Source organism: Notolepis coatsorum (assembly GCF_963971535.1).
Source record: "Notolepis coatsorum genome assembly, chromosome: 16".
NCBI classification, from domain to species: domain Eukaryota; kingdom Metazoa; phylum Chordata; class Actinopteri; order Aulopiformes; family Paralepididae; genus Notolepis; species Notolepis coatsorum.
This window is the reverse complement of record NC_140180.1, coordinates 27,449,081-27,593,259: the sequence shown is the minus strand read 5'-3', so window position 1 is coordinate 27,593,259 and position 144,179 is coordinate 27,449,081. Positions and strand designations below refer to the sequence as shown.

Here is a 144,179-nt window from a genome sequence, read left to right as displayed (position 1 = left end):
GGAACAGGGTGTTTTTGTAATGTGGCTCCTGAGTTGGCCAAGTCAGAGTACCACTGGTCTGACTCTAGTATCTAACCTCGGTGGCTGCATTAGAGAACAGCAGCAATGGTTACAGTATGTGTGTGGAGTGGTGCTGAAATCTTATAATTTTAATTAATTATGCAAAATGTTCATTCAATGACATTTTCTTACATGGAAATAACCAACCAAAGATGATGCAAAATCTGACCCAGGTTAGGGTTTTTGCTTTAATCCGTGTGTTATGATGCCTGAAGTATCCTTGGTAAATAGTCCATGCTAAAACCATGCTAGCGTCCTGTTTATGCTGCAGATGATTAATGGATTAGCATAGCTAAGGGGAGCAGAAACGTTCGTTTTTGTCTCATGTGGGACAGACAGAGTACACACACGCATTATTGATATAATATACATATGTCCCACCTGTCCAGAGATCTAGTGCAGTACAGACATTTTATCTTGATTCTTCTGTTAATCTTTTTTTTTTTTACTATATTTTCGAATAGAATAGAATAGAAGTACATTGAATACATAGAATAGAAGTACATTGCAGCTGACTCTGGCCACATTAGCATCCTCATCCTCCTGGACCTTTCTGCAGCCTTCGATACAGTTTCCCATTCCATCCTCCTCAACCGCCTATCCGACAACCTCGGCATCACTGGCTCAGCACTCTCCTGGTTTCAATCCTACCTCACCACCCGGACACAGTTTATCACCATCGGCAACTCCAGTTCCACCCCGGCCCCAGTCAACCCCAAGGTTCTGTACTTGGCCCAATTCTGTTCACAATCTACATGCTCCCCCTCGGTCAGATCATCCGCCGCCATGGCCTCAGCTTCCACTCCTACGCCGATGACACACTCTTTACCGCTCCACCAAACCATCCACCCAGCTCCCCCCATGCTCCCTTGTCAACTGCCTCCATGAAATAAAAACCTGGATGTTATCTAACCTTCTCAAACTGAACAACAATCAAACTGAACTCATGGTTGTGGCACCCAAGGCCCTGCTCCGGAAGGTTGGAGATCTCACCCTCGATATAGACGGCTGCTCCATCTGCACTTCCCCAAAGGTCCGCAACCTGGGCGTTTTTCCTGGACTCCACCCTTTCCTACCAGCCCATGTCAGTTCCGTCACCAAATCCGCCTTCTTCCACCTCAGAAACATCTCCAGACTCCGACCATCACTTTCCGACTCCACAGCTGAGACCCTAATCCATGCCTTCGTCACCTCCCGCCTGGACCTTGGGTCTTCTGAAAGGCGCTATATAAAACAAAATTATTATTATTATTATTACTTTATTGATCCCAAGGGAAATTCAGCACCACAGATTGCTCACAATGAACAACATTCAGTTAGTCAAAAGTCACAAATAAGAATAGGAATAAGAATAAGAATAAAAAAAATTATAATTAAATACACAGTATATACATTCTAAAATTCTGAAATATACAGTCCTGAAAATATACAGTAATATACAGTAAAATGTACAGTAAAATATTAAATGTAAATGTCCAGGAAGGTATGCCTATAGTAAAATGTAAATGTAGGAAGATATACCGGGATTGACTCTGTGTTCAGTGAGGCAGTGAGGCACAGTGAAGCATTGTACAGTCTGATGGCTGTGACGTTCTTAGTATGAATAATTCTTGTACTTTAATTTTATTCTCATCTTTTATTGCTTTCTTATTATCCCTCCTCCTCTCCCTCTCATGTTGCTACTTTGATACCCACATTTCATAAATAAATAATAAGATCCATTTTATCTTGTCTTATCTTATAGTGTGTGTGCGTGTATGTATATATACTGTACACATACTGTTCCCAGCCCCTCTTGGTACAAAGACACGTTGTGGCTTGCATGTGATTTTTGGACGGCTTTTGGAGGCTGGAGATGTTGACTGCTGGGCCAGATAAGAAAGCTGGAGGATCAGTGTGGATTACTGTAGGGCCTCTATAAAAGAAGATAGCCCCTATCACTACTCCTGACCTGTTCAGATAGCTGAGGAGAGGATCAGAGGATAGTTCTCCTCTGTGACCCAGAGACTGAGGAGAGCAGATCCCATCACTCCTAACAGAAGATTTATTACTCTCTCTACGATTTAGTCCTCCAACCACAGGCAACCAAATATGAGCACAGAGTAATTTTTAGCTGTGGCCTAACGGTCAGAGAAGTACATTTTTAGCGGTGGCCTAATGGTCAGGGAAGGTCATTTTTAACGGTGGCCTAGCGGTCAGAGAATGTCATTCTTAGTGGTTGCCTATAGCAGTCAGAGAGGGTGGCAGTTAAATTCCCTGGACCGGGCCAGAAGAATCTGGGAAAGGGAAGTGAATGAAAAATACTCTCCTCCTCTCCCTCAACATCCACTTGAGCAAGGCACTTACAGTAGCTCCCAACTGCTCCAGCGGGGTTGTTCAGTGTTGTGTCAGATTGTGGATACATGCACTGAGCAGCTCCCAGATGTACAGTACATGTGTGTGTAACTGTGAAGCAGGCAAAAGAAAAGAACAGATGCTCAGTGAATCGACCCCTGGTAGTGTGAAGGTAAACAAAGAAAAGATAGGCTGTGATTTTATTAGCTGATGTCACAGGTTGACAGGACAGTGCCCCCCATACAACCTCCCTCCCTGACATAAATGACGAACTCAGTCACTGTAACGTGCACCTTTGTTTTTCTCACAACAGATTTATTTTTGTGGCCATTATACCTAACTATTACCTAAGGCAGGGGTGGCCAACCCGCGGCTCGCGAGCCGCATGCGGCTCTTTGCCCGTCAATGTGCGGCTCTTCCATCCATAAAAAAAAATAAAAAAAAATAAAAAAAAAATATTTTTTTTTAAATTTTTTTTACCTTTTTTTTTTTTTTTTTTACTTTTTTTTTTTTTTATGTCACTCATTCCACAAGGACGTAGAATAAACATTTAATTTTTTTTTTAAATGGTCCATTTGCATGTTCTTGGTATCTGAATCTACATGTAGGGACATATATGGATCAGTGTCAGAAATAGTGTGTCTGTTACTAGGCTTGAGTAAATTGTAATGAACCAAAGGAGAATATCAATTCTATTTAAAAAAAAAATTATCTTTGACTGTAAATAACACCATGCTAAAATTGACCAGACCTGAAAAATCTAAGCAAATGAATAAAGGGAAGATGATTAAACAGAAGGTTTTGTAGATACAGTACTGAATTCTGCCATCTTTTTTATAATGTAAATTTCTCCACCATTCTTCATCATATTGCAACACCGTTTTTTGCAAGACGTTCACAGAAAGGTAGAGAAACTAACTGCGTTCTGTTTTATGGCAATAACGTTCAGGTTTGTGGGAGATAATCCCAAAAAATAAGAGAAATTAAAAAGTAAATCCAGAAGTCAGATGATTGACAGGGGCTGGTGTGAGCTGGGTAGGGTAGTTTTTCGAAATTTGAAAGCCCTGAGTCTCTTCCTTCAAAAGACTACACTCACTTTTGGCTGTGCCACTTCCTCCTGTCAATATGCGCCGGTTTCCGACTCAATGCCCTGAGATTTCTATAATCTTATATTTCACTAATAACAGTTAAAATAATTGGTAAACAAACATAATGCTGAAAATATACACTTTTACTGTATATCTCGGGCTTAAGAGGTTAACCCTGTGAGGCCCAAATTAAAAAGAAATTAGCAACTTCAGAGGCCAGAGGGTGGGACATATAAACACATTTACTATCAAATAGCATTGTGAGGCTGAACAACAGGACCAATTGACTATACATGTGCTTAAAGGGGAACTATCTTATAAATGGCTTTTTTCAGTGTTTACCATTGTTTCTTAGCTATGTGGACTTATATTAATAGGATATATGTCTCTAATTCTCATATTGGCGAATTCTTCCAATTCTCCTCTCACAATATTCACCCTCACTGAACTGAGTCATCTGAAAATGTGCATATCTGTGATGTCAGAGATTTCTCAGCTGCATAATAATGTGGCAGTTGATGTGGCAGTTGGCACCAGGCCACACAGTGGTTGGAGCCCAGCCTCAAAACGGCTTAAGATCTTGAGGTAGAAAAATGCGGTTTTTAGTACTTGATTAGAAATACAAAACAATTAATTTTTTTTGAAAAAAACCTAGGTGTTCCATAGACTCACAGGAATTGTGTAAAAGTGCCCAAATAGTGAAAGAAATAGTAAAATAGTTCCCCTTTAACATTTTTTAAATAAACATTATTTTTTTAAATGGCTAAAAGTGATTTTGTAATTTTGCAACCGTGGGTCTCACAGGGTACTTTTAACCCTGTGAGGCCCAAATAAAAAAGACATTAGCAACTTCAGAGGCCAGAGGGTGAGACCTATAAACACATGAAGGGTGTCGTGACTGAAAAAAAAGGTTGAGAAACGCTGGTATATGGTGTGGCTCTTTGTGGTACCACAGTCATTTTTTTGTGGCTCTTAGTCTCTGACTGGTTGGCCACCCCTGACCTAAGGCCTGTTGGATTGTGCCTTTTGTTAACTCGCTATGTGTGGTTGGATGTTAACCCTTTCATAAACCACACTACAGAAGGTTAACCCTTTCACTACCACACTACAGAAACCGTCTGTAGTGTGGTAGTGAAAGGGTTAACCTTCTGTAGTGTGGTAGTGTAAGGTTAACCTTCTGTAGTGTGGTAGTGAAAGGGTTAAACTGGAAACAGCAAGCCTCTGATAGACATCTCCTCTCCATTAGGTGTTTGATCCGATGGAACCAGCCAGACGTGGATACAACGTCAGTTTTTCTACACTGGAAATCTTTTGCAAATGCAACTGTCTGCCTCTGCCCGGTATATTCTGCCGGCATATTTTGTTGGACCAACGATATCGTGTTGGTTGGGCTCTATATCCAGGAGCCGCAGCATTCAGTCATTTTTGTTTATTCGATTTTGCTTTTCCCTTTCCCCCCACTCCCTAGGCTGTCTCCTCGTGTTAGTCCTTTCCCCAGTTTCCCCCGTTTCATACATACACGTGTAATACATTTCCAAATAACGATTGACCTCTTGTTACACCTTCATCTGTTGTCCTGCTGCGTTACTGTGTTGGTAATCTAAGAACCTAGTCCAGGTAGATTTCCTCTACCTGTGACACTGCTACAAATGCTTCCTCTGATTTAAAATCAAGCATTGTTACAGAGGAGTGAACAGTTCATTTTAATATATATATATTTTATTTAAACTCAGGAGTCATTGAGGGAGACCCTCATTTTCAATGGCGCCGAGTGTACAGAGCATTACAAGTTACAGGACACACACAATCAATCACAATTTATCAATAATCAATACATAGTCAGAAAGATAATGATAATAATAATAAATACAATTCATAGTGCAAGAGCAAATTAATACAACTACATGTTGATGGTGGACGGTTATTGATTAAAAATCCAAAACATCCAAAAGAAACAAGAGTGCTTAGTTCTAGGTCACGCTGTAATAGATTCCTTGATTCCGCTGCACTAATACAGAAAGCAGTCTTGCCAAGATTAGTTCTAGCTCGGGGAACCTGAAGAACTAGACGATCACTGGAGCGTGTTACGTGTGGACCAGTGGACCAAATAAACAAATACCAATGATTATGTCTAGGGCTGTCAGTTTATCGCGTTAATTAGATTAATTAATTACACAGCAAATTATCGCGTTATGAAAATTAACTCAAAATAAATTTGTATATATATATATATATATATATTTTTTTTTATCTCATTCATTCCATAAGAATGTAGAATACACATTTACAGACATTTTTTTAATATGGCCCATTTGCATGTTCTTGGTATCTGATTCTAGGGACATCTATGGATCTCAGGGAATGTATTCCCAGTGTCAGAAATACCGTGTCTGTTACTAGGCTTGAGTAAATTGTAATGAACCAAATGAGAATATCAATAAAAAAATATTTATCTTTGACTGTGAATAACACTATGCTCAAATTGACCAGACCTGAAAAATCTAAGCAAATGAATAAATGGAAGATCATTAAACAGAAGGTTTTGTAGATACAGTACTGAATTCTGCCATCCGGACACATGCCATTTGAAATATGATTATAGAATATAGAATATCAGGCCTAAAATGGTTATGCGATTAAAATGCGATTAATTAGATAAATTAATTACAAATCCTGTAATTAATTAGATACTTTTTTTTAATCGCCTGACAGCACTAATTATTTCATCTGTCAGATAAAGAGGACCAACCAACCTTATCATAAAGAACACAGTGGTGAGTGTTGTAGCTGTCAGTAATAAACCTCAGGGCTGAGTGGTAAACAGAGTCTAAAGGAGTGTGGAGGCTGCAGCATGTCTGTCTGTATGTTACATACCCATAGTCAAAAACCGCCATGAAGGTTGATTCAACAATCCTGTTCCGGCATGTCAATGGGAAACAGGCTTTGTTTCTGTAAAAGATATATATCTTTTGATGCAATTTGCCTGCAAGATTCCCGATTGATGGTAGTTATGCTAAGTTAACAATTATGTTGTGCCTGCCTGGCTATGTAAAGGCAGGCACAAAAAAAAAGTACAATAATAATAATAATTTCAATTCTCAATAGCATATTATGCATTTTTTCCTATTGCTAGGTTTTAGTGAGTTTTTCCTTACCTTTGCGTGGGGTATGTCTGGGAGTGGTGCATTAATTCGGTGGCCTAATGGTTAGAGAAGCGAGTTTGTGACCGGAAGGTCGCCGGTTCGATCCCCGGGACCGGCAGGACAAATCTGCCGCTGAAGTGCCCTTGAGCAAGGCACTTAACCCCCAACTGCTCCAGTGGAGTTGCTCAGTGGCCAATGGTGTCAGACTGTGGTTGTACTGGGCAGCTCCCAGGTATGAATGTGAAGCAGGGCGTAGCTGAAAAAGAGCATCTGTGCTCAGCGAACCTACCCTGGGTAAATAAAGGTTATATATTTATTTTAAATGTTTTGGACTTCATGGTGTTTTTGTTTTGTTCTTGATTTATTGTGATGTTTCTTCTTGACTTGTTTAAAGAAGACGTGTCCGGCCCATGGGGACATTAACGTGTGTTGTCGGGCCTTACAAATACATTTGATTTGATTTTATTTGATTATGCAATGTACTATGCAAAGTACTATGCATGTAACTAACCCTTAAAAACCCTATCGCCACACGAGAGCTGGTGTGACATGAAATACCGGTAGATAGCAATGTAACCACAACAGGACAAACACAGCTAACACTAAAGGTTAGAAGGCAAAACACATTCAATAGCAAATACTTTTCTACTTTTACTTAAGTAGACTTTTGAATGGAGGACTTTTACTTTTACCACAGTAGTCATTTATCTGGGTATTCCTACTTTTACTTAGTAAGTCAAGGAACTGTGTACAGTACTTCTTCCACCACTGCACACCTATAGCATGAGCAGTAAAATAATACTACAACATACCTCTGGCCCAAACAGGGAGTGAGTGCTTTGGGCAAACAGGAGGTAGATGATCAACGAGTTAGAATAATTTGGGCACATAGGTTATATGGAGTATCACAGGTAATCACTCATTTAATTGCTCACAAGTTGGTGAAAGCCACACCCTTCCAAGAATCACATTATAGTTGAAGCAATGTGGCTCTTAGCTGTGGTTGGCTGGGAGACCCTTATTAATAATGTTTATTTTCTGTTGAGGTGCGGCCACACACACACAGGAGGTGATGCAGTCTAGAGGTATGGTGGTGTTTGGTGAGAACATCTTTTTTGATGTGAAAGAAGAAATTGAGTCCTGCCTCTGGTCCTGTGTCTTTTGGTTTTGGTTTGTTTATTTTATTTGTAAAATAATAAATTCCTTTAGATTTGTTGATTGCATTCAGAGCTCCCTAAGCTCTTCAGTAAGAAAAGTGGTGTAAGAAAACGGTGCAACAGCCGGTCGTCGTTATCAGGCTTTATTGCCTCCGTGTTATCGATCCTCTGCATTGTGTTTGTTTTGGTTCATCGAGGCAACCGTTCGGTGGAATTCTGTCCTCCCACGGCTTACTGGCTGAGACACCACTATCTCTTCCCGGTTGCATTCGGACAAACGTACGTTGAATCAAAAAGGATAGTCTATTTACATAAACAAAGGTATCACACAGAATGAAAAACAAATTGAAAGTCTTTAAAGGTCTAAGGAAAGCTCCACCCCCCACCCCCCCCCCCCCGCCCCTCGCTCTCCAGCAGGGGGGATGCCCTGTTCTCTATCAGATTGTCCTCTGTCTCGCTGTTCAGACTTAACTGAACTCGACTGGAAAAGCCCAAAGCTTAACCTCTTAACACTTTGGACCCCAGACCCGATGATAGTCGGGTTAACTCACTGACGCTTGGGCACCAAACCTGAGTATAGTCGGGTTTTCATCGTTATTTTTTTTTTATTTGAAATTTCCATTCATTACAGGCACACAGACATCTGGGTTAACATGGGGAATCATTCTGAGAATGCCAATGTGCAATACCGGCCACATCCACCCAGGTGGCAGTACCAAGCACCCTTTGAAACATGATATGTCGATCATAGGTCTCCGGTCGGATTTCTATTGGTCGGGCAAGGGGACCGGTTGTCCCGATCGGATTGAGAAGTGTGAATTGCTCCCGGTCCATGATGTGTGGCGGATTATGTTGGCGACACGATCAACACCAATACTGGGACTCGCAATCACATAATTGGAATATTCTTTTTGGGGTACATCCTAGTGAAGGTGAGACCTATATGATATCAATCCTGCTGTGATCCAACCATGATTTCACTTCCATCACAAGGATGTCCGATATTATTGGCCTACCGATATTATCGGCCGATATTGGCATAAAAATGTGATATCGAAAAATATCGGTATCGGTCTTCAAAAAAAATAATCTATTTTTATTTATTTTTTTTACATTCATTTAACCTTTATTTACCCAGGCAAGCAAGTAAGAACTAATTATTATTTTATTTATTGTCAAAGTATGCATAATGTTGTGTTAATTACATGACAAGAGATATGTTAATTACCTGAAATTATTACGTTTTTTGGGGGGGGGGGGGGGGCCCTGCATATATCGGTATCGGTTGATATCGGTATCGGGAATTAAGAGTTGGACAATATCGTATATCGGTATCAGTAAAAAAGCCAATATCGAGCATCCCTAACTTTGAGATGCTTCCTTGTGTTGTGGCTTTCACTCAACTCACACAGTGGCCCATCCTGTGGCTGGCCTTTGCTCCCCCTTCAATTATATGAATGTTTATATGTTTATTTGTATAACCTTACATTGAAACGGCATTAGGAATATTGATTGGATTTAGATAAAGCCATTGAACCATCTTATTTGTCATAATAGAACATGCTAGAACATTTGTGATGTCACAGTATGATGTCATGACCGAACGTTCTAGAACATTTGGGATGTCACAGTATGATGTCATGACCGAACGTTCTGGAACATTTGTGATGTCACCGTATGATGTCATAACCGAACATTCTAGAACATTTGTGTCTCTATAGTCCACAATGCTCTCAGAACAGGCAGGCTGTAGCTTGAAACAGAACTAAACACGACTGAACAGATAGACTAAACAACCTAGACTGGTAGTGGTCCCCAGATCCCAGAGGACGCTCCAGACTCCTGTTCGACAGACCAGTTCACCTGTCGCCATCCAGCCTTTGGACTTATCTTGTGATAACGAGAAAAGAAAAAGCATCTTGCTAAAAAAAATATCTACATCAAACAACCAGTCATCCAAAACCCTTCACTGCGCCTCTTGGACGATCAGCGTTGTGTTTATGTATTTGTTTTGCGAAAACAAGCTGTTGCGCAGCTGTCGGAACCTGTGTGGTGGAACTCTAGCCCTCAAGCAAGGATCTCGCGGCCACAGCGGCACAACGTTTTTCATGTCAGAGACCGAGCACGCCTGCACTTGTTTATGTCATCCCCTCTTTTCCAGGCAGAAGATCTCCAAAAATCCCCATTCAAGATTTTTTTATTTTACTGCTAATATCCAGCCAAGATGTCTGTCAACGTCAACCGCAGCGTGTCAGACCAGTTCTATCGCTACAAAATGCCACGTGTGATTGCCAAGGTTGAAGGCAAAGGGAATGGAATCAAGACGGTCATTGTCAACATGGGTGATGTTGCGAAGTCATTGAACAGGCCTCCAACATACCCAACCAAGTTTTTTGGGTGTGAACTTGGTGCCCAGACCCAGTTTGATGTCAAGAATGACCGCTACATCATCAATGGATCCCACGAGGCCAACAAGTTGCAAGACACGCTTGATGGGTTCATCAAAAAATTTGTGCTGTGTCCAGGGTGTGACAACCCTGAAACTGATTTGCATGTCAATCCCAAGAAACAAACCATCGGCAACTCCTGTAAGGCCTGTGGATTCCGCGGCATGCTAGACATGAGACACAAACTCTGCACCTTCATCCTCAAAAACCCACCAGAGGCCACTGATAGTGGAGCTGTGACTGTCAAGAAGGAGAAGAAGAATCGCAAGAAGGACAAAGACGGCTCGGGCAGCGGAGAGCAAGAAAATGATAACGATATAGACGCCCCAGATGCTGTGGATAGAAATGATGACAACGAGGACTGGGCTGAGGAGACCACGGAGGAGGCGCAGAGACGACGAATGGAGATCAGTGACCACGCCAAGAACCTCACCCTCAGTGAGGAGCTGGAGAAACCGCTGGAGGAGAGGGTTAACTTGTTCTTCAACTTTGTGAAGCAAAAGAAGGAGAGCAAATCCATTGATGCGGCCGATAAGGACATCTTGGCGGAGGCGGAGCGTCTGGATGTGATGGCCATGGGACCCCTCATCCTCAGCGAGCTGCTGTTCGACGAGAACATCCGCGACCAGATTAAGAAATACAAACGCCACTTCCTGAGGTTCTGTCACAACAACAAGGAGGCCCAGAAGTATCTGCTGCGTGGCTTTGAGTGTCTGGTGAAGCTCTACCAGACGCAGCTGCTGCCCCGAGTGCCCATCATACTCAAAGACCTGTACGACGCAGACTTGCTGGAGGAGGATGTCATATTCGCTTGGGCAGAGAAGATTTCTAAGAAGTACGTCTCCAAGGAGCTCGCCAAAGAGATCCATGCCAAGGCTGCCCCATTCGTCAAATGGCTAAAAGAAGCGGAGGAAGAGAGTGAGGGCAGTGAAGAGGAGGAGGAAGATGAGAGTGTGGAGGTCGTCTACTCTTCCTCTGCCCGCGAGCTCAAAGTGGAGACTGTGAAGCCGGAGAAACCTGGGAAAGAGTAGCAACTAGACATTGATATTGATGCAATTTAATAAAAAAAGAAAAAGAAAGGGCGCCCCAGTGGCGAACCACATAGCGCGCTCAGCCGCGGCACGGCCAACCCGGGTTCGATTCCCGAACCCGTCGATATTTGCCGAATGTCTTCCCCCCACTCTGTCTCCCATTCCTCCTCTCTCTCTCTCTACTGGACTGCCCAGTATAATAAAGCGATAAACACAAAAAAAATTATCATAAAAAAAAAAGAAGAAAAAAAAATTACTTTGAGATGCTTCCTTGTGTTGTGGCTTTCACTCAACTCACACAGTGGCCCATCCTGTGGCTGGCCTTTGCTCCCCCTTCATTCCCCCCTTGCCCCCCCCCCCCCACACCCCTCCCCGCTTTGTGGCATGATTTAACATAGCGCTTTACTTGCTGCTGTAATTATAAAATGATGTATTCAACCGATGAAACAAAAGTTGCTTTTAGGGGGTTTTAATCATGGGCTTTTGGGGATCATTTTGAGTGCACATTTCTTGTTTCTGTCTTTGTCTATTTTTCCAGTCAATAAAGAATGTCGTAGATTTCGACTGGTCATCATTGGTTAACACTTTGAGTCCCAACGACGAGAATTCTTGCATATAATGGTAGTGTCTGGTTAGGAGCGAGGTATAATGGATGGATTATCCAATGGGGGGTCCGGGAGGGGGGGGGGGGGTACGAGCTAGACTCGAGCATATGTGTGTAGGGTATTAGATAGCAGGTATTGGGGGTATATCCTGTATAAGACATTTAACTATATGGTGATTTCATTGGATGTGCACTGTTAATAATGCTTGTATATCTTATCGTGTGTTGTCATGTTTGTCTATATGTTTGTTTAAAAAATAATAAAAAAATAAAACACAAAAAAAAAAGTTGCTTCTAGGGGGTTTTAATCATGGGCTTTTGGGGATCATTTTGAGTGCACATTTCTTGTTTCTGTTTTTGTCTATTTTTCCAGTCAAAGAATGTCGTGGATTTCGACTGGTCATCATTGGTTAACACTTTGAGTCCCAACGACGAGAATTCTCGTTAATTCATGCCGACCGTTGAGTGCCAACAACGAGAAATCTCCCTTTTTAATCGTTATTTTTTTTATTAGCGATTTCCATTCATATTTCATCAATCTAGCCTCACGTTACCACTGGGACTCTCTCTTAGCTCGAATTGGGAAAATACCGCCCCCTATCGTCTCCTGGATGGTAATGCAACCTTTGGATTGGACTGAATGAAAACGCATGGGAAAAAGAAAGTCCGGATTCCACATTTTACTTGTCAGGCATGTAATCCGAGCCGATTGCAGTCTTTGTGGTCCATCAGAACAGCGGAGAATATGTGTTTCGACCACCCAGAGTTGGATCAATAAACGCAATCGATATTTGGAATGGCTATCAGGAATTGGAATAATCTTTTTGGAGAACATCTGATCTGAGGTAAGGAATCTATTTTTACCAGTCTTGGGATAATCAGAGCTCTTTTCACCTATATATCAGCGTGTGCCATATGTGTGTGTGGCTGTGAGTGTGTGTGTGTTGATCAGGAAATAAGATAATACATTTTTCAGCCCGCTTCTATAGTGTGCATAAGTACACATATACTATCGATAATCTAGCATTTATTTGAAAACTATTCATAAATAGGCTGAACAATTACAATGTGTTTTGTGTATTCCAGTAAAGCGCGCTTCATGTGGAATCTTAATTTTTTTCTGAAAGTTTAAAAAAACTAGCGTTTTTCAAAATGGTATAAAACGGAAATGAACCAATTAAAAAACAATCCGTTTCGACAATGTTGACTGCAAACAAGTCATTGATAAGCGAAGGTCGTATTAGACACATAGCCATAATTTAAGATATAGTTTATGCGTTCGCAAATGTGAACGTTCTGTCATTGAATAGAGCGTTGGCACTCAAGCGCTATATTTGGCACCCCCTGCTGGCACGGAAAGTGTTAATGAATGCAGAATAACACAGGACAGGCCTTATGAGCGCATCTAAATGTACAGACCACGATGGTTCTCGCCCGGCATTATAGCAAACAGTAACAAGGTCAGACAAGAATCAAGTAATCAAATGAAGCAAGGAGATAAAGGTTCTGAATACTCACGTGTTGGTTTATTTGAAAAAGGAGGTGCACAGTACATCCATAGTCTGCCAGAGTGTATATCACAGGTTTGTCAGAGCAAAAGTAAAAACAAAAGCTAAGTGTATTAGTTTATTATAAACATATGGAATAGAGATGTATCATTGGTTCGTTTCGTTTTGGGAGGATAGTTCTGATTGGGTCACGTTTTATATGGGCATCCGGAAGACGGAAGACAGGTTTCTGATTCGGGGCTGACCTTGGATGTTGCAAACCTTATCACGCCTGCTCATGATTTTCTGAGTATAATGAATGGCTGCAGTTTTTTGTAGCAAGAGTCTTGTAGCAAGCATAAGCATGACTTCATGGGGAGAACTTATGAAATTACACTCACATTTCCCACCTTTGTGCCATTCTTGGCACACACCTTGGTAATTTCAAACATCAACATCACCAAACTACAGTCTCTAGTACTAGGAACAATAAATCAATCATCAATACATCATAATTTCATACTTGGCAGAAAGTAGCATGATAATGCTAAGCATTAATATCACTAAACCACAGTCTTAAGACACCATGCACATATGCAGGTAGCCCCCAGTTGACAGGTGACTGTCTCTGGTGGTCGATGGATTCAGAATACAGTGTCCAGGTCTGGGTGGTCAAAGGTGGATTCATGCACAGTGTCCAGGTGGAAAACATATTTCTCCAAGCTCTTCACCAGGCTGGAAAGATAGAATCACAAAACAAAAAAAATATAATCAAACTTCTGATTTAGATATGGGTACATATGCAGAGTTTGAAAATACTACTTATTTAAAAACTGCCATATACAGAACTTTGTGATTTCTGTCTTCCAGCTGGCACTCACTACAACATCTCTCTCCCACGTACACCTGTACCCCTCTCCTTTGTGGTTTCTCAGGGGGGGGGTCCTCCGTCTCTGTGCCAAACCAATGCACGCCGGCCCTACTGCTCCAGAGAGAGGAAGCTGAGCCCAGCTGACTCACTGCTCCAGAGAGAAGCAGATGCAGCTGACCCCAGCTGACCGTACTGCTCCAGAACTGGGAGGCAAAGACCATACCAGCCTGCTTCACTCTGCAGCTACTGACCACCACCCAGCTATGGGACAGCAACCTTATCACTAGCCAAAGAAGATAAAGATCTAAGAGACAGTTCTAGCAATCAAAGCTGCCATTCACCAGCAGGCTTTTAACCAAACCTCCTTCATCAGAGGAAAAGACAGTTCTGTGCCGTTAGAGGCTCTGCTTGGCATCACACTGCACTATCTCGCGTACGTGCACGCGTACTGAATAAATTCCACAAATGTACCTCTAATACCAGTATTAGTCTGACCACACCCCTCATCAGCTTACCTTCATAAGCAGGTGTGTGGTCACCTGCTCTCCTCCTTCTCGCTTTCACCACAAGGAATAAGTGCCTCGGTAGATCCCCACACTTGACACCATGATGGAAGAAATTGGATTAGGAACAGCTTTGGGAAACAAGGATACGTTGACATCATATCTTTATTTTCTCTCTCACTATTTTTCGAGAAAATACGGCGATATTGTCTTCGTACTGGAGTGTCTAGAAGATGATGATCATTCTAAAAACCCTCCACCGGTTTTTCGTATTGGGAGCACGCCGCTGCATGCTTCTCAACTGCAGTTCCTTGCTGTGTTTGTTGGGGTGAAACCTGTCAGGCCACAGCTGAACTGTCGGACATGCCGCTGTTGTGAGAAGCGGTGCGTTCCAGGTTGGGTGAGTAGTGTTTGCTGGCAGGCTCCACTTGTCTGTTAGTGCTATGGGGGCTACTTGACAATGTTTATGGAAACCACCAGCCACCTAGGCGACAGGAGACCTTGGTCTGAAGACCATTATAGTTTTAACTAGTGGGCCGCGACCATTGACACTGGTGATCCCTGTGTGTTTTGGACGAGTGGATTCTCTCTGTCACCGTGTTAAGGCCCCATCTTTCATATCCAAATGAGAGTATTCCTTCACGAGGGGATATGTGCATGAATGTGCGGTAGCGGCAGATTCATGTTCAAAGTCAGCTACACAGGCCAGTTGGTATTGTGCTGATTCCGTCGGGTGTGGTAAAATCACCGTTGTGAAGCGGTGTTGACATCTTGTTTTCTCTTTTCTCTTAAAAAGTGAGGAGAGGTTCAGAACGGCGGCCTGTCTGGGTGAGTGTTATGTCATTGTTTACATGTTCATAGCTTGCGGTTAGCCAGTCAGCTGTTAACTGCTGCGTTAGCCTGCTGGATCGCTGCATGGCCTGCTTAGGTTGGGCCTACTATTAGCCAGTCAGCTGTTAGCTGCGGGGCTAGCATGTCGTGGTCGCTAGGTAACGTTAGCTTGCTGCTATAGGCCATGGCCTGGCGCGGGGTAGCTTAGCTTCTCGCGCGCCGCCGTGAGCTCGCTTCTGATCGCGTGCGTCGTTAGCTCGGCGTCTCGCGAGCAGAAGCAGTAGCACCCGAACGGTTGGAGCGGCCGTTAGCTTGATGCTATTCTGTTGAACGTGCTTTGATTTTAACATGTTTTACACTCTTGACCACGACGTCATCCTTGACAGGGGATGTTTCGTCGACCCTGCCCTGAGCCAGGACGGCAAGGTTGCATCAACAGGGGACTGTAGTGCGGGTTGGGGCGGTGACGCTGCCCAGTTCGGACAACACAGGAGCGGCTGTGTTCCTACGGTGTCTGTGACTGCACTTCGCTGATCTGCGTTCCGGGTAGGAACGGGGTTGACCAGACCTCATAACACGTCTTCTGGTTTTACTTTGCTAAATGTATTGTGAATAACGGTGTTTTTCCCAAAACGTGTGTTGCTACAATGCATTTAGGATACGTTGCGGGTTATGTGTGAGCTGTTTTTGTCACTGGCAGTTAGCTTCTCCGTGCAAATCGGGATGTAATGATCTGGTTGTTGTGTGAGAAACATCATGGTGTTTATATGTACCGTGTACTCACAACTAAGGTAACTAACCTATGAAGCTATGCTTGGTGACAAGTGAGTAAAAGAATGTTCTTTCTCAGACTGTGATGACAATGAACAGTGTGTTCACATATTAACAGGTTTTCCTGTTTTAACTGGCCGTATTGAGGGTAAAATAGCAGGATTGTGTTCCCCCCCCCCGGTTCCCTGGGGACTTTTTCATCCTCCTATCAGACATGTTTGTGCACTATTTGTGTCTTTTGTGTGGTAGGGATGCGATGTAACTCTTAGCTTGATTGCTGAGGTTGTGCTAAATCTGCTGGAGAGACTTATTTTCCTAAAAAAAGAAAATGGTTTGGTTGCTGTCATGTGTGCTTAGCAAGGCCTGTGGCCGATACTAATCGAGAATGATGTATTCTCTCATTGTGAAAAAAACGGCGTTCCTCTGTTGAGTGTTTTTGCCATTTTTTGTAGGTGATGATGGGTTGTGTGCAGGCACGTGCACACATAGAGGCCAAGGGGTGCCTGAGCACCTGCCTTTTTGAGCCTCATCAAAAAAGTGCCCTTTAAAAAAAAAAAAAAAAAAAAAAAAATTTAAATTCTTTTTACTGTTACGCATATAGACTGCCCTTCCAACTGAAAAATGTCAGGATAGAATCAAAATATTAGGTAAAGAGAGAGAGAGATGCCCCATATTCCATTGCAGTTTGCACGGCCTCCTCAGCATGCCTCTCCGCGGACCTATATATTTTATGCATAGCGTGGGTGGTGATGATGATCATGATAGAAACCGCTGTTGAATGCTGGTATTACACTCATTGAGGGACACAAAGAAGTCAAGTCCGATGGGATTTGGGAATCTCAAATACAAATCGGGATTGGAATAAAAAATGCATTTATATTAAACAATACAGAATATACAGCACTTCTTGGGGTCTGTAGGGTAAGCACTTATTCCCTCCCCCCTGAACATTTATGGAGATGTATGGGCCTTTTAAGTCAGTGATAAAAGTGTCTTTCAAGGATAAGTGAGCTCCTGCACTGATTATTATAGTTCAATATTCAATATTTGATCACCAAAACCCCCCAAAAACCATAAAAAGGGGGCCCCCCGCCCGAAAAGGGCCCTTACAAATCGCGCTCGCGCGCGACGCGCGATTTATATTCACACAAGTGTAGTGCCCTTTTCAGCCTTTGAGCACCTGCCCCTCTAAAGTCCTGTGCACGTCCCTGGTTGTGTGTGTCATGTGACCTACAACTGGGTTGGACTGGCCACAGAAGCACATGTGTATGTTGGACCGGGGCTCTTAGAGCCCTCTCTATTCTGTGTTTTTCCTTAGTAAAAATCAGATAGCAGGTTAGCTCATGCGCTGTGTGGAGCTGTAAAACGCTTCATAGAGTTGACTATGACTGTGTCATATTCTCTTTTTGTCATTACATCGTATCATGGGTGTGGGGTCGTAAAGGGGTGAACTGGTAACCTTTCCTCTCCCCATTGTTTCTGTCGGTCAGGGGTACACCCCCTGTCCTTCAAGGTTCCCGTCACGTGGCGGTTCGGCACGTTACGGGGGGGGGGGGGGGGGGGGGGGGGGGGAGGGAGTTCCTGGTCCCACGGCCTGGTATATTGGGCGTGTGCACCGCAGGAATTCCCCCGCCATAGAGTACGTCACCGTGCGCGTCTCTGTTGGTAGGACTTCCGTGTGCTGTTCAGGTCCATGTGATGGATCTGTTTTCAGGGGGGGTGGTCAGGGCTCCTCCTCACCAAGCGCCTATTCAGGCCTTCTGTGAGTTCGGACTCCTTCTTCCATGTGAGGAAGCCTCCATCAGAGTACAGAGCCTTCCTCCTCAGATTGTCAAAGTGAGTGGACCCTCTAGAAGGGTCCTTTTCTATTGTGTGTGTATTCGATTCAATTCGTTTATTGAGTGTGTATGGGTTCAGTGCCTCTTCCCCGGAGAGCCCTAAAACCAGTTTTTTACATGGCTCAAGGTGCAATATATTCTTTTCAATCTGTACAGCTCGCGTGGGAAGTCTCTCTGGGGATCCCCGTCTCCTTCCTATGGGAGGGTGGTGGGATGTAAAAATGTGAAAAAATTTTACCCCGGCTGTGTAGACTGGGATACATACTGTTGATGCTTCCTTCTTTTCTATTCCAGAAGTGTTGGAGTTAGGGAGTGTCACACCCCTCTTGTCGTTCCCCTGGGCGCCTTGGGGATTCAATGACAGGTCTAAATAGCCTGTTCATTGATGGGGGTGTGTCCCGACGCACGTATAGTGCTAGCTCGCTGTAAACAGGCGATTGACTGTCACGCCTTGGTTGCTTGTGGTTGAAACAGCGTTTTTATAAAGCAACTGAGATGGGGGTTTTTCCTCTTCCGACGACCACATCCCATGACCTGGGTGGGTTGTCGACGGATTCTCGTTCATGTCTGGGGGATGATGACGGAATGGATCTGAACATATGTGGAGGGGTCTCACGCCCTTGGGGTGGGCCACCAGGCGCGGTTCGCCCGAACGTCTGGGTGGCGCCTTCTTTTCATGTTAAGATCGACACGCATATCTGCCCTTCTCCTGGAGTAGGCATGTCGGCGTGGTTAGGGCACGGGACTGGTTCTGGTCACGCTGGTCCAGGTCAGTTGAACCCGTTGTCCGCCGGGGATGCAGATCTGCTGTTCTGGTACCCTGAGGGACTTGGGCTTTTTTCAGGGGGAAAAATGCCAGGTCGGTCTGGGTGTCACAGGGTTAAGCGCTATGGAGACCCTGGTTGGGTATGTTTTTACTCAGCACTGTCGTAATGGCTTACAGCCATGCCATTCTGTACACGCTCGATCTCGTCGGATCTCGGCCGCTACACAGGTTGGTCCTGGTTAGTACTTGGTTGGGAGACCGCCTGGGAATACCAAGTACGGTGTGCTTAGGGGCTGGTTCTCTATTATTTTTCGCTCCTCTCTCACGCATGGCGAAGAGGGGCCTGTGGGGGTGGTTTTTTGACCTCCTCTGGTGACCCTGTGCTTCCCGTACCGCCAGGCCCGGTCCGAAGTGATGTTTGCGACCCGTAGGCCTGGGTTAACCCTTTTTTGAAAACTGAAACACTTGTACTGCGGTATAGCCGGTGTATACCCGCAGGTGTGTTTTGGAGTTTTTTCTTGAGGGGTTATAGGAACAACCACCGCATTGGGTAACACCGAGGTGGTTGATTCCCTGGTGTGTTGGAGCAGTGTCAACTCCCGGGTTCACCGGTTGAGGGTGCCCCTGCACGTTCATGACGTCTGCCAATCGTGTCAGCCTTCTCTGCCTCGACCCCTCTGGGTGGGGGTTTTTAAATGGAGGCTTGGTCATGCAACAACGCCAGCATACGCCCCTTCCGCCGGGGCGGCTGTGTTCAGCTGTCCCCTCTGGCGCCTGTCTCGTCCGCAGTCTCCAGGCTAGGGTTAACAGCCTGTTGCCTGGTTTTTCCCCGGTGCGCTGCCTGCTTCCGTTGGTTAACCTTTTTTGTGTGCTTACGGCCATGCTGACTGCCTGTTCTGCAGGGTCAGTGTGCCAGGCGGTGTACTATTGGGGGGACGGGGCCCGCTCGGCTTACGGCCATACCGACCTGAACACGCCCGATCTCGTCCGATCTCGGTAGCTAAGCAGGTTCTGGCCTGGTTAGTACTTGGTTGGGATACCGCCTGGGATTACCAGGTGCAGTAACTGGGGGGCCTTTGTCCGAATACGCTGGCGATGTGGGGGGCGGGGCACTACGTGCCCACCTGGTGGGGTCTTGATGCTGGCATCATGGACTTCTCCGGGCCCCCATTCCAGGGAGTCCAGTCCTTTTGGTGGGTCTGGGTCTTCCTTCGCGCTCCGCTGCTACGGCCTTGCCACGGGGTTGGGTTTGCCCTTGACCCCGTGATTCTGGGGGCGGTAACGAGGTTGTTCCTCCGTTCGTTCCCGGGTGGCATGCGGGTTGTGCGTGTGTGTAGTCGTGGGGTCAAGCCACGGTCTGCTCACCCTGTGCGTTGAGTTGCTTGAGTGCCTCTTCGCACGGTCGGGTCCGTCGCCTTCCCGTGAAGCCCCTAATAGGGGGGATACCCTCCATTAGGGGGGGTCGGGGGGGCTCGGCCCTCCCTGTTCTGAAGGTTTTGGGGGGCTGTCAGCGGGGTGTATTTGTCAGCCAGCGGCTCCGCTTGGCCTCCCATTGTGCAGTGTGATGCCAAGCAGAGCCTCTAACGGCACAGAACGCTAGGTTATGACTATAACCAAGTTCTGTTAGTTAGAGGTGACGCTTGGCATCAGACGGCCGCTGCAGCCCTTGACCTCACCTTGTGGTGAAAGCTTGGGAAGGAGGAGAGCAGGTGACCACACACCTGCTTATGAAGGTAAGCTGATGAGGGGTGTGGTCAGACTAATACTGGTATTAGAGGTACATTTGTGGAATTTATTCAGTACGCGTGCACGTACGCGAGATAGTGCAGTGTGATGCCAAGCGTCACCTCTAACTAACAGAACTTGGTTATAGTCATAACCTAGCGTTAGCCTGTTTCAGTTGTGAAACGAACCAAGGACAATGCGGAAGGAGAAGACCAACTGGGACGACCGAGAGAACCATCGGACTGGACCGGCCCGGGGGTATTGGATGGCGGAGGGGAGGGGGACCTGCCACCTGAGATTCTACAAATTATAAGGCAAGTTGAAACACACACTACAGACATTACAGTATCATCTAAAAATATATATATATATATATATATTGGGTAATATATATACTGAACTTTGTTTTGAGTCAGAATGAAGATGTGTTTTGCAAATTGAGTATTGAGGGTTAGGGTGACTTTTAGGGATGTCCGATATTATCGGCCTACTGATATTATCGGCCGATATTGGCATAAAAATTTGATATCGGAAAATATCGGTATCGGTTTTCAATTTCTTTTTTTTTTTACATTTATTTAACCTTTATTTACCCAGGCAAGCAAGTAATAACTAATTATTATTTAATTTATTGTCAAAGTATGCATAATGTTGTGTTAATTACACAACAAGAGATATGTAATTACCTGAAATTATAAAAAATTTTGGGGGGGGGAAACCCTGCATATATCGGTATCGGTTGATATCGGTATATCGGTATCGGTAAAAAAGCCAATATCGAGCATCCCTATTCACAATATATGTGTGTATTTTACTCCACAACGTGTGCCGTTGGTGACGATCAAAGCATCAAAAAACTACCGCCCCCCCCCCCCACCCTTTCATTCATTCATGATGAAACATAATACCGATAATATAAATGTGATTTAAAAATAGTAGCGTGTACAGGCGAGAAATGGCAAAGTTTTTAGTGAATTGCACGTATTGCTGCATAGCGTTGTTTTCTGGGATTAGACAGGATTATTCTAAAACTATAGTCATATTCACCACGGTATAAAACGGGAATGTATGGATTAACACATATTGAACGATAGATAGTCGATGTCAAAATCTAAACACATTTCCCGTCTAATTTTCTTCCCACATAACATACTGTGTACCTATTTACATTTGCTAAGTATGCAGACTATAAGGCTTCAACCAAGCTGCTTACCTGCAAACTTCATCCTAGCAGGAATGAGATACATAAATGCACTGATCCGATGTAGGATCAATAGACTCAATCTCATTTTTCACCTACTAAAATAGATCAATAAAGAGATGAACCAGATACATCTTACATACATTCTCTCAACCTCTTGAAGCACCAGCGATCACAATTTCTCTGCCTGCAATATGCTTAACCACAAGAGAGTATGGTCGCAAGGTGAGACTCTGCCTTGGTCACTCTGAATGAATGAATGAATGAATGAATGAATGAATGAATGAATGAATTTATTCACACACACATATGATATATTATATACATATCTTCATGGCGAGATTGTGTGCGTGTGCCAGGTCTCCCAAGAAGCTATTTAAAGCATTTGGAGGGAGCCTGATCACAAATATAAACAAACAAAAACATACAACATGGATAGGCTTACACACCTAAGTACTAACATATATACAACATAGATACATAAATACAGACAATTAATATTCCTAAGTATGGATTCTATTTAGAGATATGATTTGAGCAATTCCTCTTTCAGTGATTTTTTGAAGGTGGAGATGGATTTTGACTGTGTCAGACTCTCGTCGAGCTCATTCCAGATCTGCGGGCCCCTGCTGGCACATTTGAGCTTTCTCCTCTTGCCAAAGATAAGATGCCTATTTCTTGTGTTATGGATGTGCAGTGGACGGCAGACTGGGACAAGCTCAGACAGTGTGATTCATGTTATTTACTTAAGCATTACATCACGCGACGGAGTGTGTTATACAAATTAGATCACGCCTATGGGTGGTTGTTAGGCCTGAGGCGCAGCCGACGGTTGTTAGACCCCCATAGGCGTGATCTAATTTGTATAACACACGATTTCAAGTGATGTAATGCGTTTATACAATGACCGAATTCACCCAACCTTATTGCTATACAATAAACACACAGTAATTGAAGCATAATGGAGATTTATTCACAAAACCATCCACAGATAAAGTAGCTCCAATAGTAGATCCACTAGTAGACACCAGAGGGAGCTCCACAAACCATGTTAAACCCAGATTTGGCTCAAACAAGGGACTAAACGCCCTACCCACAGCTGTAAAGGAATGTGAATCACTACCCACTTTCAAAACCAAAAGAGAGCACCTACGGCTACGGGAGACTGCAATTCGAAACTGGCCCCTGTAAATGTCCTAACCCAACCCCCCTCCAATGTACAGTAAATGTCCTAACCCAATAATACACGAGACCCTTTTCTTGGGACCAAGTAAAGTTTCGTCGATAATCCAATGTACAGTTACCCCGCCCCGCCCCCCCACCCCTGTTACGATTCGGCATGAAGAAGGACCCAATATGCGGTTAGAAGTACAAAGGAGACGGTGGATACTCTTCTCAACGGTGTTCTTTAATATAGAACTCAAGGCAAGAGCAAGGCAGGAAATATATATCATACAAAACAAAAGGGCACAGCGGCGCTGGCGCTAACTATAAACACGGACTGAGATACGAAAACAAAGATGACAAAAACAGAATACTAAATCACTTACTGACTCTAAATACAACAGCAGGGCAAGGTAGACGACAGCAAGGTACAACGAACGGGTAACACGGAGGTATGACACCACAACAGGAAGTGGGAACAGGACAACCTAATATACTCAACCTAATTAACAATGATTACCAACGATCAACAGCTGGGGGAAGACACACTAGAACTGATACAATACAACCATCAAAGAACACACACAGGCTAAATACCAAAACACAGAATAAGAATACTAACACAGAACAAACCTAAACAGACAACACTTGTAATAAGGACGCTAATTGCCACATTAGGACGTTATTGATTTGAACCAACATGTTCAGGGCTGAGTGCATTGTCTGCAGGTGGCCGCTGGTGGCTCTCTGCCTGGGACATTCTCTCTCCCAGGCATGAGTTGATCTTGGAGCGTTACACACCCCACCTACCTAACCCCCCCCCCCCCCCCCCCCCCCCCCACCCAACCACCTCCAATGTACAGTTTCCACTCTCTGTTGTAGCCAATGTAATGATTTTCTGCAGTTACTTCATTGAATGAAGGCACTGTGTTACCATGAAGGTGTTGACCAATTAGCTGGCAGTGGGCACAGGAGGCAGGGCTTAGGTGTTCTCAGGCACAGCATATAGGTAAGCATTCACAGGTGTGCAACGGGAGGGAATTGGGTAATTATCACAGGGAAGCCACATAGTTTTTTAACTGTGCGCGTTTGTTTCGTTTTCAGTTATATTGAGTCACTTTTCAGGTTTACTTTGTAGCACTTATCCTTTGTTTAAGTTACAGTTTAAACACAAAGTTTACGTTTATGCTTATTTTTGTCCACTCTGCAAGCAACAATAAAACTCTCAAACATACTCAATGAGAAGACATAATTTATTATCAACAAGCACCACGCGTTGGAAAGAGCTTCACACCATATTCCCTCACTGGCATCTTTTCTTGTTCGGTTTCCCTTACACTCTCTTTTTTAGACTATTTTCAAACAGTACTGTATTTGTAAATCTGGTATGTCATAAATGTATAGATGTAGCAGTACTGTCTATCTGTATGTCATGTATGTGTTATGATGAATTGAAAATGGGGGACCCTGATGTAAACAAGACGAAAGTCTTTCTCTGGTCTGCATCCCCTTAACAATTGTGTGTATTGAGCCGTACTGTATTGTACCCATTCTGTAATCTGTTAATAAAATGTTCAATCAATCAATCAATCAAATCTGACAACAACAACAAAAAAAGATCGACAGCCATTTTTCTTTTTTTTTAATGTCCGTGATTTTTCTTTTGTTTCACAATGGGTCATGACAAATTAATTACATAATGTGTATGTAACGAACTAACATATTCCAGTTGACTGTATCTTTTTTGGAGGATTTGTTCAAAAGCTATTCATACTTCCATTTTCTATCTATGGCGGATTGATTCAGACAAAAAAAATGTATTCGGTTGTGGGAGGGATCTGGGATCACGTGGAGTGTGTTATACAAAATAACAACCGGTAACTTGACTGTTTCAGCCAATCAGAATCAAGAAATGTGCATGCCATTGTATAAAACTTGATACATAATTGATGCATTTTGGTGTACATTAAAATCAGCAAGCCTCAGGAGACCAAAGCGATGGAATAAAGGACGTGTGGGCATATTAACACTTTGAGTGCCAACACGTCGTTAGTTCATGCCGACCGTTGAATGCCAGCAATGCTATATAGCGTTTGTTTGTCTTTTTTTTTTCGCGATTTTAATTCATATTTCATCAATCTAGTCTCACGTTAGTGCAGCAACCTCTCTCTGAGCTCCATTGGGAAAATACCGCCCCCTATCGTCTCTCCCTGTGTAACTGCACCCCATTGGATTAGACTGATGGGGGGGGGGGGGGAATCCAGTTTCCTCATTTTACTTATCCGGCAAGCCATCCGAAGAGATCGAAGTGGTTGCCGAGCCGGAAAACAGCGTGGAATACATATTTCCAGTACCCAGCGCTGAATCAATAAACGTGATCGATATTTGGAATGGCGATCAGGAATTGGAATAATCTTTTTGGAGAACATCTGATCTGAGGTAAGGAATCTATTTTACCAGTCTTAGGATAATCAGATCTGTTTTCACAGAGATATCAGCGTTAGCGTGTGTGTGTTTGTGTGTTTGTGTGTGTGTGTGTGTGTGTGTGTGTGTGTGTGTGTGTGTGTGTGTGTGTGTGTGTGTGTGTGTGTGTGTGTGTGTGTGTGTGTGTGTGTGTGTGTGCGCTGATCAGGAAATGAGAGAATAGATTTTTCAGCTTGCTTCTCTAGCGGGCATAAGTACACATATACTATCGATAATCTAGCGTTTATTTGAAAACTATTCATAAATAGGCAGAAAGGCGACTGGACCTGTACATTGGATTACTCTACCCGGACGACGGCGAGCCTTCCACGGCTTGGATTATGCTTTGGGTGCTTTGATTATTCCATGGATAACGGCCAACACTGCTGAGTGTTGGAACTACCCCCCGGAGAGGAGTCCAGGTGAGACGGTGCTCTACACCAGTGAGGTCGCCTCACGTCTCTCCGTTGTGGACCGGCAGCTACCGTCCACCAGAGGGTCCAGCTGTATTGATCTGCGGACCGAGGTTCTGTGGGCACCGTGTTCAAGACTTTGAATTCTCCCAAGAAATCGTCAGCCAGATGGGATACCGCCAGCGGCTTCTCTAACCCCCCCCTCCTACTGTCTTACAACCAGCGGGACCCCCCCCCCCCCCCCTTAGTGTATCCAGCTATAATCATTTAAGTACCATCGCTATAGTTCCCTAAAGAACCGGGTTGTATACTTACTCCCTGCGTAACCAGAGATCAAGTTCAAGTTCAAGTTCTTTAATAGTTGTCATACAGAAGTACAGAATACTTTCATACAAAATGCTTCTTACTGTTACGCTCCAGAGACTGTGCTAGACAAGATAGTATCAAATAACATAATAACATAATATAGCATGAATTTAGAAGAAGAATGAGGTCACAGTTGTTCGGTATAGACATATGTACAATGTTCTGAGTTACCATATAATATACAATACACAATACTATGCAGTGTACTAATGTACAGTACTATCTAGTGCAAAGCAGAAATGGGATGAGGTACAATTTTAGGTACAATTTACAGTAAGGTGTACGAGTTGTAGTGCAATCCTTCATCCATAAATATAAAGTGTGGGGAGTGGGTGCTACAGTGTGTTTGTTTAAAGTGGGTGTGTGCTATAAAGTGTGTGTAGTGGGTGCTACAGTGTGTTTGTTTAAAGTGAGTGTGTGCGTGTGGATGTGTGTTGTAGTGCAATCCTAAAGTGTGTGTAGTGGGTGCTACAGTGTGTTTGTTTAAAGTGAGTGTGTGCGTGTGGATGTGTGTTGTAGTGCAATCCTTCATCCATAAATATAAAGTGTGGGGAGTGGGTGCTACAGTGTGTTTGTTTAAAGTGGGTGTGTGCTATAAAGTGTGTGTAGTGGGTGCTACAGTGTGTTTGTTTAAAGTGAGTGTGTGCGTGTGGATGTGTGTGCTATGTGTGTTTGGTGGTTGTTGTTGTGTAGTGTTCATTCATTGTTCGTTTAGCAGCCTGATGGCCTGGGGATAGAAGCTACTTCTGAGTCTTTCTGTGCTCGCCTTGAGACTCCTGTGTCGCTTGCCTGACGGCAGCAGTTCAAAGAGGCAGTTGTTCGGGTGGCTCGAGTCCTTAATAATTCTCTTAGCCTTCCCCTTGCAACGCTTGTTGTAAATGTTCTGGAGGGTGGGGAGCCCCCCTCCAATTGTGCGTTCGGCTGAACGTGTCACTCTTTGTAGTCTGCTTTGGTCTTTTGCAGTGCTATTCCCAAACCAGGAGGTGATGTTGCCGGTCAAGATGCTCTCTATTGTACATGAGTAGAAGTTCTTAAGGATCTTCTGGCTGACTTGGAACTTCCTTAGGCGCCTGAGGAAGTAGAGGCGTTGTCGTGCCTTCTTCACCACACTGTTAATGTGTATGGTCCATTTCAAGTCCTCGGATATGTGGGCTCCGAGGTACTTGAAGCTGTTGACTCTCTCAACCGGTGCCCCGTCGATGCTGAGGGGGCTGTAGTCCTTGACCCCCGACCTCCTGAAGTCCACAATCATCTCCTTTGTTTTGCTGACGTTCAGGGAGAGGCTGTTTTCCTGGCACCATCCCGCCAGGACCTTGACCTCTTCCAGGTAGGCCCTCTCGTCGTTGGCAGAGATCAGGCCCACCACCACTGTGTCGTCAGCAAATTTGACGATTGTATTGCTACTCCGCTGAGCCACACAGTCGTGTGTGTACAGGGAGTAGAGGAGGGGACTCAGAACACAGCCCTGGGGGGCCCCTATGTTGAGGGTGATGGATGAGGAGGTGCAGTTGCCTGCTCTCACCACCTGGGGTCTGCCAGTCAGGAAGTCCAAGACCCACTGGCAGAGGTCATAGCCCAAGCCCAGGTCCCTGAGCTTGGCTATGAGTATGGAGGGGACTATGGTATTGAATGCCGAGCTGTAGTCGATGAATAGCATTCTCACATAGTTCCCCTGCCTCTTGTCCAGGTGTGATGCTGCTGTGTGCAGCACATGGGATATGGCGTCCTCCGTGGACCTGTTGGGGCGGTATGCAAATTGCAGGGGGTCCATGTTGATGGGGAGGGAGGAGCAGATGTAGCCCTTTACTAGCTTCTCAAAGCACTTCATGGCTATGGAGGTGAGAGCTACAGGGCGGTAGTCGTTGAGGCAAGCAGGCTTGGATTTTTTGGGTACAGGGATAATAGTGGACTTCTTCAGGCAGGTGGGGATGACAGCCTGTTCTAAGGACAGGTTAAATATGTCAGTGAATACTGGGGCCAGTTGGTCGGCACAGACTTTTAGGACGCGGCCGGGGATGCCGTCCGGACCTGCTGCCTTCCTGATATTCACTTTTTTAAAGGTCCGCCTCACCTCATGCTCTGTTACCCTGAACACTGCGCCTCCATCAGCAGCCGACCTCCCCCCCCCCATTGCCGAGGCTTGTGAGCTGGTGTTGTTATTACCAGCATCAAACCTCGCATAGAAGGTATTGAGGTCGTTTGCTAAGGAGATGTCATTGTTCAGTTTGAGGGAGGCGCCTTTGTAGTCTGTCATCGTTTTGAGCCCCTGCCACATAGCTCTAGAGTCAGCTTGTTCAAACTGGAGTTCAATTTTATCCCTGTAGCGCCGTTTGGCCTCTGACACTGTCCTCCTTACGTTGTGTTGCGCCACCTTGTGGTCATTCATGTTGCCTGCCACTAGGCCGTCATTGTATGCTTTGGTGCGCTCTCTCAGAGCTTCACGGACGGATTTGTCTACCCAGGGTTTTTGATTTGGGTAAACTTTCATTTTGGTAGTGGGGATTGTTTCTTTCACCCTAGTACAGACATAGTCCAGCACTGTCTCCGTGTAGGCATTAATGTTATCTGTGTCGCGGAATACAATCCAGTCTGTGTTGTGGAACACTGACCGGATCGTATCCTCTGACGTCACATCCCATTTCTGCACCTCTCGCGAGACTACGGGAGTACTTTTAATTCTTTGTCTGTACTTTGGTGTAAGGAAAATGGATGCGTGATCTGACTTGCCAAAGCCACTATCAGAATGAGCCTTGTAACCACCTTTAAATTGCGTGTAACAGTGATCTAGGATGTTACCGCCTCTGGTGTTGCAAGTCACATGCTGGTAGAAATCAGGCAATACCTTTCTCAGATTGGCGCTATTGAAATCTCCCAGTACTAAAATGGCGGCGTTAACGTTCGTCGCTTGTATATTATTTACCTCGTCGTGTAGTCTGGAGAGCGCGGCGTTGTTGTTGGCTTGCGGTGGAATATACACTCCGACCAGGACGATCGCCGTTAACTCCCTCGGGAGGAAGAAAGGACGACACTTGATGGTTATATATTCCAGTTCTGGGGAGCAGTAGTTGGATAATTCCTTCACATTCGTTGGATCACTCCAATTTTTGTTAAACATGAAGGCAATACCTCCACCACGTTGTTTACCGGACTCTGATTGTGTCCGATCCTTCCTATGGATAAAGAAATGATCCGCTGGTTGAATCGCGTGATCTGGAACCTCCGGTGTTAGCCAAGTTTCGGTGAAGCAAAGGACATTGCAGTCCCTAACGTCTCTTTGATATTGAATCCTTGCTCGGATGTCATCCAGTTTATTGTCTATTGATTGTACATTGGCTAGCAATATACTGGGAAGTGGTGTACGGTGTCGTCTGAGATTGGACATTCAATGTTGATTTACCTACGAATACTCATTTGCCATACAAGTGCATTTCAAATCATAAGTGTAAACAAGTGAACGTTGTATATACCTTTTGCTATATTAAATATTCGATTTGTACATTTGTGTGGACTTCGTTTCATCAGGTGGGAAAGTGTTCATCATATCTATATCATGTACTGGATGGCCAGAAGTTAAAGTACAAGAGGTAGTGGTTTAATACCATACTTATCAATACAGTCAGGGAATTGTACCCCTCAGTTAGAATTGGTCCTTCGAGCCGGAGGGTAACTAGTGTAATATTAATATAGTGTTATTAATATTAAAATGGCCTATGATGAACACTCCACGAAACGGTCCTCCTAACCTAGAACGCCCGCGGCGCAGACGACAGACACCTCAGTACTTAGAGGATTACGCTGTCAGTCAACTACCTAGCCTTCGACAAACGGTAAACGCGGTAAAAGTAGAACGTAAAATTATGTCTGACCTTAACGACCAGGTTCCCCCGACCACAGAGGCCCTAGTAGGTTCTAATGTAACTGACCAAGCTCACGGTGGGGACCAGGAGGGAGCTGACATGCCTTTACCCCCCGCCAATCCCGAAGAAGTAGCCCCCGACCAGCCCCGGGAGGAAGACAACCCTACAGAGAGAGAACTCTGCACGGAAGAAGAGGAGGAGAGCGCCGAGGAAATAGAGCTCCAGGACTCCCCAACGAGTACACCCAGGAGCGGCTCACCCAGGAGCGGCTCACCTCCACAACCGCCTTCCCCCAGCGAAGCGGAGAGGATGCTACAACAGGCGTTCCTCGTCAGCCTGACAGCCTCTACCGAACGCGATCGACTTCAGGGTGAACGCGATCGACTCCGGGCACAGATGCTTGTCGAGCGCGAACGGCTCCAAGCGCAGCAACGGAGCGAAGAAGAGCGCATACGCCTGGAGATGAGACGCCTTCAGACGGAAGGGAATATGGCAAGAGACCGAGCAGACACCCAGCGTGCCGCTGCCGGTGCCCAAAGACAAGCAGAGCGCGCCGCCGCCGAAGCCCAGCGCGCCGCTGACGGTGCCCAAAGACAAGCAGAGCGCGCCGCCGCCGAAGCCCAGCGCGTCGCTGACGGTGCCCAAAGAGAAGCAGAGCGCGCCGCCGCCGAAGCCCAGCGCGCCGCTGACTATGCCCAAAGAGAGGCAGAGCGCAACATCGATCTCATCCAGCGCCAAACCGAGCGCGACATACTACAAGCCGAGCGCGACAAGTTACGGGCGCGGATAATGAAGCGGCTGCACCACAGGGCAACACCCTCTCCCTCCGCCAGGGGTTCAAGGAACTCGTCGAGACAACAGTCAAGGGCAGCGTCTCCTAACCGAGCAAGCGACCCTGAACTTGACCAACAGACCAAGCCTATACCCCCCGCAGACCCCCTTCCCAGACCGGTCCAAGCGAGACCCAGCTACAAGGAAGGAGCGGCATACACTGCGGAGAAGCTAAATAAACGACTACAGGATCTGGAAGACCTGATAGAGGAAGAAGAGGGAGAGGAGGAGAACCAAGCCCGACGACAGCACAGTACTCCACCGGACCAGGAGGTCCAGTACAGCCCAGGCTATACCCCTGCGGCGCTGCGCTACAGACCCCCGACTCTATTCACGGGTGAGCACGACGCACGACCAGCCCCGAGGAATAGCACCTGGACCAGCGGGCCATGGTACCCTGCCGGTACCAGCCCACAGAGAGGCGCAAGAGGAGACTCGCCTAGGAGGCCTCTCCCCCAACGCTCGCCGATGTATCCGCCATCCACGGCGTCATACATTGCCACACCGCCCATCAGACGGAGTGTGTACAGAACACTCGCCAGACAATATGACCCGTTGGGATGTATTCTACCTTACACCACCAGGGCAAAGATGATTGTACGAGCACTATGGGACAAGGACCAGGGCTGGGACGACCCAATACCCGCACACCTTGCCTCGACATGGAGAGAGTGGGAGACGGAACTCCGCTCACTCCCAGGCGTCAATATACGCCGCAGCTACTTCCCATCCACAGTGAGGCCAGAGACATGCAAGATTGATCTACACGTCTTCAGCGACGCCTCCGAAGTAGCCTATGGATCGGTGGCCTACTTGCGTGCCCAAGAGAAGGGAGGAAAGATACACACTGCTTTCATCCTGGCTCGCTCAAGAATAGCCCCACGAAAGCAACAATCTATCACGCGTCTAGAGCTCTGCGCAGCCCTAGCAGGAGCGCATCTAGCCACGTTAATCCAACGTGAACTCACCATTCCGGTGCACAGAACAATCTTGTGGTCAGATTCCACGACAGTACTCACATGGATCAAGTCTGATTCATGCAGATACAAAGTCTTCGTGGGAGTCAGAGTCACCGAGATTCAAGAGTTAACAGAAGCAGCGAGCTGGCGGTATGTGGACACCAAACACAACCCAGCTGACGTCATCACCCGGGGAATGTCTCTGGATGATCTCACCCGTCGCAACATCTACAGTGACGGACCAGAATTCCTCAAGCTCCCCGAAGAAGAGTGGCCTACGCCCACCCCACGGGAAGCAAGTAACGAGGAGGCTGAGAACAAGAAACCTATGTTCTGTGGACTGAGCACAGTCGCCTCCACAGACCCCAACATAGATGACTGCATTACCCTAGAGAGTGCGCAGCAAAAGACATTCCTGTGGCACCACCCAGAGATTCAGTCCACCACTGACATTTCAGCAGCTGACTACGAAGAAGCAGAACTTCTTCTACTACAACGAGCCCAGAGAGACTCGTTCCCCGATGAGCTAGACTGTCTACAGGGAGGAAAGCCCGTCCCATCAGACAGCAGACTGCTCCACCTGGCACCCGAGAGTGACGCCCATAATCTCATCAGAGTGGGTGGTCGCCTGCGGAGAGCCCCCGATCTACCGGATGACATTAAGTACCCGATCGTCTTGAACAGCCGACACAAGGTCACAGAGCTGATCATAAAGAAATACGACGAGGATGTACATCACGCAGGAGCAGAGAGAGTCTTCGCGGAGATCAGACGTCGCTATTGGATACTTCAAGGAAGAGAAGCGGTGCGACGCTTCCAGCGAACCTGTCTAGACTGCCGAAAGTGGCGCGCGCAACCCAGCATACCACAGATGGCTGACTTGCCCCCCTGTCGCCTCCGACTCGGCGACAAGCCATTCCACTCCACAGGCATGGACTGCTTTGGCCCGTTGTATATAAAGAGAGGAAGAGGAACCGAGAAGCGGTGGGGTATTGTATTCAAATGCATGACCACCAGAGCGATACATATCGAGCTCCTTCCGACCATGAGCACACACTCATTCCTTATGGCCTTCCGAAGATTCACATCACGGAAAGGAAAACCGTCTACATTGTTGTCTGATCACGGGACAAACTTCAAAGGCGGAGAAAGAGAGCTGAGAGAGAGCTTCCAAGCTATGGGCCCAGAACTTAAGACCCACCTAGCTCCATCCCAGATTGACTTCCAGTTTAATCCCCCGAACGCACCCCACTTCGGTGGAACCTGGGAACGAGAAGTACGTTCTATAAAGACAGCCCTGTACGCCGTGCTTGGGGCCCAGACTGTGGCGGAGGAAGTCCTAATGACAGTCCTCACGGAGATCGAGGGAGTATTGAACTCAAAGCCCCTCGGTTACGTCTCCAGTGTTGTATCAGATGTCGACCCAGTCACCCCCAACACACTCTTAATGGGGTGGCTGGACCCCGCGCTACCCCAGACAATGTACAGGCCTGAAGAAGCGAACGGCCGAAGAATGTGGAGGTACAGTCAAGTACTAGCTGACAAGTTTTGGAGCAGCTTCCTACTCCACTACCTACCGTCTCTACAGACCCGCCAGAAGTGGGTAAAAGAGAGAGACAATTTGACAGAAGGAACAGTCGTCATGATTATCGACCAGTCACTACCCAGAGCTATGTGGCCGGCTGGCCGCGTAAGCAAAGTGATCACCGGTGCCGATGGCAAGGTCCGAGCAGCTGAAGTACTCGTCCAAGGGCGAACTTACACACGACCCGTGGCGAGGCTAATAGAACTGCCCCGACTCCCAGACACTATCGATGATGACCATGACCCCATGACTTTGTGAGTTGACTGACCCTTACAGCGGACCTTGAGTGGTAGACAGTGCGGTTAATCTGTCTCTGCTTAGCTAATTAGGTGGGACTAATTAGGGGGCGGCTGTTGTGAAGGATCAGATTAAACCGAATATATATATTTATTTATATATATATATTTAATAGTATTTGTATATCGTTTGATATCCCCTGTATATTCCTTGTACAATATGCACTGAATATCCCTTTAGTCTACTAAACAGCCCATAATAGTTTCATTCTACCATTGGATGAGAACCTGGCGCCAGCAGCCATACCCCTAGGTTCAAGTTCAATCGTGCCGCCCAAACATGCCGAGGCAAGCCCGGTTCCGCGTAGGTATACGTCTGGCGAAATACGAATGGTACTATTTGTTCACAGCGCATATATATATGGCGCAAGTAAAGTAGAACTTTCTTTTAGTCCACTAGTTCTTTACCCTCCAACCGAGTAACAGACGCGAAGCCTCACCCACGGCGCACGTGTGGTGCAGTAAGGCCTACTTGGCCTCAGAATAGGCATTGAGATATCGTGTGGATTAATAGTTGAATTGTCATAGTTTGGCACTATACCGTCGAGTTGGACGTATTCTATTAAGCTAATAATAGTCTATTTATGTATGGTGCATCGTCGGTTTAGAGTTATAAAGTGAGCAGCACCCCCATCGTTCCTGACGTTATCTGGAGTCTTAACCAGGCTGGGCAGACCACTAGTGGTGCTTGCATCCGAGGAGCTCCGGGCCAGGGCGACTGGACCTGTACATTGGATTACTCTCCCCGGACGACGGCGAGCCTTCCACGGCTTGGATTATGCTTTGGGTGCTTTGATTATTCCATGGATAACGGCCAACACTGCTGAGTGTTGGAACTACCCCCCGGAGAGGAGTCCAGGTGAGACGGCGCTCTACACCAGTGAGGTCGCCTCACGTCTCTCCGTTGTGGACCGGCAGCTACCGTCCACCAGAGGGTCCAGCTGTATTCATCTGCGGACCGAGGTTCTGTGGGCACCGTGTTCAAGACTTTGAATTCTCCCAAGAAATCGTCGGCCAGATGGGATACCGCCAGCGGCTTCTCTAACCCCCCCCTCCTACTGTCTTACAACCAGCGGGACCCCCCCCCCCCCCCTTAGTGTATCCAGCTATAATCATTTAAGTACCATCGCTATAGTTCCCTAAAGAACCGGGTTGTATACTTACTCCCTGCGTAACCAGAGATTGGACATTCAATGTTGATTTACCTACGAATACTCATTTGCCATACAAGTGCATTTCAAATCATAAGTGTAAACAAGTGAACGTTGTATATACCTTTTGCTATATTAAATATTCGATTTGTACATTTGTGTGGACTTCGTTTCATCAGGTGGGAAAGTGTTCATCATATCTATATCATGTACTGGATGGCCAGAAGTTAAAGTACAAGAGGTAGTGGTTTAATACCATACTTATCAATACAGTCAGGGAATTGTACCCCTCAGTTACAGTCGCACTTTTATTTTGACAACCCCAGAAAGGAAGTCATTATATATGCTTTACCATCCTGATCTGTGTTAGCTCCGGTTAGCTCAGAGCGTCCGGTATAACAATACCAGCCATTGGATTACTGTTTTCTAAATTGGGGAGGCTTTTAATCGTCAAGGTAAGAGGATTTCAAGTCATGGTATCCATAAACTTCAATCGGTTCGGATCCTTTGAATGAATGAGAATGTCAACAATCACGACGACACGTTGAAATCACTGGCTGTGCTCAGAGAGGAGTGGTTAGGCAAAAAATTGTTCAGAGTATATTTGCTTATAAAACGTAATTGTCTAATTCAATTATTTTTTATTTCTCCACGTGGTGAATACACAGGTCACAACATGTTTACATGAACGTTTTGGAGTTGTATTTGGAGTGTATTCTGCAATCTGTTAATACACTTTTCAATCAATCAATCAAACTATACACTGTAAGGGAACGCCAGGCTCCGGCCCCGCCTCACTTCCAGTGATGAAGCTAAGCTATGCTAACGGAGCGACTGTTCCCTAAGCCTAATGCATGCACAGAGACAAAAAAGGTATGTATCTTCTTGTCTAACTCCAGGGAAGATGTTATAAGCTAATTTCCCAAAATGTTGGAGTTTTCCTTTAACATCTCTGAGAAATGATGCTCTCTCTCTCTCTCTCTCTCTCTCTCTCTCTCTCTCTCTCTCTCTCTCTCTCTCTCTCTCTCTCTCTCTCTCTCTCTCTCTCTCTCTCTCTCTCTCTCTCTCTCTCTCTCTCTCTCTCTCTCTCTCTCTCTCTCTCTCTCTCCCTTGTGTGTTTTCCTAAACCCCATAAGACCAGCAAATGAGAACTCATGGGCCTAGGAGAGCACTACTTGCTCATAGTTGGCCCACTTTCCTGTGGCAGGTCGAGCCGCTGTTCTCCATTTTCAGAGGATAATCTCATCCCTGACTAAATACCCAGTGGGGACCTCACTGCTGTCACCACCTTTGGGCCATAGTCCAGAGATGGGTCCTCCTTCTGCTCTTTAGACTGATTATTTAGGGAAGTGGTGTCAAGTTCTACCAGAGCCATCTCAGACAGGTCCATAGGTGGTTCTTCTGATGCCACCGAAGGTACCGGGACATCGACTGTAACCACCTCCCGGGCCACTTCTCTGGCCCGAGCCTGGGCACAGGTGACCACACATGCTGTGAAAACCTCAGGATACTCTGCCACAAACTCTTCTGTCTCAGCTGGATCCACTGGGTGTTTCACTCATTCTTGTATATACGCACAGTACCTCCAGGGCCACCTTCGTCCCAGCCAAATCATTCCCCAGAATTAGATTGATACCCCCCCTAGTGGTAGATTGTCTGCCACAGCAATCTTCACTCATCCAGACACCCCTCACCTGTAAAGGAAGAGCTAGGCCATACCGCACTCCCTTTTGAAGTGGGGTCTGCGAGGCTCCAGTATCCCTTAATATGGTAACGGTACCAGTGTCAACTCAGCACAGTAAGACACCGTGCTCTGGGACACAAATCCTTCATGACTCTTGACGTCAGATGAGACCCCTGTTCCTGATGATATGAGACCCACTAACTTAACAGGTTAACAGGTGCCCCCAAAAGTGGCAATTTTTTTACTTGAACTTGAGGACTGCATACTTTTTTTGCAAACCAAAATACTATACTTTATACGTATAGCACATGCATGAGCCTGGTCTCTTTTGAAAGATGACATTCTGAAGTTTCTGATACAAAAAAATCACTTTTAGTGCTAATGAAATAGAGTAACATAGGTCTGAACTTGAGTTGTAGAAAAACTTGTTACTCACGTTTTCTGTAGTAGTTAGTAGTCCAGAAGTAGTATTTCCAAACAAAATTGGTATGGCTGGAACACACACTGGGTCCATAGCCTGATGTCCATAGTGTAGTACATTTCCAAATTTCATAAAAATCTGTTCAGAAATGAGTGATTAGGAGCGGTTTTGGTAAAAGGTGAGGGAAAAAAAGAGCACAGAAAACCATTTTCTCATTGACTCCAATGCATTCAACGGAGAATTCTCTTCCTCAAGTTCAAGTTCAAGTTTCTTTATTAGTTGTCATACAGAAGTACAGAATACTTTTATATAAAATGCTTCTTTCTGTTTTGCTCCAGAGATTGTGCTAGGTAAAAATAGATAAGTATAAAAAGTATGTAGACAGGGGCGGCTAGGTGGTGCAGTGGGCAAGGCGATGGTGGAGGTAAACGGTACCCTATCCCCCCCCCCTCACAGTAAGCTGTGGTGTTCCACAAGGAAGCATACTAGGTCCGCTACTGTTCCTAATTTATGCAAATGACATGTCGTCAGCTTGTGACTGCAACTTGTTCCTGTTTGCGGACGACTCAGCCCTGCTGGTCTCTGACAAGAACAAGTTACAGGTTGAAAAAACCCTCAGCTCAGAACTAGGCAAAATCTGCATATGGCTCGCTGATAACAAACTATCATTACACATGGGCAAAACAGAGTCCATTCTCTTCGGTTCAAATAACAAACTCAGCAAGACCGACAGCTTCTCAGTTACAGTGGGTGACAATATTGTCACAAGGAAAGAAGATATTACCTACCTGGGTTCCATCCTAGAGGCAAATCTTTCCTGTGACAAAATGGCATCCAATGTAATAAAAAAAGTCAACCAACGAACTCGATTCTTGTACCGGATCTCCTCACTGGTAAACAAGAATACCCTGAAGACTCTGGCAGGAGCACTCATTCAAGGGTACTACGACTATGCGTGCACCTCATGGTACCAAAGCACCTCAAAGGCGCTAAAAACAAAATTACAAACATCTCAAAACAAACTGGTCAGACTACTGCTTGACCTTACTCCTAGAACCCACCTCACCCCTGCCCACTTTGACAACCTAGGATGGCTTAGAGTAGACGACAGAGTACAGCAACTTGCAATGGGCCTGGTCTACAAGATACACTACACGACCAAGGTACCCATGTACATGTCAAAATACTTCCCAAAGGTCAGTGAATACCATGATCACAACACCAGAGGGAGCTCCACAAATCATGTTAAACCCAGATTCGGCTCAAACAAGGGACTAAACACGTTTCGCAATTATGCCACATCAATGTGGAACGCCCTACCCAAAGCTGTAAAGGAATGTGAATCACTACCCACTTTCAAAAACACTCAAAAAACACCTACGGGAGACTGCAATTCGAAACTGGCCCCTGTAAATGTCCTAACACAACCCCCTCCAATGTACAGTAAATTACCAAGTATGGTCTTGTCAATATTCCAATGTACAGTTTTGTTTGTACAGTTGTACAGTGTCCCCCACCCACCCCTCCTACCCCCCCCCCCCCCACTCCTACCCAACCCCCCACCCCACCCACCCAACCACCTCCAATGTACAGTCCCCCCCCCCCCCCACCTACCCAATCCAATGTACAGTTTCTACGTCAAATGTATATACTTTTTTTTCTGGACTCTTTTTGTATCACAAACAGTACTGTATTTGCAAATCTGGTATGTCATAAATGTATAGATGTAGCAGTACTGTCTATCTGTATGTCATATATGTTACGATGAATTGAAAATGGGGGACCCTGATGTAAACAAGACGAAAGTCTTTCTCTGGTCTGCATCCCCTTAACAATTGTATGTATTGAGCTGTACTGTACTGTACCCATTCTGCAATCTGTTAATAAAGTTTTCAATCAATCAATCAATCAATCAACCAATGCAGGAGACGCTGGGTTTGAGCCCAGCTCTCCGCATTGCTATCAGCTTGGCTGGTCGTTCATACTAATACAATTGGCAGTATTAGGGGGTGGGAAGCTGATGGGTGGGGATCGGACGTTGTGGACAGCAACTCCTACAGGACGGTTGGTGCGCCTGCACAGCAGAATCAGGAAGCGACGGGAGCGGCGTGCCCTCCAAATGCAGACCCCCGATGCTGAGAGATCGCGCTGTGCAGGTGAAAAGATGCGACTGCTGCTTCCTCGAGTACCGGAGGGGACACGTGATGTAAGGCTTAGTCCACATTGCAGCCGGCTTGTGGGAGGCATGGCCTAACAGCGTTCGAGACAGGGGAGGGTAGAATTGGACGATACGAAATTGGGGATGGGAGAAAAATAGAAAATGGGAAAAAAAGTAGATACATTTTTTTATAAAATACAGAGACAAAAAGTATTCAATATATACATATATACAATGTACAATGCCGAGTAGAAAAGTAACTGAGTTACAATACAATATACTATGAGCGCAACAGTAAGAAGCATTTTGTACAAAAGTATTCTGTACTTCTGTATGACAACTATTAAAGAAACTTGAACTTGAACTTGAAGTACAATGCAGAAATGGGATGAGGTACAATTTAGGTACAATTTACAGTAAGGTGTAATGAGGTATGGGTTGTAGTGCAAATATAAAAAGGTGTTCTAAAGTGGGTAAAGTGGGTGCAGCAGTGAGTTGTTTGTTTAAAGTGAGTGGGTGCGTGTGGATGTGTGTGCTGTGAGTGCATTTGATGGTTGTTACGATTGTTCATTGGTCAATCCTTGTTCATTGTTCAAACCTTGTTCATTGAGCAATCATTGTTCATTGAGCATCCTGATGGCCTGGGGATAGAAGCTCCTTCTGATTCTCTCTGTGCTTGCCATGAGACTCCGGTATCGCTTGCCTGACCGCAGCAGTTCAAAGAGGCAGTTGTTTGGGTGGCTGGAGTCTTTGATTATTCTCTTCGCCTTGCCCATGCACCACTTGTTGTAAATGCCTTGGAGAGTGGGAAGCCCCCCTCCAATTGTGCGTTCGGCTGAACGGGCCACTCTCTGTAGTCTGCTATGGTCTTGTGCAGTGCTATTCCCAAACCAGGAGGTGATATTGACAGTCAGGATGCCCTCTATTGTACATGAGTAGAAGTTCTTGAGGATCTTCTGACTCACGTTGAACTTCCTTAAGCGCCTAAGGAAGTAGAGGCATTGTCGTGCCTTCTTGATAACACTGTCAATGTGTGTGGTCCATGTCAAGTCCTCGAATATGTGGACTCCTGTTCACTCTCTCAACCGGTGCCCCATCGATGCTGAGGGGGCTGTAGTCCCTGACCCCCGACCTCCTAAAGTCCACAATCATCTCATTTGTTTAGCTGACGTTCAGGGAGAGGCAGTCCTGTTTTCGCTTGTGACTTTTCACCTATATCCCTGATTCTCTAATTCCCAAGTGGGGTACCATTGGAAAGCCACACTCATTCGGTACAACCCTGTCCAATAATTTTCGAGATCGCCAAATCATTGACAGAGCTCTCAGAGGCTCTGGAGTCGGGAGCGGTATTTGAAAAAATGTAAAGTCTGCTGTCTACTTCGGCGCACGCCTCACATATCGGCATGTAACTCGAGAACCGCTGAACGGATTTTCCCGCCTGAAACGGAAACCGACAGGCAATATGGCTTTAATTCGATATATATTGTATAAAAAAAGATGCACACCTGAGCCGCTAGAGGTCATCAAAGTGGCGTGTCGCGCCGGTGGGCCAACCGTCCTCAAGAGGGCCAGGCACTGTTTTCAAACATCTGAAAAAATTATAATAATCTACATAATTTGCATCAAAGGAGGGCATAAATATGTGTGCTCTGCCAGACTCGGCTCTAACCTACTTTAAAAACAGCTTGTGCTGGTTTTTCTAGTTCCAGCTTGGCTAGCGTCTCCTCATGAGCTCACTGCTTATCTTCACTTCTTATTTCCCTAGTGTATTTTTCTATTTCTTGTCTCTCTTTTTCCTGTTTTTCAAACCTAGCTGCCAAACTGAGAATCTCAATCAACAGAGCCGCTATAGCTTTCACATTACAGCTTTGTCGACTCGACATCCTCCTGTTCTTCGGCCATCCCCCTTGTGCCAGCAAATCTGACTGCACCCGGCAAGATGTACTTTGAAGAACAAGATATGATGTTCAACGGGCATTTAAAAAGCAGAATTTGCATAAGGAATGAAGAGTAAATGCTGAATTTCCATAAAGAATGAAGAGTATAACCAATTATTGATGGATCAAAACAACCTGTGATTAAAATGCAAATGATAGTTTATCACATCATTAAATTGGTACATTTTATAATAATTGTTTAACTATATGTGACCCTCTGCAGAAAGTACCATAAGGGAATTGAGTCCTTTACATTAGATTAGCCTAGATCCTATTTTGTCAAGAATTATCACTTTCACAAAGGCAAAGTCAGTACTACTACTACTCATCCACAATAAGGTGTAACTACGGGCAAAGCTAAGGTATTTTAGAAATGATATAATATCAAAGTCCTGGGTGTAGCCCAGGGGTCAGCAACCTTTTTGACATGAAGTGCCAGTTTGAAATATAGTTGTAACTAGTGTGCCCGTGCCATATCAACAATATTCCATGCATCGTAATATTTTTTTTCTCATAATCAGGTATTTTTTATGATATTTTTTACATTATTACATCATTATTGTTGTTATTATTAACAATATTATTATGATGGTTGTATCAACCCTAAATCTTTTTGGGGCGGGGGTGCAATGCAGACAAACAGTTTTGCTTTACTGAGCTCCGTTATCTGGGGGCTGTAGTTGGTCACTTTAAGCTGCACACCGGAGCATCTTTTAATCCAGCTGTTTGGTGTTCTCTGATATTTTCTGACATTTCGTTGATGCGTCGCTCGACACTTCAAGCTGACATGGGGATATCTTTTATCCTTGATTTGATTGTCTCTTTGTTTGGCAAGCCTTCAAACAAAACATCTGAGCTACAGAGAAAAGCCTCCTTGATATACTTGCCATCAGTGAATGGCTTTCCACATTTCGCAATGCAATGAGGGGTTGCCTACCCCTGGTGTAGCCTATGCTCATATCAACACTGGTTGCACGCACGCTAATGACGCCACGTGCACGCGCGCTCCCAGGCGCGTGCGTGCGCTCCCACGCATGCGCATAATGTTCCCTCGCATAAGGACAGACTAAAGACAGTGCCTAATTGCCTCTACGAATGGAATGTAACACCTGACGACCGGCGCTATTGATATGCAAAGTAGCCAGGTGGGTACTGCGAGTTGGCGCATCAGTCAAGTGCAGCGCAGCGCATAGTCTATACACCATGTAAAATATACCAGAAGGGAGTTTTAACGATAGGTTATGTATATAACCTAGTTATATGAGTATTGGCTGAGCGTCCCGCTCAAGCCTATTGAGATACCCCTTATCTCCTTGTACCTACTGTACACCACCACGAACACAACTTATACACCCACACCTGACCGGGTCCCGCCTCTATCGAGGCGTAGCCTATAAGACCATGGTCCTGGTCACCAAACACCCTTCCTCGCCAAAATCCCATTCCAGTAAAAGATCCCTCAAAAGGGAACTCAGGGCCGCTTAGAGCGGGACGCTCAGCCAATACTCATATAACTAGGTTATATACATAACCTATCGTTATATTTCGTATGGCTTATCGCGTCCCGCTCAAGCCTATTGAGATATGGGTTAGAGCGGACGTGAGACCCGACAGATGTACCCCCTGAGGACCCGTAAGCCCACATCAAGGGGTGCGGGGAGCCCTGTCACCCCATCCTTCCTAACGAAGGGGGGGCACAGTCAACTCCACCTGAGTGCGAACAAGAGGGAACTAGAACCCCTTGAACACACAGCACAGGCGGAACCACGTGTGACCTAACACACTGTGGCCCATACCCACACACTCCTGCTACCCTACCAAAGGACGGGAAGCAGGAAAGGCCACAGACCCCAGAACCGCCTGGGAGACAGAACCCCCGGTCATGTCCATGAGGTAAAACCTTACAAAGGGGCCCGGGGAGGACCATGATCCTCCACCGAAGCCCCACCCAGGAGAGCGGCAGAGGCAGCCACCCCACGAGTGGAGTGCGCCCTGACGCCCCCAGGGGGATCCTGCCCAGCCAACGTGTAGCAGAGGGCAATGCCCTCGCACAACCAATGGGACAGGCGTTGTTCGATAGTGCCTTACCGGCATGAGAACCACCGTGACAGACAAAAAGCTGACCGGTGACCCCGAGGTCCTGAGTACGGCTGAGGTAATTCCCAAAGCACGGACCGGACATGACAGGTGAAGACCCGCATCTAACTCACTACCGTGAGGAGGCGGATGAAACGCCTGAACCACAATATCCCTGGAGCGGAAGAACTCCGGATATTTACAGGCACGAAGGCAGGATTAGGCCGCAGAGTGGCACCGCAATCGGACGAAAGACAGGCACTCTGGACGTACCGAGAGAGCACAAAGCACACCCACGCGTCAGCGGAGGTGACGGCCAGCAAGAACGCGGTCTTGAACTACAGCTGTTCCAACGGCGCCTGCTTGAGGGGCTCAAACGGGGCCAAGGACAACCAACCGAGGACCAATTGAAGATCCCAAGTCGGAGCCAAGGAGCGTTGCACCGGCTTAACGCGTCGAGCGCCAAGCAGGAAACACTTCACAAGAGGGTGGCTGAACAAGACATCCCCTCAAATCCCTCATGATAAGAGGATATAGCTGCTGCATATACCCTCACCGTCGAAGCCGACAGTCTATCAAGGAGAGACTGGAGGTAACTAAGGACAGCATCCAGGGGGCAGGAGACTGGGTCCCGGCCCCCCGCCTTACACCACACTTGGAACATACGTCATCTGCCCGCGTAAGCGCGACAGTGGAGGGAGCATGCGCATTCCGGATGGTAACACCATCAGGATCAAGAACCTGCGCCCCTCAACGTACCCATCCCAACAAATGACCTAACAGATGTATGGGGAAGAATCCCAGGCGGCACGGCATCGGTCCCAGACCTGCCTGGCTATGTCCGGACGTAATCCCCACCCGTCAGGATGAGGACCGCCCCGCGACAGTACACCTGTACCCACATTCTCCCTGCCGGGGATGTGGGGAGCCCTCAGGCCGCGCAGATGGAGGACGCCCATAGCCAGCCGCCCGCCGCCTGGTGCAGACGGGGGGAGCGTACTCCTCCCTGTCTGTCGATACACGACACTGACGTCGTATCGTCCGTTCTGATCAACACCGTTTGAGGACCAGAAGGACCGCTTTCAACACCAACACATTGAACCTAGCGCAGACCGGGCAGCATGGTTTGCCAGCTGCCCCCTACTGCGTTGGCTTGCCGCGTCACCAGCGAGGGAGGCGTCGGTGAAAAACGTGACGTGAGACAGCGCCGTAACCGTCCTAGGACGGAACCTCCCGAGCGTGTTGACAACACGCTCTGAGAGGGATGCCCATAGCCCTCCAACCGTTGACTGGGAAGAGGAGTACTCTACTTCCAGTCTACAGCAACCCCAGGCTGGTAGGGACCTGCCTGGTACGAGACCTGACGATCCACCTTGACCGCGAAGGACCCGAACGTCGTCAGGGCAGAATACACTCCGTAACCCCTGACGACGCAGAGGCCCCCGTGCGGCCTCCACACAGTTGGTGAAGATGCGGGGAGCCAGAGAAAACCGAACGGAAGCCAGCGGAGTGCGAAGGAGGACCCAGCCCCAGGAACAGCCTGAGGGTCAGGACCCCCCGGAAAGGGGGCCTGGTGAGGCCAACAATGCCGCAGCATCGAGACCCCACCAGACGGTCACTAGTGACACCACCCCACACATCGCCAGCATATCGGACAGGGCCCAATCCAAGAGCAGGCCCTTCCCCCCTACAGCACGCCGCCCTGAAGCACTCCACAGAGGCTACACCCCCACAACACAGTGGGGCCAGGCAGCGCACCGGGGAGACAACCCCCAAAGAGGTTGATCCCTCAATCCTGGAAACAGGTCAAAAGCTAAACTTGACCTGTGCCCGGAGCACTGCGGACTAGACAGGCGCCTAAGGGGTCTACTGAGAACCGCGTTCGGTATGCTGTGCACCATGTCGCAGCCTCCACAAAAACCTGACCCCCTAGAGAGGCCAAGGCAGAGAAGGCTGACATGATTTTCATGAAAAGTGCGGGGGCACACTCAAAGGCAGACGGGGTCAAGCCCGGCCTAACCCGAGAGTCGACTCCGCTATCAACACACCGGGGAACCAACCACCTCCCTATGTTTAGTTTAACAGGAGGCGGTTGTTCCCTTAACCCCCCCAAGAAATATCTCTGAAACACAACTGCGCGTATACACCGGCTATACAGCAGTACAAGCATTTCAGTTTTCAAGAAGGGGTTAACCCAGGCCAACAGGTCGATGAGAACGAATCCGGACCTGGGCCCGGCGGACCGGGACGTACACAGGGATGCCAGAGGGGTACAAAAGAACCACCTCGACAGCCCCCTCCCAGCCCCGCCAAGCAGGGGAAGAGAGGGGTGAAAAAGAATGGAGAAGGACCAGGCTCCTTAGCACAGCGCAAGGTACAACACAATATGGACCAAGCAACAGTGAAGGATAACACGCAGTGACATAACCACGAACACACCTCCATAACATCAAACCCTGCAACGCCCGGGCCAACCCGGCATTTTCCCCCCGAAAAAGCACAAAGTCCTTCAGGGTACCAGAACAGCAGATCTGCGCCCCGGCGGACAACGGGTTAACTGACCTGGTCCGGCGCGACCAGAACCAGTCCCGTGTCCTAATCACGCCACCATCCCCAGTCCTATCGATCTAAAACATCACAGAGGGCGCCACCAAGGCGGTCAGAACATGAATGCACCGCGCCCGGTGGCCCACCCCATGGGCGTGAGACCCCTCCGCCAATGCTTTGATCTATTCCGTCATCTCCCCTCAGAGATGAATGAGAATTTGTCGAGACTAACCTAGTACACTGGCGCTCGGAAGAGATAAAATCTCCATCCTAGTTGCTCCATAAAAAACGCCGTTTCCATGATGAGCAACCAAGGCGCGCCAGCCCATGCGTGGTTCCACACAGAAGCATTCAGGGCCAGCACTATGTACACGTCTAGACCCAAAACACATCAATGGTAATTCTAACAAGAACCCAGATAACGTTCCCTCCAAGCCGCCTGGGACGAGCGGCAGGAAGCTGGCCAAGAGACACAGATATGGGTCCCATATGACGCGTCTGAGGGAAAATACCCCTGTCAACCCTGTTCTGTATAAAAGAGAGGAGACAGGGAACCCCCAGAGAGACCTCGCACGTGAGTAATAATTGAAAAGATATACAGGTATGTAACATTGAGCTACGTGACCAAAAGCTCAATACATATGCAACAGAGCGCAGAGCAGAAAACAAGTTTCCACGCACCGCATAACCCAATCTTGACAATAACAGCGGTCAACAACATGGAGCCTGAAAATAACTCACGGAAGTCTCACAACCAATAGAAACGCGCCCAGTGACGTACTCTATGGGGAATTCCCCCCCCCCCCCCCCCCCCCCCACCCCACCCCTCTCCCTACCCTGTGACGCGCTGACCAAACAGCGTGACAGGAAGACCGAAGAACAGGAGGTCCAACCCCCTGGCCAATCAGAAAAAAAGGGGGGCAGGGTTTATCAGTTCACCCCCTTGTGACCCCATACCCCGGATACGATGAAAACAAACAAGCAGCGATGATACCAGTTTACCTAGCATGCTACATGAAAAGCGTATCCACGGGGGGCTCCAGTAGCTCACCGCATATCTCGGCGCTATTTCTGCATCGGGGAAAAACCGTGCTGCGTCACGGATCTGGTGGACTCGAGTTCGATTCCCGGACCCGCCGTCATTTACCAGAATGTCTTCCCCTGATCTATATCCCGTTTCACCCTGTATCTGTCGGTCATGCTTGACCAGAAAAGCGATAAACGCTAAAAAATAAAGTTTAAAAAAAGAAAAGCGTATCCACTAGGATAAGCTCAACCATCTGCACACCAGCCACAGACGATAAACTCGTTTGCGAACGGGTTTTACATACAAGGCTTTAGGCTCATGTGCGAACACGTCACCCGTGTGTATGTACTTCACCAAGTAAAAGAGAAACACAGACATTTAAAGAGAGGGTCAGAGACCTCGGTACAAGCTACATATATGATTACTTCTGTAGGCTAACACTCTAACCTGGGTGTGGATTCGATGCAGGCCACGTGAGCGGATCGGCGCGGCCGAGAAATCCGCTCTTCGCTCTTTAAAGCTTGGTCCGCTCCGCTAATCGCTCATGTTGACCCCGCCCCCAAGTCGCTCTCCGCTCGCTCCCCACTCACCTTGAATCGAGCGCTCCCCGCTCCCCGCGCCAGATCGCTCGGCAGTTTTTCTTTTTCTTTTTTGGAGCATGGTGTAAATGAGCTCAAACTACAACAGTCTACACCCCCTGGGCCCCTTAACAATTGTTTGTATTGAGCCGCATTGTAATTGTAGCCATTCTGCAATGTTAAATAACGTTGTTTATCCATTCACTAGCTCTACTAAGCGATGATAGGCTAGCCGAGCCACAATGCTATGGTCGCTGCCATTAACGTTAGCATGTAAGCTAACGTCAACAACAATGGCGTCGATACTTTTTCTAACAGGAGTGAGTGTGGGCGTCATAGATATCTATGGTGGGCGTCTCTACAGTGACGAAGCCTGAACCCTTCTCATTGGTTGAAAATGGCCTTCATGTTTGTACATCGCCATCTGTTGCTTTGGCATTGTACTGCATGTATATATTACATCAACAGTGTTAAACCACTGTGAGCGGCCTGGAGTGGATTGGAGCGGAGGAGAACTCTCGCTCCGGACGTCGCGCCGACTCATTTTAAAACCCACTCCTCGCTCACGTCAAAACCGCCCGCTCCGCGCCCCGCGCCGCTCACGCTCCGATCCGCTCACATGGCCTGATTCGATGCCATGTTTTCCAAACGTAACAGAATACACACAACCCCCTCAGATAAAAAGGGTAAAGTTCACTCTTACTACTGCAAGAAGAACACAGTCTTCTTCATGATGAGGGAAGACAAGTCTTTCAACCGAGTGCTAGCCACAGGCCTTGCTAAGCACACATATATATAGTGACCAGAACAATTTACAAGAAAACTGTCCTCTCTCTAAGCAAACACACAACCCCACAGGTAGGTGAGGGTTTATACATCGTATCCCCAATATATAGTGAATAAACACAGTTTGTAACAAAAAACAGTCCCCCACCAGGAGGGATCTTTTATTTAGTAACAAAAATTATATGTTGGGGAGGGGAAGGGGACAGGGGTAAACAGGGGAGTCACTAGCGGCGCCTGCCGCGTAGTGTTAGCCCCCACGGGGAGCCGGCCCGGAGGAACGGTTCTGGGAAGCCTGATCACGTCGATCCCTACCGTTCCCTCCGGGCGTGGGGCGGCTGGCTGCGGCGGACGAGGCACTCCCTCCACTCCTGGCCTTCTTCGCCGAAGGTCCAGTAGCAGCGACGGTGGTGGCGGAGGCAACGGTCGCGGTCCTCTGCCGGCGTTGCTTTTTCCGGCCATCACCGGTGGCATCGGGTCGGGGTAAATGGGGTTGGAGCACAGAGCGCTCCTCCTCCATCTCTCTGCAGGCTGCCGTCATCTGCTGCATGGCCGACCCAAATAGCCCAGCATCAGAGAGGGGGGCCGTGAGCAGGGGAATCCTCTTCTGTTCCGGCACCCACGCCTGCTCCAGCCAAAGGTGGCGCTGGGATAGAGTGGCCAGGGCGCGCTCCTTCCCGGCAGCTATCGCCTGCAGCTGGATAAGGTGCAGGATGGCTCCAGCCGCCTGGGCATGAAGATATTGCTGATGGTCATCCAATACCGACCCGCCCGTCATCATCCCCGACATGTAGCGCGCTAGCTGCACGATGTTAGAAGTCGCAGCTAGGCTCTGAGTCGCGGCGATGTACGCCTGGTCACTCCAATTAGCCATCTGCCTAGCCGATTTCCCTTGGGGAACCGGCTTACGCAACAGCTCCCACACCATTTCGGGACAAAGTATGGATGCCATCGGGCTATCAAGCCGAGGCACCCCGTCCTTTAGCCCCTGGACCAAACCCGCCACCCGCGTGACTGGCACGTAGGCGGGGGTAAGGCCAGTGATGCGGGAGATTACCTGTCCCTGTTTCACGTAGGCCTCCATTGACAGCTGAAATTGAGGGAATAAAGAGTAGAAAGCGACCATTTGTGAGCGTCCAAACCCTCCGAAGGTGCAAACATTATGTCTTAGCTTTTCTCGTAAATTGGCGAGAGAGAGAAAAACAAGATACAATGTCCACGTAGCTCCTTTCCAACAACTATTTCGGCACTAAACTCAAGTGGTGTATACAGACACTTGTCGGTGGTGAAAATAGGGAAGGAGCTGTTAGTATGGCCACGTCCCCACTTATGTAGAGGAGCGGATGTGGGTGTGGCCAGGCAGATGGGTGTGTACATGTGGATAAATTTTTATTCAGAATTAGATTGAAAGGGATAAGAGTGGAACCTTTTTTTTTTTATACTTATAACAATTCGATAATTATCGATATCGAGAAATAAAATAAAATTATCATATCGTTATCGCGATATGATTTTTTTCCATATCGCCCAGCCCTAGTTCCACTACGAGCAGAGCGTAAGCTATACGATAATATAACCATGCATCAGCAAGATAGGAAGCCTCATTAACATTATACTGTCTGGAAAACAGCATCCTCCTACCACATGTTTATGATCTGCATTGTTTATTATTATGTTGATGAATTTATGACTGTATTACTAAATGTAATAATTGTGAAAGCCCCTTGAATATTGAATATTACTATAATGAAGAGCACTGCTCTGTTGTAATCCAAAATTGAACTATTTTATCACTGTTCTATGTTAAATACCCTGTTGTATGTCTGTTCCATTTTATAATTCTTAGACTATTTTTTAAACCAAATAATGTTATTACTGAATGAAACTGTAAACAGAGAACCTATATTGGGAGGTCCTAATGTGAAACACTGTGGTTTACCTTGCTCATGCTCGCTTATGCCTATATTTTTACTGTTGTGAAGCACTTTGAACGGCAACTTCTGTATGAAAAGTGCTATACAAATAAAGTATTATTATTATTATTATCACCCCGGCGCGAGAATGCGATGACGTTGCATTGGCGACGCGGCGGCGGCGAAGTGAAGATGGCGGACTTGTCGGGGACCGGGCTGTCAGATGAAAAAGCAGCTGAAATTGACGGAATAAAGAGTAGAAAGCGACCATGGGACGACATATCAAGGTCGGGGAAAATTGGTATAACTCCAGATCTGCCCGAAACACTGGGATTCTACGATATAAACGCTGTCAGGAGAGAGCAACAACAACGCGAGCACTCAGGTACGTTCACGTTACAGTACGTGTTAATGTTGGGATCCCTTCCCTCTGGCTGCTCGGGTCAAAGCTGTCCTTAGCTTGCCAGCTAACTAACGTTAGCTAGTACCGTGGTGTTGTCCGGTAACGTATTATTCATTATTTCCACCCAAGTACATGTTGGTACTAGAACAAGTGACAACAACCGTAGTATGTTAACGTAAAGTCAGTTCTCAACGTTGTAAACAACTGTCATCTTCCGCTACAGTCACTCAGCTGATCAGCTGTCAAGGTGATCGGTAGTCTATCTATCTGGTGATCAGTGATCAATGTGAGCTACATGTAGCCAGTTAAAGGTTAGCAGCTATCTCTAACCTCTGAAATTAGTATTTCTAATCACATCAACCGTGCATGATGCCACACCTCGAAGAGCCAGATGATAACTCAAGACTTTACCTTTAGGTTACCACGTGGAAGGACAACAGTCAAGAGGCGTACTTCGTTTACTTGACCGCTGTAGTAAACTTGACTTCTTCCACAGTTGGGTTAATTTTTAACATGGTTAGCTTTTTGTGTCCTTGCTAAACCAGCTAATTTCTCCCTCGTCGTACTTGTCTGCCTTTTGGTGCCACATTGATTGATTGATTGATTGATTGAAAAGTTTATTAACAGATTGCAGAATGGGTACAGTACAGTACAGCTCAATACATACAATTGTTACGGGGATGCAGACCAGAGAAAGACTTTCGACTTGTTTACATCAGGGTCCCCCATTTTCAATTCATCATAGACATTCACATGACATGAATGCACCCAGACAGTTCACTTAGGGTCGCACAGTTCATCCACAAAACTGAAATTATAAGTACATATTTAATGCTCTTTGTAATCGTCTCGTGTTTGTTCCCATTTGGTCTGACGGGTACTCGCTGTTTGAAAGTCAGTCTAATGATTGGCTGCAGATCTTGGGGTCATTTAGGGTGAAGTCTCAGACGGCATTTGCAAATGAGGGTGCCTTTCACTCACATCAAACAACCGTTGTTTTTAATGATAGGCTTGGTTGGTGTTTTTAATCCTTCAATCTAATTATTTTCTGTATTGTTTTCCTCTTAATTCTAAGAATAGCCTAATTTGGCATGTAAGTGGGTCAGGTCATCACAACAATATTATATAATACAAAAGAAAAATCTGAATGCATTGCTTAGCTGATATTGTGATCTGAATTGTAGCTAATGTTACAGTCTGCGGACTGGATATTACCTCACACACACACACATGAGAGCCATAATTACATGTACAATTAGCAAAACTTTGCCCCATATCCTTTTAAAGGCCCAATCAGTAATCCAAATGTAAAGCAATGGGGAGCTTCACCATGAACAAGGTCTGAGGCAAATGGGAATCGATTCAAGATACTATCTCCCTGGCTGCCTCCGTCATCAGCTCTGTAAAAATATGCAGACCGGAGGGGCCGAAGTGAAGTGAATGGAGTGGGGCATAGCACGCACCTTAATGTGTAACCCTTTCCTGCCTGGCTACCCCATACCCAAGACTAAAAAACATTTACAACCCGGGCAGGTAAGCAAGTGTTCCTGGCTACAAAAAACACAACTGATTGATTAATTAAAGCGAATTCATTGCTTGTGTCCCCCTTGTGACATCACCAAGTGCAATGATTCAGAACAGCTTGTTGTTTAGGCTTGTCAATCTGAAGACCTCAAACCCAGGCCCAAATGGCAAGAAGTACATATGTAAATGATAAAATGGCTGCATTTATATAGGGCTTTTATCTAAAGCGCTTTACAATTTGTTCCTCACATTTTACCCATTCACACACCGATGGCAGAGACAACCATGCAAGGTGTCAACCTGCAGAACTTAGGTAATCAGAAGGTTCCCAGTTCGATTCCCGTGCAGCGTGTCAAAGTGTCCTTGAGCAAGACACTTAACCCCTAATTGCTCCCGATGAGAAGATTGGCACCTTGAATGGTTGCCTCCGCCGTCAGAGTGTGAATGTGTGAGTGAGTGAATGTGAGCTTTGGATAAAAGCGCTATATAAATCACTCATGGCTCCCCTGGGCTGGGAGAGTACCTACCCTGAAGTAGAGGTTAAAAAAAGTCCCTCACTGTTCTAAGAACTACGGCCATCCTCAGTTCCTGCAGTGAGGACACAAATAAAGGGAGTAGTTCCTCCAATAGTTATCAGAACTATGAAAAAGTTTCTCCGGACCGAAAGCACATTTGTTTACATTAGTAGTGATGATAAACACTGGAGTGAAATGGATCTAGCCTGAACAATACCTTAAGAAAGTTCCAAATAGCTTAACTCGGTTGTTCCCAAACTTGTTCTGTCAGGCCCCCTTTGACGGACCCAAATCGTTTGGGCCCCAACAACATAGTCATGAAATGGGCCAAGTTTAAATTTATTGAAATATCATGAGCTTTCAAATTGTGCAACTACTTAACAATAACATTCTACATCAGTAACAACCAAAAACTGAGGGGAAAAAATATGAAATGTGCAATCCCATTGCTAGAACAATAACATACCAATACATAACACAGTTCAGACTGTGGTTATAAAAAAATATATATATATATCTTGCCAAGAGCGTCGTATTTTATTGACTTGGTATTTGGTTTATTGATGTTACCGTCATCACACTTGTTTTGTTTCTGAAGCATCACCTGGCAGGTTAGGGGGGGGGGGGGGGGGGTCCATATCGCGGTATAAAGCCGCAAAGTCTATGTGAAAAGGGCTACTGAGTCACCGTGGGCTGAGCCGAATGAACCCATTCATTGAGAGGGGGGGTACGTGACGTTGTGGTTTGTTTATTGTTGTGCGCCGCTAGAAACACACCGACGTCGAAACAATAGTTCAGCACATTGGTTCCTCACTCACGTTCGACCTTTCCCCCGGTCATGCCTCTGTGACCCCACACTTTGAGAACCACTGGCCTAACTAATGTTCCATCTACAAATCAAACTCTTCCAGTTTGATATGTGAAATATAGGCCTACCTTATTAAAAGAATAAAAACAAAACATGGATTTGGCCTTTAAATGTCTGCTGTTGGGAAGAAACAAATAGCATAGCTTAAACATGTTCCACTAGAGAGCACTCTGTTTAACTTCATAGCTCATATTGTGACCATATTGTACTCATAATCCTCCGTATTGAACCAAGCCGTGAGTTGTTACAACACCCACCGCTTTTTCCGGTCTGTTCAAAGGGGAATTTCCCCCCTCTTCCACATAGCAATTTGGCACTTCAAAAGTTGGCCCTCTGCCTATTGTGTTGATAACCATGAGTGTGATTGTGGGACACAAAGGTCTTGTGGTAACACTGTCATAATGTTATTCCAGATCCGTCGCTGGGGCGCTTCATGTGCGCAGAGCTTACCAGAGGCTACTTCCTGGAGCACAATGAGGCCAAGTACACGGAGCGCAGAGAGAGAGTGTACACTTGCATGCGGATTCCCAGGGAGCTGGAGAAGGTACAGTATAGGGCTCCCTTCGGAGAGTTACCCAAGAAGCACCACTTTGGCAAATCAAATTTGTTTCTGTGTATAAAACTCACAATGTCTTCCAACAATTTGTCAAATTAAACTTGGACATTGGTTTTCATGAACGGCTTGTAATGTATAATCTCTGATTATGAACCATTCCCCAGGTCATTTCATGATCATTTCTGGAGTGATTAGGGTACTGTAACTGAGGAGGGGATTTTTTTCTTCCAAAAGTACTTGAATACAGGACATACAGATTACAGACTGTCTCTAGCCATCTTCATCAGCTTGTGTCATTTCCTCACTGTTTTCCTGGGCTTCTCCATAACGGAACAGGGCACTTTTCCCCCCAAATCAAGTTAGACAGAATCCAAAGTAAACAAGAATTTGTTCTAAGTAATTCAATCTCAATGTCCTTTCATAATCGCAAGCGATCCCAAAACAATTATTGTCAACGGTTTGGATAGTTATAGTTGCGTGTTGCCCCTGGGCAGGCACCAGAGAGAGAGAGAGCTACTGGCAGGCACCTCCACAATTACCAACACAGCTATTATTACAGTCTATTGAACCTTTGAACGCACTCATTTGAAGAATGTCATGATTGGTCTGATGACAGACATCCTTCTATTGGTAATGGTGGACATAGCTCCTGTAGCGAGTGTTGTGCCCATGGGATGAGCTCTGTGTTCTGTGTCAGTCAAGCCTCTTGGCAGAGAGAGAGAGAGAGAGAGAGAGACGGAGAAGCAGCACATCAGGAAGGAAGATTGAATTCGTATCAATTTAGAATTTGATCACATCATTACAGTTCGAACATGTACAGTAACATTAGACCAGGTTCAATCGACAGTTGGATTTTCGAACAGCAAACGGAACCACAGCATTTGTCTGGCAATATTAGCTTGAGTTAACAGATACAGTCACAGCTGCAGATAACTGAACGTGACCCTTCTATGTGTGATCGTTATGAGTTTGTCGGTGTGCTCTCACTCCCTGAAACCATGACTGGCTCAGCGACTAGGTGTAGTAGATCAGGCCAGTTTAGTCTCTGTTGCCAGGACACGAGATAGATTGCAGATTATATTCTGTTGTATAGCTTCATGATGGTTAACTTTTGTTTTTGCTGTTCTCCTCTTCAGCCACTAGGTGGTGTGATTGAAACATAAAGCTTAGATTTGTATGAATTGCCGACAAGGAATGTACTGGTCTTGTCACCTGTCACCTAAAATATGCAAATATATATCTAACCTAAGCCTATAACACCGTACTGTTTTGCATTTTTGTCAAAAATATCAGTTTATATAATCTAAAGCCAGGCCTCAAATTGATAATTCACAATGACGCATACAAAATGGTCAAAGCCTAGCCTACATCTTTGCATGTCGTCCATATACATCCCCTCCTAGATCAGAGAAAGTGGCACAAATCTATCACTACATAAGTCGATCTCTGCACTCTAATCAGTCAGGTCCCTGGGGAGCTGAGGAATGTGTGCAAACGGACGGACCGAATTAACCTTCTGCATCAGTGTCCTAGGGATCTGAGAGGGGCCCCGTAGGTATCTGAGAGGGGCCCCCGGCAGCAGAGTCTCCAATGTTCCACCAATGAAAGGGAAGCTTGTGACTTCCTTAAACCCACCGGCCAACCCCCACCAATAGTTTCCTGCTGTGGTTGTGTTTTCTTAGTGGGGGGAGTATGTAAGAATAAAGGTTCATCAGCTTATACGTGAACAGTCTCTTTTTGATCTCTTATATTCTAAAATGACTTTGCTACGGCATCTCTTATTTGAGAGGGTATGTGACGGCTCTGTTCAGACTTTCGGTTTCGGTGTTTTGTTGTGGTATTCTTTTAGTTTCACACGTTTGTTGGTCTAGGCTCTCGCTGCAAATTATGCTTCAGTCTTCACTATGAGACGAGCCTAGGACTGTATATCCTTCAGTGTTCTTTAGTTATTTCAGAGGTCGTGTAAAATCCTCAGTTGCTATAGAGACAGGATCTAGAAGGAGTTTCCCATTTGCATTTATTTTCAAATCCATACACATTTTTATTTATTTTACAGTGTTTAGTGTAGCTTTCTTACATGCTCCCTATTTACTGATACTGTAGCAGTCTAGTCTTCCTGGGGTCCACAAAAGCAGTGAAAGACATACAAAAAGACAAATCGGAACAAAATGTACAGTAGAAGCGCTAATAATAATGACATAATATGACAATGACAAAAAAAAAGGCATAGCCTACATGTAGTGATTTTGCCAGTGTAGCTGAGAATGTAGCCGGGGGAGCAGTTGCAGGTGGAGACAGGGTTACACACCAGCCAGTTAGGGGGAGGGATGGTTAGGTGACCTTGATGTCAGAGAGCGATTGGGACGGAAGCCACCTCTTCCCTGAACAGAGACCTCTTCTCCGAACAGAGACCAAGTGTACACAAGCGTCGATAGAGGGACACCAAGTATCAATATTTAATTATTTATCAAAATAAATTATTTTGTATAAGGAAGTTGCATTGTTCATTTCAATACCTGTAATAGTACAGTAGTCCACACACATGCACACACGTGTGTATTCAGTTAAGTTGGAATATGACTGTAATACAAACAGTTCAGTTTATCAGGTACATGCAACACAGATGACAGTGTCTGCTTGAGAAAATAGTACAAAATACCATGTTCTGCAATACAAATGATTGAAGTGAGATGAACAGACTGAACTTTATTTTATTAGATAAAACATGCTGACAAAGTTTTACTTTGCAGTTGAAAAAAGGTAATAAATTGCGATATATTGCAATATTAATATAGCAATACTCAGCATATCGCAATATATTTAGTATCGCAATACTATCGTATCGTGACTCAAGTATCGTGATAGTATCGTATCGTGAGGCCTCTGGTGATTCCCACCCCTACTAGTTAGGGAGTCATAACAAAGATTAGCTATGGCCTTGATATGGCTCACACTAGGACTGGAAGAGATAGGCCAAATGTCATCTCTCCCCAACCTTGGTCGTTGTTAAAGAGACAGTCAGACTGTCTCCTAGTGTCTGAGCTGTTATACTAGTTGACCTATATTAAACTAGTCAAGCTGTACAGAGATTTAAACACAGATGGACATAGATAACATTTCCATTACACCTCTTCTCTGAACAGAGACCTTCTCCGAACAGAGACCTCTTCTCTTCTCTGAACAGAGACCTCTTCTCTGAACAGAGACCTCTTCTCCGAACAGAGACCTCTTCTCTTCTCCGAACAGAGACCTTCTCCGCAGTGGCGAATCCTTATGGAAGCCAATATGAATTAATATCAAATATGAAATATGAAAAAAATATATATATATATATATATAATTTTTTTAATATAGTTTACATTCTTTTTCATCTGTTATAATTTTTTTTTTTTTTTTTCATAAATGTCTCCCTCTTCTCCTTCTCACTCTCTCTAACACACTGTCAGACTCACTATGCTCACTGCAGCTAGAGGAGAGGCAGGGGGTAGGTGTCTTTCTCCAGCCTCAACCATGTGATTCATGTATGTAGAGTCCAAAACCGATACTAGCCAATCAGATTCGAGCTGACTGCCACACCTTAAAAGTTTAAAACGGGGCTGTGAGCAGAATAATTAGTCTGGCATCCCCTCTGCACACCTCCCCTCTGCACTCTGAAAATTGTATTAACCTGTGACTGCTCCCACGGGCCGAATATTGCCCAGATCCTCGCGAGATTAAATCCACGGGTACCTCTCGGCGTGCCGAAGCTTTTCCTAAATCACTTCCATCATCGAAAACGAGGGGAAAAGGTCGGCTTGCGACCCTGAAAATGTTGCGTGATTTTAAAAACGCTGTATTAAGTGAGCCTATTATGGGATCTACGCAAGCTTTCTATCGTGGAAACATCTGGGCGTCCCGCAACTTTTACTCATTCACATGTAGTCCCGAAAATGCTTAGAAAAGGAACGCCGAAAGCGTGGAATAAACTCGCCAAAACGGAAAAGTGTCCCACGGGCGCGCCGTGATTCCGATCCGTGTGAAAATATTAATGGCCATAGAGGAGACCGTGTGACACCTTTTTGCAACCGAATATGTGTCTCGAATTTGCTCCCACGCGGCGCGCAAAATCGTGCAAGGTAAAATCGGACCAAAAATGAACCAATGCTCCAGCAGTATTAATGACCCTGATGTAAACAAGACAAACATCTTTCTCTGGGCCCCGTTCCCCGTACCTGGATAACTGAGTTAGCCGGATAACTTTCGGTCAAGTCTGACTTAAGCCGGACTTTCCCATTCCCCGAAGCTGGATTGTCTAAATCACCATGACAACAGATCAAAAAGTTTGAGCCTGGTCGAGAGCAGGGTTTAAGTTCAAGTTAGCCGGATGAACCATAGCCACGCCCCCGCAAAGAAGTGACAGCCCGTTTCCTGAAATTATTCCCACAGTCTACGATCTGCATTATACCATTCTGAATTACGTTTTTGTGCTCCATTCTTCCAGAGGGGGCTTTTGAAATGTAAAATAGACCTAAAATGCTGATACTAAATTCACTTTGTCCTAAATAATGCACGTTATATACCGTGGCGCTCGCTCGGTGCGATGTACACATTATGTGGTTATTTTAACAACGCGCAGCATTGCAAATGTGAATCCCACGGGGATATCCTTAATGATTGAAACCTATCGCTCGTTTGGCTCTGATTCCTTTCATATTCTCCGCTGTGGATGAGGAGCAAGGAAGGAGAGGAGCGCCTGGATTTTGTTTCATTCAAGCATAAAATTGAAGTGTCTATGCGTGGATTGTGGATTTTGTGTGATATTGTAACTGGGATTAAAATGTCTGATGAGATGCGCTGTTTGACGGATTTGAGAAATTGAATGAGCCGTTGACGTCACATTAATGAATGAGAATAAAGAGATAAAACTTCATTCAAAATAAAGAATATTCTAAACACGGGTCTCTCGTTCATTAATGTATAAACAATGAATTTATCCCATCTGGCACAGTGGCGCAGCGGTAGTGGCAGTGCACAATCCTGGCGACCGGTGTTCGAAACCCCGTGTTTCCAATATAATTTTTTGGAATATAATATTAATGATTATACGCAGAAGTAGCCTAGTTTTAAGTTAAAATATTATAAATCTACATGCATTGATGATGTCATTCTTTATATAGCTCTCAACGTGCACCAAATTGAATTATTCCTACATTGCAAAAAGAAGGAAAAGACTAGGAGAAGTGGGATTCGAACCCGGGCCGCTTGTGTGAAAGTCAAAAGCAGACACCGTTACACCACAGTGTAGATAAGTAAAAGATCCACCATACATCAATCAATGGGTAAGAGAGCCGTGTGCTTATTCCGTATAACAGTTTAACTAATTATTTTCGCTAGCAAGATCTCATTTGATTATCCATTCCATAAACCTACTGCCAGCAGGCAAGTTTAAAGAAATATAATCTGATTGATTGGGGTAATGAGGGACTTAAAATTAGCCTATAGATAACGCATTTAACTTGTCGGCGAGGCGATTGAGCCGTAATGCAATCTGTTAATAAAGTTTTAAATCAATTAATCAATCAATGCCGTTAAAAGATCAGGATCTCTGCTATCGATACGTGATGGCTTTTCAACTGAAGCGGCCGCGCGCACTTATCCTGGGTCTCAAGTCTGGTTCTAGTTAACGAGACTGAATCCACCTTCGAGGAACATGAAAATCCCGGCTTCAAACATCGGGTTAACTGAAGCTGGATAATGGCCCTCTTGATCGACTTAGTTGAACCAGGTACGGGGAATAGGGCCCAGATCTGCATCCCCTTATACAATTGTGTGTATTGAGCCGTACTGTATTGTACCAATTCTGCAATCTGTTAAATAAATAAAAATAAAGTTTGACTGGCCGCCGAGCCATACTGTAGTGTACATGGTGACTGCTTGACTTAAAAAAAAAAAAAAAAAATGTTAATAAAAATATTGAATAATTTCTTTTTAAAACATTTTTTTTTGGCTTCCCCTGTTATTTTACCCACGCGACGCCACTGCTTCTCCGAACAGAGACCTCTTCTCTTCTCTGAACAGAGACCTCTTCTCTGAACAGAGACCTCTTCTCTTCTCTGAACAGAGACCTCTTCTCCGAACAGAGACCTCTTCTTTGAACAGAGACCTCTTCTCTTCTTTGAACAGAGACCTCTTCTTTGAACAGAGACCTCTTCTTTGAACAGAGACCTCTTCTTTGAACAGAGACCTCTTCTTTGAACAGAGACCTCTTCTCCGAACAGAGACCTCTTCTCCGAACAGAGACCTCTTCTCCGAACAGAGACCTCTTCTTTGAACAGAGACCTCTTCTCCGAACAGAGACCTTCTCCGAACAGAGACCTCTTCTCCGAACAGAGACCTCTTCTCCGAACAGAGACCTCTTCTCCGAACAGAGACCTCTTCTCCGAACCGAGACCTCTTCTCCGAACAGAGACCTCTTCTTTGAACAGAGACCTCTTCTTTGAACAGAGACCTCTTCTTTGAACAGAGACCTCTTCTCCGAACAGAGACCTCTTCTTTGAACAGAGACCTCTTCTCTGAACAGAGACCTCTTCTTTGAACAGAGACCTCTCTCCGAACAGAGACCTCTTCTCTGAACAGAGACCTCTTCTCCGAACAGAGACCTCTTCTCCGAACAGAGACCTCTTCTCCGAACAGAGACCTCTTCTCCGAACAGAGGTCAGGGTGCAGGAGCTTCTCTCGACTTAGTCTTGTTCTAACCTTAGTCAACCTATCGCATATATCTTGGTGTGGAATTAATTTTGCACTGCAAAGTTTAGGTTAGAGGTAAAACTCTCACTGGGGACATACTGTACGTAGGCTAACAATATAGCCTAATTGAGGCAAAAGGCTGAATTAGATCTTCCACGTTGGTTCTTACACTGCGGTAGTTCCTGCCTTTATAGTTCCACGCAACCTCTTTTTGCTAATCCCTCAGGCCTAACAAAATAAATTGTTTGGTTCCTGTTGGTTGTCAGTTAAGGCCATGGGTAGGTAGGGAATTTATTTAATTTTTTCCCATGGCGACTATGGATAGGGAATTTCTTTATTTAATTAAAATGTTCACGACAACATGGATGCATGTACGGTACTCTGCCAGCATGTTTAATATCCATAATACTAAAGGTTAAAAATACAAAGACAATGTACTACAAAAGTACAATGTACAAAGGTAGTAGTATTAAAAATGCCACCCCTAAATACTACTCACTAAATATCCTGACGTCAGAGAGCTGTGCAAATATTGTGAAATACTTGCTTTTTATATATTCTCATTATTGACATGGACTGCACTTTTTGACTAAGATTTAACTAAACTTTATTGTTAAAAAAAATACATTTGGGTTGCACCTAAATCGGCAGGGTCGGTCGTCAACCGGAACCAAACCATTTATTTTGCATGGCCTCATCAACATTATAATGAGCAAGGTACTTACTGTAAAAGCGGAAATGAACTGTGATTTGCATGTAGGCCAATCACAGAGCTTGCAGTCCTGCCATTTTGGGAGAGGTGCACGTAGGGCCCGGTAGGCTCCTTGGCATGTGCCGGTACCGGCTACTCCCTATACCAGGGTTCGAAATTAAGGGGGGCTTGGGGCAAAATGCCCTCGAAAATGGACCAAATGCCCTCGAAAATCAGTTAAGGGGGGTAAGAAAAACCCCTGACACTTTGCACAGATGTTTAACCCTTAGTATGCACTAGGGATGGGCATTTTAAAGAAAAATCCAGATCGATTGATCGCATGCTATACTCGAGTGATCGTGTATTACTCGAAAAGAAAAAAGAAAAAAGAGAAATATTTGATTTGAATTTTAATTTAAATGTATTTGTTTTACTTATTTTTGTTCATTCACATATATATGTTTAAGGAAACCAACAAACAGTTATAATCTTACACATACATGTGAAAAAATATGTAAAAAAAAATGAAAAATGTTACAGGTATATTTTTTTTACATAAAAATTATTAATAATTTCGATTTATTTTTTTAGATTTTTCTCATAGCTACGAGTAACGATTACTCACGCCCATCCCTAGTATGCACACGCACAGTATAATATGCATGTAATAAATTGTTTGTTAATAAACTCTGTTACTTGAACAATTTTCACTGTGCTTCTAAATTTCTTTGTGTGCTCCTAAATCTTTATTTATTTAAATTTTATTTAGGAGCACATGTGCTCCTTGGGAAAAAGGTTAGCGTAGAGCCCTATATATGGAGACATTAACATTACGTTATCAAACATAGGGACGAAGACGAAAAAAGTGTTGACAATGTTTTATAATCTTTATGTTAATTTTCATCATAAAAATTCGGTGCCCCCGAAATACAAAACATTTTTTTTTCTAACCCTGGCCCTATACCCTTTAATGTTTCAGTATGAATTTGCTCATATAGTCCATATAGTTGGTAATGTAGTAACACAACAGAACAGTTGTGCAACAGTTGACCTAGTTATCAGCTCAAAGGTACCAGAATGTGTTCTCTGGGAACTTGTGTAACATGGAGCGATGATGAAATGGCACATCGTATTTCTATCGCATTCACACTACTTGTATCTTTTAAATCATGTCACGAAAACACTCATGAGCAAGACTTTTTATAATATTTTTCTGTTTAATTTCTTTAGGGTTTATTCCTGTGTTCATAACTATATTATCTTACAGTATCTGTATTTTAGGCTACTCTGTTGTTGTTCTGTACTATTTCTTCAACCCTGATGATCTGATTTCTACTGCAGTTCTTTGTGTTGTTAAGCACTTGCCAACATTTCTTGAGAAAAGTGCTTTTAAAATATTGTTTACTTAGGCCTTTACAATTTATTGTTATCATTTTCACACACACGCACACACACGCACGCACGCACACACACACACACACACACACACACACAATGAGTCCATTTCTTTATATTTTAAGATAAGATGTTCCTTTATTAATAATTTTGGGGAAATGCAGGGAGGGGAGGTACAGGTTCAGGCAGGGTAATATAAATGAAATATAGAGAATGCTGCTCATCTTGGCTAGTTCCTCATAGACTCCAGGGGGTAAGGGGGCAATGGGAGCGACAGGGACGGCAAATCTGGCAAATGCCGACGTATCGTGTGCACATGCTAATATCAACAATATTGTCTAGAATGGATGACTTCCCCTTTAACTATTTGTTAGTTTGACCAGATATTCATATATTGTTGTAATATGTTGATATATTGTTGTAATATGTTGATATATTGTTGTAATATGTTAACCAGATATTGATATATTGTTGTAATATGTTGATATTATATTGTTGTAATATGTTGATATATTGTTGTAATATCTTAACCAGATATTGATATATTGTTGTAATATGTTGATATATTGTTGTAATATGTTGATATATTGTTGTAATATGTTAACCAGATATTGATATATTTATGGTTGTAATGTGTTTCCAGTTGATGATGTTCGGCTTCTTCCTGTGTGTGGACGCCTTCCTGTACGTCTTCACCCTGCTGCCCCTCAGAGTGCTGCTGGCGCTGCTGAGAGTCCTGACCCTGCCCTGCTGTGGCCTCAGGTCTGACCACACACACACACACACACACACGCACACGCACACACACAGTCCTCATTCTGCCCTGCTGTGGCCTCAGGTCTGACCACACACACACACACACACACACGCACACGCACACACACAGTCCTCATTCTGCCCTGCTGTGGCCTGAGGTCTGACCACACACACACACACAGTCCTCACTCTGCCCTGCTGTGGCCTCAGGTCTGACCACACACACACACACACACACACACACACACACACACACACACACACACGCACACACACACAACAAGATGACCCATTTATCAATAGTACACCAATGGAATGAACAGAAATACACAGACCCACCAGGATTTTGCTGAGTTTGTCTGTGATTATTGCAACCCAAAATGCTTGATTTTGCAGTGCAGTTCTTCTCAAAAAGTGCAATGCGATTTTTGCAAAAGTGCATGTGTTTTATTGCGGGAATTTGTGAAAATGGCAAGTCCATGATTTTATAATTTTATTTTTATTTAGCGATATATCTTTTTTAAATTAAATGGTAATGGAACAGTGTGCGTGTTACACTTGCTCTATTACATTACGTCATTTGCGTGCAGATTTAGTGATGTCGGTGTACTACTCCCTACATGTTTATTTGCATATTGAGTGGGGGAACGAAATCTGATCACAAGTGGTCACTCAAGACTCATATGGACATCTGGACATATCTGGATACAAAACACTGTTCTGAACAGGGCAGTTCAAAGCAGTTGCCTCCTTGCGCAGACTTGTTTTGTTGTAGCCTAGTTTAGTTACTTCCAGTCCTCCTCACAACGCATCTCCTGGTTGAAAAGTGACTGTCAAATGAAGATTGTCACTACAATGTTGCAAGGTAACGTTAAGAACCAGAAAATTGTGAGCAGCTGGAACATTATCTGCGGAAATATTCAAATTTGCAAGCTGTCGCAAATATTGCAGGGTTTGGTTGAATTTGCATTCATTCTTGCAATCGCAAAATCCTGGAGGGTCTGACTAAATAACGCATGCCAACCAAAACTGATATTGTGCAGAAAACTGACACACAGCATGCCAACAAAAGCAGTGATGCACAGATCCACCGAATCGTGCCTTCATAAAGGATGAAGTTTGGCGTTTAAAAAATAAGTTACGTTTGAGTACTTGATTTGAATCTGAAACGTATGGCATTACTGGATTGGCTCCAATATGCCTTTTGTACCAACGTTTGAACCAGACGTTGACTTCATCCGGTCTCCCAAACCTGACATGCGTCTATATAACGAGGACCAGGAGGGGTCAATGTCGTCCTAAAACAGCCCCCTATATCACTGGGAGACAAAGCCCAGCGTCGGAAGAAGCAGCGTTGTCTCCCAGTGCTGACGTTCCTCTGTGAGAATGTCGGGGGACTCGTCGCATCCTCGTTATCCTGGTCTCGCATAGGGCCTCGACTTACTGTCAAGTCCACCTCTTAACAGGGCCGTGTCCCTGTCTCACTGACGACCCAAAGACAACATGGTTAGAACATGATGTCGAGACATTATACTCTTCTTCTCCCCATGCCTCCCTGTCTGCAGGGCGCACACATGCCCCTACTGCAAAAGAAGCAGGTACGCTCACCAATCTCCCAATGCTCCCTACACTCCACACACGCTTTAGAAATGTCCCTCCCATCTCCATGGTGTTTGTTGTTAATAATGTGTAGCTTTGAGCTGGATTCATCACACGCTGCATCACTGTCAAGCTAGCGGGGGCCTCGAGAGAGACGGTGCCAAGGCGCTTGAACCTCCATGCGTCACCATCACCTGTAATGAGACTGTAACACAAGCTGACAGCCTCTCCCCACTGTGGCGCTCTGCTGCGATGCTCAGCTCCACCAATGGAGGCATTATTCAAGTTTCTTTGTCGGCAGTGGCTGAGAGGAACCGGCTTATGGGGTTTTCTTAAAAGGGCTCACAAACATTTATGGTTGTGGTGGATAGATTCTGTATCTCCTCTCCTCCTCTCCTCCTCTCCTCCTCTCCTCCTCTCTCCTACATCCTTTATTGATCCACTTGAGGACATCTGGGCATCATAGCGGGAGGGGGGAGGGTAGGTACAGGTATGGGTAGGGTAATAATAGAAAGACATAAATATAGGCAATACAATTTAGATCCGAATATAGAAATATGAGAAAAAATAAACAGTGTAAACAAAGGTGCAGATGAGGGTCTGTATGACCTATCGGTTATATTATTATACGTTACAATTAGGGATGTCCGATATTATCGGCCTACCGATATTATCGGCCGATATTGGCATTCAAATGTGATATCGGAAAATATCGGTATCTGTTTTAAATTTTTTAATTTACATTTTTTGTAAATTTCTATAACATTTATTTACCCAGGCAAGCAAGTAAGAACAAATTCTGATTTTATTTATTGTCAAAAGTATGCATAATGTTATGCTAATTACACAACAAGACATATGTAATGTTAATTACCTGAAATTATTCCGTTTTTTGGGGGGGGGGAACCCTGCATATATCGGTATCGGTTGATATTGGTATCGGAAATTAAGAGTTGGACAATATCGGTATATCGGTATCGGTAAAAAAGCCAATATCGAGCATCCCTAGTTACAATAAATATAGGCAATATATCATTTGAATCTGAATATATGCTATGAGTAACAGTAAAAGTAAAAAGTATACACAAAGTACCCTAACTGGCATGATATATGTCATACATTGTGGTTAAGAGGCAGACACACTTAGTGATCAGACATTCCTAACAGTTCTCGAGTTCTGCAGCCGCTAGTTCTCCAGCTGTAGAGGTTTTAAGTGAAGTGTGAATGACACAGCAGCGGCTGGAGTGAAGCGTAGCTCACTGTAACGTAAGGTTACTATAAGTGTGAGTAACGGGAAGAGATGTAACGGACTAGAGGATTTAACACTGCTTTGCACAGGCTACAGTAACGGAGCCTGTTCCTGCAGCTTTGCGACTACAGGCCATATATCTGTGTGTGTGTGTGTTGCACATGCTGGGGGGGGGGGGGGAGAGATGGCACAACGGCAGATGGCTTTGCTCCCAGCGTCTATCCGGTCCTCATGAACATCAGGGCTACTATTAGATCGGACACCTTTGAGGACATCTTTACAGTGAAGTAGGGGAAAGATCACCGGAGCACACAGGCATTTCTGGTTTCTGGTTCAATGCTGTCGCTATGACTCAATCTTCACTCAGACTTTATTTCTGGTTCAACGCTGTTGCTATAACTATCTTCACCAGAGTCCAGACCTTTTCGCTGACTAATATCTTTGTATCTAGAGTTTCTACCTTTTTTAGAAGCAACGTCAACTAAAGGCCACTGTCAACAACGTAGGGCTAACTGTACACTACTAAACACATATTTAGTTATAATTAAAGTATTTGAACTGATTGAACATTTTCAATCAGTGCTCATCAGGGTTAGACTGGGTCACTTCCCTTTCATTAAAAAATGCAACTGCAATTCCTTGCTAATGATTGAACATTCTCTATTATTATTATTATTATTATTATTATTATTATTATTATTATTATTATTATTATTATTATTATTATTATTATTATTATTATTATTATTATTATTATTATTATTATTATTATATTCCTCTTGAATAGAAGGAAAAAAAAATAAAAATAAAAAAAATAATCAAAGATCAAATAATGCAGGTGGCAAAATATCTATAGACCGCTATGACTGTTATGACTCTGCCTAGTGCTGATGACTGTAGTAGTACTCTCTCTAGTGCTGATGACTGTAGTAGTACTCTATCTAGTGCTGATGACTGTAGTAGTACTCTCTCTAGTGCTGATGACTGTAGTAGTACTCTCTCTAGTGCTGATGACTGTAGTAGTACTCTCTCTAGTGCTGATGACTGTAGTAGTACTCTCTCTAGTGCTGATGACTGTAGTAGTACTCTCTCTAGTGCTGATGACTGTAGTAGTACTCTCTCTAGTGCTGATGACTGTAGTAGTACTCTCTCTAGTGCTGATGACTGCAGTAGTACTCTCTCTAGTGCTGATGACTGCAGTATAGGGATGGGTACCGAATTCGGTACTTTTGAGGTACCGAACCGAAACACGTCGGTACTACCGAGTATCGAATCAAGTGAGAAACCAAAAAAAAAATAAAAATGTATTAAATTTTTTTTTTTTTTACTTTTTTTTTTTTTTTTTTTTTACTTTTTTTTTTTCATGTCAACGTTCACACGCACAATATATGCTTACCTAGGATTTGACTTGATTCAACAACAAAGCAGTCGGAGCAATGACAAGCCGAAAACTGTCGAAATTGTAGTTATTTGAAGTTTGGATTTTTTTTTACAACTGAGGTAGGTAAATTACATTTCTTGAGACTAAAGTACTGAAAAAAGGTACCGTTGGGTACCGGTATCGATTCACAGGTACCGGTATCGGTTCAAATGTGGAAGGTACCAATCCCTACTGCAGTAGTACTCTCTATAGTGCTGATGACTGTAGTAGTACTCTCTCTCTAGTGCTGATGACTGTAGTAGTAGTCTCTCTAGTGCTGATGACTGTAGTAGTACTCTGTCTCTCTAGTGCTGATGACTGTAGTAGTACTCTCTCTAGTGCTGATGACTGTAGTAGTACTCTCTCTAGTGCTGATGACTGCAGTAGTACTCTCTCTAGTGCTGATGACTGTAGTAGTACTCTCTCTCTAGTGCTGATGACTGTAGTAGTACTCTCTCTAGTGCTGATGACTGCAGTAGTACTCTAGTACTCTAGTACTCTAGTACTCCTTCCTGATGGCTTGTCGTACAGAACTTGTAAGTCGCTTTGGATAAAAGCGTCAGCTAAATGACTAAATGTAAATGTAAATGTCTAGTGCTGATGACTGTAGTAGTACTTTCTAGTGCTGATGACTGTAGTAGTACTCTCTAGTGCTGATGACTGCAGTAGTACTCTCTAGTGCTGATGACTGTAGTAGTACTCTCTCTAGTGCTGATGACTGCAGTAGTACTCTCTAGTGCTGATGACTGTAGTAGTACTCTCTCTAGTGCTGATGACTGTAGTAGTACTCTCTCTCTCTAGTGCTGATGACTGCAGTAGTACTCTCTCTAGTGCTGATGACTGTAGTAGTACTCTCTCTAGTGCTGATGACTGTAGTAGTACTCTCTCTAGTGCTGATGACTGTAGTAGTACTCTCTAGTGCTGATGACTGTAGTAGTACTCTCTCTAGTGCTGATGACTGTAGTAGTACTCTCTAGTGCTGATGACTGTAGTAGTACTCTCTCTCTAGTGCTGATGACTGCAGTAGTACTCTCTCTAGTGCTGATGACTGCAGTAGTACTCTCTCTCTCTAGTGCTGATGACTGTAGTAGTACTCTCTCTCTCTAGTGCTGATGACTGCAGTAGTACTCTCTAGTGCTGATGACTGCAGTAGTACTCTCTCTAGTGCTGATGACTAGTAGTACTCTCTCTAGTGCTGATGACTGTAGTAGTACTCTCTCTAGTGCTGATGACTGTAGTAGTACCCTCTCTCTAGTGCTGATGACTGTAGTAGTACTCTCTCTAGTGCTGATGACTGTAGTAGTACTCTCTCTCTAGTGCTGATGACTGCAGTAGTACTCTCTCTAGTGCTGATGACTGTAGTAGTACTCTCTCTAGTGCTGATGACTGTAGTAGTACTCTCTCTAGTGCTGATGACTGTAGTAGTACTCTCTCTAGTGCTGATGACTGTAGTAGTACTCTCTAGTGCTGATGACTGCAGTAGTACTCTCTAGTGCTGATGACTGTAGTAGTACTCTCTCTCTAGTGCTGATGACTGCAGTAGTACTCTCTCTAGTGCTGATGACTGTAGTAGTACTCTCTCTAGTGCTGATGACTGCAGTAGTACTCTCTCTAGTGCTGATGACTGCAGTAGTACTCTCTCTAGTGCTGATGACTGTAGTAGTACTCTCTAGTGCTGATGACTGCAGTAGTACTCTCTCTCTAGTGCTGATGACTGTAGTAGTACTCTCTCCAGTGCTGATGACTGTAGTAGTACTCTCTCTCTAGTGCTGATGACTGTAGTAGTACTCTCTCTAGTGCTGATGACTGTAGTAGTACTCTCTCTCTAGTGCTGATGACTGTAGTAGTACTCTCTAGTGCTGATGACTGCAGTAGTACTCTCTCTCTCTAGTGCTGATGACTGTAGTAGTACTCTCTCTCTAGTGCTGATGACTGTAGTAGTACTCTCTCCAGTGCTGATGACTGTAGTAGTACTCTCTCTAGTGCTGATGACTGTAGTAGTACTCTCTCTCTAGTGCTGATGACTGTAGTAGTACTCTCTGCCTAGTGCTGATGACTGTAGTAGTACTCTCTCTAGTGCTGATGACTGTAGTAGTACTCTCTCTATAGTGCTGATGACTGTAGTAGTACTCTCTCTCTAGTGCTGATGACTGTAGTAGTACTCTCTCTCTAGTGCTGATGACTGTAGTAGTACTCTCTCTAGTGCTGATGACTGTAGTAGTACTCTCTCTAGTGCTGATGACTAGTAGTACTCTCTCTCTAGTGCTGATGACTGTAGTAGTACTCTCTCTAGTGCTGATGACTGTAGTAGTACTCTCTCTAGTGCTGATGACTGTAGTAGTACTCTCTCTAGTGCTGATGACTGCAGTAGTACCCTCTAGTGCTGATGACTGTAGCCTGCTGTGGGCTTGGCTGATGCGTGTCCTTTACATGCCTGTCTGCATGTTACTAAAGCTGGACTGACCTTAAACACTAGACACCCACACAGTTCTCCCACGTACTCAGACAAATGTTCCCTCTCCTCCACCCTCATGTGCACTAGCTCTCTTGCTCTTTCCCTCTTTCTCTCCTGTGAGTGTTCTCTCTCGCTCTCATATCAGGCGGTTGTTTTTGGCTAAGCCTCTGAGTGTGGCAGAGGGCTTGGCACCTGCTAACAGGGCAGGAGAGCACCAGCTCTGACTACTGTGTATTGAATCTAATAACCGCAGCAGTGTCCTGTTATGACCTCAAGAGAAACACCTGGCCCATATTGACGCCAACCTCTCCCAAATTGCTGCCGGCACATCACATGTGACCACTAGATGGAGCCATGTCCTCAAGAGAGAGCGTGTAAGACTAGAACTATGGTTCTGTTTGAGTATAGGAACAATCGTTTATTTAGTTATTTATTAAAGACACTAGGAGGATTTTGATGGAAAAATATCCTTCCAACAATAAGCGGCAGGGTTTATGGGAAATAGGTTCTGATTGGAATTGGGCTACCGATTGAACCATTGTGAAGAATAATCATATCAATAATTCCTCATATTTTGGACAGCCCATGTTGCAGTTGTAGAGTCAATCCATATCACTTGGGAGTGTGGATGTGATATATCTTAAGAAGGTACTCAACCTCTATCTTTAACTATGAATGTACACAACACTTACCAACTTATCATCAACTTATAGATCATTTTTCTTTTTTTTTAAAGAAATCTGAAAACCTAAAACAGAGTTTTTCGTCTGAGCTAATAGTCTCATTTGTTTGCTGTAATTATACCAAGGTATTGCAACCAATCTGACACTGATGTATATTGTTGAAAATCCTCCTTGTAGGAGCTTTAAGCCAGTCATCTTGTGTGATAACGGAATACGGATTTCAGTTCCGTTCCATCTCCTTCCACAACTCCGTGCTCAACTGCACACCGATCAGGAAGCGAGTGAGACACTTGCTGCACGCCTTGTTGACACCCTCCTCTCTCCCCCCTCTCACCCTGAAGTCAATGTATGCTGCTTGTAAAATTAGCTGAAATATCATCAACACCTTGACAGCCTTCTCTTTTCAGCTGCCGGTAGTTTAGTCATTCAAATAAGTGGTTTATTCTCCTCTCGTGTTTGTAGGGAGATTGGCTGTAAGGAATAAGCCCTGTTAGTCATGATAAAAGATGAATCATTGGATGCAGTAAGTGCACTTTGCTGACTGCCATTAGATTAGTTAATTTGTGTCTCTGTGTTTCTTGTACACTAGATCTAGAGGTGTATTTGCTGGGGATTTATTTATATAAGTGAGGCTCAGTTTTCATGTCGGCAAAGTAGTGTTTCTTTACCACTGTCTGAATGCATTAACCCCTGATGAAGATGCATTATGTCTAAAACATGAACATCCTGCTAAACTACTGTGGCTGAAGGTATTGAAACTGATCTTTTATACCTAGACATAACTGTGGTTGATATCTTGTCATATCATATAGACTAGTCCTGTGTAGATGACATGGAAACTACATGTCTTCTTAGAGGTAATCTCTCTCTCTCTCTCTCTCTCTCTCTCTCTCTCTCTCTCTCTCTCTCTCTCTCTCTCTCTCTCTCTCTCTTTCTTTCTCTGTCTCTTTCTTTCTCTGTGTGTTACTCTCCCTTTCCCTCTCTCTGCACTCTCCTCTTAACCCTCTCCACAGAAACATTTAAATTACCAAGCCTATGGATTTGTCAGTCCTCCCCGAATATCCTCTTAAGCCGCTACCATTGCCACCCATTACGAATGCAACATGCGTTTGAAAGTGACGTGTACTTATAGACTCTGCATGCTTTTATGTGACAACTCTTCCTGTATTTATATTCAATTCGTCTTATTCACCTAACACCACTTGCACTGCTGTGTGACGAATGCTCTGCCATTTATCTGCATGGGGTGAATAAATAGCCATCGAAAAGTCTCACCATTCAAACCAAGAAGACTAGAACTACTATGGCACTCCTTGCATTGGCTTCTAAGACCCCACTTTATGAATGTATGCCACCAGGGGTTTTGCAAAAGTGTGTAGTTGCTGTCAGATGAATCTCATCCAAAACCCACTGTACAATAATAAAACGATAATAATTCTAAATGATTAATCTGACATATTATTTGGAGATGATCATCTGACATCAGCGCTACATTTTGACATCTTTATTAGCGTGTTGCTCGTGGGTATATTATGCATGCGTGATGTGTTTGCGAGCGTCGTGCGTGTGGATTAAACGTACGTGATCTGCCTCTCTCCGCTCAGCGGCTCGCGGCTGCTCCAGCCGGCCCAGGTGTGTGACGTCCTGAAGGCGCTGATCCTGGTGCTGAGCTACACCATGATGCACTACGTGGACTACTCCATGATGTACCATCTGATCCGAGGCCAGTCCGTCATCAAGCTCTACATCATCTACAACATGCTGGAGGTAATGCTCAGCGTCTTATACCGCTTCAGTGTGATGCAGTGTGTCCACAACACACTGAGACTGTACTCATATAAATTAATGAATGAATGATTTATTTCAAACAATAAATATAAAGATAATTTGCTGCGAAAAGACAAAACAATTATTATAAAGTAAGATAAAAATAATAAACCAAACATTATTTTGTCCGAAAAGGAATAGGAAGAATCAATGCTGATCAGGTCCTGCCCCTTATTGCAATAGTTTCAAGTTTCAAGTTTCTTTAATAGTTGTCATACAGAAGTACAGAATACTTTTATACAAAATGCTTCTTACTGTTACGCTCCAGAGACTGTGCAAGACAAGATAAGATAAGTATGAAATAAAATAACATAGTATAGTATGTAAATTAGAAGTAAAAAAATGAGGTAAAAAAATGAGGTCACAGTGTTCAGTATAGACATATGTACAATGTTCGATGCAGAATAGACGTAACTGAGTTACCATATAATATACAATACACAATACTATGCAGTGTACTAATATACAATACTATATAGTGCAAGGCAGAAATGGGATGAGGTGCAATTTAGGTACAATTTACAGTAGGTGTACGAGTTGTAGTGCAAATCCTTTATCAATAAATATAAAGTGTGTTTGTGTGATCTAAAGTGTGGAGAGTGGGTGCTGCAGTGTGTTGTTTGTTTAAGTGAGTGTGGGTGTGTGTGCTGTGTGCATTTGATGGTTGTTGCATATTGTTTATTGTTCGTTTAGCAGCCTGATGGCCTGGGGATAGAAGCTTCTTCTGAGTCTTTCTGTGCTCGCCTTAAGACTCCGGTATCGCTTGCCTGACCGCAGCAGTTCAAAGAGGCAGTTGTTCGGGTGGCTCGAGTCCTTAATAATTCTCTTAGCCTTCCCCCTGCACCGCTTGTTGTAAATGTTCTGGAGGGTGGGAAGCCCCCCTCCAATTGTGCGTTCGGCTGAACGTGTCACTCTTTGTAGTCTGCTACGGTCTTGTGCAGTGCTATTCCCAAACCAGGAGGTGATGTTGCCAGTCAGGATGCTCTCTATTGTACATGAGTAGAAGTTCCTAAGGATCTTCTGACTGACTTGGAACTTCCTTAGGCACCTGAGGAAGTAGAGGCGTTGTCCGCACAGTGTTACATTTTCTTCCAACGGAACGATCTGCACAAAAAAAAAACATGTCCATTGATCGTTAACTCATTCAGCGCCAGTCACGATGATAGTCGGGTTAACTCGCCATCGCTTGAGCGCCAATCACGAGTATAGTCGGGTTTTAATCATTATTTCTTTTATTAGCGATATCCATTCATTTTCATCCATCCAGCCTGATGTTATCATTGGGAATGGGTCTGAGCTCGCAAAAGGGCAAATACCGCCGCCTACGCCTTCCAGCTGGTATTGCACTCCAACTCGCGCTACGAGGCTCTTTTCATTCTTGCACGAGGAAGGATAATAATGATGATCTAGCGTTGATTTCAGGAAGATTCGATAATCAGGCGAAAAATGACAACGTGTTTAGTGTATTCCACTAAAACGCCATTATCGCGTCTTTTCCTGGAATTACACAGAAGCACTCCAACTATATTGAATGAATGAATTATTTGAATGAATTATTTTATTTCTAATGTTTACAAATACAAATAAATAAACTAACAAATAATTTTTCGAAATTTTTCACAAATAAACAAACGAAAACTATAGGTTTGAAGCCGAAGGCTTATAGAGCAACCTACCCCTCATATTCATATTCCAAACGGTATAAAACGGAAATGTACCGATGAAAAAACAATCCGTTTTGCACATGTTGACTGGAAGCAACTCACTGATAATCGACGGGTGTATTAGACCCATAGCTATAATTTAAGATATATTTTAAGCACTCGCAAATCTCGCAGTCCCCCCATTGATTAAAGCGGTGGCGTACTAGACCTATATCGGGCATATCGCTCTGGCGCTGAATGAGTTAATATATAATAATAATTACAGTTAATAAATAAGTTATTTTACAATAAATAGGCTACTGTCCACCCAGTATTTTTAGTCACATATATATATACTGTGATTGTACAGTTGTAATATTGTACAGTTAGTAGTTGCATCCTTGTATACTGTAATTACCGTAGTGTTCACCCACACAGTGGACATTTATGATAAATTCAAATTCGTTGCTTTCTCGTACACCATTGGTGGAACCTCACTGCTCGAAAGGATGCCTCCACTGCTTGGAAATCCATCATCTGGGTTTATTCCTTCTCCAAAACAAAAAACTAAACCACAGTGGAAATGGGTCTAAAATAGGAAATGGGAAGCAAAGCCTGGTTCTAGGCTTCAGCACTGAAATGACCCATTTAGCTGCTAAATCAGAAACACTGTGCCGCACATGACAACATTGTTGTATTGCAAAGGGTATCGCTGCATGCGTGACTTCATGAACATTTACATTTACATTTAGTCATTTAGCTGACGCTTTTATCCAAAGCGACTTACAAGTTCTGTACGACAAGCCATCAGGAAGGGCACAACTCTATCAGCTGAGCAACAATGTTCATCAAAGTGTTGAGTGCTACAGTGTAGGTTAGTTTATTAGGACAAGTGCATGACAGTACGGTTAGTTAGGGTTAGATTTTTTTTTTTTTTTCTTTTTTTTTTTTTTTCTTTTTTTTTTTTAATTCAGATAATGGTTGAAGAAGTGCGTCTTTAGTCGACGGCGAAAGATTGGACGTGATTCGGCTGTCCTAACTGGGGTGGGTAGTTCATTCCACCATTGTGGGGCAAGGACTGAGAATAGGCGACTTCTCTTTGATGACCCTCCCGGAGCTTGGATAGGAGTAGGTCTGAGGCGGCCAGAAGATGCAGAGCGTAGGGGTCTTGAGGGTGTGTAGTTAGAGACCATTGACCGGAGGTAGGCGGGAGCGGTTCCCTTTGCCGCACGGTATGCTAGGTCGAGGGCCTTGAAGCGGATTCGTGCAGCAATGGGGAGCCAGTGCAGGTCCCTAAGAAGTGGGGTGACATGGGCCGACTTCGGTAGGTTTGAGATCAGGCAGTTTTATTTGTCATTGTGGTAATGAGAAGAGGTCACGTTCACAGTATCTTTAACGATCGAGTTGAAACGCGCGTCTCATTCCCATCTGATGATTTCACGTATGAATCCATGTACTGCAGGGTATGTACTGTATGTGTGGGGAAGGATTCCCCTCTCGACTGTCAAGCTCAAAATTACTTGCACGTTTACTCAGGGCGAGGGAAGGAATCACTCAATTAAAATCTAACCTGACCTGACAGAATGTCCCTCTGACTGTGTTTACACTCATCACTGTGACTGATCTTAATGTGGCTCTGGGAATTCTGGCCCTGGTTATGAATTCTGGGAAAGCATGGCCCATGTAAACACTAATATAACACTCAACACTGGTCTGATTATGTTGTATTTTGGTCATCATCATAATCGGATCATCATACTGCAGTTTAGGGCTGGGCGATATAACGATAACGATAAATATCGCGATATATTTTAATAATCGATATCGAATATCGAAATAAAAGAAAATCGTTTTTTTTTTTTTTTTTTTTTTTTTTTGTGACCTGCAACAGGGCAGTGGACAGACTTGTCTTTCTTGCCTGCAACTTAAAGTAATGGCTTTGCTTGTCCAAATGACAATACTGACCAAATTGAGATTTATTTTTCTCTTGTCCATTTATTTTGTTTGCTTTCTAATTTAAAATACATTTTGAAACCGTCTGTACACAGTAGTCTATGTGTGCTAGCAGAACTAGACTCCAGTCACGAGTCACAGTGCACATGTGCGGTGGTTTGTCCACCAAAAAAGCGCCAAAAGATCGAAAATAAACGAACAGAGCCAGAACTGTTCAACTCCTCTGGAGCCACAGCCAGCAGAGAAGCCGGTTTACTTTAGCTTTTAAACCAGCTGCAGCCTGAGAACTGGAGTGTGAGGGGATGTAACACTAAAGATGGCGGCAACGACAAAGAATTGCTGCAAAATAAACATAAATCTGTTGTTAAAAAAAAAAAAAAAAAAAAAAAAAAAATGTATACTTATAACAATTCGATAATTATCGATATCGAGAAATAAAATAAAATTATCATATCGTTATCGCGATATGATTTTTTTCCATATCGCCCAGCCCTACTGCAGTTGTAGTACTATGTATTATTGTATGCTTGTTTGGACATGTGTTCACCAAGAAAATGTGTCCATTGCAACACTGGCCCGGTCTCTTAACCCATGCTCTTTTGTTTTTATTGTTGATCATGTCACTTTACGTAACAGTCACTTCACGTCTACAAATTATGACATGTAATCGTCACGCTTTTCAAGTCGGAGCACGAGGAAAAACTTGAGCTAAATTACACTGGATCAACTGAGACGAGATGGATTTGACAGCAGTTTATGAAGGGAATAAAATGATTGACATTGGGCCTCATATACTGTATGAACATTCTCGTAGTAAGTAATCAACATCTGATTCATGAAGTGTTCTTAACCCCCCCCCCCCCCCCCCCCCCTTCTTAGGCATTTGCTATTAGCATAATTAACACCCCGGAAATACCATAGATAAGATATTTCTTTATTGATCCCCTTAGGGAGATTCAGGCTTCATAGCAGCATGGGGGAGAGGGGGGAGGTACAGGTACAGTATACATAAATATAGGCAATACAATTGGATCTGAATATAAAAAAAGGTGTAAACAATATAATTAACTCTGAATAATTAGAAAGTAATCAGCGGTGCAGATGAGGGTCTGTATGCCCTATCAGTTATATTATACGTTACAATATGTTGTAGACTGTGCAGGTTAGGTGGTTAAGAGTCAGACACACTTAGTGGTCAGACATTCCTGGTAGTTCTGGAGTTCTGCCGCCGTCAGTTCTCCCAGCCCACGGTTGTGGAGCCTGACGGCCGCTGGCATGAAGGCCAGTTGTTTTGTGTGCACAGAAGAGGAATTTCACTTGATAGCCCATGTAATCCCATCCCCGAACATGCCATTTAAAAAGGGAGCGAAGAGAAAGAAGAACTGCACAAGCGCTGCTGTCTGAGCTTGGAAGACCAAACCCAAGAGTATAATTATAATCCCAGAGCGTCAGCCGTGACCTCGGGAGGACAAACAGAACTACATGATCGGTAATAGACTATAATATAGATGTGACCGATCAGAGCTACAGATCCACCTGCATCTCAGATGGAAATATATTCTTAAAATATTTTTGCCTTTTTAGACGACCAAATACAAGTTCAAGTTTGTTTATATATCGGTATCGGTTGATATCGGTTGATATCGGAAATTAAGAGTTGGACAATATCGGTATCGGTAAAAAAGCCAATATCGAGCAACCCTAGTTCCAATATCTCTTGACCTGTGCTTAACCCCTTCACTACCACACTACTTAATGTTAACCCTTTCACTACCATGCTACATCCCGTTGTACTTCCCCCCCCAAGGGCAGCCGGGAGCAGACATGGGTTGTGGCATGGGGCCGCATGTGTGATCTGTTCTGTATGTTTTATCTCTTTTTCTGGAGGGGAACCCCTTGTGAGCACGGGGAGAACATGCAAACTCCACACAGAAAGGCCCGGGAGATACCCCACCTGGGTACCTGGCAACCTGGCCCCCAAGTGAGAATCGAACCCAGGACCTTCTTCCTGTGAGGCGACAGTGTTAACCACTACACCACCATGCCGCCCACCACTCAGCGGTTAACTCTGTAGTGTGGTAGTGAAAGGGTTAACCTTATATAATGTGGTAGTGAAAGGGTTAACTACTTATGCATCAGTAAAAAATGGGGCTAGTTTTGCATAACACGCCTGACGATTGCATACCCAAAGTAATTAGCGATTTATTATACTTTATACTTATAGCACATGCAGGAGTATTGCCTCTTTAGAAAGGAAACATTCTGAACCGTCTTCCACAAAAAAAGAATCACTCTGAGTGCTAATGAAATAGTTACAGAGGTTTGAACACACTGAAGTAAAAGTTTTGTTTGCTTGCCAGATGCCTGTTTTTGAGTTCCAGCTGAGAGGTAGGAGCTGGAAAACAATGGTTCCATAGCCTGAAGTCTTATCTAGTTGATAACAATCCCACAGAAAACTTGTGTTTTACAAAGGTTTTTGTAATGTGTGTACCGGCGTTAATTCGGCATGATTATCCAAAATGGCCGTGCTGTTCCTCATTCTAGCTCCAGCTAGTTGGCCACAAACTAAGTCTGCAAAGTCAATGGAGTCAAGCTCCTGTCTGTACAAGCTGGTCCCCTCTCCTGTTACTGTAGGTGGCAGACCATACATGTGCTTTATGTCCTACATTCCATCATGTCTCCTCTCTTTTTAGGTGGCAGACCATACACGCTTAATGTCCTACATTCTATCATGTCCCCCCTCCTGTTAGGTGGCAGACCATACATGTGCTTAATGTCCTACATTCTTTCATTTCCCCCTCATGTTAGGTGGCAGACCATACATGTGCTTAATGTCCTACATTCTTTCATTTCCCCCTCATGTTAGGTGGCAGACCATACATGTGCTTAATGTCCTACATTCTATCATTTCCCCCCTCATGTTAGGTGGCAGACCATGTCCTTAACTCATTCAGCGCCAGGGATTAGACGGGTCCCGTTGTAGCAATGCCACGCTTTAAAGATAGGAGTGCGTCACCTTGTTTGTAGAGCTATATATTCTATATTATAGCTATGGATACAATACTATCTATCGTTCAATATGTGAAAAAGAATTAATTGTTTCATCCATACGTTCCCGTGTTATACCATGGTGAATATAAGTATAGTTTTAGAGTGGTCTGGGGTAATTCCCGAAAGGCTGAGTTATAGCCTTATACGTTAATTCTACTATAACCGTTGCCGTTTCTTGCCTGGACACGCTACTATTCCCAAATCAAATGTATATAATAGGTATTATGTTTCATCATGAATGCATGAAAGGGGGGGGGGGGGGGGGGGGGGGCGTTTCTGATGATTTGATTGCCAGTAACGGCATTCGTATTGAACACTAAAAACGCTGATCAGCTGGATCGGTATAATAACATTGCACGATCAAGCTAGAATTGACGTCAGATAGTCCCTACCTGTGATCGGGAGTATTCCAAAAATAATATTCCAATTGTTTGATCGCCATCTGATCTCCATCTGGTCCATGACATAACCCACTACAACATATGGATCGGGGGTATTTGACACGCTTCAATGCAATCGGGAGAACCGCTATACCCGCCCGACCCAGAAAAGTGCGCCCGGAGACATTTGACCGTTGCACAGGCCAAGATATAAGGTCCAAAGGGTGCTCGATACCGCCGTCTAGCTGGATGCGGCCGGTATTGCACTTTGGCGATCTCAGACTCATTCCCTATGGTAACACCAAGGTCCCTGGATGAATAATGAATACAAATATCGAAAAACGGGATATCTCGGGTCTGGCGTCCAAAGCATGGCGAGTTAACCCGACTTATCTCGGGTCTGGCGTCCAATGAGTTAATGTCCTGAGTCCTGTCATGTCCCCTCTCCTGTTAGGTGGCAGACCATACATGTGCTTAATGTCCTGAGTCCTATCATGCCCTCCCTCCTGTTAGGTGGCAGACCATACATGTGCTTAATGTCCTGAGTCCTATCATGCCCTCCCTCCTGTTAGGTGGCAGACCATACATGTGCTTAATGTCCTACGTCCTACCATGTCCCCCCTCCTGTTAGGTGGCAGACCGCTTGTTCTCGTCCTTCGGCCAGGACATCCTGGACGCTCTGTACTGGACAGCCACGGAGCCCAGGGAGAGGAAGAGGGACAGTATAGGAGTGATCCCTCACTTCTTCATGGCTGTCTTCTATGTTTGTATCCTTGTGCTCTACTGAGTCTACAGCTCAGCACAGTGATATAACATGTGTTGATGTAGGGCTTTAAAGGGGAATGCCACCCATTTTAAGAATTCACATATCATCACTCTCGGATGAAAACCACTTATCTCCCATTTTGGTCATTATAATTTTTTTGGGTTACATTAATGTTTACATGGTTCCCTTATGGACCTAGGACCTATGAAACTAAATACATGTTAATCTGAAAATGAGGCTGTTTTTCCCGAATTCCTGCAAAGTGAACGTTTTGGAGATAAGTGTTTTTTATCTGGCAGTGACGCTATGCTCCTCCTGTGCATCCAGGACAGTTCTGTCCGCGTTCTAGAGGCAGGACATGAGGATTAGACATTTCTTATGCAAGACATAAATTATATTCTACCCCTAAGTGCAAAGGTGCAAAGTGCAGTGCCGACTTAAAACCTTAATTTGCACATAGGAATAAGATGTGCATAAGAAATTCTCTCTCATTCTCATTATGAATTCAGCCCGACCAACCCCGCTGCTTTTCTGTGTGAACGCGGTAATTGGAATAGTTTTTATTAGAATAGTAGTTATTTCCCTACTCCTCCTCCACCACGCAGCATAAGCCTCCGGGTGGGTTATTTTTTTTATTTTATAATGTGGACCAGTACTATACTGGAGCCTCTGAGGCGGCAGTGATGTCTTATTTAAAGGTGCCGTAAGTGGATTTCTTTTTATTTTATTTTTTAAACAATGTTTTTATTGTACATTTTTTCTTTTACACAAACATACATATGTATATATACAAACAACAGCACATGACAAAAATAAAAAGACACCCTTCAATCCCCTCCCTTCCCTAATTACAACACAATTGACCTATCCGCAGACATATTACCATAGAAACAATTATTGTTGATGCTTAATTGTTAATCGTTAAAGGGGAACTATTTTCTAAATGGCCTTCCTCAGTGTCCAGTACCGTCCCCCAGCTATGTGGATTCCTATCTACAGGCTCCACGTCTCCGACTCTCAATGTCAGATTCCTCAACCACCTAATAATGTGGCAGACGGTGTGGCATTTGGCCCCAGGCCACACAGTGGTAGGAGCCCCGCCTTAATATGTCCCAAGATCCTGAGGTAGAACACTGCTGCTTTTCAGTACCTGATTAGAAATATAGAACAATGATCTTCCTATTTTCCTTTTTTTATTTTTATTTTTTTTTCCAAACCTTTCAGAGGTGTTCCATAGACTCACAGGAACTGTGTAAAAGTTCCCACACCGTGAAAGAAACAGCAAAATAGCTCTCCTTTAAATTACCTACAGTACAAGAAATCACGGAAATATCAGCACAAAAATAAAAAATAAACCAATATAAAAATACAATACAAGATACACTAATAAAATAACATAAAATGAATTAAAAAAAACCAAATAAAGATAAAAATAAACAACTGTCCTTCGGCTTCTCTACCTCCATCCACTTTTCTTCTTTATTTATTTTTTCTTCCCCTAAACCTTTCTCCCATTTTCCCTTTCCTCTCCCTTACCTTTCATGTTTCCTATCTCTCTCCTTTAGATTCTTACATTTTCCAGGAAGTGTATAAACGATGTCCATGTCCTTTCAAACTGCTCTGTTTTTCCCTTCTGTATGTATGTTAGTTTCTCCATTGCTAAGTTTTCTGACACTTCCTTTAACCACTGTTTAGCTCCTGGTCTCTGTATCTCCTTCCAGTTCAAAGCTATCACTCTCTTGGCCTGTAACAAACAAAAATTAATCAATTTCCTCTTTCTAATATAAGCTGGGAACTTCTCCGGGTATAAGTGTAGTATACATAACTTAGGATCGGTCGGGATTTCTATCTCTGTCATCTCCAATATGAGTTCCAATATCTCCTTCCAATATTCCTGTATCTTCTCACATTCCCACATACAGTGGTACAGGGTCCCCACCTCTACCCCACACCTAGTACATTCATCCGGGATCATGGGATAAAACTTGTGTAATTTCTCTGGTGTCATATATACTCTATGTATCCACTTATATTGTAGGAGTTTACATCTGGTATTAATTGAAAGTGTCTGTGACATCTCACATGCTTGTTCCCAGTTCTCTTCTGCTATTTCTACCCCCATGTCCCTCTCCCATGCCCGCAAACTGCTCAAAGAGCTCTCTTCCGATCCTGATAACAACACATCATAAAACTTGGATAATTGTCCTCTTCCCACCATATTGTTCCTCGTAAGTCTTTCTATTATGGATGTGGGTGGTTCCTCTGTGCCCCCGTGCTTTGAGACTACGTAGCTCCTGATTTGAAAGTATTTAAATCTATGTGATCTTGGGATGGAATTATCTTTGTTAATATAATAGCTCTACATTCCGACAACCATCACTGATATAGTGTTTTGGTCGTGGGTCTCCCAGTCCCTCCGCTCTGCGGTAAACAGAAAATAGATTTTATGGTATCCCGTTTCTCACTTTATCCAATCAGGAGAGAGTACTCCACACTGCAAAAATGGTCTGACAGAAATAAGAAATAAAAACATATGTGCTTGAAACAAGTAAAATAATCTGCCAGCAAGTTTGGTTTGATAAGATTTATTGTAATAAGTCAAACTATCTAGGGTTCTCTCTCCTGATTGGATAAAGTGAGAAGGGATAACAGAACATTTATTTTGTGTTTACTGCAGAGTGGAGGGACTGGGAGACCCATGTTACTCACCAAACACTCTGTGATGGCTGTCGGAATGTAGAGCTATTTAACACTTACTTATTAAAAATAATAATAATAAATACAAATACCGCTTACAGCATCTTTTAAGTTTAGTTATATGGTGTATAGCATGTCAAATACACTTGGTGCCTTCCTGAGCTTCTATCTGTCTCAGTCCTCCATGCCATTCTTATCATGGTCCAGGCCTCCACCCTCAACGTAGCCTTCAACTCACACAACAAGTCCCTGCTCACCATCATGATGTCCAACAACGTGAGTAACACGCACATACACAGACACACACACACATACAGACACACACGCACAAGCACACACACACACAGACACACACATATACAGACACATGCACATACACGGGCACACACGCTTCTTCAGATGAAATTGCAACATGTTTTTCTTATTTCATGCATCGTTAATAGATGTTCTAACATTTCCCTCATCTTACAGTTTGTGGAGATCAAAGGAAGCGTGTTTAAGAAGTTTGAGAAAAACAACCTCTTTCAGATGTCCAATAGTGGTAAGTTATTTCTTTTTTTCTTTTTTTTCTCCTCGTATTTTTTATATTCAGATCAAATTTGATTGCCTATATTTATGTCTTTCTACTATTACCTTGCTCATACCTGTACCTTCCCAATGCTGCAAAGGGATCAATAAAGGAATAAAAGTTCCAAGTTCAAATTCTTATCAATCTTATCTTATCTTAACTAATAGCAACTCCCAGATCATAACACTGGTGTTTAGTGATGACATACAATACAGTAGCCTAGGCATATTCTCTTATAACATCTGCCATAAACTGTACATTCAAAACTAGTTAAAATTCCCAGCAAACATGAGGTTAAAATTAAAGCTTCTTGCAGCTGTAATCAGGGCGGTTTGTTCTGATACAGTAGGTGGATTTGGAGACGCACTGCTATGGATGCAATGCATTCTGGACCACTGGCTTCTGTGGCCCCAAGGCAGCAGCATCTTTCCATCTCTGTTGCTGTCATTCTATACAAATGACAGGAGAGAAAAATAAGCCTTAATCATTTCCCATTCTCCACTCTCTCTCTCCACATCTCTGACAATCTCCTATTTAGCAAGCTGTGCCTGGCCCCACTGTAACTACACTATATTGTCGAGATTGTTTTTCCACAATATACTTACGGGCAGCATTGAAATTGCAATGTTTCCCCCCAGATATCAAAGAACGCTTCACAAACTATGTACTCCTGCTCATCGTTTGCCTCAGGAATATGGAGCAGTTCTCGTGGAACCCAGGTACCCGTTTACTACTTTTCATAATGTATCGAATAAACACTTCACAGATTTAATATAGCAATCATATAGGAATTTTAAATGGCTAATGTTTTTCTTTTTATTACACACCAACCAGTAATGCATATCACCTCAAGATGAATCATTGCATTTCGGCTATTTCCTAAGTACAATATAAGCTATGCAGTATGTTGAACTACTGTATGTCCAAAAGTACAATATAAGTACAATGTAAGCTATGAAACAACATACATATCATAGAGCCTGGGCGAATACCAACATGGAATTTACTATATCAAAATGACATCATCAGCCCAGTGAATCCTGGAATTCTGAAATCCAGACTATGGAAACGAGAAATATCTGTGTTATAATTGCCAATTGTGTAGTACTGACTCATATAAGTTGGCCTCGGGCTCTACTAAATGAGATGCATGTTGTCTTGTGGTGTCGGCTGTAATGTAATGCAGGATGACATGCTGCTCTAGTAATCAGTCACAGCAGTCAAAGAACAGATGCGCGTTATACAGTATATACTGTATATATGCAGTATATCAAGGCAAAATATAAAAGCTCAAACAGCAATGCACCAACTCATACAGATATGTATAAAAAGAACAATCAAGATGCTATAAAGAGCAATATGAATATAGATTAAAATAATAATAGCCTTTATTGGCAGATAAGCAGATGTCTAAATATGATCAGATTTGAAGTGTCTTATTCCAACGGCGTGATAGAAGAAGTCTTTAATTGTCATGCAGCAGCACACGCATGTAAGATGGGCGACACACAGGAACACACACATGGATGCATTGGGTCGCAGATGAAATGCCTCTCTGCGTTTGACCCACCCCATCGTCCTTCTCCCCAAGGGCAGCCGGGAGCAGACACGGGCTGTGGCGTGGGGCCGCCCCCGGGGACCAATCCAAATGCTCCTGTCTGTCTTCGTCAGTAACGCGACAGCATTAGCGATCTGTTCTGCATGTTTTTCCATTGGGTTTATCTCTTTTTTGGGGGGGGGGGTGACCCTTACGAGCACAGGGAGAACATGCAAACTCCACATGGAAAGGCCCGGGAGATACCCCACCTGGGTACCTGGCAACCCGGTCCCCAAGTGGGTTATCGAACCCAGGGCATTCTTGCTGTGTTAATCTTTGTAATGTAATGTCTTGTGGTCGTTGTTCCCCAGACCACCTCTGGGTGTTGTTCCCGGACGTCTTCATGGTCATCACCTCTGAGATCGCTGTGGACGTCATCAAGCACGCCTTCATCACCAAGTTCAACGACATCAACGCAGAGGTGAGGATCCCACGCTTGTGGTTGGAAGGCGGAGTCTCGTTTACAGTCTTTTGAAGTGACAAAATTATGTTTTGGAAATCAATTGTTCCCCAAGGTATGATTTACCTATTCGGTGAAATATGTTCAATTCATCCTGGAACATAAATACACAAGGAATGCATTTGACCCCAAAACCCTGTTGGTGGGTGAGATATGTGGGCGGGGAGAGAAAAGAGAGGGCTCTTCAGAGAGGGCTCTGCTTCCTTCACGTCTGAGGGATCATTTTGCAGTTGGTCTTCTTCACTAGATTTCATGGTGGTTTAAGCAGCAGAAATAGCATTTCAGTGTTTAGCCAGCTGTCCACATTGTGCCATGCCTCTCCATAGCGTGCCATAGCCACCCCCCCCCCAAACACACACACTGCATCCCACCTCCTAATTTAAAACACAGCAAAATAACCCAATACCAGAATCTCACCATCACTGTAGAGGTGGGCTTTCTCACCATTTACATTTACATTTACATTTGGTCATTTAGCTGACGCTTTTATCCAAAGCGACTTACAAGTTTTGTACAACAAGACAGCAGGAAGGGTACAACTCTATCAGCTGAGTAACAATGTTCATCAACGTGTTGAGTGCTATAGTGTAGGTTAGTATATTAGGACAAGTGCATGACAATAAGGTTAGTTAGGTTTAGAGTTATTTTTTTCCATTTAATTTCATTACAGATAATGATTGAAGAAGTGCGTTTTTAGTCGACGGCGAAAGATTGGACTGGTTTCGGCTGTCCTAACTGTGGTGGGAAGTTCGTTCCACCATTGTGGGGCAAGGACCGAGAATAGGCGACTTCTTTTTGATGACCCTCCCGGAGCTCGGATAGGAGTAGGTCTGAGGCGGCCAGAAGGGGTCTTGAGGGTGTGTAGTTAGAGACCATTGACCGGAGGTAGGCGGGAGCCGTTCCCTTCGCCGCATGATATGCTAGGTCGAGGGCCTTGAAGCGGATTCGTGCGGCCATGGGGAGCCAGTGCAGGTCCCTGAGAAGTGGGGTGACATGGGCTGACTTCGGTAGGTTTGAGATCAGGCGGGCCGCTGCATGTATCCCCTTGCCCCACTTTGCCTTTTATGTCTCTGTCTGTGTTTTGTGTATTTTTGTATGTTTGTTTTTGTTTTTGCTGCCATTTTGGCCAGGTCTTGCTCGAAAAAGAGATCTTTGATCTCAAGTGACTACCTGGTAAAATAAAGGTAAAATAATTCTGAATGAGTTGAAGAGGCTTGGTGGCAGTGGCCAGGAGGCCAGCAAGCAGTGCGTTGCAGTAGTTGAGGCGGGAGATGACTGTTGATTGGATGAGGTGTTGGGTCGCTTCTTTTGTCAGAAAGGGGCGGATCCTTCTGACGTTGCTCAGGAGTAATCTGCAGGTTGTGGTTGTCGCTGTGACATGAGCGGAGAAGTTCAACTGGTCGTCGAGGACAACACCAAGGTTCTTGGAGGTCGGGGACGCGGTCACAGTTGAATTCACCACCAACCCCTTTTACATTTAGTCATTTAGTTGACTCTTTTATCCAAAGCGACTTACAAGTTCTGTACAACAGCAGGAAGGGTACAACTCTGGCAGCTAAGGGCAACTAACATTGGTAAATGGTGCATTTATATAGAGCTTTTATTCCAAGCGCTTTACAATTTGTTCCTCACATTTTATTCATTCACTCACACCGACGTGGTGGCAACCATGCAAGGTGCCAACCTGCTCATCGGGAGCAGTTAGGAGTTAAGTGTCTTGCTCAAGGACACTTCGACACACTGCCTGGGAGGAGCAGGAATCTAACCGGGAACCTCCGGATTACCAGACAACTGCTCTACCTTCTGAGCCACTGTCACCCCATCAAACAGTGTCGAACTTGAGTGCATATAGTGTTGAATGCTTTTAATGTTACCATGTCAATTTTGAGATCAGAATTATGAGGTTATGATATTTAGCTTGACTATTCTGCACACGCTCTCTTATTTTGCCAATAACATTGGGCCTCATTCACCAATACTCTCTTAACTCTCTCTTATATTTTTTCTTAACTGTCTGTTAAGAGAAAAATAAGAAGAGCCACCGCCGCATTCATCAACCCGTTCTGTTGAATGATGGTGTGTTGACTGATGAATCCCACTCATTCTTAAACTGAAATGCACGTTCTCATTCATTGAATTTGCATAAAGACATGCCCCACCAGCTCCTTATAAAGCAAGGTTTGGCATTGCACTGCACCATGCTGATCCATTCAACAGGTAGCGCGGAAGCCATTCTTCTATTATTCTAATGTTTTTTTAAATGTTTTATTAGGTATTATAGTAGTAAGTCCTACTGTAGAACATGACATATTAGAATGACATCTCATTTACATGTAGTAATGTCAATACTGAACGACTGCGCGATTGTCAAGAGCCAATAATTTAGTAATGTCAATACTGAACGACTGTGCGATTGTCAAGAGCCAATCGCGCAGTCGTTCAGTATTGACATTACTAAATGAGATGTCATGCTAATATGTCATGTTCTACAGTAGGACTTACTACTATAATACAGAATAAAACAAGAGGAAATCTGTTCTTATATCGCTTTGTGAATGAGGCCCATTGTCTCACATTGCCAGACCTAACTGTACTCTGTGTTTTAGTGCTGTTCAGTTCAGTTCAGAGTTTTTATTTGCCACATGGAATCATACAATCATAGTTTCTTCATTACACAATCATAAATAGTCATTCCATGGACAAAAGGAGCAGGAAGAAGAATAAATCTTATAGTTACCTGCCCCTTATTCCTAGACTAACAAGTATTTACTTAATGGTCGGCGTACAACCTAATTTACACAAATAATTTATACCATTATAAAAGAAACGCACAATCCACAGTTAAACAAGAAAAAATTAAATAATAATAATAATGATAAAGAATAAAGAATAAAAGAAAGAGAAGAAGAAAAAAAGAAAAGATCTCACTATTCAGATCACATTTGATTTTCATACTGACTAAATATTTTTTTTTATAATTTTTTTTGAATTGATAAACACTATTACATCCCTTAAGCTCGCTATGGAGAGAATTCCACAACTTTACACCAATAACTGAAGGACACATCTGTTTAAGTGTGGTACGTGCAAACTGATGTTTAAAATTGTATTTTCTCCTACTAAACTCACTTTCTAAATGAAAAAGATTTTGTAGTTTTTCTGGCAGTGTATTATTTCTTGCCCTAAACATAATTAACATTGTTTGAAACTTAACCATGTCTTCAAGTTTAATTATTCTAGATTTAATAAATAATATATTTGTGTGTTCTCGATAACTCACTTTATGTGTGATTCGTACAGCCCTCTTCTGTAGTATATATAATGGTTTTATATTAGTCCCATAAGTATTCCCCCATACTTCAACACAATAACTGATATAAGGTGAGATGAGTGAGCAGTAGAGTGTTCTCATTGCCTCATACTCTTAACACATCCTTTACTTTATTCATAACAAAAATACTCTTGGACATCTTTTTTTTAACGTGTGCTATGTGCGATTTCCATGTTAATTTATCATCCATAATCACACCAAGAAAACGAAATTCATTAACTCTCTATATCAACTCCATCTATGGTCAGTACTATATTTTCATCTAGTTTTCGATTGCCAAAAATCATAAATTTAGTTTTTTTCAGATTCAGTGATAGCTTATTTACATCAAACCATTTCTTTAGCTTTGTCATTTCATACACCAGTGGTTCTCAAACTTTTTACACCAAGTACCACCTGAGAACGTAGCTGGCTCTCCAAGTACCACCATATGACCGGCGTTAAAATACAGTCTATTAGCTATGCACAGTTCACGCAGGAGGCAAATGTATTCCTAATACCATTATTTATTGTTAACTTTTGTCAGACACAGCCACAATGTACAAAGGGATAGCACTAGAACTAGCAAACGCTTCCACACAACTCATACAATGCAAGGGGCATTGAGAACATAATAACTAACATTCTCACATAGCAAGTGAGAAAATTAAGAACAACTGTATTTCAGCAAATTTACTTAATTCTCTCTCTATCTTTCTCTCTCTCTCTCTCTCTCTCACTCTCTCTCTCTCTCTCTCTCTCTCTCTCACACAGCAAGCAATTGTCCGTCATTCTCTCTCACACTCACACACACACACACACACACACACACACAATTATTTTGTTACAAAAACTTAATTTCCTGCATTCTGGTGCAGGAATTTTTGAATTTTTACCCTTTAAATGCCAGTGTTTGTGATGGGCATCACAAATTATTGTAAAAAAGAAAAGAAAACACATATTCAATACATTTTTGAATGTTTACCCTTTAAATGCCAGTTTGTGTGATGGCATCACAAATTATTGTTAAAGAAAACACAAAAAGTAAAATATTTACAATATATCAAATGCAAAGTAAATTTTTCTGGGGGGGATTATTACAGGCTAGGCATGTGTCAATGATTCAACCAACTCTTTTCAGAAAAGTGGGAGTATTTCATTTTTTATCTGACATTACAAGAAATCTAAAAATAAATGGTTATGATCAGGCTGAAGTTGAATTAAAGATTTATGACTGTTTAGACTGCATTACTCTCCGTCACAGTGATCTCCTGGTTGTTCCCCACTTAGATTATCTAACTATTGCGCTGCCGCAAGCAGAAACACTGGCCTGGCCTGCTTCTAAGTTCAGTGGCCTGACTGCAAAAAAAAAAAAAAAAATCTTTTTTTTAGCTTTTTTGGAAATGTTTTCAAGTACCACCAGCAGTACCACCAAGTACCACTAGTGGTACGCGTACCACAGTTTGAGAACCACTGTCATACACAATATGAACAAACAATGCCAGCACAGGAGAAATGTCTCGTCATTGCACATTCCGGCTTGTTTGTTTTTCTCAAACCAATCACACTCCTCCAGGACAGTGCTAAGCCCCAAAATGCACCTTGCAAAATGCCGTAGGGGGGAAAAATGTGTCTTCGTCTAAAGTTCTTTCCCACAAGACTTGTTGTTGCTGACCGTTTCATGGGTCAGGGGTTTTGAAAACAGTGAGTGGAAGGGGAGGATAATTAAGACAAAAACAATCGGACAATGGAATACGCTTATACGCCCCTGTCAACATCCTGTGAGTCAAGCAACCAATAACGTAACATGTCTTTAAGAAACTCAAAGTTAATATTCAGACTCTATCTCTCTGATCCCCTTCCTTTGTTTACTCTTGTGGATTAAAGTGGAGGACGCTATGGTTAGTGGATATTATTTTACAGTAGCAGGGTTGAATACACCAGTTAATTACAAAGTAGGGATACATCAGTTAATTACAAAGTAAAGTGTGAACTGTATAAACTGATAGGCTGGCCCTCCCTCCACACTAGGCCACTTCATCGTTGGCTTCCACCTATCTACAACATTCTACTAGGGACACCTCAATACCTCTCCAGCCTCCTGCACCTTTCCCATAACAACTACCGCCTGAGGTTCAGTGATCTCTATCTATTACCAAGGCCCGCACTGACTTTGGTCAGAATTCCTTTAGTTTTGCTGGAACAAATGACTGGAACTCTCTCCAAAACTCCCTTAAACGTTCAGCTCTTCCATCATTCCATGTGTTTAAGCAGAAACTGCAACAGTCCCTAGCTGACTGTCGTACATGTTGATTCCCCTTCTCCTCACTGTATATATCGCTAGTAGTTATTTAGGCCGTTTCTAACTTCATTGTCTTTACCTCATTGAATGCGTGTCTTGGATTCATGTGTACAGTTTTGTTTTGTTTTTAGTTTTAGTTTTAGTTTTGTTTTTACTTCTGCTGGGGCCTCTTGCCAGGTCATCATTGTAAACACATTTACATTTAGTAATTTAGCTGACGCTTTTATTCAAAGATCTACACGACAAGTCAGCAGGAAGGGTACAACTCTTTCAGCCGAGTAACAATGTTCATCAAACTGTGTTGAAACTTGCATAGTAGTAGAGACATATTGGTATAGGTAGTAATATAGACAAGGAAGATTAATTAGTGGAAGAGTGCATGATGGTAGAAGACAGTAAGAAGGTTAAATGAGAAGCTGTTCTCAATTGATCTTCCTGGTATAAATATAGGTAAAATAAAAAAGTGAGTTGCACAGTTAAACCTCCCCATGGTAAAACATGCAGTTAAACCTCCCCATGGTAAAACATGCTGTTAAACCTCCTCATGGTAAAACATGCAGTTAAACCTCCCCATGGTAAAACATGCTGTTAAACCTCCTCATGGTAAAACATGCAGTTAAACCTCCTCATGGTAAAACATGCTGTTAAACCTCCTCATGGTAAAACATGCTGTTAAACCTCCCCATGGTAAAACATGCAGTTAAACCTCCCCATGGAAAAACATGCTGTTAAACCTCCCCATGGTAAAACATGCTGTTAAACCTCCCCCTGGTAAACATGCTGTTAAACCTCCCCCTGGTAAAACATGCAGTTAAACCTCCCCATGGTAACACATGCTGTTAAACCTCCCCATGGTAAAACATGCAGTTAAACCTCCTCATGGTAAAACATGCAGTTAAACCTCCCCATGGTAAAACATGCTGTTAAACCTCCCCATGGTAAAACATGCTGTTAAACCTCCCCATGGTAAAACATGCTGTTAAACCTCCCCATGGTAAAACATGCTGTTAAACCTCCTCATGGTAAAACATGCTGTTAAACCTCCTCATGGTAAAACATGCTGTTAAACCTCCCCATGGTAAAACATGCAGTTAAACCTCCCCATGGTAAAACATGCTGTTAAACCTCCCCATGGTAAAACATGCTGTTAAACCTCCCCCTGGTAAACATGCTGTTAAACCTCCCCCTGGTAAAACATGCAGTTAAACCTCCCCATGGTAACACATGCTGTTAAACCTCCCCATGGTAAAACATGCAGTTAAACCTCCTCATGGTAAAACATGCAGTTAAACCTCCCCATGGTAAAACATGCTGTTAAACCTCCCCATGGTAAAACATGCTGTTAAACCTCCCCATGGTAAAACATGCTGTTAAACCTCCTCATGGTAAAACATGCTGTTAAACCTCCTCATGGTAAAACATGCTGTTAAACCTCCCCATGGTAAAACATGCTGTTAAACCTCCCCCTGGTAAAACATGCTGTTAAACCTCCACATGGTAAAACATGCTGTTAAACCTCCCCATGGTAAAACATGCTGTTAAACCTCCCCATGGTAAAACATGCTGTTAAACCTCCCCCTTGTAAAACATGCAGTTAAACCTCCTCATGGTAAAACATGCACTGTTAAACCTCCTCATGGTAAAACATGCTGTTAAACCTCCCCCTTGTAAAACATGCAGTTAAACCTCCTCATGGTAAAACATGCACTGTTAAACCTCCTCATGGTAAAACATGCTGTTAAACCTCCTCATGGTAAAACATGCAGTTAAACCTCCCCATGGTAAAACATGCAGTTAAACCTCCCCATGGTAAAACATGCTGTTAAACCTCCTCATGGTAAAACATGCTGTTAAACCTCCCCATGGTAAAACATGCTGTTAAACCTCCTCATGGTAAAACATGCTGTTAAACCTCCCCCTGGTAAAACATGCACTGTTAAACCTCCCCCTGGTAAAACATGCTGTTAAACCTCCCCATGGTAAAACATGCAGTTAAACCTCCCCATGGTAAAACATGCACTGTTAAACCTCCCCCTGGTAAAACATGCTGTTAAACCTCCTCATGGTAAAACATGCTGTTAAACCTCCCCCTGGTAAAACATGCTGTTAAACCTCCCCATGGTAAAACATGCTGTTAAACCTCCTCATGGTAAACATGCAGTTAAACCTCCCCCTGGTAAAACATGCTGTTAAACCTCCCCATGGTAAAACATGCTGTTAAACCTCCCCATGGTAAAACATGCTGTTAAACCTCCCCATGGTAAAACATGCTGTTAAACCTCCTCATGGTAAAACATGCTGTTAAACCTCCTCATGGTAAAACATGCACTGTTAAACCTCCTCATGGTAAAACATGCGCTGTTAAACCTCCCCATGGTAAAACATGCTGTTAAACCTCCTCATGGTAAAACATGCTGTTAAACCTCCCCATGGTAAAACATGCTGTTAAACCTCCCCATGGTAAAACATGCTGTTAAACCTCCCCATGGTAAAACATGCTGTTAAACCTCCCCATGGTAAAACATGCTGTTAAACCTCCCCATGGTAACACATGCTGTTAAACCTCCCCATGGTAAAACATGCTGTTAAACCTCCTCATGGTAAAACATGCTGTTAAACCTCCCCATGGTAAAACATGCTGTTAAACCTCCCCATGGTAAAACATGCTCTGTTAAACCTCCCCCTTGTAAAACATGCTGTTAAACCTCCCCATGGTAAAACATGCTGTTAAACCTCCCCCTGGTAAAACATGCTCTGTTAAACCTCCCCCTTGTAAAACATGCTGTTAAACCTCCCCATGGTAAAACATGCACTGGGCTTCTCGGTTACCAGTTTGGCGTTCTGTTGTTTGTTGGTTTGTTTGATTTGTCACGTATAAAGTACATGTACATTACAAGTGAAATTCTTGGTTCTGTATGAGCCCCCTGAGAATGTGCTTCATACAGTAAAAAGAAAAGTCCAAACACTATACAAAATATTAGTGGTGCACGATATATCGGCCGATATGGTAATTTGTTTACACATCGGTATCGTTCCGATGTCAAAATATAATATCGGCCGCCGATATAATACCAATACTTTTGGCTTTGGCCATTTAAGGCCTACTACTGTACTTTAAAGTTTTGAACTGTTGTACAATGTTCACAGAATACAGTGACTTGGTCTCAAGTGAGTGAGAATACTCAGGGTTGGCTTATCCATACTGTGAATTCAGGACACACATTATTTAACATGTTTTGGTCTTAAATTGTTTCAAAATATCAGCTCTTTATTTGATTATCATAAAAAAGTGTTTTCTATACAGAGATATCGACATCTGTAAATATCGGCATCGGCCAGAACAGCAATATTAATATCGCTTTTAATTGTCGCTTTTCTGTCTCTAAGTCTGCGCATTCTGTCTCTCCCAGGTGTACAGTGAATACAGAGCCAGCCTGGCCTTCGAACTCGTCAGCAGCCGACAGAAGAATGTAGGCATCTCTCCTTTTTATTTTTTACCACCGCCATTACGCCCACAGTAAACTGCATTAGGCCCACTGGGATAATCAGTGTGTGTTGTTGAGTGGTGTAATCTGTCCCTGTGTGTCACTTTGCAGGCTTCCTCAGATTACAGTGTGTGTTGATGAGTGGTGTAATTTGTCCCTGTGTGTCACCTTGCAGGCTTCCTCAGATTACAGTGTGTGTTGTTGAGTGGTATAATCTGTCCCTGTGTGTCACCTTGCAGGCTTGTACAGATTACAGTGTGTGTTGTTGAGTGGTGTAATTTGTCCCTGTGTGTCACCTTGCAGGCTTGCTCAGATTACAGTGTGTGTTGTTGAGTGGTGTAATCTGTCCCTGTGTGTCACCTTGCAGGCTTGCACAGATTACAGTGTGTGTTGTTGAATGGTGTAATCTGTCCCTGTGTGTCACTTTGCAGGCTTGCACAGATTACAGTGACTCAGTCTCCAGGAGGATGGGCTTCATCCCGCTGCCTCTCGCAGTGCTGGTAAGAAAGGCCCTAATCATTGTGAATAACGCACTACGCTCTTTTATCTGCCGTTATCTGTCTGTCTATTCCTGTCCGCCATCTTTTTGATGTTATTCCTTAAAAGGTGTAATTGCATGCAAACTCAAGGGATGCACCGATACCACTTATTCCCTGCTGATAGTGATTATATTAAGCCTTTCACTACCACACTACTACCAAATGGTTAACCCTTTCACTGCCACACGACAAATGGTTAACCCTTTAATTACCACACTACGGTGGTAGTTAACCATCTGTAGTGTGGTAGTGAAAGGTTAACCTTCTGTAGTGTGGTAGTGAAAGGGTTAATGCTATTAATATAGTATTCTATTATTAACTTTTTTTGTGTCATTCAGTACATAGTTCTGTATTGACTTTAGTCCATTCGTTTGGTGTCACTGGACAAAAGTGATTGAGATATAAATACATGTTTCTTCATTAAAGAGATCTAACATGTTTCTACCGGTACTGTATGTCCCATAGATACAGAAAAGTACGTCTTTTTGCTCCCTGACATTTTACAAATGGCTCGTGGGATCGTATTCTATTATTGGAGAGATCCTCTGGTACAGCAGTGCCGCCTGATATCCAATGACCACATGTTGGTATAGGGGCATTCTCACCTAATGCATCACCATTAACCCATTCCGTGCCAACCATGAGTATAGTCGGGTTAACTCGCCATCGCTTCCGTGCCAATCACGAGTATAGTCTGGTTTTAATCGTTATTTCTTTTATTAGCGATACCCATTCATTTTTCATCCATCCAGCCTGACGTTATCATTGGGAATGGGTCTGAGCTCGCAAAGGGCAAATACCGCCGCCTATCGTCTCCCGGATGGTATTGCACATCATTGGATTGGATTGGCTGGGACTGTGCATAAAAAAAACTTTGGATCAATGGACACGATCGATATTTGGAATGGCGATCACGAATTGGATTAATCTTTTTGCATGACATCAGATGTGAGGTAAGGCCTTTATGTTACGAATCTTGGGGTAATCGGATGTTCCTATCACCGCCATCGGAGCGCGCACGCGCGCGTGTGTGTGTAAGGTTCGCGCCGACCAAAGTACGGAGAAGCGATTTTTCAGACCGCGCTTCTCTTCGTGCATAAGGACACATATCATATCGATAATCTAGCGTTTATTTGAAAACGGTTCTGAAATCAAGCGACAAATGGCACGATTTCTAAGGAAATACATTTAAGCTCGATTTGCTGGAGTTTATTGAGATGAGATCGAACGCTCTAGAAATATATTGGTATTCATCACGGTATAAAATGGAAATTTATTATGAAAAAATTATCTTTTTCGTGCATGTTTACTGGAAGCAACTCATTGACGATCACTGTTATTTAGATCTATTGCTATTATATTTGATATGTTTTAAGTACTCGGAAATACGTCCTATTCTCCATTGGATATAGCATTGGCACGGAAGGGCCATCAGCAGAGGGCGCTGTTGGCCCGGAATGAGTTAAGCATAAATAACCGTGTTCAAATTGCTGAATGTTATTGTGCATATATTGTCTATTTCTCCGTCCTTGATTCCGGTGTGTTGTGTTCAACAGCTTATCCGGGTGGTGATGAGTTCAGTTAAAGTACAGGGAGCACTTTCATACTCCTGCCTCTTCCTCTTCTACCTTGGGTAAGAATTAAAACATTCTGTTTACATCAACCCTTAGTCTTTTTGTGTTGTCTGTGACGGTGATGAAGTCATAGGAGTTATTACATTATTGTGACGCGTTTTGTTATGATCTACCCATCTCAACGCCAAAATGTGATGTAACCTGACCTCAGCCCACTTACTTCCATGCTTGTCGTAATGGGATTATTGTTTTCAATTTCGAAATGTACAGTAGATGCTTGTCCAAGTTGTAATACCACTCTACAATACTGGTCTCAGCATCCAGTATCATTTACCGTATTGTGCCGAATATGAGAAAGAAATCAGAAAAACATGTGTTTTCGGGGTCTAGACTTTTAAATGTCATTATACGTTCACAACAACAGATCGCACAACGATATGTTTCCCAAGCGAGTCACCGCCTTTCTCTCTGTATCTCCCTCTCCCTCTCACACACGCAGCCTGCAGTGACGGGTGCAAAAAAAAATTAACGCACATACACACCTGCGGATCACCTTGGATACCCACGCTCTGAGCAAAAGCATGGAAGAATCTTATCTAGTACTAGCTCTCTATCCATCGCGCTGCGTTCCTTCACTCTAAGATTTAGGCAGTAGATGTTATGGAAAATATTAAAGGACAAAAGTTGAGCCGTTGTATAAATCATTCTGAGTCGAGTTATTACAAAATAGAAAGCATAGGTTAATTATTTCTCTGTGGCCACAGTAAAAGCGGCCACTTTGCGAACCGCGACAAGCTTTTCTATGACTGTTTGCATTTTTTAGGTAGTGTTTTTGGGCTCACAATCTTCTAACATTACACCCTGTAACATAATATTTCTTGGCAATTTGTCTATTAATTAATTAATTCTGCGTTAACACAACTGAAACAAAAAGCAGATTGCTCAAAGGAGCTGTGAAACCCCAAAAACAAATGTCTACCTGGCACACTGTGTACTGGCTGTGGTCACTGGGAAGCCATAAGGGGTTACAGGAGCTTAGGTGTTGGCAGGCACACTGGAAGTCACAGTCCTCAGGACGCTTATGGTTTGAAGTCACAGTCCTCTGGCTGCCTTGTTTATAATTTCATTCATTCATTCATTCATTCATTCATTCATTCATTCACCCACCTTGTTTATGGCTTAAATTCACATTCCTCTGGCCACCTTGTTTATCATTTTAAATCACATTCCTCTGGCTGCCTTGTTCATAATTTGAAGTCACAGTCCTCTGACCGCATTTTTTATAATTTGAAGTCACAGTCCTCTGGCTGCCTTGTTTATAATTTCATTCATTCATTCATTCATTCATTCATTCATTCATTCATTCATTCATTCATTCATTCACCCACCTTGTTTATGGCTTAAATTCACAGTCCTCTGGCCACCTTGTTTATAATTTGAAGTCACAGTCCTCTGGCCGCCTTGTTTATAATTTGAAGTCACAGTCCTCTGGCTGCCTTGTTTATGGTTTAAATTCACATTCCTCTGACCGCCTTGTTTATGTTTTGAAGTCACAGTCCTCTGACCGCCTTATTTCTAATTTGAAGTCACAGTCCTCTGGCCGCCTTGTTTATAATTTGAAGTCACAGTGCTCTGGCTGCCTTGTTTATAATTTGAAGTCACAGTCCTCTGGCCGCCTTGTTTATAATTTGAAGTCACAGTCCTCTGGCCGCCTTGTTTATAATTTGAAGTCACAGTCCTCTGGCTGCCTTGTTTATAATTTGAAGTCACAGTCCTCTGGCCGCCTTGTTTATAATTTGATTCATTCATTCATTCAGTCACCTTGTTTTTAATTTTAAGTCACAGTCCTCTGGCTGCCTTGGTTCTAATTTTAAGTCACAGTTCTCTGGCCGCCTTGTTTATAATTTGATTCATTCATTCAGTCACCTTGTTTTTAATTTTAAGTCACAGTCCTCTGGCTGCCTTGGTTCTAATTTTAAGTCACAGTCCTCTGGCCGCCTTGTTTATGGTTTGAAGTCACATTCCTCTGGCCACCTTGTTTATCATTTTAAATCACATTCCTCTGGCTGCCTTGTTCATAATTTGAAGTCACAGTCCTCTGACCGCATTTTTTATAATTTGAAGTCACAGTCCTCTGGCTGCCTTGTTTATAATTTCATTCATTCATTCATTCATTCATTCATTCATTCATTCATTCATTCATTCACCCACCTTGTTTATGGCTTAAATTCACAGTCCTCTGGCCACCTTGTTTATAATTTGAAGTCACAGTCCTCTGGCCGCCTTGTTTATAATTTGAAGTCACAGTCCTCTGGCTGCCTTGTTTATGGTTTAAATTCACATTCCTCTGACCGCCTTGTTTATGTTTTGAAGTCACAGTCCTCTGACCGCCTTATTTCTAATTTGAAGTCACAGTCCTCTGGCTGCCTTGTTTATAATTTGAAGTCACAGTGCTCTGGCTGCCTTGTTTATAATTTGAAGTCACAGTCCTCTGGCCGCCTTGTTTATAATTTGAAGTCACAGTCCTCTGGCCGCCTTGTTTATAATTTGAAGTCACAGTCCTCTGGCTGCCTTGTTTATAATTTGAAGTCACAGTCCTCTGGCCGCCTTGTTTATAATTTGATTCATTCATTCATTCAGTCACCTTGTTTTTAATTTTAAGTCACAGTCCTCTGGCTGCCTTGGTTCTAATTTTAAGTCACAGTTCTCTGGCCGCCTTGTTTATAATTTGATTCATTCATTCAGTCACCTTGTTTTTAATTTTAAGTCACAGTCCTCTGGCTGCCTTGGTTCTAATTTTAAGTCACAGTCCTCTGGCCGCCTTGTTTATGGTTTGAAGTCACAGTCCTCTGGCCGCCTTGTTTATAATTTGAAGTCACAGTCCTCTGGCCGCCTTGGTTCTAATTTTAAGGCACAGTCCTCTGGCCGCCTTGTTCGTGGTTTGAAGTCACAGTCCTCTGGCTGCCTTGTTCGTGGTTTGAAGTCACAGTCCTCTGGCTGCCTTGTTTATAATTTGAACTCACAGTCCTCTGGCCGCCTTGTTTATAATTTGAAGTCACAGTCCTCTGGCCGCCTTGGTTCTAATTTTAAGGCACAGTCCTCTGGCCGCCTTGTTCGTGGTTTGAAGTCAGTCCTCTGGCTGCCTTGTTCGTGGTTTGAAGTCACAGTCCTCTGGCCGCCTTGGTTCTAATTTTAAGGCACAGTCCTCTGGCTGCCTTGTTTATAATTTGAACTCACAGTCCTCTGGCTGCCTTGTTTATAATTTGAAGTCACAGTCCTCTGGCCGCCTTGTTTATAATTTGAAGTCACAGTCCTCTGACCGCCTTGTTCGTGGTTTGAAGTCACAGTCCTCTGGCCGCCTTGTTTATAATTTGATGTCACAGTCCTCTGACCGCCTTGTTTATGGTTTGAAGTCACAGTCCTCTGACCGCCTTGTTCATGGTTTGAAGTCACAGTCCTCTGGCCGCCTTGTTTATCATTTGAAGTCACAGTCCTCTGACCGCCTTGTTTATGGTTTGAAGTCACAGTCCTCTGGCTGCCTTGTTCATGGTTTGAAGTCACAGTCCTCTGGCTGCCTTGTTTATGGTTTGAAATCACAGTCCTCTGACCGCCTTGTTTATGGTTTGAAGTCACAGTCCTCTGGCTGCCTTGTTTATGGTTTGAAGTCACAGTCCTCTGGCTGCCTTGTTTATGGTTTGAAGTCACAGTCCTCTGGCTGCCTTGTTTATGGTTTGAAGTCACAGTCCTCTGGCTGCCTTGTTTATGGTTTGCGCTTGACTGTCCCATAGGGCTGTTGCTTAGAAACACACACACAGTTGTCCTCACATTAACCCTGCGCTGGGCTTTTGATATGTCTTACTTTAGTCCTCCAGTCCCATCAGGCTCGTACCGTTGGGAACGCCATGTTGTCATCTCTCTGCTGCCATCTTTTACCCTCCCTGTCCTCAACTTAAAAATAGCTGTGGCCTGAATGGAATCACAGTGTCTTGACCTAAATGTGACTGACACTCTCTCTCTCTCTCTCTCTCTCTGTGTTGTGTTTTACATGCATCATAGTGTTAGATTCAAATTGTACAGAGGCCAAGAGCAAAGCATAAACCCAAAAGGACAGCTTATATCAAGGCATCTATGATTGGATGTGAACATTTGAGCTTGCAAACAGAAATCTTCCTGCCAAGTAAATTTAGTTTCTAAAAATCACCCGCCAAGCACCAATGGTGTGTAGATTTCCTCTTTGGCCAATAAATTATAGAGCTTACTCAGCCACTCTGGCATGTAAAAATATTAGGAGCCAACTTTCAGAATTTTCGTGTGTGCGAGTAACGATTATATCCTACAAGCTGACGATGACCCAAACTAACGTTAGCTGCTAATGTTAACCAAGCTGGTCCCAAAACAGTTACCCCGGAGCTATTCACAGTGGAGCAGTTTGTTTTCTTGGCTTTTACAAGATAGTTAGCGGAGATAGTTATGATGCACTCCAGCTCCAACAGTGAGGAATGGGAGGGGCTCAGCCCCTCTCTCTCTGTCTATTATTTAAAAATAATGAAGTCTGCCATAAGCCTTTCTCCCTCTCTCTTGTGTGTACTACATTTGCTATAGGCTATTCTTTTTGACATGGATTAGGCTAATTAGCGTTAACAATCCTGATTCCTGAGCCTATTTTATTGAAAAGGATAAGGAAGATGATGATTTACATAATGTGTATATATAATCTTTTATTTTTATAATCGTATCTCCTGTGCTGGCACAAGCACTAACATAGCATGGAGTGGAGAGATAACGCATGATACACACAATAACACATGGAGATAATATACTAAAAAGCTATTTATAATTCTTTTTTAAATCTACCAGCCACCTTGGCTGTTACACCAAAAAGTTGATTTTGTTCCCTGCTTTTCTATTGGGGTCTGCCATGTTCTTCTTGGCATGTTTGCACAGAGTCACTGGAGCGATGCATGTACAGTAGTTAACTGACAGAAGTTATCCATGAAGTTATCCATGACAACAAAAACGGATAGCTTGAAATTAGGTTACTTCAAACTAATTTTGTTATTTTCTAATGCTGTTTTTATCAAAGATTATTTTACTTGCCCATATCCTTGATATTGATTTGCAATTATCCTTTTGGATTTCTACTGTTTTCATTGCCCTTTTTTAAAATTGTGTTGTTTCTCAGCATGGTGACTCTGAAGGTGCTCAACAGCATTGTGCTCCTGGGGAAGTCGTGTGTCTATGTAAAAAGAGCCAATATGGAGGACAAGCTGTTTGAAACGCCCTCGACCGCAGCCTCCGGGAAGACCCCCTGCAGGACCGGCAAGGCCAAATGCACGACCTCGTCGGGTGAGTTGTGTGAAACAAAAAGGGCATCTCACTACAGTCTGAACGTGGAGAAGGTCCACACCTCGGACTCTTGTAAACATCAACAGAATTTACGGAAACTTAACAGCCTGTGTACAACTAGTCATAGAGAATGCCTCAACTTCACTCATTTCTGTTAAAGGAAACATGCCAACATTATGGGAAATGCGCTTACTAGGGCTGCACGATTAATCAATTTTTAATCGAAATCACGATTTGTAATGATGCAATTATCAAATCGCCAGGCCTGCAATTAAATTTCTTTTTTTTTACATTATTTAACCAGGAAGTCTCATTGAGATACAAGATCGGTTTGGGAGAGGGAGGTAAGGGGTTTTAGATTGTGTGTTGTGAAGTTTAGACTTCAGAGAGGGAGAGTAAAGTACAGGGGAAAAAAGGTACCGTTGGGTACCGGTATCGATTCCCAGGTAAAAAGAAAAAATGTCAGGCTCGGTGTCCCGAAAAGACCCACCGCGTAGGCCAGATGCAAGCCGCATTTTACAATAAACCTCTGTGGGGCTGCTTATTTTTTTTTTAATTATAATCGCAAATTTAATCGCAGTCGCAATATCTGTGAGGAAAAATTGCAATTAGATTATTTCCAAAAATCGTGCAGCCCTAGCGCTTACCATTTTCTCCAGAGTCAAACAAGAAGATGGATACCAATTTCCCTCTCTGTGCATTCAGCTGAAAGCTAGCATATTTTTAGCACAATTGAATGGAAGCGGATACGGACCACTAGCCTAGCTTAAAACTCTGGGAGAGGCGTTTTTGGCCAACAGCTATAGGCTAGTGTGTGTGTGTGTGTGTGTGTGTCAGGCCATGTGAGCGGATCGGAGCGTGAGTGGCGCGGGGAGCGGAGCGGGCGGTTTTGACGTGAGCGAGGAGTGGGTTTTAAAATGGGTCGGCGCGACGTCCGGAGCGAGAATTCTCCTCCGCTCCAATCCACTCCGGGACGCTCACACAGTGGTTTAACACTGATGTAATAATATACATGTAGTACAATGCCAAAGCAACAGATGGCGATGTACAAACATGAAGGTGTGACTGCAACTTGTTCCTGTTTGCGGACGACTCAGCCCTGCTGGTCTCTGACAAGAACAAGTTACAGGTTGAAAAAACCCTCAGCTCGGAACTAGGCAGAATCTGCATATGGCTCGCTGATAACAAACTATCATTACACATGGGCAAAACAGAGTCCATTCTCTTCGGTTCAAATAACAAACTCAGCAAGACCGACGGCTTCTCAGTTACAGTGGGTGACAATATTGTCACAAGGAAAGATGAAATTACCTACCTGGGTTCCATCCTAGAGGCTAATCTCTCCTGTGACAAAATGGCATCCAATGTAATAAAAAAAGTCAACCAACGAACTCGATTCTTGTACCGGATCTCCTCTCTGGTAAACAAGAACACCCTGAAGACTCTGGCAGGAGCACTCATTCAGGGGTACTACGACTATGCTTGCACCTCATGGTACCAAAGCACCTCAAAGGCGCTAAAAACAAAATTACAAACATCTCAAAACAAACTGGTCAGACTACTGCTTGACCTTACTCCTAGAACCCACCTCACCCCTGCCCACTTTGACAACCTAGGATGGCTTAGAGTAGACGACAGAGTACAACAACTTGCAATGGGCCTGGTCTACAAGATACACTACACGACCAAGGTACCCATGTACATGTCAAAATACTTCCCAAAGGTCAGTGAATACCACGATCACAACACCAGAGGGAGCTCCACAAATCATGTTAAACCCAGATTCGGCTCAAATAAGGGACTAAACACGTTTCGCAATTATGCCACATCAATGTGGAACGCCCTACCCAAAGCTGTAAAGGAATGTGGATCACTACCCACTTTCAAAACCTCTCTCAAGGGACACCTACGGGAGACTGCAATTCAACACTGGCCCCTGTAAATATCCTAACCCAACCCCCTCCAATGTACAGTCATTTACCTAGTATGGTTTTGTCAATAGTTCAATGTACAATTGTGTTTGTTTGTACAGTGTCTCCTCCCCCCCCCCCCCTCAATGTACAGTGTTACTTGTTTATACAGTGTGCCCCCCGCCCCCCCCCCCCCCCCCCCCAACCACCTCCAATGTAAATTACCCAGTATGGTTGTCAATATCCCAATGTACCCAACCCCCCCCACCCAACCTCCTCCAATGTACAGTTTCTACGTCAAATGTATATACTCCCTTTTCTTGACTCCTTCTGTATCACAAACAGTACTGTATTTGCAAATCTGGTATGTCATAAATGTATAGATGTAGCAGTACTGACTATCTGTATGTCATGTATGTCATATATGTCTATATGAATTGAAAATGGGGGACCCTGATGGAAACAAGACAAACGTCTTTCTCAGGTCTGCATCCCCTTAACAATTGTATGTATTGAGCCGTACTGTATTGTACCCATTCTGCAATCTGTTAAATAAAGTTTTCATTCATTCATTCATTCAAGGCCATTTTCAACCAATGAGAATTGAGAAGGGTGAACCTGTGATATCCTGTTCAGGCTTCACTCCTCCTCCTTCACTCACTCCTGTTAGAAAAGTATCGCCGCCATTGTTGTTGTCGTTAGCTTACATGCTAACGTTAATGGCAGCGACCATAGCATTGTGGCTTGGCTAACTATCATCGCTTAATAGAGCTAGTGAATGGATAAACAACGTTATTTAACATTGCATTTTTATATATTTTTTATAATATATTAAGGCTGTCCCCGAAGCCTGTTTTTGGGATTCGAACTTCGTCAGGGTTTTTCCAACGAACGTTCGAACCTTCGTTTTTAATAATAAAAAGGAAAATTATTGTTTTTTCTTAACACATTGACTGCCAGCAGGGGGTGCTAATACCCCATTCATTGCCAGGTCTTTATTCAATGGATATAGTTTTAGACTGATATTTGCGAGTGCTTAAAATATATCTTATATTATATCTATGGGTCTAATAACGCCGTCGGGTCTCAGTGAGCTGCTTCTAGTCAACATTGCCGAGATAGATTGTTTTTTCATCGGTACATTTCCGTTTTATACCGTTTTGAATAAAGTATGGTTTGGGTGTTTTTCAGTAATTCCAGGAAAAGGCGATAAAAATGCATTTGACTGTAATCCAGTCATCGCGTTGTAATTTTTCGGCTGATTATCTAATCATCCTGAAATCAACGCTAGATTATCACTATGTCTCCTTGCCCCCCCCCCACCGCAGCCAACGGTAATAAGCACATACACCTACACACAGATCGCTTTGATCGCGGTAGAAATAAATGTCAGATCAACGATCAAATTCATATATGATGTTATTACCTTGTATCTGATATAATGCAAAAGAGATAATCCAAATATCTTATCACAATTCCAAATAATGCTTGTGGAGGTCCGCACCACACTACCGACCGTTTCACAATGACTGGTGGGCGGGCGGAGTTACTGATGCCATCGTTGTATAGAAGTGGCTCGCCTGAATATTTAAACCCCGCCCGCCCGGGTCAGATCGCCTCCTAAAAGACATAAGCCCATTTTCAATGAGATGCAATAGCTCCGCCTGGCAGTAGAGGGCGGTGTTGACCGTCTGCCAGCTCAGACAGGGTCTGAAGACTATACCAGACACCAGAGGCTGCGGCTATGAATTATGAATAGATATAGCGAATAAATGATATAACGATCATAAAAACGAGTAAACTCATTATTGGCGTTATTAGACTGGCGGCCAATAACGAGTATACTCGTTCTTGGCGCAGAAACGGTTAATATCTTTTTTATAAATATCCTCAAACTACATCCTCAATTTGAATAAAGTCATTAATCTGATTAAATTAGTCATTTTCTTTTTTATTAAATCAACTTTCCAGACCCAGCCCAGGGAGAAGCCCCACCCACCCCAACTAAATCAATTAAATCAACTTTCTAATGAATATAACTAATCAGTTTTAATACTATAATATTAGTGTAGCCTAATCTTTATCTGCTATTTTCTTTTTATTAACACTTTCAGTGCCAGCAGGGGGCGCACGATTTAGCGTTTGAGTGCCAGCACTCTATTCAATGAGAGGGCGAGCACATTTGCGAACGCATAAACTATATCTTAAATTATGGCTATGTTTCTAATACGCCCGTTGCTTATCAATGACTTGCTTGCAGTCAACATTGTCGAAACGGATTGTTTTTTCATCGGTACATTTCTGTTTTATACCATTTTGAAAAAGCTAGTTTTTGGAAATTTCCAGAAAGAAAGAGATTCCACAGGAATCACCCTTTACTGGAATACACAAAAAACGTTGTAATTTTTCGGCCTATTTATGAATCGTTTTCAAATAAACGCTAGATTATCGATAGTATATGTGTACTTATGCACGCTAGAGAAGCGGGCTGAAAAATCGATTATCTATTTCCTGATCAACACACACACACACACACACACATACACATATAGGGCCCACGTTGATATATCTGTGAAAAAGCTCTGATTACCCCAAGACTGGTAAAATAGATTCCTTACCTCAGATCAGATGTTCTCCAAAAAGATTATTCCAATTCCTGATCACTATTCCAAATATCGATCGTGTTTATTGATCCAACGCTGGGTGCTCGAAACTAGGGGTGCACCGATATATCGGTCGGGTATCTGTATTGGCCGATAAGTGCCTTGTTGACTGCCATCGGCCTATCGGTCGATAAGCTCAAATGTGCCGATGGCAGTAGCCGATAAATATCCATCAATTTGTGTCGCGTCAATCTGGTCCACACATTCAAACTTTGAAAAAAGTTTCAGTCAAGCGACCTGCACAACGCCGCCCCCACACACACACGCTACTGCATCAAAGTTACTACTTATGATTAACAAAGGCATTCGTTTTGTGGCATTAAAGTTATATAGTTACACGTTCAATAACATCAGCGTATTTACCGGACCATAGCAAGCATTACTCATTCATATCTCAGTTCCTTCCTTTGCTCTGAGAGCCCGTACTGAATTGTACCCATTCTGCAATCTGTTAATAAAGTTTTCAATCAGACAAATGTATAGAAAAGCTTTTATTATAACATTTGTTGCAGTAAAATCATTATGCCTCGTTTAGTACTCCTGTGGAGCGCTGGTAGTCCACTCGTGGCTGGCGCGGAGCTAACATTATTAGCTTTGTTGTTGAGCTCATCAAAATCAATGGCGGACATCCCGGAAATAAAAAAACGAATACGCGCTTGCCGATTGGTGGTAAGAACAGCAGAGGCGGTGCAAGCGGTGTGACGTAATTGGCAGAATCGACTGTCAATCAAAATTGTTTTGTTGCATTGCTTTGGTTGAGAGATAGTGCTCTCAAACTCAAACACACATGGCATGGTGGAATTAATACCATAAACATATTTCTTGATGTTTTCCTTTTTTTTAAGTAAGTAAAGAGGCCTATGTTCATATCGGTGAGCACAATTTGTAACACAAAAAGAGACGTGTAGCCTATTTATTTATTTAATATTTTATTTCTTCATTTTATTATTATTATTTTATTTGTTGCCATGCCTAAAATAATAGTCAAGCATAGGGCTAAAACATTTTCATAAACAATAATATAATTTTTGTTATATGGTTATAATAAAAGCTTTTCTATACATTTGTCTGATTGATTGATTGAAAACTTTATTAACAGATTGCAGAATGGGTACAATACAGTACAGCTCAGTGGACTGGAGGATGAAGACCAGAAAAAGACTTTCGGCTTTTTTACATAAGGGTCCTCCATTTTCAATTCATCAAAACATTTAGAGACATACAAATATACAGTAGTTTCATAAAAAAAATTATAAAAATTATATAAAAAAAAATTATAAAAAAAAATGTTGGCCACAAATATCGGTATCAGCCGATTGTGTTAGTTGAACAATCGGTATCGGTGGCAAATTTTCATATCTGTGCATCCCTACTCGAAACACATATTCCACGCTGTTCTGAGGGACCACAAAGACTGCAATCGGCTCGGATTACATGCCTGACAAGTAAAATGTGGATTCCGGATTTTCTTTTCCCCATGCATTTTCATTCAGTCCAATCCAAAGGGTGCATTACCATCCGGGAGACGATAGGGGGCGGTATTTTCCCTATTCGAGCTCAGAGAGAGTCCCAGTGGTAACGTGAGGCTAGATTGATGAAAAATGAATGGAAATCGCTAATAAAAAAAATAATGATTAATAACGAGATTTCTCGTCGTTGGCACTGAACGGTTGGCATTAAATAACGAGAATTCTCGTCGTTGGCACTCAAAGTGTACAACATTTTACATTTGAATGTTGATTTAGAATTCAAATGCCAACGTAACGAACGTTCGGGCTCAGCCTTTGTGTGTGTGTGTGTGTGTGTGTGTGTGTGTGTGTGTTAAAATAAACAAGACAAAATTAAAAGTAGTAACATAACAACCTAAAAACAAAGAAAATCAGCTAAAGGTTGGAAGAGCATTGCGCTGGAAGTGTGTTGAAGGATGTTCCATGAGTCAGGAGCATTAACCAATTCGCGGTCAACCACGTATATATACGTGATTGGGAGCCAGCGCTTGACGGCCAACCACGTATTACGTGTTAAACTCGGTTTTGCTTTTATTCCATTTTAATATCCTACTCCATGTCACAGAGCTGTATTTTGGCTGGAAAAGGCATATCGGGACTCCGAAAGTGCAGTACCGGCCAGATCCTGGTATTGGCGCTGTCTCGAGAATGCAGTTTCCCCTGTTGCAGACCGGGTGTCACATTTTTTTTCGCTCCGTGTTAGCTTTTCTGTTAGCCTAAAGCTATGGCTTCACCAGATCGCCTGGAATACTTTTTGTGACGCCGAATTCAGTATGCAGTAAAGGAATATAGCATCAGCCAATGGACATATCGATCTACCAGATGGTGATCAAATAACTGGGAAATTCTTTTTGGAATCCAACCGGCCACAGGTAAGAGCGATTTTACATCAATTTCAGTCTGATCGGGCCTTGTTCTCATAGCCATCCACCCGGTCAGCGTATGATGTTGCAATAACGAATGCCATTATTGGTAATCAATAATCAGAAATGACTTCCCCCGCCCCCCCCCCCCCCCCCCCCCCCTTCATGCATTCATGGTGGAACATGATACCGATCGTATGCATTTTGATTTTTAACTCTAGCTTGTGTAGGGCAGAAACGCCAATCGATTTTTAACGTTATTAACTTAGCGCCCTATAACTAGCTTTGCAGGAATTACCCCAGACCATTGTGGTATATAGTTCATATTCACGACGCTATAAAACGGGAACGTATTGATGAAAAAAAAATTTCTTTATGGCATATTGAAGGGAAGGTTTATACTGTCAATTGACAATGACAATGGACACATAGCAATAATATAAAATATAGATTTAGCTCTACAAACAACCTCACGCACATTGAAAACTTGTAATGAAAAGCTGGCCTCAAGCTGGCCTCATAGTCTAATCCCAATGGCCCCGAATGTGTTAAAGAAAAAGGCAGACAGCACTTTCCCAGACCATCATTTGAGCGAGTTAGATTGGGTCTGAAGTTCCAATCCAGCAACTTTCTAACGGCCATCTGCTTTGGGGAAGGCAGAATGTATGCGAAACGATGTGAAAATCTGGTCAACAGTAGCACATACACTATTGCAGCTGGCAGTATCTCTCTGTCATGTGTACGACAGCCCTAGCAGATCTGCTCAGTGCTGCAGATGCTCCTGCTGTGCTGAGCCCAGAGCTTTACGACAAATCGCTGCTTTTTACACAGCTCCAGCCGGGAGCCAGGTGCTGGTGTGAGCTTTGATGTTGGATGTGATATGTCGGTATCATCATATGATGATACCGACATCATGTCACATCCAACATCAAAGCTCACACAAGCACCTGGCTCCCGGCTTGACCTGTGTAGAAAGCAGCGATTTGGGGTGTTTACAAAAGCTCCATGCAGCCAGTTAGAAAGCATCGTTTTGGGGGGTTTCTAAAGCTCCATGCAGCCAGTTAGAAAGCATCGCTTTGGGAGGTTTCTAAAGCTCCATGCAGCCAGTTAGAGAGCATAGTTTTGGGGGGTTTCTAAAGCTCCATGCAGCCAGTTAGAAAGCATCGTTTTGGGGGGTTTCTAAAGCTCCATGCAGCCAGTTAGAAAGCATCGTTTTGGGGTGTTTACAAAAGCTCCATGCAGCCAGTTAGAAAGCATCGCTTTGGGAGGTTTCTAAAGCTCCATGCAGCCAGTTAGAGAGCATAGTTTTGTGGGGTTTCTAAAGCTCCATGCAGCCAGTTAGAAAGCATCGTTTTGGGAGGTTTCTAACGCTCCACGCAGCCAGTTAGGGCTGGAAGGTGTATTATATTCTTTTTTTTTGTATCCTCTTTTTCTCCCCTGGTTTTCTATTTTTTCTCCCCCTCCCAATTTAATCGTTATGCCAATTCCCCCCCTCCCCTACCTGGTTGTTGTGCGCATGTTTCTCCTACTGGTCGGTATAAGGGAACCCTGAAGTCTACCACACGCTTCCTCCGACACATGTGGAGACAGCCAGTGGCTCTTTTTTCACCTGGCAGCGAGGACTCTCATTGGTGAAGCGTAACGCGTGGGAGGTCACGCTGCCTTCACCATTTCCTGCCTTTCGCTGAGCAGGCGCCCAGACCTGACCTGTAGGCGTTGCTGTCCACAACGCCAGATTACCACCCTCGACTTCCCTCCCCCTAACTCAGCCAAACGAGTTAGTATGACGATCGGCCCAAGCCGCAGGCAATGCTGACTCCGGGAGTCGAGACCGCAGCCTCTTGCATTGGTGACGAGCGCAATCTCCGCTACGCCATCCGACCGCAGGTGTATTATATTCTAAGGTATAATGTATACATGCCAAGGTTTTCTTCAATACCGCCCATAACAATATAGTACTATATTATTTTATTTTATCCAGTATATAAAGTAGAAAAATGCTGTTTGGTGCTGTACATCATTAGAAAAACATTGGAATGGAAATTGGATGAGAGTAGACTATTTTTGATGAACTTCCACCTTATATTGCCAAAAAGAAAGAAATCGCACCACAATGTTATTTGTGCTATAAAAAACTAAGAGAAATATCATATAATATTTTGGCCACATCGCCAGTCAATGTCAGGAAATGGTGAAGCTTGACCAAACATTCAGATTTTAGAAGAGTTTAGTAGAGGTTTTTTTTCTGGATAAATGGGTCAGGCTTGCCCCTTTGTTCTGTTGCACAATGATGATGGCCTTGTTTCTATCTTTGTCATCATAACAATCTGGATTCACATATAATTGGAGATGCCATATGTCTTCACTGTACAACTGGGAAGTGAAACGGATGAGTGATTTTCCCTCAGTATTTGAAGGCAGATGGTGGTTAACTTTTACAGTTCATTAACACATCCGCCATGCATTGTACCCATCCTTGGGCCCAGTCTGCCAGTGCTGTAACCCTATGGAGATGTTTACCTTCTTTGCAGGGCTATAACCTTTTAAATATTATAGCTATATCGACATTACTATGGCCCATTCAACATCGGGTATATATCGTTCCGGATGTGGGAACATTATATATTTTCATTCATACATTGTCGTGTTAATACCGTCGTGAATATAAGTGTTTTTAAGGTTTTCTGCAGTAATTCCTAAAACGCGAGTTATAGGCCCTGACGGATAGATTATCGATTGGCGTTTCTTTCCTATACACGCTATATTAAAAATTCAAATGTATATGATCGGTATACATTATGCTTCATCATGCGTGAAGGAAAGGCGGGGGGTCGTTTATAATTCCTTGATCGTCAGTAGCGTCTTTTTTTACTATGGGTTGATACGTTGATCAGATGGATTGCCGTGAAATGAATAAACAATCGGGCTGAAAATTCCTCTTACCGTTCGCCGATGAGACTTTTACTAGATATAGAGATAGAGATAATTACTAAGTTAAGACACAGCACATGGGCCACGATCTAGGAGAGACAGCACACCCCCCCTCACTCTCAACACACACACATTGACTTCAAGTTCACGCTGGACACGGCTGCATCTGGCAAAGCTCCAGACCAGATCACAATCAGTGTATCCACTTAAGTCCATTAGAACCTTTGGTGAGGGATCTCACCAGATTAGCCAGATCAAATAATTCAACTCATTGTCACAAGATGCCACAAGTCGCTAATATACGACTAGCCAAGGGATTAGAGACCCCGGTCAACCGCTGGTCAAAATACCACAGTCTCCATTTATCACAGATCGTTATCGATAGAGACACACACGCACATATGAGCACGTAAATGTGCGTACCACGCACTCATGCATGCCTGACATACAGGCTGACCAATACACACAGACGGACAACGTGCACTCAGGACAAAAACACATACACACTGGACAAGGAGCCGCTAATAAAACACCCTGACAGGGAAGGAGCAGGACTTCTGCTTTGACTTCTTCTGGACGGACTGGACTTCACTTCTCTGCTTTGACTGGACTGGACGGACCAGACTGACACAATGACTTGACTGCATTTTCTTTTATACACGACCGGCCGGTTGTACCAACTAGATTTCAATTGTACCTTGCTATATTCACTTTTTATAATACTTTGCTTATTCACTTTTTATATTACTTTGCTTGTTCACTTTTTATAATAAATACCAGTCAAAAGTGTTTCATCTCTTTTATCTTTAAATATCTTATTACAACTTTCACGTTCGAGTTTAAAACGTGACAGACTGGAGGAAAAATATTCCAATTATTTGACGTCGATCTGCTAGATCCATTTCCCGTTTGTATGACGCAATAAACGCCAAAATCATATTGATTATTGCGTTTAGAAAGCGATCCCAATGCACTCAAGTGTGTATCTAGATCCACGCTACAAGATATTACTGCCGGAGGAATTTCCTCGATGCACCGAGCGCCACTTCCGGTTTGGCTTGGAGTGTAACTCGCCCGACATCCACCAGGCGGCGGTATTAAGGCGTTGCAATATCAGACAGGGTCCAGCTGTAGCAGCGGAGGGAGGCTTGATGAATTATGAATGCCATGGCGAAATTTTTTTATATTGATCCCAAAAACGAGTTTATTCGTTGTTGGCGCACAACGCATGGCGGGCAATAACGAGTATACACGTTTTTGGCACACAATGTGTTAATCCTGTAGGAAAGGGCAAGAAACTAGAGATTTGTACACATTAGGGATACATACTTTCCCCAAGTTTTGCAAAATTTCAAGGCCTATTTTCAATCCCCAATAATGCCTCCCACTTTTCCTGTGATTTTTCTTTAATAATCTGCAATTAACTCTATTCCACAAATCTGTGCATTTTCACTGACTGCAGAATCACACACCATGGAATTAGATTAATCACCACTGATGATGGGCTGAATCACTCAACGTGGGATTAGATTAATCACTACTGATGATGACAGACTGAATCGCATGACATTGAATTAGATTAATCCACACTGATGACAGACTGAATCATACAACATGGAATTAGATGAATCAAGGTGCAGTGCAAATGTAAGTCATCAGACTACTGTGCAATCCATCATCTATACAGTTACTTTACTTTACTGAAGGACAAAGGCTTATTGTGTTTTCTTTGGCTGGCGCAGCATGCCAGTCTCATGTCTCATGCCAACTATCTGGCTCAAAGAGGACACAATCTATGGCTCACAGAAGTGCTATAACAGTAACTCGTCTTGCATTTATTCCAAACGTCTTGGCGTTCCACTTGTGGAGCCGCCTCTGCACAATATTTTGTGACCACAAACAGACCTAATACATTTCTTCTTTGACTGCATTCGCCTTATCAAAGCGCTTCCAAGAATTGTGCACCAAGAATTGTGCACCAAGAATAGTCCAGGGCCTGTGTGCAACGGCAGCCTACGTAATGAGCGCAAAGCTTGTGGAGTGTCAATCTTGTAGCCTAACGGCCTCCGTTTGTATTGTGTGCCAATTGAATGCTATCGGTATGATATTCTTTTGTACTTTTTTAGGACAAACAATTTAGCATTGCAGATAGGTGCATGCACTAATCCCGGAGGAAGTAGGAAGGAAATTGGATGGGGAAAAATTCCGGGATCCATGATCCCCGGCATGTAAATCTAGTATACATTTAGTAGTAATATACTGTAATACAAATCCATTACAGTTACCTTATTGGTTAATAGGATAGTACCATGTGACCATGTGACAAATATATGTAGCCTAAATCCTTTATAGCTTCATCCCCTATAGCTTGGTCCCCTTTTTAAAGCTTGGATGCATTTAAAGTGTATTCACTTTTTATTCGCTTTCTGGGGGGGGAAATAACTCTCCCAATAACCAGTTACCATTTCCAGAATACCAGCCAGATGTTCATGGCTTAGTGCACAGTAATAAGATTTCCACAGTGAATCGTTGAGATGCGGGCGCTGAAGGTAATGCTCTGATATGTATGTGCTGTAATTGCCGTATGGAACAAAAAGCCTCTCAGAAAAAGCCCATATTATCTAATGTACTGCTGGTCTCTGCCTGTGTTTCGTTGCCTCTGCCAGGAGGACACAGATTGAGGTGACACACATGGACACGCACACGCTGGTGGATTTCCACTCACTCTGCACTGTAAACTCTCCTGGCAACTCTTCCTTTTGAAATGCAAGAGGAAACGAAGCATGCTGTTGCCGTGGGCTGTATTGCTGTCTCCGTAGAGTAACCCATGTGCATACTAGCCAACACCGCTCCACTCCACTCTCTTTTGAGAAATCATGTATTATTCTGTTTGGTCGACTTGACTTAAAGGGATATTTCATTTTTAGTGGAGCTTATCAAAAATCTGCAGTCTTACCTCTTATCTAAAGTCATCTACAAGTAAGCTAGCGAACAACAGCACCAGTCTTCCCCAGGTGTCAGGCTCCTCATTCACTTCCATTCATTTTGAGGAGGAATGTAGGTAGAAGAAATAAATCACTGTACAATTTCTTTTTATAAATAACAGAAACACAACACTCACGTCTTAACAGATTCACAACAGCACAAACATCAGTGTACAAGAATAAATGACATGAGCGTTTTTAAAACAGAGACACGGTATCATAGAAGACGCATGGCAGTTAATTGGCATCAGTCAAGCAGACTCGGGAACAGCTTCTTTCCCTCAGCTGTTATCTCTCTGAACTCTGTGCCACGTTGACAGCCCCCCCACCATATCAACTCTGACTCCATTGCCTACACCCTAGGCTCTGTTACCCATACTGTACGACTCTGAACTCTGTTGCTTATACTCTACTCATACCTACCTACACTACTAGTACTGCTTCACTGATATTTTTTTAAAACATAGAACCATAGAGACTGAACATAAATATAAGAAATACAAATATAAACTAACTAATATTATGAGGATAAGCGAGAAGGAATACTATACCAAATTATTAGAGAATAGCTAAAACAATATTAAAGTAATATGGAAGATATTAAACCGTATTATTAGAAATAGTTCAACTCCAAGTTACCCTGAATATTTTACTGATGACAATAGGACATTAAATAATAGGAATGATATGGTTAATGGGTTTAACAACGTCTTTCTTAATATAGGGCCAAACTTGGCCGAGAAAATCAATGTCACACACAAAAGATGGCGGGATGCTGAGGAGAATATTGCAAGAAATCTCAACTCAATTAATCTGAAAACTGTAGAAGGAAAATAAATCATAGATATTGTTAGCAAGTGTAACAATAAAACATCTACTGATTGGAATGGAATTGATATGACACTAATCAAGAAGGTAATCGACAGCATTATACGTAAACCCACTAACCTACATCTGTAATCTATCCTTCACAACTGGTTAATTTCCTCCTAAAATGAAAATTGCTAAAGTTATTCCGTTATATAAAGCTGGAGAGAAACACCACTTCACCAATTATAGGCCAGTATCCTTACTTTGCCAGTTCTCCAAAATATTGGAAAAACTATATATTGCAAGGTTAGATGACTTCATTAATAAGCATAACATTTGCAGGCGGTTAGGTGGCCGAGCGGAGATTGCGTTTGTCACCAGCCCCGGAGCTGTGAGCTCGATTCGCCTGTTCGAATCCAGCTCACAGCTCCGGGGTTGTCACCAGCTTGGCTGGCCGTCTGCACTGATACAATTGGCTGTATCAGAGGGTGGGAGAAGCTGGCGGGGTGGGTCCGGGTCGTTGTAAACAGCGACTCCTACAGTTCGGTCGGGGCGCCTGCTAAGCTACGAGAGGACGCTACGCCCTCTCAATGAGAATCCGCGCTGCCAGGTGAAAAGAAGCGGTGATTGGCTGGACGTGTGTCGGAGGAAGCACGTGGTAGCCTCCACTCTCCCAGATGATCTGACTGTGGGGGGTAAGTGCGCAGCGATCAGGAAGGGACTGGGAATTGGCATACGACTAACATTGGGATGGGAGAAAATCGGAGGAAAAATGGAGGGGGAAAAAGACCAATAAAAAAAATAAAAAATAAAATAAGCATAACATTTGAACAGATAGTCAGTACGGTTTCAGAGCTAACAGATCAACAGCAATGGCATTAATGGAGTTAACAGAAGAAATCACCAACAGTTTAGATGATAAGAAACATGTAGTAGGAGTATTCATAGACCTCAAAAAAGCATTTGATACCATTAATCATGACATATTACTGAACATTCTTTAAAGGTATGGTATAAGGGGGGTGGCGTTAAACTGGTTGAATAGTTATATACGGAATAGGCAACAGTTTGTGCAGATGGGTGGCCATAAATCATCACATGCCGATATCACCTGTGGAGTCCCACAGGGGTCAGTGTTAAGACCTTTGTTTATTTTATACATCCATGACATATGTAGTGTACCAAAGATTTTGAAATTTGTTTTATTTGCAGATGATACCAATGTGTTTTGTTCTGGGGAAAATGTGCAACAGCTTCTGGAGGTCACCACCACAGAAATGAGTAAATTAAAATGATGGTTTGATTTAAATAAATTGTCATTAAATTTGAGTAAAACCAAACCTGTTATTTGGAAATCGTAAAACAGACATGCAAGTACAAATGACTATAGATGATGTTAACATTGAAAGAGTGTATGACTGTAGGTGTGATACTGAACCACAAAATCTGCTGGAAACCTCACATAAACTACATAAAAACAGAAATCGCAAGGAGCACCACAGTACTACTAGGGAAAACCAAACACATCTTGGATCATAAATCACTGTACATTCTATATTGCTCACTAGTACTACCATATCTGAACTACTGTGTGGATATTTGGGGTAACACTTAAGTAACCTAAAGCCATTATGCACACTACAAAAAAGCGCAATTGGGATTATCAATAAGGTAGGATATCTGGAACACACAAACACACTGTTTTTAAAATCACATGCCATGAAACTCAGAGACCTGGCTGAATTTATGACTGCACAAATCATGTTTAGAGCACGAAACAATTCACTCCCGGGTAACATCCAAAAAATTCAAGAAACAGGCTGTTCATTCAACAATGAAGAGTATGTGTATTTCAGTTTGTGGATTGAATCTGTGGAATGGTTTGAGTGTGGAATTAAAACAAAGCACAAATATAAATTACTTTAAAAAAACATATTAAAGGATTATCTCTCAGAGGTATATGGATGAGGAGGCGTTGTGTTGACCGCTTGAGCCCTGGCGCCCTGTCCAGGGGCAAGTGCTCGGCGGGATTATCATTACTTACTTACGCCTATCGCTCCTTTTGCGGGAGCATAGGCCGTCGACAACAGTTCGCCAGGGTCCTCTGTCCTGTGCTTTGCTTTCCAGCTGTTTCCATGTCAGTCCGCTCTGTGTGATGTCTGTCTCCAAGTCCCTGCGCCAGGTGTTCTTGGGCCGGCCTCTCTTCCTTTTGCCTTGGGGGTTCCATCTAAGGGCCTGTCTGGTGGTGCTGGTGTTTGGTTTGCGTAGTATGTGGCTGATCCATCCCCACTTTCTTCTCTTGATTTGTTCTTCCACTGGTTGTTCGCCCGTTCTCTGCCAGAGATCGTTATTACTGATGGTATCTGGCCAGTGGATGTTCAGGATCCGCCTCAGGCATCTGTTGATGAATGACTGCACTCTAGTCATTGTGATCTTGGTTGTCCATCAAGAGTACTGGCTTGATGTTAAATTTGAATAGTCTGATCTTTGTCTGCTGACTGATTACCTTGGAGCTCCAGATGTTCTTTAGTTGGATGTATGAGGCCCTTGCCTCGCTGATTCTTGCTCTGACATCTGCCTCCGTGCCACCCTTCTTATCTATGATGCTACCTAGGTAGGTGAATGATTCTACTTCCTCAAGTGCTGTTCCCTCCAGGTTTACTGGCTCTTCGTTGTTTGTGTTGATCTTGAGTATTTTGGTCTTTCCTTGGTGGATGTTGAGGGGTCTGCCAGTATGTTAGTCTTCTCCTGCATCTGTTGTCGACTGTGGGATAGTAGGGCAAGGTCGTCTGCGAAGTCTAGGTCATCCAGTTGTTTTGTGAGTGTCTACTGGATCCCGTTTCTCCTCTGTGCTGTTGTGGTCTTCAATATCCAGTCGATGGCCAGGAGGAAGAGGAAAGGACAGTATACCGCCTTGCCTTACTCCGGTCTTCACTTGGAAGCTTCGTGTGAGCTGTCCGCTGTGTATGACTCTGCAGGTAATTCCTTCATAGGAGTTCCTCATGATGTTGACAAGCTTTTCTGGTATGCCGTAGTGTCGAAGCAGTTTCCAGAGGGTGTTTCTGTGGAGGCTGTCAAATGCCTTCTCGTAGTCTACGAAGTTGATGTATAGTGGAGAGTTCCATTCCAATGATTGCTCGACAATGATTCGGAGGGTTGCAATCTGGTCCACACATGATCTATTGGGCCGGAAGCCTGCCTGCTGGTCTCTTATCTGCGGATCCACCGCTTTCTTTATTCGTTCGAGGAGGATTCTGTTGAAGATTTTTCCTGGCACTGATAAAAGCATGATTCCTCTGTAGTTGTGGCATTGGTTGAGGTCTCCTTTCTTAGGTATTTTGACCAAGTAGCCTTCTTTCCAATCTGTTGGCCCTTCCTCTTTTTCCCAGATCTTCTCAAACAGAGGGTGTAGCATCTCTACCGAGGTGTCTATGTCTGCCTCCAGTGCCTCCGCAGGGATGTTGTCTGGTCCTGCTGCCTTACTATTCTTTAGTTGTGCAATGGCCTGTTGGATTTCCTGCTTGCTGGGCTTTCCACAGTTGATGACTGTCAGTCTCCGCAGGTTCTTCAAAATACTCTGCCCATCCCTCTTGCTGTTGGTCCAGTTTTGTGATGGTCTTTCCTTCCTTGTTTTTGATTGGTCGCTCTGGTCTGCTGAACTTTCCGGACAGTTTATTGGTGGTATCATACAGTTCCTTCATGTTTCCTTTTGCTGCTGCCTCTTCTGCTTCTTTAGCCAGGTTGTCGATGTAGTTTCGCTTGTCCTTCTTGGCATTTCTTTTGACCTTTCTGTTTGCCTCAGTGTACTCTCTTTGGGCTTTTGCCTTGGTTGCCCTTGTTCTGCTGTTGTTAACTTCTGCCTTTTTCTGTCTCCTTTCTTCTATGTTGCATAGTGTTTCTGCTGGTATCCACTCTTTATGGTGTCTCTTTATTCAAATCACTTCCTTACATGTTGTTGTGAGAGTTTCCCTTATCCTTTCCCATTGGTCTTGCTGGTCTCCTTCGTCACTGCTTAGATCTTGCAAGGCTTGATATATATTCTTCAGCTTCAGTGTGAACACTTCTCTTATCTGTGTGTCTTTTAACACTTTGAGTGCCACGCCGGGTTTTCCTTTTTACCCCCTTGATGCCACGGTCCACTTCAATGTTAACGTTAATATCGCCTAATCTATGTTTTAAATTATGGCTATGTGTCTAATCTGCCCGTCGCTTATCAAAGACTACTTTTCCAGTCAGTGCTGTCAAGGCAGATTGGTTTTTTATCGCTTCATTTCCGTTTCAGAGCATTTAGAAAAGCACCCGTTTTGAGATAAAAAACTGTTCATTCTGGACCATTCTATGATATTCGTCTTTTACTGGAATATTCCAGAACGTTGATATTCGTCTGCCTATTTATGAATCGTTTTCAAATAAACGCTAGATGATCAATATTATACGTGCACGCAAGCACATTCGGGCCGCGCACGGATAATCGCCGTGTTCATTTCCTCTTGGACTTTTACAGTCAAACCGAAAGAGCCCATTTCACAAAACAGCCTATATCTTCATCAAAATTAGTCTGATTATCCTAACACTGATAACATAGATTCCTTACCTGACATCAGATGGTATCCAACTGGTATATTCCAATTCCTGATCACCATTCGGAAAAAATCGATAAGTGTATGGATCCAACGTGATACAGTAGTATGTATCATGATTCCGCGGGTCTCAGAGGCTCCAGAATGAACTGTGGTAACCCCGGCTGGATCAGTGGACTGGAAAATGTGGAGTACCGGATTTTTTCCCCCATCCATTTTCATTGAGTCCATTCCAAAATCCCTTATGTCATCTGGGAGACGATAGGGAGCGCTTTTTTCCACGCCGGCGGCGCTCGGGTATACTCGGGTAGGCTCGCGTGATGCAATATAATTTCAGATCGCTAAAAAAAAAAAAAAAATCAGAGAAATCTCGGTAGTGGCTTTCAACATAACTATCGGAAACCCGAGATATCTTGTGTGTGGCAGTGAAAGTGTTAAGAGGTGGACATTGAATATCTGTTTCTTTGATGTTGTTTCCATCCAGTGGATTATCATTAGTAATATAATATTTTCTTTTTATAGTGTGGAAATTTGGGTTGTATGAAAATTAGCTAATTGGAGTTGCATAAGTTGAGTGTTAAGGGGGTACTAGTATGAATACATACGTTTACACTTCATCCTACTCCTTTTCGAACATTACTGTTTTGCTTGTTTGTTTTTTAATCTGTTTATTACTGTATTGTTTCATTTAAAAAATATATTTATTTCATTTGTTTTTAATTTATGTTCGAAAAGAATGAACTCATTCATTCACTGTCTACCCATAATTATACTCTGTATGATAGAATGTACAACAGTGCTTTATATACCGCATATTTACATTTATATCTTTATATTACCGCATAATATTATATTATATATATAATAATAATATAATATAATATATATATATACCCTATTTGTCTGAATATACCTGCATATAACCCCTCTATATACTTGCTTGTACACCTGCACATAACCCATAGCTCTGTATGATAGCATGTACTATAATGCTGCATATACCTCTTTTTGTTGTACTGTACTTGTGCTGTATGATGACAATACAATCTAATCTAATGTTATTTACCTGTCTCTTCAGATGAGGGCTTGGTGGAGCAGAGCCCTGTCACTCCAGGCAACACGTCCTCCCCCTCCACCTCCTCTGTGACCACCCAGCCCACTCCCAGGGCAGATATACCGCCACCCCCCACCGCCACCACCTCAGAAACCAGGGCCAGCGGCCCTTCTAATCCAGACCCGGAGCCGGGCCCAGAACACGCGGCGTCGCCCTCAAAGACCGAGGACAAGGCGGAGGGAACGGAGGGCACAGAACTCAAGCACAGAACTCCCAAAAAGGACTTGCTGGAAATCGATCGCTTCACGATATGCGGGAACCGCATCGATTGACCCGTCAAGAAACTCATTGACCTTTTGACCCCGGCAATAACCACTCAGGAGAGGCGAAAGGGTCGACGCCACCTCAGCCCGGCTCTCATAGCCACCGCCAGCGGAAAGCAGAGTATTTATTTAAGTCAGAGACGGTATAATAAGTTATTGTGGACTCAGACAAGTTGATTAAGTCGATCTGCTGTTTTTTGTTTTTTTTTGCTCCCAGGTTTGGGAAACTTGACGAGGTGAGTTCCGGTCGGCTAATGAGCAGTGTGGGAAAATAACTGTTTCTGCGGCAACCCAGTCATTAGGGCAGACTGGTCATTGTAGTGTGTTTTGTGAGTCTGCAACCGTACTGTCTGAGACGCACTGGGAACGAGAGAGAGAGAGAGAGGTGCTTCTCGACCAACTAAACAGCCAGCAAGAGGACTAATGGGGGGAAATAAACCTAGAAAGCTCTGGTTTAAACAGTAGACTACCAGGAGTAACTTAGTTTGCAGTGTATTTTCCCCCCCAGTCTGTGTTATTAATCATCCACCAATGTCACACAGTTGTACGAAAATGTGTTTTTCTTGGAGGTTTTTATAACAAGTCCTTGCTGATCCAAACCACTGAAAAATGGAGGATGTTTGGTGCAAATGGAATTTGCAAATGAACGGCATCGGAATTACAGGGGAAATGATGAATAAATGTACGCACAATGTCGACTGCAGTCTAATTTGCTGTTGAATCAGCTTCTGATAGCTTCTCGTAGCTTCTCTCAACAAGAACATTTATAAAATAAATACTGCATATTTTATTTACATTGCCTGACTGCCTGTTCAGTCAGTTCGGACGTCTGAGCGTCCGATAAATGAGTTTCTTTGGAAGATAATGTAAGACTTCAGCAGAGCAGACCTAATTAAAGATCTGATCTTCACGTCACTCTCAAACTCCCCATCTGATTAAGAACATACCTACAAAATTATTATTAAATAAATTATCATTATTATTATTGTACTGCTGCAGGTATTTTAAATGGTTTGAGTTTGAAAAATAGCCCAAACTCTAGCCTTCATTCACACTACAGACATGACATCTCAAAACTCGCAGCACATAATTATGTCATCTAGAGTCGATTCATAATGGTATCAAATCATTGTTAAAAAAGAGAAAAAAGAAATCTCCTTATTCTTTGATAGACCTTTTGGGATCTTTGCTATGAATGTTTGCACTGATGTACCGTATTGTCTTAAATACGCTACACATGATGGGTTGTGTAGCCTTTTTTTCCCTCCTCCATTTTGACAATGTTTACAGTTATAACCCCTAGATTAAAGAAGCAATATTGCCAAAACAACATGCCTTTTTTGCTCACATATTTTTAGACTTTATTTTTTATTGTTAACAGGAACGTAATAGACAAAATCTCCGATGTAATACACACCAGTGACCAAAATGTACATAACATAGCTTTCATTTATGACCCATGTACAGTATATGAATGTACTTAGAATAAATATTTTGTTTTATTTATCATATTGTATAATTTTATATTTAAACACCAGGCCATAAACCTGCAACTGCCATAGTTCTGTTTAATTTTGATGAAATGCAGGCCACTTTAATGTAATCCCAATTAACTGGTAGGAAATTGAGTAGTAATGGTACATTATATAGCACTTTATGGTTCTTGCTGGTTATGGTTTTAAGGTGGCACTTTGCATTTCTATGGGATTATTTCACAGCAACTGACTATGAGAGTAATTGTTTTATATTGAAAGTGGGAAGAAGATGAATAATTATTTACAATTATACAGGCAAATTCACTACTTTGCAGTTACAGGGTAATTCGACTTTAGAGTATAGTTTATTACACTGGTAACCATGTCGATATAAAACCTCACATAATGTTAAGTGGTGGCCCTAGTGTTTTCCTGCGAACGCATGACAAATGTCTAATAGTATGCACACATAATCAGCATTCATCTGATTTTGTTTTGGAATCAATGGCTGTTTTTAAATGTTCATTACCATTGTAATAATAAGGAAGATCATTTTATTTTTGCAGCTGCCAGTTGTGCTGTGGTAGTATTTTTTTGCGTGTGAAACTTGACTCCATTCAACCCTCTCTCCATGTAATTTTGTTAATGTGTTCTTGCAAGCAAATATGGTACACAGCCTGCTTTATTTCATCAGTTTGGTTCCTAATTATATTCTTACCTTGATACTGTATAAAATTGCCTTTTTGATTAATAAAAGTTGTTTTTTAAACCCGTTTTAAACAGAATGTGTTGCAAAGATACTCAGGAGTTGTACGGGAAGTGGTGAAATAACGTGCCGCCGTGTCTTTTGCAAACGTGTTCGTATCTCTTTGCTGTGCCTGTTGAAATGTTGTTGATCCCCCAACAGTGAAAACAGGCAAGAAGTTAAATGTGTAGTTTCACAGTTCACACAGTTCACTTAAACCTAATGAATCAGAAACTTGGCTTGGAAATTCCATGTCAAATTTGGAACTTCAAATGGAGTTTCTTAGTTCCATTAGTTAGAGTTTTGAGTAGAATCAGCTGTTTGACCTCTATCTAAAGTCATTACTGTACAAGTAAACTAGTGACCACTGTTGTCCCTGTTGTCTGCTGTCACCACCTGTCCTCTCAGATGTCGGGCTCCTCATTCACTTTCATTCATTTTGGGGACCAAGTCTAAATATAATATAATATAATACTTATATTTAGACTAAGGGGACCAAGTCTAAATATAATACCCCTTGTGTACAAAACCACTCTTCTCATTATTTGTACACTGACCGGCTAGTGGCAGCATGGAGCAAAACGGCAGTCGGACAAGGAAAAGAAAAAAAGCATCAAAGATTATAAATGCGATAGTGTATTTGTATTCTTTTCGCAAAAAGCCCTGAATCCTCTTGCGACCCCCAGGTTGAGAACCAGTATTGTAGGGCACGAGGTCACCGCTCTCTCTATAGTGTCCTGTGATATTGAATGACTATACCATTGGAGGTGAGGGTTTGTTTTTATGACACTCTGTGACCTCCGGTCTCACTGAGCCAGAGGTGACTCAGAGTGGTCGGGTCAGCAGGAGTAAATCTCCAGCCTCCAGCCAAGTCTGTCTTACAGGACTAAGCTCCTTAGCACTGAGAACTGAAACCGCCCTCGCTCTCTTTTCTTCCCGGCGTCCCGGAGGTTGTTTTGTGGTATGGAGTAGTACTGTGACTTGGGATCAATCCAAGAGAGTTTCCCCGCGGTGTGAAAGTGATTCTGCCAAAGGAAGCAGGCGGGGGGGCTCATGTCTTTACCCTTCTCTCATCCTCTTTAACACACATCAAATGGAATGCCGGTTACCATGGAACCTCAACAGTAGATATGGCATATTGTAGACACTGTTTCATAGTCCTTTTACAATAGATAGATAGATATAGCTTTATAGATATTTTACAATACTGTAAACCGTCTAAATGTTCCCCTTTTAATAGAAATTAAATAGAAATATATAAAACATATTCTCGTGACCTCATTACCGCCCTGCCAATAACATTACAAATGCCAACTGTACCTGAAACCGTGGAGAAAGTACACAGAGAGACACTGGCTCCTATCCAAGTGTACTGATGATGTTGCTTTTGTAGCATTCTCCCCTGGCATGAGCAATCAAATGCAATATCTATACCATAGCAATAGCTATTAATGGAAACTCATGTTTTGTATTGTGAATTATATAATAAGACAGTAATGCTTTTCAAAGCAGTTTATATCATGTATTTCACCTATATTTATTATTTAATTTAACAATATAATCTAACTCTTACACATATATAGTACTACTATATACACCGATTACTACTATGTAGTATACACACTGAGCACTACTATGTAAGATATACACTGAGTACTAATATGTATGATATACACTGAGTACTACTATGTACTATACATAATGAGTACTACACTGTATGTGATATACACACTGAACACTGTACTATACACACTGATTACTACTATGTACTATACACACTGAGTACTACTATTGTACTACATTATACACACTGAGTACTACTATGTATGATATACACTGACTACTAATATGTATGAAATACACTGAGTACTACTATGTACTATACAGATGGAGTACTATTATGTACTATACATACCGAGTACTACTATGTGATATACACACTGAACACTACTATGTACTATACACACTGAGTCCTACGATATACTATATACACCGAATACCGCTATGTACAGTACTATATCCACACACTGTGACTGAGTACTACTATACTATACACACTAAGTCCTACTATGTGCAGTACTATACACACTGAGTGCTACTATTGTACAGGGTATCAACACAGCCTCTATAGTAGGTCTCTAAGGCTGAGGGCTAGTATCACCCCCTGAGTGTGTGCACAGTTTTGCTATCGACAACCTCGGGTTGATATCACCCTGCTCAGGGGCGTGCACAGACAATCTGGGGGGCAGGGGCTCAAGGTGGGGGTGGGGGGGTGGCATGCAGGGTACTTTCTACAGTAAGTTGATGAGGTATATGAGAGGGAGTTTTGCCCTGAGTTGGAGGTTTGAAGGGTCAAAGTGGATACCAAACAGAAGGTAAAGACGACTTTGAACTGTTGAACAGTTTCAAGTTTCTTTAATAGTTGTCATACAGAAGTACAGAATACTTTTATACAAAATGCTTCTTACTGTTACGCTCCAGAGACTGTGCTAGACAAGATAAGTATGAAATAAAATAGTATAGCATGTAAAATAGAAGTAAAAATAGAGGTCACAGTGTTCAGTATAGACATATGTACAATGTTCGATGCAGAATAGAAGTAACTGAGTTACCATACTGTTGTGAAGGGCCAGATTAAACCGAATATATATATTTATTTATATATATATATTTAATTGTATTTGTATATTCTCTAATATTCCCTGATATCCCTTGTATATTCCTTGTACAATATGCATTGAATATCCATTCTAGCCTACTGAACATCCCATAATAATCTCCATTCTACTATTGGTCGAGACCTTGGTGCCAGGCTGCCATACCCCTCAGACCCAGTTCAAACGTACCGCTCCACATGTACGAACAAGTCCTAGTTCCGCGTAGGAATCTGACTACCGCACCACTAATGGGACTATTTGTTCATAGTGCGTATATATACTGCGCTACTAAAGTAGGACTTCCTTTTCAGTCCAGTTTCTTACCCTCCAATAGAGTCACAGACGTAAAGCCTCCCCGCGACGCCACGTGTGGGAGTAAGGCCAAGTTCGCCTACCATCGGTATTGAGACATTGTGTATATTAATATTTGAATAGTCATATTTGGCACTATATTGTCGAGTTGGACGTAGTCTATTACGCTAATAATAGTCTGTTAATATATAGTGCTTCGTGCGGTGAGAATACTACCGTAGTCAGTACCCCATCGTTTCGGGCAGAGAACTGGCTGCTTACCCAGGGTGGTTGACCCCACGTGAAGCTGCACCCGAGGAGCCCCAGAGCCGACGAGCGAGTGGACCTGTATACCGGATTATTCTACCGACGACAGCCCGCCTTCCCAGGCACGGATTATGCTTTGTATACATTGATTATTCCATGGATAAAGACCCCCGACACTGCCGTGTGTTGGAACCCCCCCCCCCTGGAGAGGACGCAAGGTGAGGAGACGCTCTGCAAGACGAGGTCGCTTCACGTCTCTCCTCCGTGGACCGGATGACGCCGTCCCACAAAGAGTCCACCTGCTTTCATCTGTGGTCCAAGGATCGCCGGCGCATTGAACGGCACTACAGTGGGTTCACCTGGGATACCCTTGGCCGGATGAGGCAGCCGGATTCTACCCCCCCCCCCTCCTACTCCTGTCGGCTTACAAGCGACCGGATTAACCCCCCCTAGTGTGTCCAGTATATAATCATTAAAGTATCATTGCTGTTATTCCTTAAACTATTCCAGGTCGTATATGTACCACCTGCGCCTTCAGAGATTGGACATTCTCTATTGATATACCGACGAATACTCTTGCCATAAAAGTGCATACTAATTCCATTCATAAATGTGATTGATTTGATTAAGTGCTTGCTCTACACACCATCGCTGTGTAGAAATAAATACCTATTTCTAATTCGTACATTTGTGTTGGATCCGTTTCATCTACGTGACAGTGTTCATCATAATATATTTATGCCGTGTACTGGGTGGCCGAATATTAAGTACAAAGGTAGTGGTAGTAAGTATCATATCTAGTAATACAGTCAGGGAATTGTACCCCTCAGTTACAATTGGTCCTTCGAGCCGGATGGTAATTAGTGTAATATTAATATAGTGTTATTAATATTGAAATGGCCTATGATGAACACTCCACGAAACGATCCTCCTAACCAACGCCCGCAGCGCGAACGACGGCTCCCTCAGTACTTAGAGGCCTACGCTGTCAGTCAACAACCTAGTCTTCTACTAACAGTAAACGTGGTAAAACTAGAAAGTAAAAGTATGTCTAACCCCAACGCCCAGACTACCCCGACCATAGAGGCCCCTACGGGCTCTAATGTAACTGACCAAGTTCACGGTGGGGACCAGTGGGAACCAGACATGACTTCACACCCCGCCAGTACTGAAGAAGTAGTCCCCGATGAGTCCCGGGAGGAATACAACGCTACCGAGAGAGAACTCGGCACGGAAGAAGACGGGGAGAGCACCGTGGAGATAGAGCTCCAAGGCTCCGCAAGGAGCACCCCGAGGGAAGGCTCCCCTATACAACCGCCTTCTCCCAGCGAGGCAGAGAGGACCCTACAGCAGGCCTTCCTCATCAGCCTGAACGCCGCTGCTGAACGCGACCGACTGCAGATCCAGCAGCGAAGCGAACACGAGCAGATACGTCTAGAAATAAGACGCATTCAGATGGAAGAGAATGTGGCCCGAGAACGAGCCGGTGCTCAACGGGACGCAGCGCGCGACAGACAGCAGTCGCAACTAATAGAACAGCTGATCAGACGGACAACACCCTCTCCCTCCGCCAGAGGCTCCAGGAACTCGTCTAGACACACCTCCAGGGCGGCATCCCCTAGCCGAGTAAACAACCCTGAACTTGACCAACAGACGAGGTCTATACCCCCCACAGACCACCTCCCCCCACCGGTCCAAGCGAGACCTAGCAACCGGGAAGGAGCAGCATATCCTGTGGAGAGGCTAAACCAGAGACTACAAGCACTGGATGACCTAACTGAAGACGAAGAGGAAGAGGAGGAGAACCACGCCCGACGACAGCACAGTACTCTACCGGACCAGGAGGTCCGGTACAGCCCAGGCTATACTCCCGCGGAGCTGCGCTACAGACCCCCGACTCTATACACGGGTGAGCACGACGCACGACCCGCACCGAGGAACAGCACCTGGACAAGCGGGCCATGGTACACTGCCGGTACCAGCCCACACCAAGGAGCGGGAGGAGACTCGCCTAGGAGGCCTCTCCCCCAACGCTCGCCGATGTATCCACAGTCAGCGTCATACATTGGCACGCCTATGGTACCCGACTTCACCCAAGAGAACCGGGCCCAGTATACAGAACTCCGCATGTGTCTGGAGACCATGTTGGTGGATGTATTGGATGAACGCCACAAATACGCCATCCTACTGAAGCACTTAAAGGTGCCCCGCGCACATAATATAGCGCTCGCCTACGCGACTTCCACCACCCCATACACAGCAGCGCTGGTAGCATTGGACCAGAGGTATGGGCGCATATGGGATTACGTGATCCAGGAGATCCGACACATCGACCGCTTACCCCCAGCAATAGACAATCGAGCACTGGACGACCTGTCCATCAGAGTGCAGTCCCTGGTAGGGATGTTGGGAGCGCAAAGAGAGAAGGGGAGGCATGAACTTTACGCCAACTCAAATGTGGAAAGGATTCTGGAGAAGCTGCCGCCCGCTCGTCAGGAGCGCTTTAGGCGGCAGAGGGACCACAGAGACCCGAATGGCCCCGAACCGAACCTCCTCGATCTAGCAGACTTCCTGGCGAGAGAAGTCAGCAGCCTACGGCTAGATACATTCGGACGGAGCACCCCTGGCTCCAGAGAAGGAACCAGACGACTAAATGATGGAAGAAGATCGGTGACCGTGATGCACCAATCGGAGTCAGTACCGAGCAGCAGGAGCCACAGTACCCCCTCCAGAACGGAGAAGTGGAAGATAGTGTGCCCCTACTGTGAGAAAGAACACTGGCTAGCGCAATGTGACTCCTTCCCCAAGCTGAACGCGGAGGAAGCCAGTCAATGGATAAAGTCCAACAAGCGCTGCTTTCGCTGTGCGCGCTCACACATGGCAGCCGAATGCCGCTTAAAGAAAAGGTGCACCAAGTGCGATGGAGCCCATCTGGACATACTTCACGACAGTAACAGACGGCGCCCTTCACCCGCACCATCCAGCCGCAAAGCGAGCGTCATGTACATCGATCCCGCCAGCAGCAGTGGAGCCCGAGTACTCCTAAAAGTAGTGCGTGTGACACTAAGCTACCAGAATAAAGTCCTGGACACTTACGCCGTCCTCGATGACGGGTCAGAGAAGACCCTGCTGCTCGCCTCCGCTGCGGCCCAGCTAGGGCTGCGGGGAAGCGAAACCCAAATGACAATTCGGACAATAAGACGAGATTTGAAGACGATAAAGGGCGAGAATGTCTCATTCTCTATCGCAGCAAGCGGCCAGCCTGAGCGACGGTACCAGATTGCAGACGCTTTCACCAGCCAAGAAATAGGACTGTCGCGGTACACATACCCCGTCGCCAAGCTGATGGAGAAATATGTACATCTGCGCAAGTTACCGATCCCGCTCATAGACAATGCTATGCCGACCCTGTTGATAGGCTCCGACCATGCAGACCTCATTGTCCCGATAGACCGGGTTCATACCGGACCCCGAGGCTGTCCTGCAGCAGTCGAGACCCGTTTGGGATGGACTCTCCAAGGCCCGCTCGCCAAATCTCTCAACCGAAGTACAGCCACTAGATGTCTCCACTCCCGAGTCACAGAGGGAGAAACCGCACTCCTGCAACACGTAGAGCGGCTATGGACCTTGGAACAAATGCCCTTTAAGAACGGAAAGAAAGACATTCGCTCTAAAGATGACATTTACGCCATTCACCTCCTCGAGACAGGGACCAAGAGAGTCCCGGTCAACGGCGTGTTGTGATACGCCACGCCACTCCTGCGGCGAGAAGGGATGCCTACTTTCCACGCCAAGACAGACGCCACAGAACGGTACCTGCTGAACACGGAGCGGCGCTTAGCCAAGAACCCCGCCCAAGAGAGTGTATACCGCGCTGAGATTGAGAAGCTCATCACAGCGGGACACGTCACAAAGATGGACATTAAAGAGGCTGACCAGACCACTGAATCGTGGTACGTGCCTCACCACAAGGTCCATCACAACGGTAAAGACCGCATAGTATTTAACTGCAGCTACCAGATCGGATCCCAAAATCTGAATAAAGAGTTACTGCCCGGTCCCACACTCGGCCCCTCCCTACTCGGCGTTCTACTCTGCTTCCGCCAGGAAAAGGTGGCCATCAGCGGGGACATTAAAGGAATGTTCCTGCAGGTGAGATTAGTAGAGGCGGACAAGCCCCTGTTACGGTTCCTATGGAGAGAGAAGCCAGGAGATGAGCACCCAGCCATCTACCAATGGGAAGTCCTCCCCTTCGGAACGACGTGCAGCCCCTGCTGTGCTACATTTGCACTACAGAAACATGTAGCAGAGGACCCAGCAGCGGACGAAGAGGTCCGACACAGCGTAAAGAACAGCTTCTACGTAGACAACTGTCTACAAAGCCTTTCAACCCAAGAAGAAGCCGAGGCTCTCCTGATTAAACTCCGCGCCTCATTGATCAAAGGCGGCTTTGATCTCAGGCAGTGGGCCAGCAGCGATCCGCAAGTACTGCGCAGCCTCTCCTCCGAGGACAAGGCAGCCAGCAGCGAGACCTGGATGGCTACAATCCCGGGAGAAGCCCAGGAGATGACCCTGGGATTGGTGTGGCGATTCAAAACAGATTCGCTTCACTACAGACACAAGCCCCTGACTACGGAGCAGGGAAGGCCGGCGGCGGCGCCGACCACCAGACGGAGTGTGTACACAACACTCGCCCAACAATATGACCCGCTAGGATGTATTCTACCGTACACCACCAGGGCAAAAAAGATTGTACGAGCATTGTGGGACAAGGACCAGGGCTGGGACGACCCCATTCCCGCACACCTTGCATCCACCTGGAGAGAGTGGGAGATGGAGCTCCACTCACTCCCAGGCGTTAATATGCGCCGAAGCTACTTCCCACCCACGGTGAGGCCAGAGACATGTAAAATGGACTTACACATCTTCAGTGACGCCTCAGAGGTCGCATACGGATCAGTAGCCTACTTGCGGGCCCAAGACCAGGGGGGAGAGATCTACACAGCATTTGTCCTCGCCCGCTCGAGAATAGCCCCACGCAAGCAACAATCTATCCCACGTCTAGAGCTCTGCGCAGCCCTAGCCGGAGCGCACCTAGCCACGCTCATCCAACGTGAGCTCACCATACCGGTGTCTAGAACAATCCTGTGGTCAGATTCCACGACGGTACTCGCCTGGATCAAATCGGACTCATGCAAGTACAAAGTCTTCGTGGGAGTCAGAGTCACCGAGATTCAAGACTTAACCGAAGAGTTAACCGGAGAAACAGAGTGGCGCTACGTTGATACAAAACAGAACCCAGCTGACGTCATCACCCGGGGGATGCCCCTGGATGACCTCACCCGTCGCAATGTCTACAGTGACGGCCCCGCATTCCTAAGACTCCCGGAAGGACAGTGGCCCATGCCTATCCCGAGGGAAGCAAGTCCAGAGGAGGTGGAAAATAAGAAGTCTGTGTTCTGTGGATTGAGCACCGTAGCCTCCACCGACCCTAACATAGACGATTGCACGTCCATAGAGAGTGCACAACAAAGAACATTCCTGCGGTACCACCCGGAGTGCAAGTCCCCCGCTGATATGTCAGCAGCTAACTACGAGGAAGCAGAATTGCTTCTACTGCAGCGAGCCCAGAGAGACTCGTTCCCCGATGAATTGGCCTGTCTACAGGGAGGAAAGCCCGTCCCATCCGACAGCAGATTAATTCATCTGGCCCCCGAGAGCGACGCTCATACCCTCATCAGAGTGGGTGGTCGCCTACGCAGAGCCCCCAATCTACCGGATGACATTAAATACCCGATCGTATTGAACAGCCGACACAAGGTCACAGAGCTGATTATAAAGAAATACGATGAGGATGTACATCACGCAGGAGCAGAAAGAGTCTTCGCGGAAATCAGACGTCGTTACTGGATCCTACAAGGAAGAGAGGCGGTACGACGCTTCCAGCGAACATGTCTAGACTGCCGCAAGTGGCGCGCGCAGCCCAGCATACCAAGGATGGCTGACCTTCCTCCATGTCGCCTCCGAATCGGTGACAAGCCATTCCACTCAACGGGTATGGACTGCTTTGGCCCGCTGCACATAAAGAAAGGAAGAGGAACCGAGAAGCGGTGGGGTATTGTATTCAAATGCATGACCACCAGAGCGATACACATCGAGCTTCTCCCGACCATGAGCACAGACTCATTCCTTATGGCCTTCCGTAGATTCACATCACGGAAAGGAAGACCGTCTACCCTATTGTCCGATCATGGGACAAACTTCAAAGGCGGCGAAAGAGAGCTGAGAGAGAGCTTCCAAGCTATGGGCCCAGAACTTAAGACCCACCTCGCTCCAGCACAGGTTGATTTCCAATTCAACCCCCCAAACGCACCCCACTTCGGTGGCACTTGGGAACGAGAAGTGCGCTCCATAAAGACAGCCCTGTACGCAGTACTTGGGGCCCAGACTGTGGCGGAAGAAGTCCTAATGACAGTCCTCACGGAGATTGAGGGAGTACTTAACTCGAAGCCCCTCGGATATGTCTCCAGTGATGTGGCGGATATCGACCCAGTTACCCCCAACACACTCCTGATGGGGCGGCTAGATCCTGCATTACCCCAGACAATGTACCGGCCTGAAGAAGCGAACGGCCGACGAATGTGGAGGTACAGCCAAGTATTAGCCGACAAGTTTTGGAACAGTTTCCTACTGCACTACCTACCGTCTCTACAGACCCGCCAGAAGTGGGTAAAGGAGAGAGACAATTTGACAGAAGGAACAGTCGTCATGATTATTGATCAATCACTGCCCAGAGCTATGTGGCCGGCCGGCCGCGTAAGCAAAGTGATCACCGGTGCCGACGGCAAGGTCCGAGCAGCTGAAGTGCTCGTCCAGGGTCGCACTTACACCCGTCCCGTGGCGAGGCTCATAGAACTGCCTCGACTCCCAGACACAATCGATGATGACCATGACCCTACAACCCTATGACTTTGTGAAGTTGACTGACCCCTACAGCAAACCCTTATGTGTAAATAGACAACGCGATTAATCTGTCTCTGTTTAACTGATTAGGTCTGGGACCAATCAGGGGGTGGCTGTTGTGAAGGGCCAGATTAAACCGAATATATATATTTATTTATATATATATATTTAATTGTATTTGTATATTCTCTAATATTCCCTGATATCCCTTGTATATTCCTTGTACAATATGCATTGAATATCCATTCTAGCCTACTGAACATCCCATAATAATCTCCATTCTACTATTGGTCGAGACCTTGGTGCCAGGCTGCCATACCCCTCAGACCCAGTTCAAACGTACCGCTCCACATGTACGAACAAGTCCTAGTTCCGCGTAGGAATCTGACTACCGCACCACTAATGGGACTATTTGTTCATAGTGCGTATATATACTGCGCTACTAAAGTAGGACTTCCTTTTCAGTCCAGTTTCTTACCCTCCAATAGAGTCACAGACGTAAAGCCTCCCCGCGACGCCACGTGTGGGAGTAAGGCCAAGTTCGCCTACCATCGGTATTGAGACATCGTGTATATTAATATTTGAATAGTCATATTTGGCACTATATCGTCGAGTTGGACGTAGTCTATTACGCTAATAATAGTCTGTTAATATATAGTGCTTCGTGCGGTGAGAATACTACCGTAGTCAGTACCCCATCGTTTCGGGCAGAGAACTGGCTGCTTACCCAGGGTGGTTGACCCCACGTGAAGCTGCACCCGAGGAGCCCCAGAGCCGACGAGCGAGTGGACCTGTATACCGGATTATTCTACCGACGACAGCCCGCCTTCCCAGGCACGGATTATGCTTTGTATACATTGATTATTCCATGGATAAAGACCCCCGAGACTGCCGTGTGTTGGAACCCCCCCCCCCCTGGAGAGGACGCAAGGTGAGGAGACGCTCTGCAAGACGAGGTCGCTTCACGTCTCTCCTCCGTGGACCGGATGACGCCGGCCCACAAAGAGTCCACCTGCTTTCATCTGTGGTCCAAGGATCGCCGGCGCATTGAACGGCACTACAGTGGGTTCACCTGGGATACCCTTGGCCGGATGAGGCAGCCGGATTCTACCCCCCCCCCCTCCTACTCCTGTCGGCTTACAAGCGACCGGATTAACCCCCCCTAGTGTGTCCAGTATATAATCATTAAAGTATCATTGCTGTTATTCCTTAAACTATTCCAGGTCGTATATGTACCACCTGCGCCTTCAGAGATTGGACATTCTCTATTGATATACCGACGAATACTCTTGCCATAAAAGTGCATACTAATTCCATTCATAAATGTGATTGATTTGATTAAGTGCTTGCTCTACACACCATCGCTGTGTAGAAATAAAGACCTATTTCTAATTCGTACATTTGTGTTGGATCCGTTTCATCTACGTGACAGTGTTCATCATAATATATTTATGCCGTGTACTGGGTGGCCGAATATTAAGTACCAAGGTAGTGGTAGTAAGTATCATATCTAGTAATACAGTCAGGGAATTGTACCCCTCAGTTACACATACAATATACAATATACTATGCAATGTACTAATATACAATACTATATAGTGCAGAGCAGAAATGGGAGTAATCCAGAACTATTGTATTGCACTGTAAAACTTTTTTTTGTATATGTCTTCTGCACGTTATGTGCTCATTGTATGCCTGTCTTTTTTCTGTATGAAAGGTGCTATACAAATAAAGTGTATTATTATTATTATTATTATTATTATTATTATTATTATTATTATTATTATTATTATATTCTTTTGTGGATAGTAGTATACATTTCCATCTTCATGGGCCTTCGGCCCTATCTGTGCACGCTATGTGTGCAAGCCACTGACCCTGCTGCATACAAGCCTTCACGTGATCCTACCTCAATCATTGTCATCATCGAACATTCAGTTCATAACTATAGAAGCTCAGACTTGGGAACCAGGCCATGCCGTAGCCTTTCCCACGTGATCCCACAGTGGCCCTGAATGCCGAAAAGGGAGTCATTTTCAGCTGCAACCACCGACAAACAACAACCTTTTGATTTTAGGGAAGATATGCCTTTTGTCAGCTAGCGTCACCTGATCCTACCATTGCAGGTCTAATGAGTGAAGGAAGGCGCTCAGAATCTGTGATCAAAGGCTCCCCCTGCTGTACTGGAACCCTGTCCTGAGGGGCCCCAACACACGTGGTCTGTGTGACCAACAAGGATGTCATTGTGCTCCACCAATCACAATGCCTGGTGGGCTGTGCACAAGCTGCCATGTATCTGTCCTCCGGGGAAGAAGTAGGGTCAAAGGTCAGAATGACACACTAAGAATAGACCCAAAGCCATAGTGGAATAGTGGAGTTATAGTAGGGCTCATTGTCGATTGTCAGTTTTGGTCTTAGTCAACCAATAATTAGTTTGTCAATTGCTATGCTTTGTTCCATGATGAATGAGTTATTCCCTGAAAGAATTATGCACATCTCTGGTAAGCATTCGATTTAAAGAGGCCCTTCTGCATAATTGCATGTGAGGAAACTAAAGTTGTACAGATTTGTCGATGAAATCAACTAATCAACAAATCCTATGACTATTAGTGGACTAAGTATTTCTTTAGTCGAGGACAGTGAGTTATAGTATAGGAGTTAGTTACAAAGCCTTTTGTCTTTTTCTTTTTTAAATGCAAAGCGTGTGCAAATCGCTATGTATGATGAATTGAAAATGGGGGACCCTGATGTAAACAAGACGAAAGTCTTTCTCTGGTCTGCATCCCCTTAACAATTGTATGTATTGAGCTGTACTGTACTGTACCCATTCTGCAATCTGTTAAATAAAGTTTTCAATCAATCAATCAATCAATCAATCAATCAATCAATCAATCAATCAATCAATCAATCAATGTGACCAGCGATGTCACTATCTCACTCACAATAGCCCCTAGTGGTGGCTCACACGAAGTGCGCTTCACATCTATCCTTGTTTTTCCTATTTAAAGGAACACTTCACCAAACTAGAAGAACACACTGAAGTGCAAGAAAAACTTTTCGAGATATCTTGTTCACAGACAGACAGACAGACAGAGACAGACAGACAGACAGACAGACAGACAGACAGACAGACAGACAGACAGACAGGAAAACATAACCTCCTTGGCTGAGGTAAACATAATGCTGATTAATCTCACACATATCCTAAATAAACCGTCTTGTACAGTTTAATTTGGTTTCAGAGTTTCGAGTTAAAGATAAGTATCTAGTTTAAGTAAGATAAGTTTATTAAAATAATTAAAGTGTGATGTCATGATGTAGCCTATGATGTTATTCAATGAAGTAATAAATAGAGCTCAGTGAAATTATGAAAACGAAAGAAATATATTAAGGCCTTAGATGTGACTCTCTAGGAACTGCTATAATAAGGCCTTGCATTTTTTTCATTTTTATCACACATTCCAACTCTTTCACTCAACTCTGAAACCAATACATTTTCCAGACAGTTTGTAATTGTAATTATGTGGAAATGAATCTTCTTTATTTGTTCAGCAACGTGTTCCTTTAATGTTTAGAAACTGGCCAAAGATAGTATGTAGGCTAACAGTAGCCTTTACCCTATTCTGCTCAGAACAGTGAATTGAGCATGATGTATTCAGCAGCAGGGTACTATCTAGGCTGTAGTAGCCGTGATGCACAGATGATGCACAGAGGCCTATTGCGTAACTCCACGATATTCACACATTCCCTTCAACTTCATCTTCCTCCACCCGGCGGCAGGAGGAGCGCTTCCTTCCCATTGGACCCAACTGTTTCCCAGTAGATGGGTTCGGCGGCGCGCATTTTTACGCACGCACGCGCAGCCTCGCGAAACGCGCATCTCTGCACAGATGCTCGAGAGTCAAAGCGACGCTCGCTGTAATCTTGGAGACGCTGCTGAACGCACCGAAGGCGCGGAGGAGAAGCACCCGGTTTGCGCCCATCATCAGGAGGAGCCACTGACCGTGGGAACAATGATGATAACGAATCTGTCCCCGCCGGGCCGCAGGACTTAAACGCCTGCTGTCCATCTTTAGCACTTTCCCGCCCACCCATCGTTTATCTTCCTTTAGTAGAGAGAGATACGAATCTGACTGTGTTCTAGAGACATTCTTCTTCTAGGTCATCATTCCCTTCGGTCCGCACCTGACCATCATGTGGAAGACGGGGGTCCTGCTCCTTTTCTGGGGGCTGCTAACGTCCGGCGAACTGCAACAAGAAGAAACGGAGTTCAGAAAACATCCACCTCCGGGAAAGTTGGATTTTGGTTACGTGCCTGCCGGAATATATGAGACCCTGGCCTATTACGAACCGGGACCCATCGGGATCCTGTTCCACATGGTGCACGCTTTTCTATATGCCGTGCAACCGAACCCGTTCCCTCAAGGTAGGTGAAGCATCTTGGCTAGTGCGCACAGCGCACCCCAAGTACAAAAAAAAGTCCTTGTGGAATCTAATTGGGGGACATTTAAATAGGATTGGTTTTCATTGTCGTAATCCACTGCCCAAAACAATTGGTTCCAAAAAGGCAACACAGTATTTAAATCATTGCGCTCCCTGTTGTTCCAATGCATGATCTTGCCTGGTAATATTATACTCTTCACAATCCCCAACAACACCGGGATTTCATAACATGATTTTGCCATCTGTTGTGTGTCGACTAGCTACTATACTTGAGTTAAATAATTACAATTAGATGTCTTAACTATGCTGAATAAACACCTGCTATTTTAGCCTCGGTGCGTAAAATCGCGACTGTTAGCATAGTATTGGACATTGTTGTGCATGAAGTTCATCCACCCATGCGTGGTTTAATTTGCATCCGGAGGCCCAGAGCTGGCCGTGCACTTGAAGATAGTGTTTCTTTTGCCTGTGGTGCCTCCGTGTCAGAATAATTACAATTAAACGACCCTCTTGGTGTGTGATGGTGTGGTCACTGCCCGTTCACAGTGCATTCATGCAACATAAAACAACCTGCATGCCAGTGGGAATGGGTCAAGACAGAGAGACAGCCTGGATCACTCTGGATCATGTAATGTACCAGGCTCTACATTTAATACAATTAGAGGTGACTGCTTACCATACTCACATGAGGTGTGTTTAATTGGGTCGAGGGTGGTCAAAAGATATGGTCTGCACTGTTTGTGTGTTCATAGTCAATTGGAACATCTTGCAGATTAGTGCCTCTCTGAGTCACCTTGTTAATGAGGTAATCCCATAAGCTGCAATGCCATATGTTGCTGCGCTTTTATTTTTCAGTTTATCACCAGTGACAGTTATCTTATGGCCTAATGCTGCGCGCCGTAGAGTGGATGGATGTTCACTGCAATTAATTCAGTCATGAATGAATGAATGCAATCATACACCAATCAAGAGAGAATATTGGCCTATATGGAGATAAACTCAGTTCTCATACAATAGATCGCAAACCATTAAACCCAAATAAAATAACTGAATTTGTTGCATCTTTTGCTTGATCAGTGTCATATTTTGTCTTCCTTTTGAGTTTGGGTTTTCATTATGTGTTTGGATTCTTCCGGTCCCTGTGATCCGTGTTTGAACTGTACAAGCTGATGTACATACTTTATTAACTGGGACAATAACACTCATGCATGGAGCCTTATCTTAGATAATCCAGTGATCTGACAGGCCTATTTTTTATTAGGATCAGACAAGCCGGTGTGGATCAGTGGCACCTTGTGGAGTTGCAGTCTCCGTGGTTACCTAATAACCCCACTACTGAAAACCCAGAGCACAGTGTCGTTTTGAGAAGAAATGATCTAGACTTGCATTGAAATCAAGTCAAGTGTGACGAATTGCAGCAATTTTTTTCCACTCCTGTGTTTTTCACCTGAGGTGGTATGATGGGGTTGGGTACCGTGAACATTTGAACCGATACCAGTACCAGTTCCTGGAATTCGGTATCGGTACCCAACGGTACCCTTTTCCGGTACTCGACTCACTCTGTAATAACAAAACGTTTAATTTCAGTTGTAAAAAAAATGTGTCCAAACATCATAATTTTAACATTGTTATTTATTTAGAACATTTTGTTATTTACTGTTGTAACACACCACACAAACTAAATCGCATGATCATGTATTTTATTTTTTAAATGTTTAAATATCGACACTATCTGGCCATCTGAAATATTATCAAACTCCTCTGACCTCGTCTAGTCTTTCTAAAGACCCAAGAGACGGGACAGTAATATATAGAGGAGGGAGGAGGAAGAGGGTGGATGTGGTTAGGTGTGTGTGTCCCCCCTTCCCAGTGTTGAACGGCAGCGTATAGCCTACTTCCAGCAGACATCTACATCATGAATCACAATATCCTCAAGCACAGTTGGCAACTAAGCATTTGCTTCTTGCACTTCCATCGTCATTACTGGTGTCATAACCACTGCATGAGTGGTTTTAAGCTGGGGAATTGGTATGCATTTCATTGTTGGTTGCTAAGGCACTAGAGAGGCATTGTTGTGATTTCTGAGGCTGATGCCCATGTCTGAGCTCTCTCCCGTCTAAGCTCATTTGATATGGTTGGAGTCTGAAGGGAAGTGCCTTTGATCCGATAGCATTCTCACTTTAAATGAACCGCTCCGAGATTCACTGTAGAAATAGACCAAGGCTGCCCCAGTGCCACACAGGCAGACCAAGGTGTGGTTGTTCGCTGCAGATCCGAGTTTGATTGGGGTGTTCTCACCTGCCCAATAAACCATTCAAATTAAACTCAGTAAAACACATTGAATGTAATTAAAATCTAAAAACAAGTAAATATGTATATAAATGCAGGAAATCAGGGATATGGAAAATAGTGTAGTGTAGGTGTAGCTGTAGATAAATACCATAAGTAGATAAATTAATGTTGTGCAAATTAATATGGATGTATCATGCCGCCTGTGAGCAATATACAGGTACTAGACAGTTCTCATTTAAAAAACAAATACATGCATACAGTATGTTGCCTTCAATATGCTAGCTGAGTGCATAAGGAACATGTCTATTGTGAATTATTTGTAATTGTCTTGTGGCTCTCATAAGGAGCATGTCAACACTTTCTTATCTATGCTAATGTAGCATATAGTGCAGGCAGTGGGTCACACACTGGTAACTTTGCTCTAATGTAGCATTACTGTTAGTGGGCACTGGGTCACACTGGTAACTTTGCTCTAATGTAGCATTACTGTAGTGGGCACTGGGTCACACTCTGGTAACTTTGCTCTAATGTAGCATTACTGTTAGTGGGCACTGGGTCACACTGGTAACTTTGCTATAATGTAGCATTACTGTTAGTGGGCACTGGGTCACACTCTGGTAACTTTGCTCTAATGTAGCATTACTGTTAGTGGGCACTGGGTCACACTCTGGTAACTTTGCTCTAATGTAGCATTACTGTTAGTGGGCACTGGGTCACACTGGTAACTTTGCTCTAATGTAGCATTACTGTTAGTGGGCACTGGGTCACACTCTGGTAACTTTGCTCTAATGTAGCATTACTGTTAGTGGGCACTGGGTCACACTGGTAACTTTGCTCTAATGTAGCATTACTGTTAGTGGGCACTGGGTCACACTCTGGTAACTTTGCTCTAATGTAGCATTACTGTTAGTGGGCACTGGGTCACACTCTGGTAACTTTGCTCTAATGTAGCATTACTGTTAGTGGGCACTGGGTCACACTGGTAACTTTGCTCTAATGTAGCATTACTGTAGTGGGCACTGGGTCACACTCTGGTAACTTTGCTCTAATGTAGCATTGCTGTTAGTGGGCACTGGGTCACACTCTGGTAACTTTGCTCTAATGTAGCATTACTGTTAGTGGGCACTGGGTCACACTCTGGTAACTTTGCTCTAATGTAGAATTACTGTTAGTGGGCACTGGGTCACACTGGTAACTTTGCTCTAATGTAGCATTGCTGTTAGTGGGCACTGGGTCACACTGGTAACTTTGCTCTAATGTAGCATTGCTGTTAGTGGGCACTGGGTCACACTCTGGTAACTTTGCTCTAATGTAGCATTACTGTTAGTGGGCACTGGGTCACACTCTGGTAACTTTGCTCTAATGTAGCATTACTGTTAGTGGGCACAGGGTCACACTCTGGTAACTTTGCTCTAATGTAGCATTGCTGTTAGTGGGCACTGGGTCACACTGGTAACTTTGCTCTAATGTAGCATTACTGTTAGTGGGCACTGGGTCACACTCTGGTAACTTTGCTCTAATGTAGCATTACTGTTAGTGGGCACTGACTGGGTCACACTCTGGTAACTTTGCTCTAATGTAGCATTACTGTTAGTGGGCACTGGGTCACACTCTGGTAACTTTGCTCTAATGTAGCATTACTGTTAGTGGGCACTGGGTCACACTCTGGTAACTTTGCTCTAATGTAGCATTACTGTTAGTGGGCACTGACTGGGTCACACTCTGGTAACTTTGCTCTAATGTAGCATTACTGTTAGTGGGCACTGGGTCACACTCTGGTAACTTTGCTCTAATGTAGCATTACTGTTAGTGGGCACTGGGTCACACTCTGGTAACTTTGCTCTAATGTAGCATTACTGTTAGTGGGCACTGGGTCACACTGGTAACTTTGCTCTAATGTAGCATTACTGTTAGTGGGCACTGGGTCACACTCTGGTAACTTTGCTCTAATGTAGCATTACTGTTAGTGGGCACTGGGTCACACTGGTAACTTTGCTCTAATGTAGCATTACTGTTAGTGGGCACTGGGTCACACTCTGGTAACTTTGCTCTAATGTAGCATTACTGTTAGTGGGCACTGGGTCACACTCTGGTAACTTTGCTCTAATGTAGCATTACTGTTAGTGGGCACTGGGTCACACTGGTAACTTTGCTCTAATGTAGCATTACTGTAGTGGGCACTGGGTCACACTCTGGTAACTTTGCTCTAATGTAGCATTGCTGTTAGTGGGCACTGGGTCACACTCTGGTAACTTTGCTCTAATGTAGCATTACTGTTAGTGGGCACTGGGTCACACTCTGGTAACTTTGCTCTAATGTAGAATTACTGTTAGTGGGCACTGGGTCACACTGGTAACTTTGCTCTAATGTAGCATTGCTGTTAGTGGGCACTGGGTCACACTGGTAACTTTGCTCTAATGTAGCATTGCTGTTAGTGGGCACTGGGTCACACTCTGGTAACTTTGCTCTAATGTAGCATTACTGTTAGTGGGCACTGGGTCACACTCTGGTAACTTTGCTCTAATGTAGCATTACTGTTAGTGGGCACAGGGTCACACTCTGGTAACTTTGCTCTAATGTAGCATTGCTGTTAGTGGGCACTGGGTCACACTGGTAACTTTGCTCTAATGTAGCATTACTGTTAGTGGGCACTGGGTCACACTCTGGTAACTTTGCTCTAATGTAGCATTACTGTTAGTGGGCACTGACTGGGTCACACTCTGGTAACTTTGCTCTAATGTAGCATTACTGTTAGTGGGCACTGGGTCACACTCTGGTAACTTTGCTCTAATGTAGCATTACTGTTAGTGGGCACTGGGTCACACTCTGGTAACTTTGCTCTAATGTAGCATTACTGTTAGTGGGCACAGGGTCACACTCTGGTAACTTTGCTCTAATGTAGCATTGCTGTTAGTGGGCACTGGGTCACACTGGTAACTTTGCTCTAATGTAGCATTACTGTTAGTGGGCACTGGGTCACACTCTGGTAACTTTGCTCTAATGTAGCATTACTGTT

The 144,179-nt window shown here is 43.9% G+C and overlaps 3 protein-coding genes across 3 annotated transcripts in view; all 3 read left to right on the top strand.

Moving 5' to 3' along the window:
• Nucleotides 1-10,006: 10,006 nt before the first annotated feature.
• Nucleotides 10,007-11,260, top strand: LOC311242355 (eukaryotic translation initiation factor 5-like; the record flags this gene model as incomplete). The annotated part of the gene is made up of 1 exon (XM_084331306.1): nt 10,007-11,260. The coding sequence occupies one exon, from the start codon at nt 10,007-10,009 to the stop codon at nt 11,258-11,260; it is 1,254 nt and encodes a 417-aa protein (XP_084187432.1).
• A 38,987-nt stretch (nt 11,261-50,247) lies between these two features.
• On the top strand, nt 50,248-122,724 carry tapt1a (transmembrane anterior posterior transformation 1a). Its single transcript, XM_084331588.1, has 14 exons — nt 50,248-50,451; nt 53,790-53,920; nt 63,388-63,506; nt 72,511-72,673; nt 80,392-80,527; nt 83,402-83,499; nt 83,695-83,764; nt 84,430-84,510; nt 85,700-85,809; nt 94,871-94,930; nt 95,377-95,445; nt 97,041-97,117; nt 102,241-102,404; nt 121,732-122,724. The coding sequence occupies exons 1-14, from the start codon at nt 50,259-50,261 to the stop codon at nt 122,037-122,039; spliced, it is 1,779 nt and encodes a 592-aa protein (XP_084187714.1). The 5' UTR covers nt 50,248-50,258; the 3' UTR covers nt 122,040-122,724.
• A 15,761-nt stretch (nt 122,725-138,485) lies between these two features.
• prom1a (prominin 1a) overlaps nt 138,486-144,179 on the top strand; it is a gene marked incomplete at its 3' end in the record, with an annotated part of 151,021 nt that continues 145,327 nt past the window's right edge. Inside the window, exon 1 of the mRNA XM_084332357.1 lies at nt 138,486-138,854. Coding sequence (XP_084188483.1) covers nt 138,623-138,854 — 232 coding nt within the window. The 5' untranslated portion in view covers nt 138,486-138,622. The remainder of the gene's footprint in view (nt 138,855-144,179) is intronic.

Excerpts from the sequence above, each read along its gene's own strand:
- tapt1a (XM_084331588.1), top strand. The coding sequence starts at position 50,259 with ATGGCGGACTTGTCGGGGACCGGGCTGTCAGATGAAAAAGCAGCTGAA. Across the intron at positions 85,810-94,870 it reads TCAACGACATCAACGCAGAG|GTGTACAGTGAATACAGAGC; the intron begins GTGAGGATCCCA and ends TGTCTCTCCCAG. Across the intron at positions 97,118-102,240 it reads CTCTTCCTCTTCTACCTTGG|CATGGTGACTCTGAAGGTGC; the intron begins GTAAGAATTAAA and ends GTTGTTTCTCAG.